The sequence below is a fragment of the Mytilus galloprovincialis genome, chromosome 6, assembly GCF_965363235.1.
Source record: "Mytilus galloprovincialis chromosome 6, xbMytGall1.hap1.1, whole genome shotgun sequence".
Taxonomy (NCBI): Eukaryota; Metazoa; Mollusca; class Bivalvia; order Mytilida; family Mytilidae; genus Mytilus; species Mytilus galloprovincialis.
The window spans coordinates 99,746,496-99,870,702 of record NC_134843.1 but is presented as its reverse complement, the minus strand read 5'-3'; the positions used below and the strand labels follow the sequence as shown (position 1 = coordinate 99,870,702).

General features: G+C 32.2%; 2 protein-coding genes across 2 annotated transcripts; both read right to left on the bottom strand.

Moving 5' to 3' along the window:
* Positions 1-16,436: 16,436 nt before the first annotated feature.
* Positions 16,437-22,994, bottom strand: LOC143080937 (ciliary microtubule inner protein 1-like). The gene is made up of 3 exons (XM_076257128.1): positions 22,733-22,994; positions 21,059-21,140; positions 16,437-17,279 (listed from the first exon to the last, which is right to left on the bottom strand). Exons 1-3 carry the CDS (start codon positions 22,813-22,815, stop codon positions 17,028-17,030), a joined length of 417 nt encoding a protein of 138 aa, XP_076113243.1. The 5' UTR covers positions 22,816-22,994; the 3' UTR covers positions 16,437-17,027.
* A 12,408-nt stretch (positions 22,995-35,402) lies between these two features.
* Positions 35,403-69,872, bottom strand: LOC143080934 (magnesium-dependent phosphatase 1-like). The gene is made up of 6 exons (XM_076257127.1): positions 69,686-69,872; positions 41,047-41,113; positions 39,840-39,950; positions 37,547-37,654; positions 36,708-36,799; positions 35,403-35,877 (listed from the first exon to the last, which is right to left on the bottom strand). The coding sequence occupies exons 1-6, from the start codon at positions 69,726-69,728 to the stop codon at positions 35,552-35,554; spliced, it is 747 nt and encodes a 248-aa protein (XP_076113242.1). The 5' UTR covers positions 69,729-69,872; the 3' UTR covers positions 35,403-35,551.
* Between the last annotated feature and the right edge of the window lie 54,335 nt (positions 69,873-124,207).

The window sequence follows — 124,207 nt, the reverse complement described above, 5'->3', positions numbered from 1 at the left end:
GGCCACAAGTTTTTTTTTTTCTGTTTAGTATTAAATTTATATTAAAATCCATTTTGTTACATCTTGTGATCAATTTTATTTGGCAATCGCCAATGGCAGTCAGCAGGGTTAAAGAACATCAGTTGTTCGACCTGTTAGTCAAATGCGTTATGTTTAAATATACTTTTTCACTTTTTTGGTCTTTTGGAAAATGTTTGTGCTGTTTTTAGACCCTTCTACAACGAAATTTGTTTTACATGCACACGTATAAAAATTGCGGTTTTTATCCAACGCAATCATAGGTTTGAACGTAGTTTTCAATTTAGACTCGTTTATATTTTTCGTTTGGGCTTGTATCATATTTTCCCTCCGGTTTATATGATCCGTTCATCCTATATTGACTCTTAAAATTCAAGAGTCTATCTAAAAAGGAGGGTACTTTTTCTAAAAATGAGGGTACTTTTTATATGGCCTACCAAATACCGTTTCGATCCCTAACATCACTGAAGAGACATTTATCGTGGAAATCCGGATCTGGTGTACTAAAAAATATTGACACCTTATGTTTGTGGCATAACATCGTGGCCACAAGTAAAAAAATTTCTGTTTAGTATTAAATTTATATTAAGATCCATTTTGTTACATCTTGTGATCAATTTTATCTGGCAATGTTTAAATATACTTCTTCACTTTTTTGGTCTTTTGGAAAATGTTGTTTGTGCTGTTTTTAGACCCTTCTACAACGAAATTTGTTTTACATGCACACGTATAAAAATTGCGGTTTGAACGTAGTTTTCAATTTAGACTCGTTATATATATATATATATATATATATATATATATATATATATATATATATATATATCATATCTGTTTGGCAGTTAATCATCTGACCTTTACCTCGTTTCATGCTGATTCATTAGCCAATGCTGAGTTTTTGTGTTCTGTTCTGTTTTTCAAATACCACTATAAAGAAATACGTCAACTATGTTTGGTGTATGGAATGATTTGCATGTGTTCGTGTCTAGATCTGTCCTTGACCTCATTTTCATGGTTCATTGGCCAAAGAGAGATACATCTTATTTCTGTACGTTATCTTTTTAATCAATTCTTATGCATAATTAAGATTATAATATTGTTTGTGTGTTTTTCCTCTAATAACACAGAACTTCAACATCATGTCCTCTAAAACTAATGCACGGTGGCCTACATACTCAATACATGAAATGTTTATTTTATTGTTATAGATGAGATCTAAAACAAACTTCAAAACATCAGAATAGTTGAATGGAAGTATCAATATTAATCCATTTTATGATTGATAGCTGTAATGGAACAGACTGAAATAAAACAAATCTGTGTTTCAAACTTTCCTAAACGGCAACGAACCTCTGTCAAATATATAAAAAAGGAACCAAATGGTTATATATCTTATATGATACAGACGTCCTATTTCACCAGTTTGGTTCTACTTGAATTGACAATTATGATTTTCTGAAAAATCAAAACATTTTGTCAGTATTTCGTATAAGAAGTCAATCAACGTTCAATATACTTGAAGGTTCGTGCTCAATCGGTCAGTTGAATCAGTCAATGTCTAGGTTATGCGGCTCTCTAAAGCTTGTTACTGTAGAACAATGAACAGCTTTTGAAAACATTTGATCAAGACGAGATGCCGATGAGACCAGACGTGAAAATTTTTGCAGATTGAATCAACCAAAGTCATTGAAATTGTCAAATAGGTTGCATAGATATTTATTTTAATCCTTACATTACATCTTTAATTCCTTTTTTATGCCCCATTTATGTTTTTATGTTTTTTTCGGTCTGTCCGTTTGACCTTCTGTCCCGTTTCTTGTTATAGATGTTAGTAATGGTATTTTTTAATGAAGTTCAAGTCCAATCAACTTGAAATTTAGTACACATGTTTCCTATGATGTGTTCTTTGAACCCAAGTTTCACGGTCCACTGAACATAGAAAATGATAGTGCGAGTGGGGCATCCGTGTACTGTGGACACATTCATTTCTTGTTTTGATTTTATTTTAAAGCCCGTACATGCTGGGTTTTTTTTAAACATCGTTGGGGAATACGAATGTATAGTAAATACATTGAATCTTAAATTAATGTTTAGAAATGAAATGACACTGTTTGAATTTGTTATGTTCGAAGGACTTTTCTAGACTCCTTTAACTAGAGGCTTCGAATCTTAACATTTCATTCTGCCTTTTTCAACTGGTGTATTCAATTGGATATTAGTCTTTGTCTCATGCATTTCAAATGAAGCTGAATACAATACAAACATCATTTTGCCATTTTTAAGTCAAATACAAGACCATGTAGAAAAATTACCGAACTCCAAGAAAAACGAAACGGAAAGTCTTTCATAATATGGCAAAATAAAAGCCTTAAACTCATCAAAAGAATGGAAAACAACTGTCATATTCCAAACTTGGTAGAGGTATATTCTTATTTTAAAATGTTGAATTAAACCTGGTAGTATAGTTAACTAAACCTCTCACTTGTTTGGACAGTCTCATTTAATTCCATTTTATTGACAACAAGGCATGAGAAAAACAGACTAACAAATAAATAGGTAAAATTGTCAAAAATTGAGGTACAACAGTAAACGATGTATTATTTATTATTAATCACCATTAAGATAAATAACTATTTCAACAAAAAAACACTAAGAAAAACAAAATGGCATATAGACAGTCTGTAGACAAAATACATAAGCAAAAATGAAAGACCATGGTACAACCAATAATCATTGCACAATACCACAATAATCTAATGTAAGTACCGACTCACGCCAAACAAATATTATCAAAATTGAACTAAACAGTAAAGATTTAAAATATACAAATGCAAATAAAAAGAACACCTTAAAAAATAGAAACAGAACAGAATTTTATTTGTACACAATTACTTGACTGCTGTGTTAAAAGAGCACATTTGCAATCCCTGTTGAAAAAGGTGTATTGCATTTACAGCGTCTATATAATCCATGAATATTCATCCGTTTGGACAAGGATAGACTCACCAGTGGCGCATAAAGAATACAGGACAAATAAAGTTCATATTGAATTGAGGACTCCAAATTCCTTAATTTTTTTAATTGTTAAATACAGCAAACGCGTACGATACCTTTTTTTTCGAATTGATTGGAAGAAAATCTCCTTGCAATTGTTGCACATGAGTGTTTTACATATTTGCACATCTTTTCGTAAGTGGTGGTTTTCAGTGCTCTTCAACTTATCTTTTCTAATTGAATTGATTCAAACTTTATATTTCTGGTGTAACAAATTACATACCTGGTATTTTTTATGGGTTCTATCCTTCAAAATGATGTAATTTCATAAAAAAAATTATAGTATCATTAAAAATGTTCTGATATCTAGTAAATATTAACAACAAAACATATTTAGGACCTACAATAAGTAAATTATTTCATTCGAGATATTCAGTACAGCATATCATCAAACTATGTTACACTAAATAAAAGTCCTGGAATCTGTCCGATAGTTGTATCTGTATTATCCTTCGAATATCGCGATTTTTCAAAATTAAAAACAATTCCGTTTTAAGTTATTGTAGACTGTCCATTCTCACCATATTGGTACGACGGTCCTTCCATATTGAGCACTGCATGATACCTTTTATTGTTCAAAAGTATTACTGGTTCAGAAAAAAATATTCTAAGCAACCCGCTTTCAGCCTCTCTACTATCTAAGTTTTTTTATGTTACATTTATTTCTTTCGTATCATCTTTCAAAGTCGCGATAACTTTACAATTCGATCGTCCGTCTTTACATCCGTATGAGAGAAATCCGTGTAGTTTTATGTCTGTAGAAACCCAGAAGCATATTGCACCAACTCCTTTAGAACTCCAGCAAATATTTAACCCTGATATCATTCCAAATCGATTTACAGCTAAAATACTGGTATAACAGGATTCCACAATTTTTGATTTTGATAGTTCGAAGATTACTACAAATGCCGTCTCTAAACTTCTGCTGAAGTCTGTTTTCTTCAAAGAAATGTTGTATTCCTTAATTTTTGCAGACTGATTTGATACAAAAGATTTATGTCCATTTACATTTCTGTTTACCTTTTGTACTTCTAACATTATTTGGGTCTCTGACGCCTCTGCAACACATGTCTCAAGAATCTGCTGTTCGTTTTTAATTTTTCTATGTATATTTTCGAAGCTTAATTTCAAAACGTCAATATCGTCTTTTGCTTCATTGTAATGTTTTCGCTTATCTTTCAGGTTACAAATCTTGGTAACTAGATCATTTAAACTATTCTCAAGTTCCTTTTGTTTCTCATTAAACTGTGACTTCAGTTTTCCAGCTTGCCTATCGAGATTAGAAATAATATCTTTCTATGGCTATTAATTGATGACGCCATTGCCGTCCTCTATACCAGGAAGTGATAAACAGCGTATATATATATATATGTATATATATATATATATATACAACTCGTCTAAACATCAACCCAACAATGTTAGATCTGTAAATTTGCTTTCGCAAATTTTGTTCTTCCCTCGCCGGGATTCGAACCCATGCTACTGTGATATCGTGACACCAAACCGCCTGCACTGCAGCCGTCCCGCTAGACCACACGACCACCTGGGCTCTACAAAAATAAAGCTTTCAGTGGCCGTGTGTTACCTTTCCTCGTCAGTTTTAATCTAGGGCGTATTAAAGTACATGATATATAAGGCATGGAGAGATGTTATTGTTACAGATCAGCTCAATTATCTGTAGTAAAGGATCCTACAAATTAATGCAAGATACAGTCACAGAAAATAATTATATTCATAAGTACGCCTGAGTCAGTGACAACTCTACAACAGATGTATCCATCGGATCGCCATCAATGATGGTGATACATGGCTGTGTACATTATGTATATACAACTCGTCTAAACATCAACCTAACAATGTTAGATCTGTAAATTTGCTTTCGCAAATTTTGTTCTTCCCTCGCCGGGATTCGAACCCATGCTACTGTGATATCGTGACACAGTAGCATGGGTTCGAATCCCGGCGAGGGAAGAACAAAATTTGCGAAAGCAAATTTACAGATCTAACATTGTTGGGTTGATGTTTAGACGAGTTGTATATACATAATGTACACAGCCATGTATCACCATCATTGATGGCGATCCGATGGATACATCTGTTGTAGAGTTGTCACTGACTCAGGCGTACTTATGAATATAATTATTTTCTGTGACTGTATCTTGCATTAATTTGTAGGATCCTTTACTACAGATAATTGAGCTGATCTGTAACAATAACATCTCCATGCCTTATATATCATGTACTGTAGTACGCCGCTAGATTAAAACTGACGAGGAAAGGTAACACACGGCCACTGAAAGCTTTATTTTTGTAGAGCCCAGGTGGTCGTGTGGTCTAGCGGGACGGCTGCAGTGCAGGCGGTTTGGTGTCACGATATCACAGTAGCATGGGTTCGAATCCCGGCGAGGGAAGAACAAAATTTGCGAAAGCAAATTTACAGATCTAACATTGTTGGGTTGATGTTTAGACGAGTTGTATATACATAATGTACACAGCCATGTATCACCATCATTGATGGCGATCCGATGGATACATCTGTTATATATATATATATGCATATCAAGGTTCAATTTTATCGATGAGCATATAACTTAAAGTATTTATGACTTAAAATTTGATATGAAGGGGCACGCGGGTATAAATTCATTTTTTTTTTAAATATAGGATCCCGCTATTTATTTTGTTCAAATATAACTTTATCATATACTTAACAAAAAAAATAAAATAAAAAGGGAATCACCGTTCATTTTAGCTCACAATGTGCCTTCAAAAGAAGCATGCGTTTTTGTTAAGGTCCTTTTTTGTTAGTGAACTAATAGGAGAAATAAAGGTATTATCGAAATTAAGAATAAAAAAAAAATAATTACAGAAATCGCCTTAACTTTACAATTGTTTAGTTTTTATGGACTTATCATTTTTTATCTGGGAGGGGTGCTGGTCAAATACAAGGGTGATCAAGTTTTTTTATTCTGTATGTGGACAAAGGGGGTTATAAATTCAAAGTGGGGGATCAATATTTTTTGCACATGGAAATAAGTAGTTAACATACGCCAAGAGACAAAATGTCAAGAAGAATATTTCAACAGTCAAATCGAAATATATATTCTAACACCATTAATATATAGTTAAGTAAGATATGACAAGACTTGGTGATGTAGGAAGCTGCCATTTTGTGTCATTTTGTCCAATATCAAATGCATAGGTGCTTCATAATCCCAATAATTCATTCGTTATGTTCACGCATTTCGATCACTAAATTAACAAGCATTCTGTGAGTATTGCATAGCAATACATAGTCCCCTACCATTTAAAAATTCATTGTAAATTGCAATGGAATGATATTCAAATTTGATCTATAACTTGTCATAGTGTAAACAACATAGAATAACAAACAAACCTACCACTAAATTCTTCAAACGACTTTTTAAAGAAAAAGAAAAAAATCCAAAATGTCCTTTATTACCTTAGGTGTATTTGGCAACACTTTTAGGAATTTTGGATCTCAATGCTCTTCAACTTCGTACTTTATTTGGCTTTTTTTTTTTAACTTTTTTCTTTTAACTTTTTTGGATTCGAGTGTCACTGATGAGTCTTTTGTAGACGAAACGCGCGTCTGCCGTATATATAAAATTTAGTCCTGGTATCTATGATGAGTTTATTTATCTTAATACAATGTCTTTTACAATTCTTTTTAAAAATTAGTTATTTCCCTTGGAACATATATCTAGTAATTAATAAGTATTTCGTTAAAAACTCAATTCTATGGAAAGTTAAAAGATGAGTTATATCCCTTTGAACAGAAATCTAGTAATTAATAAGTATCTCAGCAAAAATTTAATTCTAGGGAAAGGGCTGAAATTGAACAAGGAGAAAAGCTAAAATCGCGAAGGTCGAATTTGACCTGTAACTTGTCATGATAAAACAATACACCAAATATCAAATCAATATCTTCAAGCATGAAGAAAAAAGTCTGGAAACCTGATTTGCCGGACTAACGGATGGACAGACGGACGGACAGAAGGACGGACACAGTGCAAACCTAAAGTCCCATTCGATTTCATTAGTAAGGGACTAATAAGTATTACTGCCAAGTTTTGTCATAATCAGCTTAAAAGTTTGAGAGATTACAGATCTACAGAGATTTGTGCAAAATTTTGTCCAAAAATACAAATCACGCTGCATCATGAAAGAAGATGGTGTAGAACAATAAATTCTCCAATAAATGATTAAATATTCATATTATCTGCATACAAACAGTTGAATATTGATACAAACGATGATTCTGAGATGATGAGAATGACTCAATGGAGGTTTCAATAAGGCCTTGAATAAAACTTAAGTTTAAGCAGCGTTCAAGAGAGGTACATAAAGGATCCCTCTAAGTAAATAATGTGTTGTTAATGTTTCAAAAAGTTTACTTTTCAATGTGCATTTTTTACAGAGTTATTTAGGATCAAGTTTTCTTTGATCGCTCAATATAGGAAAATAGAAAAAAAAATCGAAAAACGCTACTCGAAGCACTGGTTTGAGCCATATTTCAAGGCAATATACCCTCAAATATGTTTTTGACTCAATCCACTGGGAATATTTCATTTTCAATATTTTCGTAAAATAACATGATAAATACTTTGCATGTTAAATAGAGAGGGGGTAACATTTTTTTAATGTTTATACAGGGTGGGGTCAAATAAAAATAGTGAAATATTATGGGGGATAAAAGAAATTTTGTTTGTTTGATTTTAAAGTGAGCAGCCCCTCCCAGGTAAAAATTGAGAAGTCCATAAGTACAGCTTGTTTGACAAAAATAATGAAAAACATAGGTCACTGATGAGTTTAAAAAAATATTTCAATTTTGGTCCATTAAAGGTAGATAATTTTGCGCTTTTCGATGATATAAACATTTTAAAAATCATCTGGGTCCAAAACGATTTTTTTTTGTCGATAATTGTACCATAGCATAAAGTAGCATCTAATAGTTTAATAAATAAAATTTTTAATGAAATTGTTTTTTTTTTTTTTTTTTTTGCTGAAAGTATGTAACCTCGAGCCTCTTTAATTGCTTGTTTATTTCATATTTTATTTTCACAACTACAAGTTTTATCGGTCTATTATTTTTAAAAGTGAACAATATTTCAACTACAGAAAATCAATTTTGCATAAATAAGCCATATATTCAAATCAAACTTATAAATTATAAATAATAGTACTCTTGTTTGTATTTGCTATTTCAGAGTACTTGAATTCTTATTTGTCAATGCTTTATTCATGTAGTTTATCTCAAAATAACGAAGCAAAATAACTGAATATTGTTTTCACGATCTATTTATGAAGTACATCTTCATGAATTTATAATTTGGCTACATAGTTTGAGAAGAAAAACAACCATACTAATACCTTTACATACCCGAATGAATGTATAATAATGTGAATATACTCATCCTAATGAAGCACGTAGGACTGTTACAATAGACATGATTTTAAATAAGTAAAAAACAAGAAATTGGTTTTTACCACGAGCTGTCGATCCATCATATCTGGTAAGTCAGATCAGTATGCTGTGTTTCTTTTTTCCCCTTGTTAACAACAATTGTGTTGCCTCCCTAATTTCTGTATTTAGCAAAAGATAGTGTGGCATTCATTTCGCTTAACTAGAATACGTTAATATCAAGGGGTCAGCTGAAGCCCGCCTCCGAGTGCGGGATTTTTCTCGCTGTGTTGTAGACTCAATGATTGTTTTAGCTCTGAGGCCTGGTTGTTGTCTCTTTGACGCATTCCACGTTTCCATTCCCTTCCAATCCTTTGTATGTCATTACAACAAAGATTAAGGTCGTTGTTGGTAGGTGTTTTAATATTGGCTTGATCTCCCCTTTTAAATCTGATAGATGCTTTTTGTGCTTTTTTGTTAAATTTTTTTTTTTTTTTAGATTGTGACACAGTGATGAGTGATGTACCCACACTTTGACTATTTTACCTATTATGCCTGTTTTGTTCACGCATCGTTGTAAATATAATGGAATTTGATGCGACTGTCATAGAAATGCGAAGTTTACTGCTATAAAACCAGGTCCAATCCAACATTTTCTACATTTGAAAATGCCTGTACCAAGTCAAGAATATGACAGTTGTTGTCCATTCGCTTGATGTGTTTTATCATTTGATTTTGCCATTTGATAAGGGACTTTCCGTTTTGATTTTTTTTATTTCAAAACTACATGTCAAGTCCATTTATATCGTTATCCAATGTTGATTTTTATGATAATGTCCATGAGTTTTTAAACCGGTAATTTAGCTTTCAAAAGTTACAGAAATGGAACCACTAAGGACTACATGAAATTTGTTCTCTTCCAGGATTCAAAATTTATATAAGTTTTATTTGTTTTAATATTAATCGGTTTTTATTTTTTTTATTGCTTTTTTTATATTTTCCCTATTCATCGATTAGATACGAGGGTATCACCAGCCCAGTAGTCAGCACTTCGGTGTTGACACGAATATCAATTATGTCATCATTTTTATGAATTTTCTGTTACAAAACTTTGAATTTTTTGAAAAACTAAGGATTTTCTTATCCCAGGAATAGATTACCTTAGCCGTATTTGGCACAACTTTTTGGAATTTTGGGTCCTCAATGCTCTTCAACTTTGCACTTGTTTGGCTTTACAACTATTTTGATCTGAGCGTCACTGATGAGTCTTATGTAGACGAAACGCGCGTCTGGCGTACTTAATTATAATCCTGGTACCTAATAACTAATATCTTACGGTCATAGAGTTGAGATGATGGTTTACTGTGTCAGAACAAGGCAATTGTGGATCCTTCTACTTTCAAAGCATCGACAATTGGTAACACTGATCCTTCTTCATTTCAATCTTTTCTTACAAACGAAGGTCTTGCAATTAATACTGACCCGTATGGCAAGGCATCGGTAACTATACTCGAGGAATAAGTCTAACAAGATTTTTTCAATCCACTTTAAGACTAAAAACATCCTTTTTTAAACTTAAAATGGTAGTTCCTACCTGTTATAAATCTATTTCATATATGTTTAGATCAATGTCTGTTGACGTTCTTGTGCCCTCTTAGTCAGTTAGGATGAGGCATGCCCGACTCCTTCGTAATACTTCATATGTTTTAGTTACAGAATGGAACTTTTTTTTATCATGGTTCTAAGCAAGGAACATGTTAATTTCAAAATGACATTAAAAAGAGGGACGAAAGATACCAGGGGGGTAGTCAAACTTGATTGAAAAAAAAAACTGACAATGCCATGGCTAAAAATAATCAGACACACACATACAAATAATAGTACAGAAGAAATAACATAGAAAACTAAAGACCAAGCAATACGAACCTCTGACTTACACAAATCGTTGGTTGCCTTGTGTGCCGTTCATATGCAAATTGATAAGCGGTCAATTACCTCTTTTTGGGGAACTGAACATTTTTTATGGGGCTTTTTTTTTAGAATAAAAAGTAGTTCTGGTGGGTCAGATTACAAACAAATAATTTTATTGTTAGTTTCGTCAAGATTGGTAGTAAGAAAATAACACGACAGAGAACTCTGGTTCCGTCTTTGAAATCAACGTCCAGACAGGGAAGCTGAAATTATGGTTATTCGTGCATTTCAAGAAGATTCTAACTCTAAGCTGCTGATTCCTGTTCAAATGTTATCTTTTAAACTTGGGAAAACCTATAGCCAACGTTCAAATTCTACACTTTTCGTCCCTTCAAGGGTCTTGTTCTATATATGTCTTTGTTCATCTGTGTTATTGAACTGTTATCTCACTAATCGTTTCCCAATAACTATTTGTGAATGCATTAGATTCCCTTGAAATAAAATATTAAACTCCCAAGGTAATTGCATTGGTTCAATTATGAATTCCTACATTTACAGTTAAATACGTAACTATTATAAACAAATGTGATAGTTATATTAAAGGGCAAGCATAATAGAACCAAATATTGACCTGAAACCCATTACCCTAAAGTCATCCAAGGATAATATTTTCATACTTGTTGGTCGGTAACAATTAGTGAAGCCATAAATCACTTTACTGTACCCATTTAAAGTTTTGTTATATTGATCTATTTATTGATATCTCACTTAAAAAGAAATCCGAATTTCGTTAAAAGCAATCGGTCTACCTTGTGTGACTCCGCTTTACTTCATCTGGAGGTGCATAATCGACCGAGTTGTGACAAAATTAAATAAACTATTTTTGGTTTACATTGATTTTTGATAGTGAACAATTGACACAGGTTCTAACTTGTTCATGCTAATAATTATCAAAGGTACCAGAATTATAGTTTAGTACGCCAGACGCGCGTTTCGTCTACATAAGACTCATCAGTGACGCTCATATCAAAATATTTATAAAGCCAAACAAGTACAAAGTTGCAGAGCATTGAGGCTAAGTTATCCTTACATGTATTTGGCATTATGTGAAAGTGCATTTTGGTCACATGTTTCGATATTTTTACATCGTATAAATGTTTGGCTTTAGGTGTATAAAGTGTTATTTCATTTCTTTGAAATAAAACAATATCATACTGACATGTCATGCAGCTTCATTTGAATTTATTTCATTTTAGATTCTACATTTGTATAAAGTTAAGACTTTAAAATATGATGACCTCGAACATCTCTAAAAGAGGAACGAAAGATACCAGAGGATTAGTCAAACTCATAAATCGGAAATAAACTGACAACGCCATGGCTAAAAATGAACAAGACAAACAGATAAACAATAGTACACATGACATAACATAGAAAACTAAAGAATAAGCAACACGAACCACAAAAAAACTAGGGGTGATCTCAGGTCCTCCGGAAGGGTATGCAGATCTTGCTCCACATGTGGCACCCGTCGTGTTGCTTATGTGATAACAAATCCGGTAAATAGTCTAATTTGGTAGGTCACATTCATGAAAGGGAAGGGGATTGTAGTTACGACGTAAGGAATATATCCGTTATCATTTGTGAAACAGGTATTCCATAACGGTCAACCAACTCGTGATGGCGTCCGTAAAATTTATGAAGGGATGATTTCAACTTCACCATTTGGAACTCTTGGTTTAATAGCTTCCTTGTGAGCAACAACCCTCTATCAAGAAAATCATGATAGGAATAAAAATTAATGCAAGCACGGGAATATCGTATCAATTGGGAGATAAATACCCCGTATGCAGGTGCTGCTGGAATGTTGCTACCTAGAAATTGAAAGTTCACAATTGGAAAGCTGCAATCATCTCTTTTGTCGTAAAGTTTTGTTTTCAACCGACCCTCATTGTCAATTCCTAGATGTAAGTCAAGATATGAGGCACGTATTGTGGACATCCACATCTGGCGCCCTTAATGTTGTTACCACTTAGACTCGGTCTAGGAATGTTCGTATAGTGTGAATACTGATCGATATATTATTAAATTAATATTCAACTGGTTATTAACGGTTTATCTATTTATTACACCAGATAAATAATGTCAGACTGACTATTCAGTACTGCAGTATAAATATTCAAAAGAATCTATTTGGTGTTTGTTCAATTAGGATATATAGTTTGATTGAGTCCTGTGATCGTATTATCTGTTGAACAGAAGGATATATCAAGCAATATACGCGTGGTCTTTAGCGGTTTACAAGATAATGTTCTATCACAAAGAATGTTGAATTGAAGAAAAAACATGAGATAAAGACAACTAATGATTGAAAAGAAATTGTTGTTAATAAAATTACTACCGATTGCGTACATTTGATTTGTACCTGCTTAAACGGTGTAACAATTAAAATAACAAAAATACTTCACTCCGAGGAAAATTTAAAATGGAAAGTCCCTAATCTAATGCTTAAATTAAACGATCTAACAAATAGATAACGACTGTCATAGTATAACCGTGAATAAAACTTGCATACACCTATATGTGTGAAAAATACTTTAAAAACTAAAAACCAAAAAAATTTTCTCATAAATCTGTCAATTTTTATTGTTATGCAAGTTATCTATGATTTCTTTTGTCTGTTTTGTGATTTTAAGTTACCCTAATATTTTAAGTCGATCATTTTCTTACCTCAGGAAGGCTATCTAATTTCGCACTTCATTTTACCTTTTATTAATTTTTTTTAGCATCACTGGTGAGTCTTTTGTAGACGAAACGCGCGTCTGACGTACAAAAATATCAGCTTGATATGAAAAAAAAAAGAATATAACAAAAATACCAAATTCCATGGTAAATTCAAAAAGGGAAAATCTATAACAACTGAAACAAATTGCAAATCTAATCGCCAACGAAACATATGAAAAACAACTCATATTACTGACTTGGTACACGCAGGCATTTTCATAAGAGGTGTTGGGTATAACATAGTATTATAGATAGCTGAATCTCCCATCCCTCCACAGTAACTTTTATGATTTTTTTGCAAAGGCAACCTAGTCATCCTGTATTTTCAATATTTTAAAAATAGTAAAAGACATAACGTTCATTTGAATGAAATCTAACAATCACGTGCCAAAACTAAATGGAAGAATTATTCTATATTTCTATATTTAAATACACAACTGTTAAAATTATTAAAGGGTAGTAGTAATGGACTTTATATTTAACGCATTAGCCAAAGTCGTTAAAGGGTAGGTATTTGATATTTGTTAATCGATAACAATTTAACCAGCGATAATCCAGAGTACAAATTTAAAGTCGTGGCACTTGATATAATTACAGATATATTCTGTTTACAGTATTTATAGTATTTCATAACTGTTCAACTTTGTTTGCTTGTGATTTCATAAACAACTTTTTTAACGTTTAGACAAATGTGCAAAGTAAGGTGTAAGTAAGTCCGTATAAAGAGTATTGTGGAGGGGTGCAAATTTTGTAGGGCGAAAAGTGTTTGGACCACCCAGGCAAATATTTTGACAGATTTAAGATCGCCTAAGCATTATACTGTTAAGATGTACCAATTGCAAATTTATCTACAAGAATATTTATTATTCCAATCAAGGGCCCTTGATGGGCAGCATAACATGTACACATAAAACAATACATCATGATTTGTAACAGAAAAACATTTTTATAAACTAAAATGAAACATTAAATACATAATAACAGAATATCATAGAGGTAATCCTGAGCTCCACTTCAATTTCGCATACATTTCGAATATCGGTATATGACATAGTGAGAGGTTAACCTAGCTATAGAACTAGGTTCAATCTACCATTTTCCCTTGCCGTTCTAGATATTTGCTGTTTTACTTTCTTCTAAAGTTAACATGGGACCTATATATATATATATATATATATATATGTATTTGTCTCAGACTTGACTTACAAAAACTAATTTGTCAATTTTGCTGACCGAATAAATTAGAAATAATTTTTAAATTTAGCTCAAAGATTGTCACAAGAATATTCAATATAAGATAAAAGATTACCTACTTAACAACTCGTAAATACATAATGTTATCAGTTATGATTATTGAGATTTATTATTTAACGGACACTATTTTTGGTGTAGCTTTAATTGTGCGAATCTTTTACAAATAGTTCTAGTATATATACTATAATGTTATCTTTTAAATATAAGGGTACATTGAACAATAGTCACGTGGTCTCTGCTTGATTACAAGATAATTGTTTGACAAGCTATCGGTTGACTTATTTGATCATGTCTACTGATAGCACTGACATTTATTTTTAGGTGAGTTCGGTCATTGACTATAGCAAAACTTGCTTTTATTTTTCATTAAATGTTGTCGTGTTGTCCATTTATGATGAGGCCGTGTCATCTCCTGGCTTTTTACTCTTACTAACTTTGCGAAACATCCACTTTCTACAAAAGTAAATGCGTGTACAAAGTACGGAATATGAAAAGTTGTTTTCCATTAGTTTGATGTGCTTTAGCTTTTGATTTTGCCATAAAATAATGTAATTTCTATTCAGAATTTTCCTTGAAGTTCGGTATTTTTGTATTTTAATTTTTATAGGCCCCTTAAATCGTCTTTGAAAGCGAAATGGTTTGAACCGTTTCCCTGAAATTGCGATCATAACAGAACAATAACAATTTATGATGTGAATCGCACTATCCTGCTTTATACTAAATAGAATGTGACGGCGATGAACTGGTTTCCGCAATAAAACATGCTTTCCGACGCAGACGAAATATACGTTAAGAAAACAATATTGTTATAAGCCTAACGTAATGGTTACCGAATTTATGATTGCGATGGTAAATCTTATATAGGTGATCATTTATGTTGTTCTGTTTGATAATCTTGATGTAAGTTTTTGAGTTATAGTATACGTCTGTCAGTGATATCGACATCGATGAAATGACAACAAGACTTTTCAAGCCATATCACAGAGATCTGTATAATAAGAGTTATTGCAAGTGTTCAATTTTGGATGTCCTGTCAAATCATATATTCGCTATGGTATACTCGTGTAGTAAAGAGTAAATAATATAGACACTTGACGATATAAAAAAGGTATCATGAAGAGAAGACATGTGTACAAATGTTCAGTGGTTGTCAAAACAAAACACAAACATATTTCCTTCTGGACGTTGTAAATTAAAATCTACCATCTCAGAGTCTACCATGAATGTGATGTATATATGATGACAATATCAGTACTTTTTTAGCATAACAAACAACTGCCACTTGAGATTAGTCAATATTTTATTATATTTATTTAGCCACCACACAGTTTAAGTTGAATTAAACAGGTAGTTTACGGACACGATGTCGTCTCAAAACGATTGTATATCGTTAATAATGTCAGTGCGTTGAAGAATATTTAAACACTTATATGACCAATCACTTTTCTGGATTTTTACATTCATCCAAAATCCCTGTTTGAAAATCAAGGAAGTGTAAAACTTGAATACATGGTATGCCTTATGTCTATAAACGGACCTAAAATGACATCTTTTAATTTTAATTTTTTTCGACACAACTAATCCTACTCCAGTTGTTTTAAAGCGAATTTGTTTTAAATCCTATTTTTGTCTTTAAAATCTAGTTTTTAATATATATTCGACGGCAATATGATGTAAATTATTCCAAACCATTAAACGGCTTCAAAAGCCCATTATTAATAATTATCGTAAACGAGACCAAATATCGGAATAATTCCACTAAAGTATGAACAAATACACAACTTATTTCTAAGATAGCTGCCATTTCTACTAAAAACAGGAACAGACTGACAACCATATTATTATGTATTTTTATTCTTTCTAATTAATTACTAGAATACGCTTCCTCAATGCGAATTCTATTTCCATTAATTTTGCAATTTCGATTAAAACTTTTGTTCGGGTAATTTGTTGTAGAAGAATCCGTGTCTGATAAAGAACAGCCATGTTGATCATGATACTTTATTACTTAATAATCAATAATGTGCATAACTGAAACATTACATCTAAAATGCCTTACAAAGTTAAATACTGACTATAGATCCAATACTGTTAGTTGAAATATACAAATATTGAGCAGAAATTATGTAATATTACTCCTTACATAAGTATAATAGAAAGTATTAGTATAATTATAAAAATAATTCTAAAAATGCATTTCTTACATGTTTACAAAATTATTGCACATTGTATAACAATATTCACAGCAACATGTCAGACTGTTAATTAGCAATCGCATGATGTAACAGTAGAAATTTAGATTAATGCACCCTTTTCTAACGAGCCAATAAAACACCTTCGTCTGCTTACGTGTTTTTTTTCATATTTCGAAGAAAAATATTCAACGTGGTAAAACTTAAAACGATAAATCACAAACTTCAATAAAAAAAAATACAGCCACGTGACGTCTATTTTTTCAGAATTCAGACTAGTTCTTCCAAAACAGACTTGTAATACTGATATTAAATATAATTACTCTTTTAAAAGTCTCGTGAATAAAAATTAACATAAAATAATAAACAACTAGCACCGTTTATAATTAATCAATTGCCTCTGCTGGCCAGTTGAGTTGTCTAATAAGTCCACCTTTTGGTTTTGCATATTTGCCGTATTTTTCTAGCGCATGTACTTTAGATGTAGATCTCCATCCAACTGTTTGTGATGTTGTCTTGGGAAACGGATGTGGTGATGGTTCCACTTTGATGTATTCCTCTATTGGGGTAACAGGTCGGATTTGTAAAACGTCTACTGGTTCTCTTTTCTCTTTCTTTTGAATATCATCTTTAACCAGCTGTAATAGTAAAAACAAACCAGTGAAAATACATGTATGAAATAATACCTTTATTGTTAACAAACTAAAAACAACAACAATAACGAAAAAAACCATCACCGAGTAAGGCCATAGAAAAGAGACACATCAGTACGTATCGTGAATGCATTGTTAAAAAAAAAATGGGATGTATAGCGCCAAGCCGGTTATATGTTAGTCCGAGATAGCTCTGACGTCCAATGGCTGTCTTGTCAGACAAGCTTCGGTCCCAGCTTGTCTGAAAAAAAAACAACAATTGGACGTCAGCGCTATCTCGGACTAGTAAAATGTCTCCATTTAACAACAGCGGACACTGACATCATCTGCTGAAATGTTTGAGGAGCGTCTTTAAAATTATAAAAAAATCATTCAGTTCAACCTTAAAACGTTGAAAGTATTCATATCTGGAAATTCATACATATAGTTATAGTTTATGTACTGTTACGTATTGGCAAGGCAAACAAGTACATGTTATTCGAGGAGTGCATGTGTCTAAAATATGAATGAAAATAGCAATATAATACAAAGTATGAACCATTAAACTTATTGACTGACAATCGATATACTTTCGTTTATAGTTACACTCTGCCAAACTGAGTTCCGGGTCATAGATAGTACATTATGAACGGTTGGAAAAGTAAAATAGGTGCATGTGTATACTAATAAATGTCTCCAACTTGGCGCAGTATTTTGATTAACTTTAGTTTAAACATATTTATTTATAGTGGATTGGGAAACAAGTTTTGCAACTTATATTAATCCCTTTCCACTTTGTGGGTGCGAGTCCTGCCTTGTAGCGGCATTAGCCTACTCTTTTTCGAAATCTACAAGGGTGTCTTTAACGTGCAAGAGATATGGCTCTCTCTTAACACGGGCCAGCCATTTATCGTCCCCTTCCGACGGACTATCATCGTTTCCTCAAGACCATACTCGAAGATGGTGTCAAGGGAGAGCCGAAAATTGAGTTCCTGAAATTTTCATCCCAAACGGGAATCGAACCAGCAACCTTTGTGTTAGTAGTCCGATGTACTAACCACTAGACCACGGCTTTGATTAACTATCTGATTTGAATGATTAACTATCTGATTTGAATGACACTAAATTCTGAATACTATTTTCAAAAGTAAACTTTAATCTGATTAAGATAATTTGATGTCAATTGGTCCCATTACAACATACATATATAAATAAGAAGATGCGGTACGTTTACAATTTCAGTAAGGGGGTCCCTGACTCGTGACATACAAGGTAATATATTGAAATGGGGAGGAATTAGTGCTAGTTTTGTGGACACATGATCGTCACCAATTTTCCTATTCAGTGGAATAACAAATAATACAGAAATTCAAAATCCAACAATAAAAAGCTTGAACATGGTTTAATGACAACAAAAACATTGCTACACGAAAACCATCCCAGCATCATATATATAATAAGGGTTACAATTATGATAATTTATGTATAATGGTTGGATACTCCTAAATCTGACAAAACAGTAAACAGAATTTCAGTTTTTGATGAATAAGACTTAAAGTTTGCACTCATTGCAGTGAGAAAACATCCAATGCATCACGGAGTGTAAAAATAATTTTAAGAGACATTTATTGTCGAAATACACATCTGTTGAATCTGCAGTACTGTAAAACTGATACCATTCTCTGTTTACTAATAAACAATACATTGAGTATCACGATATCAAGTGTATACGTTCTTATTCCTTTTATTGTTGACAAAATAATCTTAAGTGAATATGAATGTTGCCAAAGACCGCCTGAAGTTTGCCGTCTATAGTATCATAGTGTTAAAATCGAAGACGTAACATTCTATTTTTCCAGAATGGTTTGTAACGTTTTTTAATTCGATTTCACTGGTACTTTTATTGTTTTCTTTTTATTGTGTCATGAACATGTACACCTACTCTTATTATATTTCGAAACATACCACGCCAAACCTACGAACCTTAACATCTCAGAGATCACAAAAACATACCAACTCTAAACATTTTGACCAAATATACCAACCATAGCGACCATAGCATCGTTATAGAAGTAAATACAGTGTTATTTGTTGATGACGTATTTCGGTTAAGTGAGGTTTCAGTAAAAGGTTAAATCGTAGCAGTTACTCTCTTCTCCCTCAGAAGGTTTTTGTGGACTGAATTTTCAGAGTTCTTACATTATGGTGTATAAAAAAGAAGATGTGGTATAATTGCCAATGAGACAACTCCCCGTGCACGAGAGACCAAATGACACAGAAAGAACAGCACTAGGTCACCGTATGACCTCCAAAAGATCATACCGCATAGTCAGTTATAAAAAGGCTATTATGGAGGTACATTATAGAGAAAATACAGGGTAAGAATGTATTAACAAAAATACAGGGTAAGAATGTATTAACAAAAATACACAACTCTAAGGTAAAATGGGAAGAGTCTATAGATAAAACATGAACCAAACGCTCGACTGTATCAACCAGTGAAACAGCTGACTTGGTACAGGCGTTAAACGACGTTGAGAAGGCAACATAAATGACAAGAAAACAAACAAACACATATTGTATCAATAGATATAGGAAGATGTGGTGTAAGTGCCATTGAGACAACTCTCCATCCAAATAATAATTTATTAAAGTAAACCATTATAGGTCAATGTACGGCCTTCAACACGGAGCCTTGGCTCACACTGAACAACAAGCTATAAAGGGCTTCAAAATTACTAGTGTTAACCCACTTGTATCAAAAAAGATATTGAAGTTACGAAACTCAAATTAATAAAGCAATATTTATATGCATATCCTAACCGCCCACTTTAAATTTGTTTAGTACATTTTATTGACGGTCATAAATAACATACGATCGAAATTGTAGTTTAACTTCAAAATAATTTTCAATCTTTTGTTTGAATAAAAGGTGGGAGAAGTTTTAATTTGTGTACATACATTGTTAGATTGGTACTCGAAATTTTCATATTTAAATACCCATAAAATCAACACTCGTTAACCTACATAATCATACATACATAGATTTAAATATACTAACAAAGAAAATGGCCAAAAAAACTAGCTCAATTACATATCTCAATATGAAATTTTAAATTAAATTGGATGTCATTTCTCACGTTGAGAAACCAAATTATCCCACATTTCCCCCATTTTTGTAACTATATTAAATCTGAGTTTCATAATCAATAGAAAGGAATTTTCGTTTTCACTTTCATCGTGATGCACAGTTTCATTTCGATTATCGTAATTTATATTTTAAGCCGATTACGAGAATATTCAATTTCGTACAACATTTTGATTTTAACTGTTCGGTGAATCTGGTTAAACTCTTGTCATGCTGTGTCCTAACAATGTCAAAGCGAAATTATTTTCTTTCTCACGTAAAAAATCCCTATAAGTCTTATTAATTAATATAACATAACTATATAAATGCCGTCACTATGTCTCAAACTGGTATATTCTATCAAAAATTACTGAATACCGGTTAAAATGTTCAGAACAAACTAAATAAAATCATCATATTGTCACTAAGATCCACAGTCAAAATTCACCTCTTTATGATGCATCTACCATCGTAAATTTCATTTCGTCTTTCAAAAAAAGGGGTATATCTTGCAGGGTAAGTCAGAACTACAAGAGGTCACAATGCGTGTCAGTTTGACAGTATGTAACTAATAGGTATACTTAAACGTCAATCAATGCTTAATTTAATTACGCCAATTGTTAATTTAACAACAATTAACTCTATTGTTTGCACTTACTTCTCCGTAAGGTGTTGTTAAGAAACCCCAGCTGTTTGGCCAGGTTTTAGAGGCGGTCATTTCATGGTGAACGTGGTCTTTCCTAAAATAAAATTAAAACATTATGTTAAACACAGAAATGATTTGTCATAGAGTTCTTAAATTCTGGACAACAGAACTAAAATTACAACAAAAACACATAAACAGGATTGACCCCCAAAAAATATTGGATAATACAACAGTCCAAACCAACAACCAACAACCAACTCCAACATAAAATAGAACTACAGACTAAATTCTAAAACAACCAACAATATTTGTTAAAAACAGCATTGACTCGACGCAATGCACCCTTATATATTATGTGTATAGCAATGCTTTATAGAAGCCTTTGTTTACTTTTAGATTGAAAGCAGTGTACAATCTGAAAACAAATTTAACAAAAGGATTCCGACATTTTTTCAAAATGATTTCAATATGTTCATACAATTCTATCTCGTTCATGTGTTTGTTGGGGTTCGTGTTGCTTGGTCTTTATTTTCTATGTTGTGTTTTGTGTACTTTTTTGTCTATTTGAGCCATGGTGTTGTCAGTTTATATTCGACTAATGAGTTTGAATGTCCTTCTGGTATCTTTCGCCTCTCTTTTATACAATAGAACAGAATGTTACTACAGCCTAGTTACAGAGAAAATATATCATTTATTAATTCCAATGTAACGTTGGGTAGATACCACACGGAAATTATATTGATTAGGTACAACACAATCCTTTAATGCAACAATAGAGTACAATAATCTCACTATATACAAGTTGTAAGTACTTTTTCCACAAAAGATCTTTATCAAATGATATTATAGATTGAATTGATAACCTGCATATGTTTGTTAAAAAATCAAAGAAAAAGGCATCATTAGCGTTACAGATCGCGTTTGGCAATACCCCATAGTACATGTAAATATGAATATTTAATGGTTATGTCTATATTATGATAATCAAATCATATAAGTTAATTTGTAGATAAAATTGACAATTGATTTTACATGTATACAGATCCAGATTCATCATTTGGTGAGACTTTTATAAAATATCAAATCTAAATCTTAAAGATATAGGAAAATGTGGTATGAGTGTCAATGAGACAACTCTCCATCCAAGTCACAACTTATTAAAGTAAACCATTATAGATCAACGTACGGTCTTCAACACAGAGCCTTGGCTCACACCGAACAGCAAGCTATATAAAGGGCCCCAAAAATTACTAGTGTAACATTCAAACGGGAAAACCAATGGTCTAACATATATAAAAAATAATATATGATTAAAACTTTACGTACAGCTGAAATCGTAGGATTGTCTGTCAGTTAAAAAAAAGTCAGATCGCAGTGATGCAAAAAGTTTTTTTTAACAACTCTAGTACTTCTTAAGATACGTTTAAATAACACAATTAGTTAGTTAACTGATACACGTATCTTATCAGATTGTTAAAGTTCTTAAATTCATCATTTATACAAATTATCACACGTTCTGCTTACTCAGGAAATATTATCCGTTACAAATTAAGATATTTAAAAGATACAATAACTTTATCTTAAGTCAATCAATGGAGGCAGGAAAAGACTCGTGTACGGTGTATTGCTGTAATTAAACATCAAACGTTTTAATTAAAGAAATTAATCAATTAACTAATTACTCACCAAATCTGATCCTGTGCGACAAAATTACAGTTAGCGACCGCACGTCCCGTGGGTGGCTGGTTTGTTTTGGCCGCTGCGGCCATTATTCCCTTTAACCACTACTACAATAAACCTTTAAATATTAAAATAAAATGTTATTTGACAATACGTTTTAACGGAAGTAATGTCTCATTCCGGTTGAGCGAGAAGCGCCATGACGACTTGAATGCACATTATATGGTAATTGTGTATCGCACCTTGGAGACGTGTCACTCAGGTGTGTGATAAATAAGTAAACCCGGTTGGGTATAAAAAGTCTTTATCAGTTTAAATACTCTCGCTTTTTACACCAATAATCTATAATCTACTTTACATAAAACAACAGTACTTGGGTACATTCAATAATGTTTGATTAGGACTTTGTGTCGGCTTTTCAAATTTATTGATCGACGTCAATTGTCTCTGTTAAACAAACAGTTATACAATGTCTAACAGTGTGTAATGAAGATCGGCGATTAACTATCCTAACGGATTTAATTTCGGAATATTTTACACTGTGAAAAAAAAAAACACCAGAACAATCATAATTAATTGGCGTAAAATTGATTTTTAAGAACTTGAATATGAAATAAAAATAACAGATTTTTTTCCCATGTTCAAACTTGTGGTAAACATGGTAAAATAATTCAAGATATCAAAATGTCCATTCAATTCTATGTTAAACACTGTTATAAGAAGAAGAAAAAAACGCAATTAATTACTGATCTGCACCAAAATAACATTCCGCACGTAAAATACTTGACATTTTCTGCACCACATATCGTGTTTGTCTTGTTAGATATAAATAAGTCATGATTTAATTATAACTGCAGACAAACAGTTCACTTTAAATATCTAGTCGAAAATAATTTCATTTTGTGCAAATCATGTCACAAAAATATCATATCTATGCAATGCAGGTGAAGCTGTTATAATATTCACTAATTTTACAGTTAGGCCACACCAATTTGATTCCTTGTTCGACGGACCCGCCCGCACCTATTTTTTTCAAAACAGAATTTTTTTATTTTTTTTATATTCCCGCTTCCCGCATCCGGAAATGTAATCATGTCCATTTCCCGCACCGTTTTTTTTTGTAAATATTATAAAAAGATATCAACATTTGTTTTTAAAATCACAGTCTAACCTGTATATAATGATTTTAAACATAAAAGCACCCCACCACACTTTGTAAATATCTGTGAGAATATTTGTTTCAGCATGAAACCTATTTATCTAAAGCGGGTGTGCTCCGCTATAAATTTATATCAGCGGGAATACCTTAAAGAACAAAAAATTGGTTACTTTCCCCCTTACTTATATTCCCTATCAAAAAATGTTCGTTGTTAGAATAAAGTACAAAGAACTTCTGAAGGATTTGCCTTCAACTGCAATTATATTGTATGCTGGCGAAACAAAACTATCCATAGCCGCTGCATGTTTATGCACCTGTCCTGATTGATTGAGGGGCCTGTCGTTCACTTATCGTTTGTTGATGTTGTTCATTGGTATTTTCCCGTTTGGATATACATGATATATAAATTAGATCGTTGGTTTTCCTGTTCGAATTGTGTACGCTAATAATGTTGGGGTCCTTTATAGCCTGCTGTTTGGTCTGTATCAAATCCCTGTGTAAAAGGCCGTACTTTGACCTGTGTTTGTTATTATCAGGTTGAGAACAACCCTCCCTCAGACAAGGGGTCATTTTACTGATGTAGAAAAGAAAATAGAAATACCAAGGATTTGTATAGTTCTTCTATACAAAACCTTTGAAAACTTAGATTTTTGTACTCAAAAAGAGGAGAGTTACATCATATTTTAAACAACTTTTTCTAAAAGAGGGGTCCACTTATTTTGAATAATATTAAACTGTTAAAGTAAATGTGTTAACATGGTTCAAGTCCAGGAATATTACAAAATTCTTGGACATGTTTTGACCATTAATACCAGATAGATATATAGTTCTTTGAGAAAATATGAGCCCTTTTGTACAAACAAATATATTATAACTGATATTGATCCCTCATAAAACATGTAAAAGGGATATTTATAACATTAAGGGGGTTGTCCCCAAACTGATTATGACTTGGATGGAGAATTGTCTCATTGTCAGTCACACATACATAGACCAGATTTAATTATTTCTCGGTGAACAGGGAAAAAATACTTCAGAAATTAAAGAAATGTCAAAGTACAAGTGAGAAATCAAGCTTTAATATTGTCAAAACCTACTATTTTATGTTTACAAAAAAAATTATAATCGCTCGCCTTTACTTTTCAAGCTTCGCCTAAAAAATTTGCAAATTAAATATTTTTTTATTAAAATTTTCAAATCGCTCGCTCGCCCCAAATTTTGGAGTCCAAAAATCCGTAGAACAAGAAATTAAATTGGTGTGGCCTTACAAAACTTGAGTTTTAGTAACGATAAGAAAAAAGAGAAACAAATAAAGAAAAACAGAGGTTGATTTAAATGAACAAAAATATTAAAAGAAGAGAGACTATGACCGAGAATTTACATGTAGAGATAGATAAAAACGTATGAAAATAAGAATATGTGGTATACTAGCCAATGAGACAACATTCTACCGGACACGTTAACTACAATAGGCCACCTTTCAACGCCTTCAACACTGAAAAAAATCGACCCACAGAGTGAGATATTAAAGACCCAAACTTACAAATGATAAATGATTAAATCGAGAATTCTAACGGCCTGTTGTATATACAAAACAATAATAAAACTAAAAAAACAAATATGGTATACAGCGACAACCACTGAACTACAGGACAGGCGCATACCGAACATGGTGGGATTAAACATGCTTTCTTGCGCTAAACCCTTGAAGTTCTCTTAATTTGAGACAGTGTGTAACAGAAACATATAAGAACTATAAAATTCATTTGAAAAGGCTTTCTAAACAGATTGATACAAAGGTGAGAAAAAATATTGAAAACAGTCTGGACGTATCATAGAATTTATACATCCCCACAACAACTAAAACACAAAGTTCAAATCTGAGGAAGAAATCTGAGAGTACTTTCAGTTACTGACAGCTAGTTCAATGACAACTAATAAAATATAATGTATCTTTAATAGAATGAAATATCATTATAAATGTTCATTATAAATGTTCATTATAAATGTTCATAAAACATATTTTATAATGTGTTTTTCTATGTTGTGATGTTATACTATTATTTCAGAAAAGGGAGAAGGTTTGGTACCATTAAAACGTTTAATCCCGCTGCAAATGTTTGCACCTGTCCTAAGTCAGGAATCTGATGTACAGTAGTTGCTGTTTGTTTATGTAGTTCATACATGTTTCTCGTTTCTCGTTTTTATATAGATTATACCGTTGGTTTTCCCGTTTGAATGGTTTTACATTACCAATTTTTGGGGTTCTTTATAGCTTGCTGTTCGGTGTGAGTCAAGGCTCCGTGTTGAAAGCGTTACTTTGACCTATAATGGTTTACTTTTATAAATTGTTTTTTGGAGGGAGAGTTGTCTCATTGGCACTCATACCACATCTTTCTATATCTATTTAAATTGATTCCATTGATAAGTCGCTTCCGGGACTCGTTTGGTAAGACGGTTTATATATATAAACCACGGCTTCTTATTTATCACATGATGTTTACCGCCATCCATGACAAACAAGGGTGTTACCAGTGAAGCAAGAGCTGCACACCTTTTCTCACCTGCGATCAGCTCCAGGTCTCAATGTTTGTTCATGTTACTCAAATTTTAGTTTCTGCCAAGTGTTATTTGGAAAGTTGTTCGTCTGTCCGTTTCTTTTATGTTTTTTTGTTCATGTCATATTAAAACTCTCAATTTAAGTATAGTCCCAAAATTTCAAGTTGTACTTATCTGTATATACCTGTCTCGTAGCCTTTCGTCATGTTAGTTCTATATGTTGTCCTTTGAATTAACATACCGTTAAAGAATTATTAATTGCATTACGAACGGGTCCCAAGGGAGCGGATCTTTTTGCAACCCATTCTTTAGCCAACGATTTTTTTTCTTGCAATTTTCTTATTTTTAATTGGTGGCTCTCATTTATTTTCGGGTGGACCACTTCACCTGTTTTTCTAAAAGTCCTGGATTCATGAACCAATGGACACAGTTTTATTCTGTCATCTTCCATATTTACGTTTCAGTTATAGCGTATAATATACGAATTTATTTTGCTATTGTAATCATGACGTTATTTAATTTATAAACAGAGGTAATCTTTTCAACCCAAGTTTTTTTTCAAAATACTGCAAAAGAATGTAAAAATCTATATATTGTTCTGTATTTGCTGATTTATGGATATTGAACTTTTGTTCTATGAAGTACATATTTACAAATTACACCCAAAATTCTTAAATTAGCATTCAGTACTGGCAAAATGAGTTTGAAGTGATATTTTAAGCTACAAAATGTTCTAACTATTTACGCTTAATTAAAAAACATCTTACGAAAGAGTAAAATTAAGATTCCATAGTTTACCCACAATATAAATAACGTACTTGGTTAGATGTAAACTGTCTTCGTTTGAATTGTGAGTGCTGTAATTAACCAAGCATTCTTTAATTGTCTGTTCATTCACAATGGTTAAACAATAATTGGGAAACTACCTCAGCACTCATAACCAGTGTCATTTAATGTAGGATTCAAGGCTATGTGTTTGCAATTTATTGTGTAGCTGCTGAATTATACAAAGGTTTAAAAATGTTCTGCTTTTACCTTTCACAATTGTCAAAAGCTAGGTTTTGACTTTAAGCGGTAAAAGTTAAATCGATTCACTCTTTTTAGCTGCCACTTAACCAATTTAGGGATCCTGAATCAGTCCTTAAAAGTTCATTGGAGAATGTTTATGCCTGCTAATTATCCAGATGAGATAAACTCTAAGTTGAACATTCAATTCGATACCTACCTAGTAATAAAGAAATTTTTCAGCTGTAGTTATCGCTCGTTGTATATCTGTAATCCAATTATTCTTCTTTTTGTGGAGAGGGGACATGCAGACATATTATCAAACTTAATCAACAACAAAAATACATCCATTAAATAGAGGTACTAATTATTTTAGAACTCCCCAAGTTTATTTTTTTCCCGAATTTGTGATGAAAACAATTTTCGAACTATTTTTGTGATTTCCCTGTCTAAAATTAATTTTCTGGTTTTAAGAAATTGTAAAATCGAAGAATAAATACTAACAACCATGGCTACAGGTGTCACACCACCAATTACTCCCTCCAAAGTAGCCCTACTCTGACACAAAATAGTGCTTTTGATGTCCTTGTTTACTTAAACTAACCAACAAATTTGCAGAAATGAAACTTTTGGTGAAATAGAAATATATCTAGACCATTTTGAGCCAAGATTTACTTGTCTATGAGTTTGCATTAAAAATTGAGGATTAATGCGCTCCATAGTATACTAATTTAAGATTTCCAGAAAACCAGGAGTTATTTTTGGAGTACCTCTGTTCGGAGGTCAGTTTTTTTTGTTAGAAGGCTTTAAAGGTATAGTGAAAATTGACATGTAGAAAGCTGATACATGTACAATTCAGGATATACCTAGTTTGAACTTTCTATGAAGTTAAACTCAAGGTAAGATATTTAGAAAGCTGTGAAAATTGCAAAATTTGGTTGAACAGATAGGGACTTTTAATTGGTGGTATGACACCTACATTTTTAACACCAATGAATAGCCAATGCTAATCCAGATATAATTACAACGACGGAACCTATGTTAGTATTACATAACACACAACACACTGTCTTACTATTAACACAAACTCTAAAGAGTACATTCCCAAAAAACATTCACTCTTTACTGATAACTAGCTGGCCAACCTTACGAAGAATATGTAAAAGCGTAACGTAAACAGTTAACAAACGCCAACCGCGTGGAAGATGTCCAAACCGCAATGAGAACAGTTGACGAACACCAACCGCGTGGAAAATATCCAATGCGGAAGTTAATTACAATCCAGATCCGGCAATTCAAACTCAAATGTTGGACGGGATCAATTTTCAGAGAGCACGAAATCTTCCGACGGAATGACGGTACATTTTTAATCCCGATTGATACTTACAAGTTATCCATAATGAGGCTTGACTATGTATGTCTGTACAACGAAACGAACATACTGAAAGTCAATCTTCACCTAGAGTGCACGACATACTTTAACGTATACTTTATTGCTACTAACCAATCAGATATTGCGACGCATTTATATATACGTCTAAATACGACAAAAGCCTCCACTTTAAGAACAACTACAAGGGAAAAATAATCATACGATGCTGGAATAGGTGAAATGGAGTGTGCAATACATGTTAACATTTCTGTACTCAAAAGTCGATAGATTTCTAATCTTTTGTTACTTTGTTTGATGCGGAATCTGATCTCAATTAAATTTCTCTGTTAAAAAAATAGTAAATTAGTAGGTTTTAAACTAACTTAAAGGTTCTACTTCCCTAATAAAACTCGACCTTCTCGGGCTTTGACTTTTCTTTTAATGTCAATTTACAGCAATATCGCATCTATTATTCATATATCCCTCGCTTGCGAATGCATAAATTTAAAGCGTACTAAATGATGGTTAATCAATAAAGTGAGTAGAATGCAGCCACATTTTTATTAACGACTATTTTCTCTAAAGTTTTGCGCTCAATCGAGTTGTCCATTGGTTGTCTTCAACTTTCTGGAGCAATACAATGGTATAGGATGTTGTCTCATATATATAAATTTGAACCCTGTTTTTATCCTTTTCTAGAAGCCATAAGATGGCATGTAAATGTACTGAAATTGGCCGTCTTGTGACCGACCGACCGACCAGACCAGACAGACAGACAGACAGTAAATTAGTGTACTTTTAAAAGAAGCAATATTGAATATTTAATTCTATTTCTACATCCAATATTTATGATTAGACATACAGTTATTCCGATTAAGTGCACGAGTTACACATATTTAACATTGATGATACCACTTTTCTTTTATCTTTGGCATTTTTTCATATAATATCTTTCAACATGTAAAAGACATTGTGATTAAGATATGCACTTTATGTAATTATAATGGTGTATGTAAATAAATTTAGATCTTAATTGAATGCATTAGTATAAATAAACGTTGACTTCAATCGTCTTACTCTGAAAGAACGGACATGTTAAACCGATTTAGATTTGCTATGTATCAAAGATATTTTTATAACCCAAAGATAAGTATGAACAAAAGGAGATTTGGGGTATACGCCAATGAGAAGCCAATCCATAATCAAAGTACTGAAGTACTGAACATCGGATGACCGCAAGTTCTTGTAAATGGTCCGAAAAGCACTGTCTCAGAAAAAAATCGCATCTCTTTACATGAAAGTGAGGTTAATGTTCAGATATATTTGTTTTCTGTGACAAGTTCATGCGTGTAGGACAAATTAATGACAGGGAATTCATCCTCACCATAATGACTATTATATTGTAGTGATACAAATCAATATACTCTGGTTTATTGTTATATATTATATTAATACTTGTATATTACAGTTCCGTGTATCTATAATTTTCATGCATTTGTAAATCATTCTATTCTAGTATATTAATAATAGTGCAGTGCAGTGCATGGTGGACACGTCACTCTTTTGTAATAATACGATTTTTGTCATCGGATAGAATGCATTAGTATTTTCCCGAAAAATAGGTTTAATTATCCATGAAGATTTATCGTTCCTTTAGATTGCAAACGTTCTTGAGATATTCTTCCGCATGCGTGTGCATAGATATTAATGAGTTTTCACTTATAGGTATTTACATATAACAAAACATTTTAATATTATTAATTTATTTTCTTTAAAAAGTATTTGATGAGTATTCATTGAAGAAATAAATTTATAACAAGCGAGAAGGAATGTTAGTTTGCACTTTATGATGTCTACGTATTCATTATGTTTAGAGATCGGTTAAAAACCCAAAACGAATATTACGTCATGTAAATCTAGGCGATAGCAATACACCGGGATGCCATCACGGTCATCCGCTGTAAAAATACAATTTAAAATAAAATTGAAAATGGAAATGGGGATTGTGTCAAAGACACAACAACGTGATCATAGAGCAAATAACAGTCCACCAATGGGTCAATTTAAAAGACTTTTAGTGGTTAAACATACTGTTTAAAAAATAATCCTTGAAAATATTAAGCAGAAATAGGATCTACATGATGGAATCAGAGTAAATCTTTAAATATTATCTATATAATACATGGCACTAAGCTACATAATACGGACGAAGACTACTCTGGAGACAAAAGTATTGAAAGTGAGACTGATAACCTAAACAAAATTTAAAATGCATTTCTTGAGAGTAATTTAAGTATTGTTGTAATCTCTGCTCTCGAAACCACTTATCAGGGAATTTGAAAGCACTTTTAGAAGTAGAAGCGTTTATGAACTCTCAGATTGTTAATTATTGTTGCAAGCATTGTCAATATAGATACGACTTGCACAATATTCTATTGCATTTAAATTAAAGGGGTTAGTTAATTGTGCAAAAAAACGACAATTGTTTTGGAAAATCAATTTATCGACGAAATCATAGTGTTACTGAACGTAACAACACCAAACACAGACAATTACCACTTACAAGCGGACTCAATAAACTAGAAATATGGGGAAAAATGCTTTATGACTTTTCCTCCGATAAATGCAATGTACTAACAATACAGGAGATTGTAAAAAAAGTACAGACTACATGACCATATCCTTCAGTCTGTAAAGTCTTCACAGATAGGTTGTACCATAAGTTCAGTTCAGATCATGACCAAAACAGATACAACAAGGCTTACAACGATATCAGATTTCTGAAACTGAACCTCAATAAAACAACACCACCATAAAGGAAACGTTCTTACGTTAGACCAACCTTTGAGTATAAATAAATAGTCAAGCAGAACAATACAAACACCGTTCTATCACATGCCGCCATGAGTGTAGGTACAAACACCGTTCTATCACATGCCGCCATGAGTGCAGGTACAAACACCGTTCTATCACATTCCGCCATGAGTGCAGGTACAAACACCGTTCTATCACATGCCGCCATGAGTTCGGGTACAAACACCGTTCTATCACATGCCGCCATGAGTGCAGGTACAAACACCGTTCTATCACATGCCGCCACGAGTGTAGGTACAAACACCGTTCTATCACATGCCGCCATGAGTGCAGGTACAAACACCGTTCTATCACATGCCGCCATGAGTGCAGGTACAAACACCGTTCTATCACATGCCGCCATGAGTGCAGGTACAAACACCGTTCTATCACATGCCGCCACGAGTGCAGGTAGTCTTGACTGTTACAAGGCTCACCACCACGAAACAATCTACACCACCGTCTACACCACTGTATATAGAATGTAAGATATAATGCTTTCTTTTTTTCTTAACCTGATTTTGGGGTTTATAAGACTGTAACAAAATTATTGGTGAAGAAAAAATCATATGGTGGTGCACTTCTGTTTTTGCTACGGTCCTTTGAAAATGCCTAATTTTGATGATTTTCCCATCTTTCGTTGATTTTTACCTATTTTTGGGCTATTATCCTGAAAAAAATCACAGTTCCACAATTAAACTTTTTTTCATACTTTCTACAAAGATGAAGTGGACCAATCTGAATAAATTTTACTTAAAAAAAACTATAGGTAGGTGTTAATATAAGAAAGTGTTATCATATTTTAACGCTTTTTTGAGTAAAATTTACCATGCTGTCAATTTTGTATTTTTGTGATTTTTCTCAGTTTTAAGAACAAAATGCAAATGATTTCAACTTTTTTGTTATAAATGATTGAAAAAATACATATCTAACAAATTTGAAAAGACCAAAATGATATGGGATGTACATGATTCCTGTAAAATCATTTTTTGTATCCCTCACCCATTTTCTCAAAATTTTGGCTAAAAATACAGACTTCATTGGTCGTAAAATTTGAAAACTGGATTACTCAAAAACCATTCATTGTAAATACACAATTTTTTCACAGAGTTATATTTGCAATGATTACAATATTTTTAAAATTCATTGATATTTTCCACTTGTATCACATGTTTTGGAAAAAATTCAAGAACGAGATTTCAACGAGACTGAACGAGACTGAAAAGTCAGAAGAATACATCCTTAAGTGTGCACAACTTTTTTTATGTTATTTCTTTCTAGACAGAAAAAAATATTACAGTCATTCCTTATATAAAATAGCTCTTCATTGAAAGAGCTACGTTAACTTTCATTAAAATAGTCCTTGTGATAGTATTATTATGATCAAACAAAAAAAGAAATTCGTGTGACAGAACAACGTTAAATTGCATTAAAAAAGTAATTCATGTGGAAATTAATCTTCATATAATAGTGATACATAAAACTATATCAATATACTCTTTCACTATATCCAACCGCATAATAATCGTTGCATGTTGATCATAAATATCTACGGTTATCTTTTACGTTGGGTTGATGTAACCCCAACATCTTTTGTCTCTAACATTTTGTAACATCAGTATTGAGACGGTGTATTGAGACTAGATAGTAACTGTGTGACATCTCCGACTTATTTAGGGGTTTCCTCTTGTGTTGAAAAGAGATAGAATACAATAAAAGAACACATTAAAATGTAGCTTAAATTTATAAGTCAAAGATAAATTGAACTGAAAAAGACGAAAAAGTTATAAAAATAAAAAGATGTGGTATCATTGCCGATGAGACAATTCTCCAACAGAGACTACACGACATAAAAGCGTATAACCATAGCACATCGAAAGTCCTTCAATAAGTATTAAATCTTATACGGCATAGTTTAACATGTTCTCTGGCGCCAAACTATGGGGCTCACTATCACATGAGACAGTTATCTAATAGTAAAATATCAGAACAGACTATAACAAGAATGTGTCCATAGTACACGGATGACTCACTCGCACTACCATTTTATATGTTCCGTGGACCGTGAAAACTCTAATTTGGCATTAAACATAAAAAAGATTATATACTAGAGAACATGTGTACTAGGTATCAAATTGATGGGACTTGAACTTCATCAAAAACTACCTTGACTAAAATATTTACCCTGAAGCCTGACAGATCGAGGGATGAACGAACGGACGCACACCGAACAAAACATAATACCCTAGATGGGTCATAACAATTGGTTTAAAAGGACTGTCTATAACTGCAAGATCTCACAGATATGTACTTAGTGTCTTTTTGTTGTCGGGATGTACAAGTACCTGGCCACGTCCACTCTGTATTTTTGTTAGATGTATTTCTAATTGTATTCATATGATGAGTTCAGCCTTTCTTAAATGGATTTTACAGCGGATGACCGTAAGGGCATTCCGGTTTATTGCAATTGCCTAGAATTCCATTACGTAATATTCGTTTTTGGTTTTTAACCGATCTATAAAAAGAACTACGCGGATATTAACGAATGCAAAATGGCATTCCTTATCGTTTGTTATAAATACATCTCTTCAATGAGTATTGATAAAAATATTTTTGTTTAGAACAAAAATTAATAATATAAAAAATGTTTTGTCGTTAGATATATATGTACAAAATGGTTTGTTGAACCTGGTTTGGTGGCATTCCAAACCTCCCGCTTTTAAAAATGGCAGTGTTAATTATATTGACATTAGAATGACACAAAGTGAGTTGCTAATGTTTGTGTATCTTACATATAATGTTGTGTGTACAAGTTAACTGGTGTTTTGACATGATTAACTAGAACTATAAACAATTAATATATTATTTATTCTATATGAATACCTATTAACAAGAAAAAATGTTCAGCTGGTCGTAATATTCATGCTAATATATACACTGATAACGTCTTCATCAATTTGTATATCTATAGGTGGAACTTTTTGGCGCAAATTGTGTTTGGTTTTCATATACATGTATATTCTTTTTTTTCTATTTATGGTTTACTTAAATCTCCAATTCTCGACTACTTTTCTTTACGAAAAACATCTTACAATAAAGATATTTGTTCCCTGTGATTCAGACAGCTTCTTCCAGTATGGATGCGAAAAATTAAAAAAAACTATAAAAAATACGTAAAATGGCGAACATGTGTGTAGTTTGAAAAAATAAATAAAGTAACTATTAAAGTATGAATAAAAACTTTCTGATAGCAGTTTATGCTTCTTAATTGCATGTATACACAAAAAATGTATCTCGTTTGAAACATGTTTCTAGACGGTTAAAAATTAAATTATTCATTTTATAAAATAAGTAAACATATATCCTTTGCGTTTTGTACAGGCTTTCGTAGTAAACTTAAAGCAGAAAAAGAATATGTTGGCAATATGACCAGATACCTAACATATCATGAACGAAGGATGGGATAGAAGATGAATGATTGAATAGTTGGATGTCCTTTTCTTATTTGGACAATCTCCCAAGCGATTATCTAATGGCGTCTTGATAGTAAACAGATGGTCATTTCAATTAGGTGTTGTATGCATGTTCTCTAGTTTTCCTTGATCATTAAGTGTAGTGATGAGTGAATGATATACTATCCATCAAGTTTAACATCAATATCGACAAACAAGTCAAACAATTAATGCACCAATATTTATCAACACATTCCTGAATTCTTCAAGAAGTCAAGGTTATCTCAGATTTCTATGAATATGTAGTCGTCAAATATTACGTCAAACCCTTGAAAGAGTCAGATTTTCAAAAGTGTCGACTACGTCATCAGCGTTTGGTTTCTTTTCTACTCTATTTTCATACGTTTTGTTTTTGTTTAATAACTTTAGTTTTCAATAATTTCGGGACAGGCAAACATCTTTTTGTTGTCTTTCAAGTTTATACTTAAAGCAGGCGCTGACATTCTTCGTCCTCGTAGTCGTATTGCCCGATCGATAACAGGAGGGACGTCATATTGTATGGACGCACGTGACCCCCTACGTCTGTGACAATAAATCACAGTTGTTTCACTTTGTGATTCGTCAGAATCTACACTGTTTATAGATAGAGTACTGGTATTAATGTTGTCTGAATGGTTGTTTACAAAAGCTTGAAAAGCCTCATCAAGAATTTCTTCTGACACTCCACGATTGGCCCAGATACAGGTCACTCCTGAAAAACATTTAAACTTTATAAAGAGTTCTTCCAAAAAAAAAACCTTCATTTTTTTTACAAACCAGAAATCGGGAAGTTTTGCACCATTAATCAGATTTGTTTAAAAAAAATAGCCGGGTGACTCAAAACTTCAATTTCGTTTCCTTTAAGTGTTTACATGTCCTTTCTTTCTTGGTAACAATTTGGACCATGATTTGTTCGTTGTTATTTGTCTGTTTTTGCATCTGTTGTTTGTTTTCCAAAGAGGCAGTTGTTTTCTGTTGTTCTGTCCAGTAAGTTGTTTTACTGTTGGCGTTTGTTTTGTTTTATTGGTTTTACACAAATGATGCAATATATTGAAGCAGAACTACGGTAAAATGTATCCGTTGGTTTTACTGAGGTTTGCTTTATTACATGAAGGTAATTTTTTCTGTTTTTTTTTTAAAAACCTGTTTCAGATGACATTTGTGGACAGATTTCGTTCAACTTACGATGTAGCCTGTGTTAACAACACTAATAACAAATTCTATAAAACGAATGAGGGAAAGATGAATTTTAATGTTTTTATTTTGTGTCTGAGTCTGGGAACTGAAATGATTTTGATTTAGTATAAATGGATAGAAATGCGTTACCTAAACACTTATGTGCTACTTCAGAGAGGTGATCTTTCTCATCGTCAAAGAACATCATATCTGGAAACTTACCTAAACACGTATGTGCTACTTCAGAGAGGTGATCTCTCTCATCGTCAAAGAACATCATATCTGGAAACTTACCTAAACACGTATGTGCTACTTCAGAGAGGTGATCTCTCTCATCGTCAAAGAACATCATATCTGGAAACTTACCTAAACACGTATGTGCTACTTCAGAGAGGTGATCTCTCTCATCGTCAAAGAACATCATATCTGGAAACTCAATACCACTCTCTTTTTTAATTCTGCAAAATACATTAAATATATTCGTTAAAAGAGAATAAGTAATAATTATCAAATCAGTAAGATCTTCTGATATCAGTTATTATCTTAATGTACAAGTTGTTTGGATTTAAGATCAGTATTTGTATCTTCTGTATCAAATAAGCGTACCTTTATTAACTTTAAATTCTTTTGAGTTTGTTATTTTTTTCAATTCAAAAAATAAGCAAACGATCTTCTCTAAATGTCTGTGTTCAGTTAGAAATTGACAAAACGACATGTTCTTTTCTTTAATTGTCAAATTAGACACCTTTTACAAATTGTGACTTTGATGGAGAGCTGCCTCATTGGCACTCATACCACATCTTCTTATATATCTATTGGCTGTATTCAGAACAGTTCTACGATTAAGCATCATAATAAACCTCTCCAATTTAATCATGTCAGGTAAAGTTTAAGGAATGAAAAAGTCTGCACTAATCCAATATACTCTCATATTCCATTGCCTTTTACGCTCTTCATGTATGCAGTCGACCCACTTTACATAACACACCTTTTATATAATTAGTTAATTTGTTCTCGTCCTGAACATACATGAAATATTTGCTACTGGACGTTAAGCAACTAACAATCAATCAATGCTCTCGCCATGAGTATGTATTGAATATGTGTCATTCAGCGCTAATCAATCAATCAATTCAAAACGAATTAAAGCTTTGTTAAAATTAACAGAATCACTGTTAAAACAATCATTCAATTTGTTGACTTACTGTAAGAAATGAGTAATTTTTGATCCTGGGTAGATTTCTATGTAGTCAAAATATTCATCCCATCCAAAGTAAGATACAAGTCTTCTAGTTTCGTCTTTATAGAACGCCCTATAAAAGTAAAATATACGGAAACATGTAATGATAATGATATTAAAGATTTACATTTGCGTGATTCAGAGAAATTACTTTTAAATCATATCGAATAGAGAAAAAAAAATGACTTCCAAAATTCTTCTCATACACTGGAATTATACAAACAACTGCAGTTTTGTTCCCATTATATATTACTACGAAATCAACAAATCGTCTTGAAAAATGTTATTTGTCTCGCAGTTAAGAGACATGTAATGTTGGAGTTTGATTTTGTGTCAGCTCAGTGTTTCTGTTGTGCCATAGTTTCCTCGGTTTTTGGTTTCCCCGGTTTTAGTTTGTAACCCGGATTTGTTTTCGATGAATTGATTAATGACTATTGCACAAAGGTATAGTCATGTTGGCTTTATTTAGATTTCAAAACAAAACCGAAACAGTTGAAGAAGCGCTTTCTTATTGTTTATTTAGTATCATCACAGATCTACGCGTCGAATTCTACACCTAAGCATTCTTCAGAGAAGCCATTAAGCATGATCTAAAGTATTTTTATATAAAAGAAACTGTCAAAACGGTAGAGTTATATGAAAGAAGTTAAGAGAGCATCTTTTCCTATCATAATAAAATCTAAATCATCCGCAATCAAGATTTATCTGCTGTAAAAAATAGATAGCAAGTGATCATTTTCAAAGATATCATTGTCTTTAATCAAAATAAACTTCATCTTTAAACACTAATGTGTTGTTTTAGTATTTTATCAAAGGAATGTTATGAAAAACATGAATAAGCTTTCCAAAATAATGAAAGTCGGTTTTATGAAAATAGGTGGTCTTGTCTAAATCCATCTGTATGTTAAATATAATGCTAGTAATCCTCCAAGGCATCAAAGATATATTCTAAGGCGCCAACTTTATATAAGTGTTAGGTAGTGGCATGTGATTTAGATAAAAAATGAAATTTGTCAGAAACTTGTGTTTTTTTTCTTTTATTCTTTTATAACTACCATCTAGTACATTACAAAACTTGTTTTGGTTTAAAATTAGACACGGTCCATTTCCCTTTTCGGGCAATTAAATGGTTAGTTACTACAATTACATGAACTATTAAACGTATTCTTTAAAGTCAGTATCGCAGTTAAATTTCAGATTTGTTTCCATATAAATGCACATTTTAAAAGTTATTACAACGGCAAACAATATTCCTTCCATTTCGCCATTTTAACCCTTTCCGTTTCCGCCAAAAATACCAAACAGACAAAAACCATATAAATCCATACACGCTCAAGACAACAAACAGATGTCCATTGACGAGATTCCTATCTTTGAAAAAAGGCACATACACAAAAGTTGTGTTTTTATTCATTGATTTATGCTTGTACAGAATGTTTTTCATTCAGTGTATGTAAACAGTATATAGTGTTTCTGACGAATTTTAACAGAGCACCTAAGATCACCAAGTTTTTGGTGGGGTTCGTGTTTTTTCAGACTTTAGTTTTCTATCTTGTGTTATGTGTGCTGTTGTTTGTTTTTTTTTTTAACCCACGGCATTGCCAGTTTATTTTTAACCCACGGCGTTGCCAGTTTATTTTTAACCCACGGCGTTGCCAGTTTATTTTCGACTTGTGAGTTTGAATATCCCTCGGGTTTATTTCGCCTCGTTTTGGTTTTTTTAACGTTTGTAGAAAAAATGTTTTTTTTTTGGTTCCGTGTAGGTTAACGATATATTGTAAGTATCTTTGATGTAATTAATGTAAGGTGCATGCAGTTATTCTTATGCCTTTGTAAGTAAGTATATACTCCAATGTATTAATCTGGGATTCTATATCTAATCATTTTTTCACCTCAAATCTGTTTTTAAATTAAAAATCCATTTCAGCGTAATGTTTGTGGTATGTTAGACATACGGGTTACATAATACAATAATGCATATGACTATAAAACAATGTTGATGTTCCGTGCCCTGCCAAATTGCTGCGCAATAAAACAGTATAAGTTATGTGATTGTACTGGTATTTAGCTCTAAAATGACTTAAAACAATATTCTATAGCATTGAAATATAAGAAACAAGAAATTAATCTAGGTTCGACATCATTTTAAAATTACCTTTGTCAAGTCATTATTGAAATAACATTAGTTATGTAATATTTTGCAACTTTTGATTATTTTATAATCTATTTTCTGCTTTCGATTTTTTTGATAAACTTACTCTGATGCGATTGCTAATTTGTATCCTTCATCGTGTAGTCTATATAAGATATGATCAATATCTGGAAATGATTTGATCTCCCTACTGTTGGCGTCAAACACTTTACCGTCTCTGAAATATACAGAAAACACACTTTCATAGAGTAAACAATGTAAAACTTTCATAGAGTAAACAATGTAAAAAATAAACAGTTTACCGTCACTGAAATATAGATAACATTATATCTTGGTGAAAAACCCTTACCGTAACTGAAATATAGAGATCACACACTTTCATAGAGTAAATACTGAAATGAAATAAATACGTCATTGAAATAGAGAAAACATTTAAGCGGAGAGAAAAAAATCTTCGTAGAGAAAACATTTCACGGGTACAGAAAACACTTCATCGAAGCGAAAACACTTTATCGTAGGAAAAAATATCGTAGAGAAACACTTTCTCACAGTCATCAATGCTCTTCAAACTTGTACTTGTTTGGCTTTCTTTACTGTTTTAATCTGAGCGTCGCTGGTGGGTCTTATGTAGACTAAACGCACGTATGCTGTATTGAATTATGGGCCTGGTGCCTTTAATGACTATAAGCATGTCGATATGTCTTATTGTAATGTTAATTTGTGTATTTCTCTGACCTGAATGTTCTTGCATTCAGACAGTGAGACAATGAAATACTTCATTTTTATCACCTTAAATAAATCAAAGACTCTAATGGACAGCCATCAGCAGTTCATCATTGTCAAAACCTCTATCAAACAGAAACAAAACAGAATACAGAACAGTTGTGCATAGGTATACATCAATTTAATGCATCTCAAAAGTAATGTTGTCATTAAGGAGATAAACAACAAAATTATTTCTTCATTGTGAATTATTGTAAATGTCTTTATGAACTTTTGTACGTTATTTGTGTTATATATTGAAATATGCATACTATCTCTTTTTATTTAAAATTTGTAATTTGGTTTGTGAAAATAAAGGCATATACATAAACTTTTGATTCTTTGTTATTTTAGAGGTCATAATTTGATAGTTTGAGATTTTAGATGTCAGTATTTGATATTTTCTTATTTTAGAGTTTAGTATTTTTAACTTTCTTATTTTAGAAACAGTATTTGATAATAGCTGTGATTTTACTGCTCTTTATTTGATTATAGCTGTGATTTTACTGGTCAGAGTTTTATAACAGCTGGAAAGGATTGTAAATACTTACGGCGTTCGGTTAAATGGAGGCTCTACATTATTTTTTCGGTCTACCCTAAATGGCCACAATGTGTAATCTGAAATGGAAAGGAAATTGTCAAGTAAATATTGTACATCAGTTTACAAATATGTAGTAGTGTCAGGAATTGTTAATATTATCTACCTAGCTCTAGACACACTTTTTTTCTGAGATAATCTTTGTTATAGGTGACACTTTTTTTTAAATCCTGTTTACAAAAGTATGAATTTACCTTAGTCGTATATACTATAAACAAACTAAATTTAAACAAATTATCAACTCAGATTTTAATTCAATTTCATAAAAAAATTCAGGTTCATTATAATGGGTGGAAATAAAATATGCGTAAATGATAAGAATGGTGATCATTATTATGTTCGTACTTACTATTTTTTATGTTTCTTTTATCATTTTTTTACTCATTATTTAAAATGATAAGAAACATGGTCACTTATTACAGTCACAAGAGCATTGCAGTTATGACTATCTTAAGGCAGCTTTGATTTACAGTCTATGACATATATGATAGGTATAAGATAGTCTTAGGTTTGTCCTAAGATATATCTTATGACATACCTTACGATGCCTTCGGAGACCAGGCCCCTGGTACCTATATGATAACCATTGCGATGTGTTGTTGTATTGGTTTAATTGACATTGACTTATGTATATACAACAACTTTTGTTTACCTAAATAAACACAACATCGCCTTATATTGGTACTTTTTTTGTTGTATGTTTTTAATCATAATGTTTATGTGAGATAGAGATGGTACAAAAAAAAAATATTACTTGTATTGAATATTAACAAAAAAATGAATCAGCATATTATAATGCGTTTGTGGGAATGTATTTACCATATCTGTAAGGGATAAAGCCGATAACAGTCCATTCTGTAAAATATTGGACAGGTCTAAGACCGGTTCAATATTTTATAGAATTGACTGTTAGAGGCTTATATCTTACTTAATACATTGTTTAACACGTCGAAAAAGGTAAAACAAAAGAAAAAGCAAGCAAAGTTGCCCACTTTAAGCAGTAGCTCAACTTAAAAAAAAAATAGACAAAAAGACAGTACAGCTCAAGGTAAACAGCATATATTGTTATTGCTACATGAAGAATAAGACACAGGGTATGCGAATCATGATTTTTGCGTGCGCTAGGACAAATCATAGTTTCCGCTCATAGTTTCCGTGAATACCTTTATACAAGCGTTTTGTGTTGGAGAAATTGAAGAAATTATATTCTTAATGCAAAAACGAAGAAAGAGATGTCGTTATCAGTTATTGTGTTGTTTCAAACTTTGGATTACAATCAAATGTGTATTCGGAATCTATTCAGATATGTATGCATTATTTCAGTATGGATAAAAAAAGGGTATAGTCAAAGCAGCTAATATTGGCAAGTTTTATATATATTATATTTCAAAATGTAGTCCTCTCCTATTAGTTTCTTGTTTCATCTCGGGTTTTATTTTTTACAGGGTAAATGAGAAAAAAAGAAAAGAATATGAATAAATGTTCTTGTTGAACCATATCGAGTGCACCGCAGTCGATTTTATTTCAAATACATAATTAATATGAACAAACCAAGAGATAACAACATCATATGTTTAAACTAAAACTAACAACATGCAATCAGTTATATTCATTTGTTGGAACTTTCAAGAGACTGTTATTGTTTACCCAAACCATAACATCTGAATATCCTCCCCCTTTTTCTGTTTTTCTTTTCTTTCTGCAAGGTTGTATCGCTCTTTTTTCGTTAAAATCTGTATTGAGTCCCTTGTGTTTTTTAAATGTTACCAAAACGTCATTTTGTCACGATTTTCTTTTGAAAATAAACTTTAATAAAACGATCACTGCGAACAAAGTGCGAATTGGAAACACGATTAAGTCTTTCTCAAATAGAAGTTCAAAATTTTTCTGAGTTTTATAGTTCGTTCTTATGTTGTACTGTTATACCACTGTCCCAGGTTAGGGGGAGGGTTGGGATCCCGCTAACATGTTTAACCCCGCCACAGTATTTATGTATGTGCCTGTCGCAAGTCAGGAGCCTGTAATTCAGTGGTTGTCGTTTGTTTATGTGTTACATATTTGTGTTTCGTTCATTTTTATTTTTTTTATAAATAACGCCGTTAGTTTTCTCGTTTGAATTGTTATACATTGTCATATCGGGGCCTTTTATAGCTGACAATGCTGAACATTGTTGAAGGCCGTATGGTGACCTATAGTTGTTAATGTCTGTGTTATTTTTGTCTCTTGTGGACAGTTGTCTCATTGGCAATCATACCACATCTTCTTTTTTATATTGTTTACCAGATAAAATGTGGTAATGTCTTCCTTTATGGTGCTTCACATATTCATCGTCGTTCATAACCGAAGTGTTGCATTATATTTATATTTTAAAAGCAATAACTTAAAAAAACAAAAACTTGTAAATCAAGAAACCTGAAAATTCTAAAAAAGTATTAGTCTATTAGTTCATGAAGGAAGTTCTAGATTCGCACTTTGTACACAAGATACGGTTTAGTGTGTTCGTGGCCCTTGTATTGCGGGATGATCTATCAAATTTAAGAATCATTACGTTATTGCTTTTTTTTCATTTTAATTGTAGTTGAAAAGGATGTTAAGAAGAAAGAATAAGAACAACACCAGAGGTCAATTTTTATGACCTAAAGACGGACGAGGATAAATCTTTTAAAAAAAGAAATTCATAAAGGCAACAACAAGACTGGCAACAGCAACAAGACTGGCAACAACAGCAAGACTGGCAACAAAACAAAACTTACAACGAGCATAATCAACTTATTGAATTAGTGCAAAAAGAGACAACCCAAAAACATGAGAAAAATGGCTGTGATATAAGTATAGGTAGTGTTAAAAATCAATTTGAAAGTGACTTTTTTCCTCAAGAAACCGTTTTGATGAGTGACACAATTATTGTATTGGAAGTTGACTTTAATAAGATGTTTTTTTTAATTGTTATTTGTTCTTTGGTGGTATTTTTCCTAACATGATGAAAACAATTAGGGTAATTAATAGGTTTTTTTTTTTATTTCAGTGATTTAAGTATCATTTACGTGTAAGAATCAGTTATGCTACCTTTAACTGTCCAATATTTTTAAGAAAGAAGAGGCCTGGCTATTCTTAGAAATATTGGACAGCTAAAGGTAACATAATTATAGTTTCTGACAGGTAAATGATAGTTCAATCACTGAAATAAAGAACAGGCAAAACAATAGAATGACGTCACAATGTTTTAAATTAGTGGTAATTTTGCTATGTGTGTCGCCCTTTATGCTTTTGTCTTTGTATTGCTAAGAAGTTTGGATGATTAAATTGAAACAAGGTTTATTAAAACACAAACTAATATTACGAACAACTTTCGCAAATTACGATTAAAATTAATTTACATATGTGACCTACAGAAATGTATGAGTTTTTTTTTTGGCATTTTAAAAAGAGATATAAATTGTAGATCGATTATTTTGTGGTGAAAAGGAATCTGTTGTAGATCTGCAGTACAAATAATCTGTTAATAAAATCAGCTAATTACCGCTATAACTTAATATAATGAGGCACAGGATATCCAGCCCTCTTTAAAAATCAAACCATCAAAAGCTTTAAACTTCCTCAACACATTTGCTTTACATAAACAATACGTAAACCAGAGTTCATCCCAAGTTATGCAAGTGTAATCATCGTTTATAGACCAAATGGTTTTCTCCTTCATGCTTACATTTTTTTATTTACAGAAGCGATAATTTGAATTACATGGCAAAAGAAATTTCTTTTCATTCATAAAATCACTCTACAGACAAACAAATACATCATGCCTTTCGTTAATCATTAAGATAATTGAAGCTGATGTCACATGACCAAACAGCTGTGAAGCATGTTTGACGCTGATTGAAATTTCATCTGTTCTTTTAATTATTATTTTTGTGTGGAACTTTAATTAGTTTCTGTTATGTAATCGGCATGATTTACCTGTGCATATAGATCAACAGAGGAATGTAAGTGGCAAGTCATGGTATCTTGAAATATGAACAACAATTAGTTCTGATCTCTTGTCTCTCCTTCTTAGTTAATGAAGTACCCAAAATATCTGTTAATTAACGAAGTATCCTCGACCTTTCTTGTAAGTGTCTTACGTGTTACAGTTATTGGAAAAGCTAAGGGCATTTCCACTTTTAACGAACATTCAATGTTTTCCTCAATTTATTTCCAGAACAATTTAAACATACGAACACCAGACCCTGATACCAGCTATAGTCACGGAAGATACAATAGAACCAGTTTCCCAAATTGCAATTAAAAATTGGTTTTGGCTATCGTGTACAGTAAAATTTTGTCCGCTGCTTTCGTGTACAGTGGAAATGTGTCCGCTTGGCTGTTTGTTGTAAGTACATGTACCGTACAGCAGAATTTGTTACGTATTACCTATTGCATCTGCGGTAACGATAGTCAGAAGTTAGGATGTTATCATATATTCGCCTACTTGTATCACAAATGTATCACACATCGTGAAAAATCAATTTAAAGTTTCTTAATTTGATTAATTTCAGCATGTTATCATATAAAAGGAATTGCAAAAAAATATACTAAAAATAAATAATTTGACACTAATTTGCGTAAATTGATTTTCAAAATGTTTTGACGTAGTCTTGATCATCTCACATGTACACAGTAATAGACAATAATGGGTAATTTATTTGAAACACAAACCAGAAGGGATTCCTCTGGCTTACTATGTTGCATTCCATTTGACTTCAGTAAGAATAATTTCAAAATTTACTAACGGGTTATTTAAATATGAATATAGATATAACATAGTATGATTGAGATAAGTCTGTTTAAACACCGTATGGAATATCGTTTTACATGACACAAAATTTAGTCTGATGGGAGATATTATGGTAATGGGAGATTTAAATGCTCACATTAACAAAGGGGAAGAAGATTTTATAGTAAATGACTCAGATCATGTTCTTGACAATTTTTTACCACTTAATTATGTGGCAGATAATATACAAAAATTTCGTAATACTGAAATACATCAAAACACAAATGAATATGGAAAGAATATTGTTGATTTATGCATTGATGCACAACTTAGAATTTTAAATGGTAGAACCATTGGTGATTCAATAGGGAAAACAACATATCATAATTATATTGGAGCCTCAATTGATGATTATTGCATTTGTAACTCAAATTTTTTACAAAACATTGTGAGTTTTAAGGTAGATGAGTTCAATCCTATACTATATGATCACTGTCCTATACATGTAAAAATTTTATCTCAAGTTACTGATAGAAATTTACAAGACTGTTTAAAGAAAAGTATGAGAAACATTAGATGGAATGATAGGAAGGAAATTACTTTCAAGTCAACCTTATTAAATTTTGATTTTGAAAAATTATGTAAAGACCTAGAAAATATTAATAATTCACTTGATAAGCAAGGTTCTGGTATAAAATTAAATGAAAAAGTTTCTGAATTTTCTTCTTTTTTGATAAGTGCTACAACAAAAAGTAAAAATGATATAAAAAATATGTCAAATAAATCAGATTTTCAGAAAAGGAGAAAAAAGAAAAAATTGTGGTATGATGATGAATGTGAAGTTAAGTACAGACATGTGAAACAATTGGCAAGGAATTTAAGTAATAATCCTTGGGACAAAAATTTGAGACAAAAAGTTGCTTTAAATAAAAAGGAATTTAACAAATTAACCAGAAAAAAACATAGACTTTTTAAAAATAAATTATTAAAAAATATTTTAGAATCTGAAGACAAGAATCCATCACAATTTTGGAAGTCAGTAAATCAATTAAAAGAAAAAGCGAGTAATGACCCCAGTTGTAATATATCCCCAAAGGAATGGTTGAATTATTTTAATAAATTAATGAATATAGATCATATAAATAGTTATGAAAATGAAGATACTCACACATCTTCTTACAAAAATCAAAACATTGAAATTTTAAATTCTGAGGTTACAACTGAGGAGGTACAGAAGGCAGCAAAGAAGCTGAAGTTTGGAAAGGCAAGTGGGCCTGATGGTATATTGAATGAAATGTTAAAAATTACATGTAATATTAATCCTAAGGTGTTTGTCTGTTTTTTCAATGCTATATTAAAATGTGAAACCCACCCTGATTTATGGAGAGAAAATTTTATAAAACCAATCTTCAAAGGAGGTTGTTTCAATGACCCCTCTAATTATAGAGGAGTTGCATTATCTAGTTGTTTTGGAAAATTTTTTACTAAAATATTGTCAAACAGGTTGGATGATTTTCTTGAGGAAAATAATATTGTTTGTAGTGAACAAATTGGATTTAAAAAACACTGTAGAACTAGTGATCATATTTTAACCTTAAAATGTCTTATTGATAAGGCCTTCAAGCTATCTAAATCATTGTATGTCTGTTTTATTGATTTTAAGAAGGCTTTTGATACAGTTAATAGAGAAGCATTATTGTATAACTTGTCCTGTTGTTATTTATCAGGCTGTTTTTTCAATATTTTGAAAAATATGTATGTTGAAGTTAAATACTCAATTAAGTTTACAGAAGGCGAAACAACGTCATTTTCATCAAAAGTGGGAGTAAAACAAGGCTGTATTTTAAGTCCAACTCTTTTTTCCTTATATGTAAATGACATGGTTAATATATTTGACAACACATGTGACCCTACTGTAATAAATAATGTAAATTTATCTTGTCTTATGTATGCAGATGATATTGTTTTGATATCAGAATCTGCAAATGGTTTGCAAAATTGTTTAAGTAAGTTATCAAATTATTGTGATACATGGAATTTATCAGTAAATATAGACAAATCAAAGGTTATTATTTTCAATAAATCTGGGAGAGTAATTAAAAAACACAATTTTAAGTACAAAGATTATGTATTAGAAATTACACCAGAATACAAATATCTTGGAGTATTATTTAAACCTTCAGGTAGCTTTACCAAGGCAAATGAATACTTATGTAAAAAAGCAAGGAAAGCATCATTTTGCATTTATAAAACTTTGCATTCAGACAAATTAAATATATTACCAAATCTTAAAATATTTGATTCATGTGTTAAACCTATACTTCTTTATTGTAGTGAAGTTTTATGTTTAGATACTTTGTTGAAAAATAATGTTTCCATAGAGTCTAGATATTTTTTATATCAACCTGTTAAAGTACAAATTAAATTTGCTAAATATGTCTTAGGAGTTAACAAAACTGCTTCAAATTTAGCAGTTTTGGGAGAATTGGGTATGATCCCATGCTCTGTTGATGCTGCTAAACTTTGTGTAGGTTACTGGCATCATATAGTCAATTCAAATCCGGATAGCTTAATAAATAAAATTTATTCATCAAACCTTAATAATAAGTCAGACTGGTATAGAATTAAAATGAAATTGTTATTTGAAAAAGTTGGATTTGACCATGTCTGGGAAAATCAAAATTCATTTAGTAAAAATCGTTTGACTGTTTCTATATATAAAAAATTGAAAAATGATTTCATAAAATTTTGGGACCATTCTATTTCAAAAAATATTATTGATAAAAGAGGAAATAAATTAAGAACTTACAAAGATTTGAAAAAGAAATTTGAGATGGAAGACTTTTTAAAATTAGATATAGACAGAGCTGATATTTCAAACTTTGTGAGAATTAGAATAAGTAATAGTATCCTTATGATTGAAAAGGGCAGACACAGAAAGATTGATTTAGAAAACAGAATATGCCCTCTATGTAAATTTGAAGTTGAGGATGAATTACACTTCACCATAAAATGTACCAAACTCAATGAGTTGAGAATTAAATTTTTTCAGAATATTTCAGATATTTTACCATCTTTCAATAATCTTTCAGACATAGAAAAATTTCACCTCATATTTCGAAGTAACGATTATGATGTCAGTAAATGTTGCATAAAAGGTATTAGTGAGATGTACAAGTTCAGACGTTCACTAACTTAAGCTATTTTACGTTAATTAGTATATAAATTATGATGTAAAACTGTACCTCCTCAGTCAAATAGATAGATAAGAAAGAAAATATATATTACCATTTTATGTACATATAATTGATTGTAATGATTACTGTTTGTTTGTTCTTTGTGTATGTGTTGATGACAATCCAGATTTTGGATTTTTATATCAATAAAATCTTATCTTATCTTATCTTATCTTATCTTATCTTATCTGACACAATCTAACTAAAAAAATAGATAAATTATATTTAAGGAAGCTTGTATGTTATTTTTGGAATTTTGACTGATAATTGTTAACATTCAATCGCCCTTCGTGAACTAGTAACACTCTTTTCGATAAAAATATGAATTTTAATGATATGATAAATCTAAATACCAGCTTTCCATTTTACAACGTAAAGTACAAAGTAATTTATCATTTTTAAGTATGTTAAGTTCAGAATCGTCCAAAGTCCAGAAATACATTGAATAGCGGCCAAAAGATCAAACAGAGGATACACTGTATCATTAGTCGTTCAATGTTAAATGTTACGTTGTCCGTTTTTTCTTCATAGCTCACCAGAACCATAAGCATTATGTCGGTCGTCATCGTCGTCTTCAATATCATCGTTTCATCTCATCTTCAGATATGTCATCTTCTCATTTAAAGCATTAAAGCTAAACGTTTTGAACTTAATAGTAACAGATGGTGCAATTTTGAGAAAACCACTTTTTTTTTCTTTCAAAAAACAAATTCACCAAAAATTGCACACGATTGTAATCTTGATTTTAATTGTTTAAGTTGCTCAATTGCATGACTGTCCTACCACAGAGTTGGTAACCTGATTTTTTTTTTTACTCTGGGGTCAAATGTCAGTCGATTATATGAATAAAGTCTATTGGGTCACCAATGAACTTTTAGTAATATAAGCTAGACCATGCAGAAGAGTAAGTATTAACACTTTTTAATAACATCTCATAGCGAGGGTACCTATCTCAAGTCGTTTGTTATGATAATGCCACTCAACTATACTAGTTTTAAATACCATTTTTGTCGGCTCACTTCGGCCATCGTAGTACACAAATCAAACTATAACACTCATTATGCACCTTAAGTGACAGTCATTGTTCTCATTAAACAAATCAACGTAGTCAACACAAATTACAGGTTTTAAACAAGTTTGCAGTTAGGTTTGATACTCATTTTACACTACTACCAAATAAACATAATTTTCACATTTTATTCAAATCGACTCTCGACTCCAATGTTAATTGACTATAGGGGTGTCAGTTTCCTACCGCAGATCGATGGTTCTCTTGGGCACTCAGACTTCCTTCACCTCTAAAAATGAAAGTGCACAGTAGTGCTGAAAATGGTTTTAATCAATCAATCAAATCTACTCATTGAGGTCCACATTGCTTAGGGTTTTAAGGGAATCTACTCTTTTATCGTAAAACATTACCATCATTAAAAAAGGAATTTAGCTCACAGCGATGTTGTATGCTGATGAAAGCCGTTAATAACTTAAGACCCTTAATACTTCATCTTACAAAAGTACAAAGTTTGCTTAAACGCATTGATCAATATTACTGACATCATGTAATTCAAATTTCAGATAGAACATTATTCATATCTTTACATAATGAGTAATCGGAAAGTTTTGTGTAATGTAAGCGAACATTAAATAACTGTTGCGTAACACCTATTTGTTTTCCTTCTGCTTCCACATTTCTTTACTGTTGATATTAATGGTGGTACTTGTCAGGATAAGAAACAGATGTATGCACATTATGCTTTTATATTGTCATTCAAAAAATGTATTACTTTACATTCATTACCATTTATTTGGTTTGGTTTTGTGCTTATGACACACGTGCGCTCTATTATTGCATTAAAATTACATTTTTTCCGTTCTTATTTTGTAGCATAAGACAAGCATTTAATATATCCTTTATTCTGTGGGGACCGAATACTGAAATATTTGGTCTAGTGGAAAATGATATTCCAGAATATTTATATTAACTGGAACGTGTATTAAAATGATTACAAATAAATACTATTTTATGGGGTTGTCGGTCTTACTCAGACTGAAAGATTTGTTTTGTCACCCCCTTCCCTGACAAAGGGACAAGACTTATTTATCCTTCATGAACAAGTTTGTTTCTACCTCTGGTGTATTGATGTATTTTTTGTTACTCCATCTTGAGTTTTCTGTATTGCGTTTACCAAATCTCTACCAACAAGGTTTAAAGTTTGAATCTTTTATACATAATCATGTAAATACATAATACAAAAGCACTATTGAACTTGAAAGTTAGATTTTAAAGGAAAGGCACTGTTATTGCTGTTCGTCGTCTTGAGTTAACAGGAGGTACATGTACATGTATGTAGTAAATTTTCCTTATAATATTGTTGTATCCACTTCATTTGTTTTATTCTTTAGTGTTTATTGGCACTACCACTGGGTCGATGCCTCTGCTGGTGGACTGTTAGTCCCCGAGGGTATCACCAGCCCAGTAGCCAGTGCTTCTGTACTGGCATGAAATACGGTTTTTTTGTGTTATTAAAATTTGCTGTTACAAAATGTAAGAAATTATTATAAATTAAGGAATGTATCTCCCTCATGCAAAGCTCTTAGTCCTTTCACGGATTTGGCTATACTTTTTGGACCTTTTGGATTATAGCTCTTCATCTTTTATATAAGCTTTGTATTTTGTTTTAATCCTTAACCAGAACATAAATTTCAGAGACGTCAGTCCTATTATATAAGCTTCCTTTTTCAACAACCGATTACGCATCTTTGAAAATTTGAATTGATCATGTCTTGAAAAATTTCATTTGCAATTTACCCTTTAATTAAGAGAATAACTATCAAGGTTTATACAATAAATTTTACATTAATATCCAACTTTTTATTTTACTTAAAATTACAAATATTAAATCATTCAGATGCTATACTATTGAAGTGTTTTATTAGCATCTATTCATTTAACGGTAGCATCAATCAAGATAAGGCATTTCAATGTAATACAATGGTGCCTTAGATTCTGTTGATCTCTGAGATAAAGAATCTACTGTATGGCAATCATTTATTCTAACCGTGTTCTCAACGGGAAAATCATGTCATTAATATTATTCAATACCTCATGCCTCATCCACTTATTCTTTTCATAGACAAGAAAGCATAAGTTTGATTCGCGTTTCTGTGTTCTGTTTGTACACGGTTATTGACATCACATCAATGCCGGCTATATGTTTTTTTCTTTCTGGTAATAGTCGATAATTGTCCATTGCTACACAATTTTTGTGTATGAGTCTTTGTTCAATTTACTATAAATTACAACATCTTTTTTATTTTGTAATTTTGTTTGAATTTTTAATTTGCGTGTGTTGTGTGATTGATTTGTGTCTAATTATTGTTCTATCTTGTGGCGGTCAGTTTTTACGGGAGGAAGCTGGAGAACCCAGTGAGAACAACGACCTTCGGGAGGAAAACTAAATAAAAAAGCAGAGTGCACTGCTACATGCAGGATTAAAACTTACAACCCCAGATTTGACAACATGGCAAGTGATACAGTATTAACCATGTCGTTCGGTATTTTTTATATACTTTTTTCCTCGAACGGGGTTAAGTTTCAACTTTGAATGTACACAGCTATTGTATGATATGTGTTTTGAATTGGGTTTTATTTCGAACCTGTTTTTGTATTGCTATGAGTTACAATTTATGACAAAAATCAGCAAAGACCCATCGAAACAACATCTGATACACAAATTTAATAATACTTTTAGATATTTGGACGATATTTTGGCTCTCGATAATGACGACTTCAGTATGTATACTAAAGAAACTTACTTTAAATAAAGCTAATACTAACAATGACCACTGCCCTTTCCTCGATCTTAATATATATCATTAACGGAAAGCTTAATACTAAAATTTATGATAAAAGAGATGATTTCTCATTTCCTATCGTTAATTATCCATTTTTAGATGGTAACGTTCCCTTGTCACCATCTTACGGTGTTTACATATCTCAACTTGTACGATTCGCTCGTGTATGTAACAGTGTTTTAGATTTTAATGAGAGAAATTTATGTATGATTGAAAAATTATTACACCAGGGATTTCGATATCACAAACTAGTCAAAACATTTAATAAATTTCATCATCGGTATAAGAAAATCATTCGTAAATATAGCTCAACATGCAGACTTCTTATACGTTCAGGTATTTCACATCCAATATTTTTTGGAATTATTTTTTATAAAGCACAAAAATGTCGGTATTCACCTCAGAAGCTAACAAAACCTTTAAATAGACTTATTAAGAAGGGATATAGTTACGATACTGTTGTCAGGTCATCAAAGATTGCATATTTTGCAATAATAAGGATGTTCTTATCACAAACAGAAAACCCTAGCTGTATTTGGCACAACCTTTTTCAACTTTTGATCCTCAGAGCTGTACAACTTTGTACCCCTTTTTTTTGACTTTCGAACTTTTATATCTGGTCGTCACTGATAAGTCTTGTGTGGACGAGGCGCGGTTTTGACGTATTGAATTTTAAACCTGATGCCTTTTGTTATCTATTATTCATGTGTTTCTTTGCCTAATACGTTCTCCTATTTAAAGTCCTGTACTATTATGTTGTCATTTTAATGTTATATTTAACAATGTCATTAAAGTGCGAGGTTTGGCATGCCACACAACCAGGTTCAACCCACCATTTTATTCTTTAAAAATGTCCTGTACCAAGTCAGGAAAATGGCCATTGTTATATCATAGTTCGTTTCTGTGTGTGTAACATTTTTACGTTGTGTTTCCGTTGTGTCGTTTGTTTTCTCCTATATTTGAGTGTGACTTCACATTACTATAAGACGTGTCACTGTACTTTTCTATCCCAAATTCATGTATTTGGTTTTAATGTTATATTGGTTATTCTCATCGGATTTTGTCTAATGCTTAGTCCGTTGCTGTGTGTGTTACATTTTAATGTTGTGTGGTTAATCTCCTCTTATATTTAATGTAGTTTCCCTCAGTTTTAGTTTGTTACCCCGATTTTGTTTTTTTTTTTGTCCATAGATTTACGAGTTTTGAACAGCGGTATACTACTGTTGCCTTTACTTGGCGTTAATATTGATTCACTTTTATAGGGTCTTTGCATCGCAACTAAACACATTTATATAAAAAAAAAAACAGTTGTTGGCATGACACGGGTTATGTTTTTCTCATATATGTTATGATGGTATGATACTAAACCCCTCACGGGAAGGATTGTGCCTGATATTCATATGATGAAGACATAATCTTTCAATCAGTTTAATTGAAGTTGGAGCTGGCATGTCAGTTAACTGATAGTAGTCTGATGTTATTTATGTATTATTGTCATTTTGTTTAGTTTCTTTTGTTAAATCTTCTGACATCAGACTCGGACTTCTCTTGAACTGAATTTTGATGTGCGTATTGTTATGCGTTTATTTTTCTGCATTGGCTATAGGTATAGGGGGAGGGTTAGATCTCATAAACATGTTTAACCCCGCCGCAATTTTTCGCCTGTCCCAAGTCAGGAGCCTCTGGCCTTTGTTAGTCTTGTATTATTTTTAATTTTAGTTTCTTGTGTACAATTTGGAGTTTAGTTTGGCGTTTATTATCACTGAAGTAGTATATATATGTTGAGGGGCCACCTGAATGACGCCTCCGGGTGTGGGAATTTCTCGCTGCATTGAATACCTGTTGGTGACTTTCTGCTGTTGTCTGCTCTATGGTCGGTTTGTTGTCTCTTTGACACATTCCCCATTTCCATTCTCAATTTTATTGATTGGGTTGATTTAATATGTATTAAAAAATTACAACGTTAAATGTTATTATTTATACTAGGTACATGTAAGTACTAATGTGGCATCCTACCAACGATAACAGCTGTGTTCAAGTGTACATGTTAAAACACTGTATCTTGACAACTCAAATGAATACCACAAAGACATACTTATCGTTTTGAAGTACAGTGAGAGTACTACGACAACAATTATTTGGTACTTCTAGAGTTGGTTGCTCGATAGTGAACAGAAAATACATTGTACTTTATCCATTACATTGAGTACATACACGTATGAAATAATTAATTCTCACATATATATATATATATGTAGGACTGAAATCTATGGCGGGTTCCAAATCTATGGCAGGTTCCTAATCTATGGTAAATGTGACGTTTCAAACGCCAAACAACTCACTTGAAATCTATGACAGAATTTTGTTTTCTTCAAATCTACGGCAGATCTGGGGGAGAGAGTAACATATAACGTCACTTTTGAATAACCCCATATTACATTTTCGCCGCCGCTAACGATGGCGGAAACCATAGATTTGAACACCATTCAAGATGAAGTTAAATATTTTTCTGACAAAAATTTGCCGTTGGTTTAAAAGAAGATGTGACCTACTATTCCGAAGAGGGACAACATATGCTGTACCGGTCAATGCCCGCGATGAATAAGGGCACCGGCGGCTATTTTCAGTATCGCATATTTTAGAAAAGGGAGTTTTGGTAGTAGTCTACGGTCTGCGGCTGGCAAAGTTTATAAAGTGAAAGATAAAATTACCGGATACAAATTTAATTTAAATCCACATCAAATAAAAAAGATGAATTAACGATATCGCTGAAATAAATATTATTTGAAAATTCAAACTGTTTATTTTTATTTGTTACTTTTTATTATTTTCTTTATACAAAAGGCGGTCTTCTTGTTTGTAAAAGGACTTATTAGTTGGCCAGTTTAATCAATGTGTTAAACAGATACCATGCATTGATTAAAAATGTTTATTTTTTACAGAGCACATCATTTCATCTTGAAGTCTGTATTAAGGTTTATGAATTTATAATTCATGACTCTTTTTGGTTGACCATTATGGAATGTTTATTTCACAAATGTTTATAGAAACGTTCCCGTTGTCAGATATTTCCTCTTTCTTAAGACAAGTCACTTGTCGAAAATGTACTGCATTGTTTTTCATTTGCAAAAAAAAAAATGCCATAGATTTGGAAACAATAAAAATCTGCCATGGATTAGGAAACTACAAAACTTGCCATAGATTAGGATTATAAAAAATCTGCCATAGATTTGGAATAGCATGACGTCACTTTCACCATAGATTCGGAATCTGCCATAGATTTGGAATCCACCATAGATTTGAGTCCTACATATATAGTAGATACAGCAGTTTTCGCAACAACTTATTATTATTTTAGTAAGAGTCATTTTTTTTGTAATAGAAGGAATTGGTTATTTCAAAACGCAAAATTTGAGCAGAAAAGTTTTCTAGATTTGGCTTTATGCCTTTGCAAATATTGGACGGCTTGTTTGTCTGCTCTCAAGTTTGCAGTTTTGAAGTTCTGTCATTTTGTCAATTCAATTTGTGAATTCATATTTCAAAACTGTCGATATAATAAAAGGTAGGTACGGTATAATGCCTGTTTACGCCGGATGGTTCCAATTCGCAGATTGGAAAGCAGAATGTACCTAACAGCTACAATTGTATTAAAATATTGATGATGTTTTGGTTTGGGTAGCACTTTATGCCAAAACATGTGTTTTTTGTGAAGTTTTTACAAACATTGTGTTTTATACCAAACCTAAATCTACTCCAATATTATGAATTGACACGTAGAAACAAATGAAAAGGAACAGAACGACTGAGAATAACATTTAGACAGTATAAACCAGACAAACAAGCGAAATTAAAGTTTTCGTGGTGCAAAGCCGAAAAGTATGCATTTTAAACGTATGAAAATTGATACGAATGAAACAATTTGCTCTTTTAAGGTTTTTTCTTTGTTTTTATCACCTCCTACTTGGATGTGGACAAGTTTTACAACTCTTGTAAGTACTGCATGAAATTTTCATGACCTTACAGCGTAAAGGTCAACCCAATTATCCTGACTGGTATTTCGTCTGATGTCGATAAAACTGTTAAAGTAATTGTTGGAACATTGTTTACACGTGTTTTATCTTCAATCATGTCTGTAATAATAAGTAATTAGCGCGGTTTCTTCGAAAGGCAGACATCTTTGTTTCGATATGAGAGCCGCTTATGTCAAAGACAATCAGCTCGATGCTGAGAAGCCACAAGGCTTTTATACAGTTAGAAAAAATGCAGTAGACATGAGAGTGCTAGAAAAATGTCTATGTTGAAATTCTCTGAGGTTTTCACATAACTGTAGTCCTAGCAAATTGGACAGACAAGTTGATCAACAAAACGTTTTAATGTCAAATATTATTGATGTAGTCAGCTCACCAAAAGTCGACATCCACACTGTAATTTTTGTTATCAAAGAATTCGGTAAACATTTACAGAATGCTTGTATTGAGTTTTTTTTTCTCTATCAAATTCCAAACAGTAAGATCAGGTAAACGTTAGGGAATTATGTACGATAGAAAAAAACCTTGTTGTCGTCATTCTTTGTATCTTCCATGATTGAGTAAAACAGCAGTTTATTGGTTATTGTTATTTTTAATGGTAGGTTTGTTTGACATTTCCCTAGAAATTCCATGTATAAAACAAACAAAAAATGACTTTAATACTTGCTAGAGTTTCAATCATCAACCTGCTCTCTATGATAATGATAGTACTCTATAATACGAGATTTCTGTTCACAAGACCAAAGCTGGATTATTTATCATTGGTGTTTACCACCATTTTCAACACTTTTTTCTATATCATTCATGTACTTATATTTTCAAATTTGAAAAAGTATCACCTCCTCCAAAACATCTAAATATATATGTAGCTTTATGTTTTATATAGAATATGAATGCTGTTTAAATTTCAATATTGTATGTTTGTTATGATTGTCATGTTTCACTTTGTCTTGGTAACAATCCAATATTTGCATTTTACACCAACACAATGATTTGATTTGATTTGATTATATCATGGCGACCAGTGTATAACTGTGAAGGAATGTAGAGTGCCCCGAGTAAACCTTTGACCCTCGGCAGGACAACTGGCAAACATATACTCAAATGATATCCAATTGACTTGACCACACCTTGCCGCGAGGGAACTGGGACTATATCTTTTAAATAAATTTTGATAATCGGTGATTTAAAAGTTGACGAACCGTCCCATCATACTCCGCAGAGCAAGAATAGTTTTTCAGTATTGAAAGCAGACTTGCCTCCAAATGCCTTTTTGTAATCAAATAGAAATTATCTACAACATTACCAAAGCTACAGTTCTAAAATAATTAAAATTTCAGAGATAAAACACATACAAGATCGAGAAGACGGAAAACAGACTAAACAACAGCAATTTATTTCACGCTTACAACAGTGTTCTGCTTAAATATTTGATGAATTTGAGATCTGCCTTTCATTGACAACTGTAAAAACACACGCTAATCGACGCCTTTCTTAATCGGTAAAAAGGTTTTGTTAAATATCGACAGGATGTTTACAGTTTTCAAGATGTCTGAACGATTAACCAATGTATATCAATAAACTAGGAGTTAAAAAAATCTGTAAGTTCAGAAATGATGGAGCTATTGATTTTTTTGGAAATAATGTAAATATTATATTCGATTATTTGCATTAGTTATCTTTTAATGGTACTAGTAATCAATCGTTGTAGTATTTCATGTGTATATCAAGACATTTCAGAATGCACATGCACATTATAATGATCAATTAGCCTTCTTATATAAAAAAAGAAAAAGATGGGGTATGATTGCCAATGAGATAATTCTTCACAAAGGACCAAATGACACAGAAATTAACAACTATAGGTCACCGTATGGCCATAAACAATGAACAAAGCCCATACCGCATAGTCAGCTACAAAAAGCCCCAAAATCACAAATGTAAATTGCATAGTTTGCTCCGATGACTGTAAGAAAGGATCAGTTGATGGAAAGAAAGAGTATTATTTTCAATGTATCAGCAGGGTTTAACATACCAAAAGCACGAATAGCGCCACTTGTTCATCTTTAAATGGTTCATATATATATGAGGAAGTGTGATATGATTATTACCAATGAGACAAATATCCACCAGTTTACCCTTTGGAAGCACCTTACTGTACACTGTGTTGGTCAGTCTTTATCTTTTAAATAGAAATAATAATAAGATAACCGTATGGCCATTAACAATGAACAAAGCCCATACCGCATAGTCAGCTATAAAAGGCCCTGAAATAACAATGTAAAACAATTCCAACGAGAAAACTAACGGCATTATTTATATAAAAAATGAACGAAAAACAAATATGTAACACGTAAACAAACGACAACCGCTGAATTACAGGCTCCTGACTTGGGACAGGCACATACATAATACATAGAAACTTCGTTTATCATTTCGTTGATTTTCAATTTCGAAATTAAATAATTTCCCCCTTGCTAATTTTTTTTAAACTAGTATGACGTTATGGAAACCGACGATAACAAGAAGATATGGTAAGATTGCCAATGACAAAACTCTCCATCAGAGACCAAAATGACACAGAAGTTATCAACTATAGGTCAAAGTACGATCGTCAACCATGAATAATTTGTATGCCTTTGCATTAGGAAGTAATTAATTTTAAGTGTCTGCCCATTTCTTGTTCCTCCTTTAGCGAGAAGGCACCATAGTGTTTTTGCTCGGTAAAGTTTTATATTAAAATAACGTTACAGATAAACAAACAGTTTCTAAGTTTTACAATTCTTTTCTTTAACATGATATATATATCATTCAAACTTTGATAAATAGTTATCAGAGGACTTAAAAAAAAACACGTTAAAATCAAATTATTGCCTTGGTTTAACTCCAACAGAATAGTATATTTTATTAGTGTTGGCCATTCATCAAATATTATCCATTTTATATCATTCAACTTGCAGGCTGATTGAAATATTTAATTTTTTGACTGGGAACCAATAATGATTTTAGCATGTTCACATGGCAGGGTTCCACCTTAATCATGTTAAGTCAAAAGTTCAAGAACATCTTCAGCGGACAAGCATTATACAGACCACAACAACTCCAGGTGAGAATACAGAGTTAATTTCATATTACATCAGTACGTTTCTGTCATTGTAGAATATAATGGTGCTTTTAATCTATATAAAAGCAGAAACGCAGACACATTAGTTCTATGGAACACAATTAAGGTTGCCAATCGCATTGTCAAAGTGTATACTCGTGTTATATGCATAGTTTTGTTCTTTGTCTTTATAGTTTTGGTATATATACGGTATTCATTCGCAACAGTCTTTGGTAAATCGTCCTATAAAACATATATTTTCTTCGTTGAAAATATATTTACAATGATATGTTGCCATTGTACCTCATTACATAACGTAAATTTAAAATTTGCGGGGATTATATGTTATTCGGAATTTTCACCGTCCGGCAATATAGGCTCATATTCCGTGGCAGTGCTTTATATTTCCCGAGCCACCTTTATATATGAGCCACATGGAGAAGAGGAAACAGGCCACTGAGTTGGAAAATGACCCAACATTCCTTTACAAATATTGTCATGTTACTTGTTAAACGTTGTTCCCATTTCAAGACAGACAATCATCGAATGTACTTAGAGTGAAAATACGTCATCGACAGATGTGCAAATAAATCAAATGTATGATCCAACAAATATCATCAAATATTTAATCGAAATATCAAGAACCTGAATTTAACCTTGACTTATTTTTCTATAAATAGATCAAAGTCTTCCTGATTTAGACGTTCTAATCACGCAACAAAGAAGTCAAACACAAGTCTATTAATTCCGGATATTTTTTAATATAATGAATATTTAATGGTGGCAGTAATTAACTTTTTTCTGACAAATTTGAAAGATAGCGATTATGGGTGATTATTTTCTCACCTGTTTTCAATGAAGATGTCGAGATTCTGTTGTCTGATTCTATCCGAATTGTTTAAGGAGGAGCTGCTGACGGAATTCTCGGCTTTAACGAGGTTTTTGTTCTCAACACTTGTTTGTGGTGATCAAATAATCACGGTAACCCGATTATCATCACATATTATCTTAAGGTGTGTTTTTTTTAAGGATAAGACATAACTATTGACTAACTAGTCTTTCCACTTAGCGCAACTCTATTATGTTTTGACATAACTATTGACATAGCAGTTTATTTCACTTATCGTACTGACCTTGTATTTGACATTACTTTTGACTTATCAGTCTTTTTCATTTATCGTACTGACCTTGTCCTTGACTCAGCAGTCTTTTTCATTTATCTTTCTGACCTTGTCCTTGACTAAGCAGTCTTTTTCATTTATCGTACTGACCTTGTCCTTTGATATAACTGTTGAATAAGCAGTCTTTATCATTTATCGTACTGACCTTGTCCTTTGATATAACTATTGACTAAGCAGTCTTTTTCATTTATTGTACTGACCTTGTCCTTTAACATTACTTTTGACTTATCAGTCTTTTTCATTTATCGTACTGACCTTGTCCTTTGATATAACTATTGACTAAGCAGTCTTTTTTCATTCATCGTACTGACCTTGTCCTTTAACATTACTTTTGACTTATCAGTCTTTTTCATTACCGCACTGACCTTGCCCTTTGACAAAACTATTGACTAGCCATCGTACTGACCTTGTCCTTCGGTATGTCATTATTGACTTACCAGTCTCCTTACTAAACGCACTGACCTTGTACTTTGACATTACTATAGATTTACCAGTGATTTCTACTTAGTGTAGCCTCCTTGTATTTGATATAGTATTGACTCATCATGTTTTTCACTAATCGTACTGACCTTGTCCTTTGACATGACAATTGGTTAATTATAGGTTTCATACCGAGTGAGAATTAGATATCGATTGATATCAACTCGAATTATTTAATTTCAATAATAATAAACGAGCCTATGGCGAGTTTATTATTATTCAAATTAAATAACGAGAGTTGATATCAAGCGATATCTAATTCTCGCAAGTTGTTAAACCTATTTCTCTTATGGCAAAAAATTGTATGTGCGTGGCCTATTTGTTGCGAGTTGTGTTGCTACGGCCGTTTTTCTTTGCAACGCGTACTGATCTGTATACTTTTTGAACTAATATGGTTTTATTTTATTCGCTCTGAAAGGCTGATTTTATATATTTAAAAATGAGATGACTCAGTTTAATTCAAACGATATTGAATTATCACAAGCTGTAAAACGTATGGTAAAAAACAAATGTTTTTATGATTATTTTCGTGGCGAGAGTTGTTGCTACGGGCGTCATCTGTTTTACCGGAAGTAAACAATCAGTTGTCAAGAAAAATAGTAGTCCCGGCATGACCTTTTCCAGTGAATAATGACCTGATCAACGGCCAATGAAAATATTGGAAATTTACGAGATAAGCCAATCAAATTAACGTAATTTTGATATCACTTTTTCATATCACACTCCGTACGGTGTGATACGAAAAATATCTATTCACGTGGGAGTTAGATAACAGGCCCCAACCATAAGAGAAACAGTCTTCTCACTTATCGTACTGACCTTGTCCTCTGACATGACTATTGATTAAACCGACTTTTCACTTATCGTACTGACCTTGTCCTGACATTACTATTGACTAGCTAGTCTTATTCCCTTATCGTACAGACCTTGTCTTTTGGCATTACTATTGCATTATCAGTCTTTAATTACTCAGCGTACCTCATATCTTTTGACTAACTAGTCTTTCAAATACGAATACTCTAAAATTTAGTCGGGTCAAACGAGAACGACTTGACGTATGAATAATTTTCACTTGATTCAATCGTAGAGCATAGTCATATCGAGTGTTTATTTGATCCAATCGAATAGCTTAGTTTATTAACCATAGTCTGTTAAGAACATGCATGCAATCATACATGATTAATATTAATGTAAGATGATGACAAACTCTCGTGGCATGCAATCTTGCAATGCAATGAATGAAATTTCTGTTGAAGGATTTACGATTCAGAACTTTTTCATAATCTGACAAATCGCGTTTGAATAATGATTGTTCAACCTATATCAACTTACAAGGATATGTTTATCGGTGATGTTCCGTTAAATATACAAATCGAAATACAACATTGCGAAATTAGCAAGTTGTGTAATTCGCTGTCTTCTCGGTGCTTTTAACTCTTTATCGATTATTTACATAACGCATCTTTCAAAGGATGCCACGCGTCTGTGAATTTCACATAGAACTTTCTGTAATGTGAAATTACCGTGTAATTTTTACATAATCAAAGTTACGAAACACAAAAATGACAATGATGCAATTATAAAATTAGTATCTAGGCGCTACGTATTTTTTGCAAAACCAACTATAAATCATAAACAGCATTTGTTTTATGAGCTATAATTCGAGCGAAAACTTTTGATGTACAAATGTCATACAAACATTTAAATAAAACAAGGTAAACGAAGCTATTTAAAAGATGAAATGAGATATTTATGGTTTCAAAACGAATCTCTTGATACAATTAATATACAGTTACACATTAATATTCATAAACTCTTTAATTGAAGTTCCATCCATAAATTAGGTGACCAAAGGATCTTTTCAAAATAAAATAAATTAACAAAATATCCTTCATGATTAAATCAATCATAAGAGAAAATTTAAGAACATGTAAATTGGAATCGAGGTGGTTTAAACAGTCCATTTCGACTCCATAACAGCCCTAACTTTTAACGTGTCTGGCCACCTCACGTTTAAGGGCATACGATACAGTTTTGAACCTGTATTTACAAGTTGATGAAAATTTGCATATAGGCTATTTTTTACCTAATTAAATCAAATATGTAATCAAAAATATACCTTCATGTGCTACTTTTTGAGTAAAATGAGGTCGAAATTTTGTATATTTGCTCAAAATTCAGATTTGTGTCCGTATTTTCTTTTTCGAAAGAAAGACATAACTTTTTTGTTTTAAAAGATAAACACAAATTGTTTTTTGTTAAATAATCCGTAATTTCTGTATCATTAAGTATCATTAAAAATTTATGCAATTTTTATTCTGAAATAACTCTATATTTATCAAATGTTCATGAATAGAAAAAAAACGTCATTTTTTGCTGCATGTTTATTAAAATTAAAAAAATTGCGCTATTTACAGTTTGATAAAATTTGGGTCACATAATCTCCTTGCAAAATGAAACAAATTGCTGTTTTAAAAAATAGGGGTCCATGCACTCGTTTTCAAATTAAATCAGTTTGAATGATAAAAATCAGTGGAAAAATGCATCTTTTCCCGATATGTCATAGTTTGACGTCGCGAAAATAACATTTTACGTTAGCAACGTCATTACCTTCCCTGTAACTGTATCGTATGCCCTTAACTAGACGGCGCAACTTAATTCGAACGAGTTTACAATTATACTATTATTCAGTTATAATTGTGTTGTTAGTTCTTTTCTTTCAGATTTTTTTTTATTGGTTTAGCCTTTTCTATTTTTTTTTTTATATTATCAAACTATTATAGTAAAACCTTTATGGTTTCTTACTTTTTCCGGTGAACTATTATACAACAGGTTGTCTGATTCATCTGAAAATTTCAGGGCAGACAGATCTTGACCTGATTATCTTAACATAATGCATGTAATAGGTACAAAGCAGCCCTCTTTATTGTCAACTGCTTTCAATTATATGATATTATTGTTTTTAAAAGAAAAGATATTTTAATGAAACTAATATTCATTTGTGTTACCCGATACCACTCCTGTCCTGGTATCGCGGTCAAAAATATTCAAGCACGACTATTGTACTCGGACTCAGAAATCAACCAATCAAAATACTGGATTTGGTGAGTCGAGCACAAATTTCGTACCACTCCGAACACTAGGTAAAGTTGAATGACCGCAAACCCTCGGTTTAGCAGAGGTTCAGGTGGCTCAGTCTTTATTATTATTTTTATGTAATGTTTCGTGACTGGAATTTTAATCGTTTTTGTTTTTATCAAGATATTGCAAGTCTATCCTCGACTAATAAGTTTCGATTTTTACCTTCCGCCTCTTTTTAACCAGATCGTGACAGCATGTCTATATACCTAAAACAACGGAAACCACAAAAAAAGCATAATCTTGGCATGCACAAAAAATTACCACAAAATTTGTTAGATAGTTAGCAATGTCGCTCCTTTCTACGTGCCATCAATAACTAGTTGATTATTTTCCAATACACAAACAAAAACTGAGTTTTTTAAAGTTACGTAAGTGACGCATGCGTTATTCCGTAATCGTGAAGAGTGTATGCTTTGAATTCTAAAGAACATTGTCATTAAGATTTGCCCCATTTTTTATATCACCGCAACTGTCATATCAAACGAAGCCAAATACATTTACTCGTAGATAATTAGGCAATATGAGAATATAAAAATGTGTTTTTTTTTGTTTTGATTATAGCACGTAATGCTTTGTAATACTAGTACATTAAAAGATATGTTTTACGGACAGATCTGGTATTTTCTCTGAAAGATTGAACAGCATTATTAATATAAACTCTGAGTTATATAATAAAGTAAAAAAATAAATATATTACAAACACGAACCAACACCCAACACTGAATTGCAGGTCCTGACTTTGGACAGACACAGATATTGGCGGAATCAAAAATGCTTATGAGCACTCAAACCTCCCCATACCTGGGCATTCCCTTGTGCAATGCCAAAATATAAGTAAACAATGTCGACAGGATGTACGATCTTGAGTATTCATAAATACTTACATATATAGCAATATATAATATCTAATTATTATTTCTAATTTTGAAATCATAACCAATTTCAATATCGATAAAAACAATATCTCAAGAGTCTGCTATACTGTGTAACAAAAGCATTATGAAAATTACCGAGCTGAAAGGAAATTTCAACAAGAACTATCTTTAAAAAAGATATCCGACGTATTTAAATTTGAGTATATGTTTAAAACTATCATTTCGATAACCTTCAGAAGCACAAAGATACCATTTAAATAACGTTTTCTCTGTTTGTGTTCAGTATTCTCGGTCCTCGTATCTTTCTGTTTACATTCACCAAAACCCCGCGGAAGGAAGGCCCCTTATCAAATGACAAAATTAAAGGCGCAAATACATCAAACAAATGGAAAACAACTGTCATATTTCTAACTTGGTACAGTCATTTTCTGATGTGGAAATTGAGCACTTTAAGAATAGTTCACTCGCAGGATCAATTGCAATGAGTTAACAAGGGTCGTATCTAAATTTACGATCTTTATAAACAAAATTACCGTAAAAATTTGGACAGGATGTCTAGTTTTTAATCAGAATTCTGGTACAACTAAAATCCCCAACCAAATATTTCTATCAATGAAAGAATTTAGAAAAGCTTTAGTCAATCAACGGTAAGGGGTAAAAATCTTAAATAATAAAAAAAAAAAAAAAAAAAAAAAAACCGTAGAGAACTTCCAATTCCAACTCACAAAATGTTTTTAGAAGGACGTAGTTACACAGTGTATCGCAAAAAAAAAAAAACTGGTCAGTGACGCATTCGTTTAGATCTATAAACGTACAACTGGTTTATCACTACTAATATTGTGATACAAAGCTTGACAATGTGCTGGGTTTTTTCAATTTCAATCTATAGGAACTAGTTGGTGGTGCCTTTTGTGTCCGATATTTTTGGAAATATCTATTGACCTTCCACGCATTTTTTTTTTATAAAACCGATGTACTCAGCTAACAATATACAGTAACTATTCATTTTTTCACATAGAAATCAGATAAAAAATGATGGTAACGATACACACAGAAAGTTAACTTATTACAGAACTATAAAATATTAACAGCTGTCATATATAACTGTAATGTTCTAATAGGTAGGTCTTGCAATAATTAAGGTAAGCGATTCTATGACTGAGAGACAATATTAACAAACTGAGTCTTGCAACAATTAAGGTAAGCGATTCTATGACTGAGAGACAATATTAACAAACTGTGTTTTGCAATAATTAAGGTAAGCGATTCTATGACTGAGAGACAATATTAACAAACTGAGTCTTGCAATAATTAAGGTAAGCGATTCTATGACTGAGAGACAATATTAACAAACTGAGTCTTGCAACAATTAAGGTAAGCCATTCTATGACTGAGAGACAATATTAACAAACTGAGTCTTGCAATAATTAAGGGAAGCCATTCTATGACTGAGAGACAATATTAACAAACTGTGTCTTGCAATAATTAAGGTAAGCGATTCTATGACTGAGAGACAATATTAACAAACTGTGTCTTGCAATAATCAAGGTAAGCGATTCTATGACTGAGAGACAATATTAACAAACTGAGTCTTGCAATAATTAAGGGAAGCCATTCTATGACTGAGAGACGATATTAACAAACTGTGTCTTGCAATAATTAAGGTAAGCGATTCTATGACTGAGAGACAATATTAACAAACTGAGTCTTGCAATAATTAAGGGAAGCCATTCTATGACTGAGAGACAATATTAACAGACTTAGTAATGCACGTGTTATGTCAACTGATTTACCAGCGTAAACATAAAATAAAATCGTTTTTCAACGAACTTTGCATTATCGAAAACATGAGTTTTAGCGGTAATGGTTTCTATTAAACGGCGACTTAGACTTTAAAACATTACTACTTTGAACTTTTTGAGACGTGAATGGATAAATATCGGTATTTCTTGATGGTATCTCACACTTATCATGTACATTCCAGATCACGTTAATTGAAATATGTTTACCATATATTTATTTTTTTGATTTGCGATAAATTGATATTTGATAGCACGTGCTGTTTATAAGTTGAGTTTTTCAGTTGAATCCTAGGTGAAAAAACTTAATGGACACAAATTTACAGTAATCACCGAGTTTTATCTTTAAAAAAAAAGGATTCCAAGATAAAAGAGCCGTCTGATGTATTAATACGAGGGTGTGATAACAAATAAAAATACATGAATTATCATTGGGATTTCCAACCATGATAAAAAGGTCTTTTTTAAGGTTTTTTTCTCAGAGCGTCATCGACGAGTCTCGTGTAGACGAAACGCGCGTCTGGCGTACAAAATTCTAATCCTGGTATCTATGATGAGTTAATGATAGACTAAAGGTTATCATTTTAATCAGATTTACAATAAAACGTTAGTGAGACAGTAGTAAATGAGTCATTGAAAAAGGAAAAGAAGTATGTGTTAATATCTTGCCTGTATATGACAGTTGTTATCCATTCGTTGGATGTGTTTGAGCTTTTGATTTTGCCATTTGATCAGGGAATTTCCGTTTTGAATTTTCCTGGGAGTTCATTATTTTTAATATTTTACTTTTTTCGTTACTATGAGAGGCATCGATTTAGAACTATATATATAGTAGAGAATGCAGATTTCACTTCTAGAAAAGATTATTTATTTTTTGATAGTAGAAAAAAAAAAGAATAATAAATTATGTATACCCTAAATATTGTAAGATTGTTAGGGAAAATAATTGCACTTGCAAATAGTAACAATATTAGCTATCATTTATAAACGTCTAGTATTGCGCGCATCGTATCAACGGCTACGTACCATGATTCTTATCTTTTTTTCAAATTAAATTCGACAGGAGCTTTCCTTGTGAATTTGCTCTTTATCAGTTTTTTCTACTACGCTTGCATGTCGCACACCAAAGTAACGTAAATAGAGTAAAAAGGTCGTTGGAACCAGGCTGTTATGGAATTTACCTGCAAATTTATATTATCTTTTATTTGGTTGTATTTAAATTCTTATTAGCTTTATGGGCGACTGTAAAAAGTATGTTTTAACATTCTGTTTAACTAGAGGGTTATCTCTACTGTAAAATAAGAGTGCCACCGTTTTGTTAAATACATGTGCCTGTTTCTTGTAAAATAAGAGTGCCACCATTTCTGTTAGATAAGAGTTACACCTACTTTTGTTAAAACAAAAATCTCAGCTACAAAGACATTTAAGAAGGTAGCTGAAAGCGATATTATTTTCCCTTTTCTATTGGACTAGAGAATGAAATCGGGGAATGAGTCAAATAGACAACAACCCGACCAAAGACCAGAAAACAATACAAGGCAACAAATGACCTTATGAAATATTGCATGTACTACTAATACATGTATGTAACTATTACCCGGTATCACTTTGGAATAATCAGACTCCTTTTAACATATGATTATTACCCGGAATCCCTTGAGAAAAATCATACTCCTTTAAACACATGATTCATGTTAGTCCATCAAGAAGATAGGTAATGTGTTTCTGTCATCAGTCATGTGTCGTGGTAGATTCTTTGGCAGATTTATGTTTGATGAGGTAACAGTCAATAGTCTATCATCGCAGGGCGTAGCATCTTATAATACTAATGAGAACGATGACTTTCATTTAGAAAAACCAACTCTGGCAGAGTTATATTATTATCTATTTTTTAAAATCTGTGTCTCTCTTCCTTTTTTTCGGTGCAAGAAAACACTCCTAGTTTCGTACCTTTATTTTCAGTTTCTTTTACCTTTTGTTCCTTAAATTAAGTTATTATAATATTATCTTTCGTTATAACAGAAACAAAATGAAATATACAATTTAAACGAAGTGTCCAAGAATTAAATCGCATGCCCCCCTTAATAATGAAATAAAACATGTGTAACTAATATTGGATTGCTATATATTTAAATTTGATAACTTACCTAAGTCGAAAACTATAAGTTTTGGTTTCGGTTTACTGTCCATTTTAAATTGAAAAAGTTGTGTCCCAATTTAAGAATAAATGAATAATTCTTTGTATTTTTTTTTGTCACACGCTCATCCTTGGATATTGATGGATTGACAGCCCGCCAATTCAATTTGTAAGATTGGCAATACTATACACAATCAAGTATACACAGAGGGCAGATGCTTGTTAAACGCTCTATCTTCCACATTTAAGTCTTATTAACCAAAGTGTTTAACTGTCGAAAATGAATATTGAGTGGTAGTCGATCTGGTATATGTAGAAAATTTGGCGCGGAAACGTTTGTTACGTTGCAGCCGATATTATTATCACGTGGTGAAAAATAACGCTGGTTCGTTGATTCAATGTGCATATATTTTGATCACCATGAAGACATCGAATTGATAATTTGTTTTTCGCCGTTGAAAACCTGCGGTTCATATTACTAAATAAATCTTAAACATCGCTAAGAATAAATTCTTCTTATCAACACTAATTGAACTGCGGAGATACGATTAACGGATTTAACTGAATGGTGTTTACATAGAAACTGACAGATAAGCAAATAACCACAGAAAAGGTATCAGGACATGAAAACATTCATAAATTTGACAAGAAACAAATAGAGAGATATTTTACAAAGCGTATATTCTCGCCAAAAACAATGCTGATGGTACAGACGATAAAAGCTGTTTCTGGTAATGAAAGATCAATAATGATACGTTGTTGAAATTCAACAGAAAAAAAATGTTTTTTTTTCTCTCAACATGTTCACTGTCAAACTCAGTTTAATTTATGAGTCAAATGTCGCGTTTTTTGTTAATTGTGATTTGTAAATTGCATTTAATCGCAATGCATATCACGTGTTCACTATAGGATTACTCCTTATAAAGATGGCTTTTGATGTTAAAACTATTTTAATTTACAAATCACAAATTTAATACATATTTGTTGTTGTTGGTGGAGGGGGGGGGACCCATCCCATCACTGATAAGAAGTTCTATAGTAAACACGCGATATGCATTGCGATTATATAACCGAGGGAAACGCATCCACTACATTGTAGAAGAGGAAAACACCGGAAAAACAGAAACACTGAACTGCAACAAAAAAATAAACGTCAACATACCTAGAAACTGACTTTTTGATAACAACTGCCATATTTCTGACTTGGTATAGGGAATTTAAAAAAAGGTGGGTTAAACCTGGTTTTATGGCTGGTCGAACCTGCTTCCTTTATGACAATGTTACAAAATACATCTAACATGACAACAATTTGTAACAGGAATACAGTACAAATAAATGCACGAACACTCAGCACAGAGAAATACACAAATAAATAATATAATAATACATTACACCATGAAAACCTCAGAATAACAACGGACATCTCCCGGCATGATTTAACACAGCACATGTACAGGACACCATAAACTGTGCGTCACATGAATGGATCAGCACCCCAAAAAGTGACGTATATGGTATTACAGGTAATCTTGATATTCATAGAATGATAAGGAACGAGATCCAACATTTACAACTATTGAAGAGACTATATGTCTATTATCATTGGTAGAAATACCTATTAAGTAATATGGCTTTAAGGGAAAAGGCTGTATGTCTATTGACGTTGTTAGCCGTACTGAAATTGTCATTGGACTTCAAAGAAAATCGAATCAATCGAACATCATTCACTTCATTAAAATACTTTGGTATAAAGAGCTGTCTTATAACAATCTATTGAAGATAACTATTATTACAATGACGTGTAATATAAGTACAATATTTCATGAAGTGTCACTTAAAAATGAAATGGTCAATATCTTTCATTTCTCATTAACATGCAATTTACAAACTAATAAAGTTAAATGAATGTTAAGTTGCATTAACATTTTGTAACGTAACAAATATCAGTGATACTTAAAAACTGTTTGTAATTAAAATCATCAAAGACACAACGCTGATCAGATTTCTAGTTACGAAACATAAACAGTTGCTATGCTGAGAATTAAGAGGTATGTGATGATTTGGAAAAGAACATGCGTAAACCAATTATTTGACGCTTTTTAATAACGGATCAAAGATATTAAGCTTTGTAGTTGGTATACAGCAAATCCATTTGTCTACATGGCCTTTTCTGAGGTACTTGAACCAAAACGGTTGAAAGACTAAATCAATTACAATATTAAAGGGTTCGCACTTCTGTAAATAAAGACAATGCAATTTCCAATAGGAACTCCTTTTACGGATAATACTATTTACATTTACTATAGAGTTTCATAACTACAGGCAACAGTAGTATACCGCTGTTGAAAGAGATTATATCCTTGAATGAAAAACACCTTTGTCCTGTGCACTACTATTTTTTGAAAGATCAATATATAGGGGTGTCCGATATATTTTTAACATTTATATATACTCCGAATTTCTGAGAATTAAACCTTAAAATACATAGAGAATATCATATGGCTTTTTCAATATCGCATCAGTATGAACCCGAGACACCAATATAATCCCAAGAGTTCTGCTCGAGGGATTATATTGGTTGAGGGTTGATACGGTGTGTGATATTGAAAAAGCCATATCATATACACTTTATTATATACATTTACCTCAAGTAGATGTTTTTTATGTGACATGACGTCATACAGATATATAAGGAGTTTTGAAATGACGTCATACAGATTATAGGTTTGACATGACGTCATACAGATTAGGGATTTGATAAAGCTTTGCAACAGTGACTGCAATCTATGACGTGACGTCATACAGATTAAAGGTGTGATAAAGCTTTTGCAACCGTGCTGATATCGATATCATCACGGGTGGCTGATACAGCACGCTTGCCATTGATTGTATTACACATACAATTTATCTGTACTTACTACTAAGTATATAATAAATTTCTGTATTACATACCCCCTTTTCACCTTAGTCTTGTGTACTGGTACTGGTATAACATTCCCAAGTTATGTCTCTGAGAAACATAAAGATAATATCATGAAACTAGTAGATAAACAAAACAAAATATCTATGAATATTATATATCCCCCCAAAAGATGTGATGTTTGTGAAACAGCTGTAATTAGAAAGTGCAACCTAAATCTGGTAAGAGTTATGCATGTGAATAGATAAAAACAGTATACTTTTATCAACTAAGTGGACTACAGAAATATCAATAAAACCAGGCTTATAATTGTTTAGGCCATTCATACGTTTTGTCTCTTCAGCTGCACTCGTTACAGACATTATGTATCTTGGGGTAGAAAAAACATGGTGTTTTGAAAGATTTCAACGTTTTCAACATTTATAGAAAACAAACGTATTAATCATATTTCATATAAGCACCAAAATACTCATTACTGCGCTGGTAATACCCATGAGTAAAAGCATTTACAAGCTGGACAGTATATTAGACTCAACAGTGGCGTATAATGACTTACCAGTGACGCTTGAATAAAAAAAGTTAAAAAGGCCCAATTAAGAACGAAGTTAAAGAGTATTAAAGATCCTAAATTCCGAAAGGTTTTGCTAATTACAACTAAAGTGATCTATTCCTAAGGAAGATAAAAGAGGGACGAAAGATACCAGAGGGACAGTCAAACTCATAAATCGAAAATAAACTGACGCCATGGCTAAAAATGAAAAGGAAAAACAGACAAACAATAATACACATGACACAACATAGAAAACTAAAGAATAAACAACACGAACCCAACAAAAACTATGGGTAATCCTTAAATACCGTAAATTAAAACACAAATGACTCCTTCAGGGATTAATGATTCACTAGCAGAACCAGTGAGCAAACACATGCTATAAATATCAGTGAGAAAGGTACATGTTTTGTCATATCAGGTTCGATTAAGAAAATAATATGGAAAAATAGAAAATATATATCTTAAAGGAAGTTTAAGAATTAACAATTTTCGATCAAACATTATCCAGCAATTAGCGTAAAAATACTTTATATTTATTTGATGGTTATGTTGCGTCATCAGCAACCCTATTTCTAGTTTCTAGTATATCCATTTAAAAATTATCGTGTGCAAGTACTTAAGAAATAACTGTTACTTTTACAGGCCTATGATTTTCGTTCCCTTCGCAATTTTAGTGGGTTTTTCCCTGATTGAAGTCTAAAACGGACGCGACAATTATGTTGTGAATACTAAACATAATGGAAAGTCATGTAAATTTTATACGAATACCATTTTCAATTAAAAATCATAACACGCACAAGATGTAAATGTTTTTTTTTTCATTCTATCCTAAAAACAAATGGATTCTATAATTTGACATCTTGTTATGAGAGGCAATACAATTAAATTGAAATCTCCTCGAAAAATATTCTATATATATGACTTCTGTTCACTAAACAAAAGTACATTTGTATTTTCATTCTTATCTCAGATAGATTGGAAGTACAAGTCTGCATTTGTTAAATATTTGTTTGTTTTAAGATTGTGACGCAGTAATGACTGTTGTACACATATTTTGACTATTTTACCTATCATGTCTGTTTTGTTCACACATTGTTGTAAATATAATGGCATTTGATGCGACTGTCATACAAGTGAGAGGTTTAGCGTTAAAAACCCAGGTTCAATCCACCATTTTCTACATTTGAAAATGCCTGTATCAAGTCAGGAATATGACAGTTATTGTCCATTCGTTTGAGGTGCTTTATCATTTGATTTTGCCATTTGATTAGGTACGTTCTGTTTTGAATTTTCCTCGGAGTTCAGTATTTTTGTGATTCACATTTTGTTTCATATTGAATTAAATTGTCATTGTAAATACAAATATCCGTCTATTCTTAGAAAATGTCACATCACTCTCTGGTTCAAACAAAAAAGCTAACCGATATTGATATCATCAAGATGTTTGATACTTTGTTTGACAACTTTTATTGTTTGGAGGGCAAATTTCTAAATATATAATTGAAATTTCTATGTGAAAAGATTTAAAAAAAAAAAAGAAAACCGAACTCAAATGTTAATTATGAAAAGTCCATAAAAACTGACAAAATCAAGTATTAACAAGTGTAAAACATGCAATCGTTATATTCGTGTCATTAACATTAAATAAAGGCAACAGTAGTATACCTCTGTTCGAACATTTATTCACGTTTCGCTATATATATGATGTGCTTTCACTGAATAGTTCAGATATTGGTGACTGTATCAATCCCCGTTAACTTGAAATGAGTTACCCGTTAAATGTGACTTACTACAAATTTTCCTTGTAGGTAGGTACTTTCAATGAGTAACACGACGAGTGTAGGAACTGGATACCTTTTCAGGTAAATTTTGTTCGAATTCATCCTCGGTTGTTAGGATTCCTGATGTATGATCTATAATTTCTGTTAAGTATTTGTTGTAGTTTGTTTTTATTTCGCCATTATGTTGTCGGTTTAAATGAACTTAAGATTTCTGGTTGTCTCCTTGCTATCTTTTATTGTGCTTGCTGTACCTTGAAACATCGAAATTGTTCTATCTTAAAAACATTTGAAATGCAAATCAAAACTGTGAAGAAAGGTTCTGGTTTATCATATTCACAAAATCCCAACAAACAGGAATAATTTAAAAGCATAGGATAAGAACTTTGAAATGATGTTATTGATCTCACAGTCATATAGTCAAAACATTTCAGCATGACACAAAATCAATCTTCTTTTTTTAAGTTCACGATGGTCCCTATCTTTTATGAAAAGACGTAAATAAATAATCCATGAAATATTTTTTAAATGCATAATTTTTGTATATGTATTGTTGTTACAACAATTTTTGTTACCCTGCCTGGAAAGTTAGAAACAATCCTGGTAAATAAAGGCAACAGTAGTATACCGCTGTTCGAAATTCATAAATCGATTGAGAACAAAACAAATCCGGGTTCCAAACTAAAACTGAGGGAAACGCATCAAATATAAGAGGAGGGTTGAACCTGGTTTTGTGGCTAGCCAAACCTCCCGCTTTTATGGCAGTGTTAAATATAACATTAAAATGACAACATTACATGACAGGACTATAATGCAAATAAATGGGAAAACATATAGGACAGAGAAACACACAAATAGTAGCTATCAAAAGGTACCAGGTTTATAATCTAATACACCAGACGCGCGTTTCGCCTACACTAAACTTATCAATCCTTTAAATAAACTTTTCTAAAAAGGTTTCCAATTACACTGTAGTTATATCTTTGGATATTGGTATCAAAAAATAAAGTAAGAAAAATACCGAACTCCAAGGAAAATTCAAAACGGAAAGTCAAACGGCAAAATCGCTCAAACACATCAAATTAATTGACAACCACTGTCATTTTCCTGACTTGGTGCAGGATTTTCTGATATAGAATATAGAATTATATGGTGTAAACCTCTCACTTGTACGACTGTGCATACCAATCCATTAAATTGACAACGATGTGTGAACAAAACAAACAGACGTAATAGGTAACAAGGTAAACAATAGGGGTTTTACAGTCAACACTATGTTATAAACTTAATGATATGTGTCCTTTCAGAATGATGGCATCATCAACTTTTTATTCATCCTAGTAAACGAAGTACATACTACAATTCGTTTGTTGTTTATTGTGTAATAACCAACTTTATGGTTCTTATCGAAATCGTGAGCCATTATTAAAATATAGTAGAATGAAGTTATCACACATTTAAAAACATTTATTTTATTATTAGATTGACACGATAAAACTAAAAAAAGACATTTTAGGTTAGATATAATTAAGTTATCTACTTGCGCTAATGTATTTTCAAAGACAAACTAAACCTATAATTTGTAATGGGTGTTCATCTGCCGATATTCTATAACCTTGAATTCATGTTATGTATTAAAATTTAGCGAGCTCTTTTTATATCACAGTTTGTAATCAAGCTTATATAAAGAAACATTTTAAATATCGATATATTAATGTAAGCTCCTATGAAAAGAGCCTTGGTATTATTGTCAACGTAACACTGTATTGGTCTGATGTCATCAAAAAGTGTGTTTATCTTTAGAATTTAAGAAATTAAACAAATACAATGTCTATCATAGTGAAGAATTTTTTAATTATCATTTGCTACAATTTGAAAATGGGCACCTAGAACTATACGAACGGTTTTATTTTTTGTTTACTATTACACAGCAATAACTATTTGCTAAATGTTAGGTAAATAAGCATGAAATACTCTATACATTTATACTCCATTATTTAATTCGAAATATATAACATTGGATGCAAGAGAAATTTGATTATCTCTTTGTGTGGGCAGTTGGACCTGCAATATGCACTCATGCGAGAAACAAATGTAAATGTTTTTTAATTGATATCTATATAATTCATATCAAAGTAACAAACCACCTGTTTCTACTTCCTATTTATCACAGAATTAATATATGTTTGTTGTTGTTATGATAGAGTGCAACAGAAACGCAAAACAACATTTTATAAGTATACATTAATCAATTGTTTTCCAAAAGAAATTTTAACCCTTTGATTAACAAAAAAGGCATTGATAGCAAACAAACAAATAAAAGGACCATTTTTCGCATATACAATTGTAATTCCACCAAAAATCGTCAATCAATGTTTTTTTGGGTGTTAAACGTCATTTTTAGTTACCTAATCTATATCTTGGCGGCCGGTATGTATTGGCAGAGGAATAAAGAAAAACGAAAAACTGGAAATCCGTGTCCGTTAGGATCGAGTTGTTAGGCTATTGATTAATGAAGATCTTCTTTTCAACTCGGTATGCATACAAAATCTCTTGTGATAATTTATCTTTCTTGTGACATTTTAAATACTAGTAAGGCATATGTAATCGATTTGTAACCGGTAAACAACTGGTGCCTTTATATATTCTACAAATGTTTTCATTCTAAAATTATTACCTGCTCTTCACTTTAAACAAGTTATTGGAAAACACTTATGATAAGTCTGTATGGCAAGCTTAGTTTCTGTTGTAACCCTGTAAACCATTTCTTGCTTTCATTTTCAGTCTTTTAAAGAAAATGCAAAACAAGCTCGGTAATCATATTTCCTCTTTTTACCTGAAATATCTGAAGCAGAAAATTGTTGAAAACCTGGACAAATGAGAAGAATCAGCCTTATAGTTTAGGTAAGATGTAATTGAAACACACTTGGCACAATTGTAATCGGAATAGATGTTTGAAGTTTGCTAAACAATATACACCGGTAATATGTTGCTTCTGTTGTTCCTTTGAATTCCTCTTATAGTTGTTCCGTTTCCCTCAGTTTTAGTTAGTAATCCGGAATTGTGTTCTCTCAATCGATTTATGACTTTTGAACAGCGTTATACTACTGTTGCCTTTATTTATAATAAGTTAAAGCTAATTTAAAGAATACAATCAGTTGATGCATCACAAAGCTAGATGAATATGCCTTTATATCTAGTATAAAGTCTTTTGTCGTGATCTATTGTGATTTATTTTAGTTGTTTCACAATTTTGTATCTCTTTCGATGATGAGGTAAACAAAAATATATATATGGTCGATAACAATAGAAGATTAAATAATAAAAAGCTAAATAACCGATATTTGTGACAGCCGCATAAAAAGTTTGGTTGTGGTGGTAAACATACATGTTTTTGTGGGGGTCTGATTTCCCCTTATTTGGAGAGTTCTGCATACGGAGTATATATCTCCTAATTGATACGATATTCCCGGACTTGTATTTCCTACCATGATTTCCTTGATAGAGGGTTGCTTATCACAAGGAAGCTATTAAACTAAGAGTTCCAAATGGTAAAGTTGAAATAAATACGGACTCAATCACGAGTTGGTTGACCGTTATGGAATAACCGTTTCACAGATGATATCGGATATGTTCCTTACGTCGTAACTACAATCCCTTTTCCTTTTCATGAATGTAATCTACCGAATTAGACTATTTACCGAGTTTGTAATAACATGAGCAACACGACAGGTGCCACATGTAGAGCAGGATCTGCTTACCCTTTCCAGAGCACCTGAGATTACCCCCAGCTTTTGGTGGGGTTCGTGTTGCTAAGTCTTTAGTTTTCCATGTTGTGTCATGTGTACTATTATTTGTCTGTTTGTCTTTTTCATTTTAGTAGTGTTGTCAAATCGTACACTTTTGCCTAACCGGTTACTCGGATAATCGTTCGACCGATTAACCGGTAAACCGGTAATTTAAGTTGGTGTTTGAAAGCCTTATCAATAGAACCGTACACATAGATATAAGATGTGGTTTGAGTGTCAATTTGACAACAAGTCATAAATACGCTTTTAGAATTGAAGTTTTTCCTTTAGCATTATAAGGCTTGTCTGTGAGGATTCCTGGCGAAGTTTGACTTTTAATAATCAAATACACCGTATCAACTATAGCGTTTGTACCAACTTCAGATTAAAAAATAAAAAAAAAAAAATCTTAATCTCGTAGAATTGAATATGTCATATGTCTGAAACCGATTATTTTTTCCTTTTCTCTTGTTGTCTCCGAAAATAATGGGGTGTGTTTCAATTTGAAATGATTAATTATAAAAAAGAAGATGTGGTATGATTAGACAATTCTTCACAAGAGATCAAAATGACACAGTAATTAACAACTATAGGTCATTGTACATGCTGTACGACCTGTTTCTTCACTGTGTTTGCTTTTTTCTTTAAGCATGTTACTCGTACTTTCACGTATACATTGTGTACATTCACATTGGTTTGCAATTCACAATTTTTGAATTTAAAGTAAGACTAACCCTTGTACTACGGAGGTTGCACATTTAAATGTAGGTTTACACAATATTAGATCGAAAACGAAATAATGAAGTAATTAGTAAAATTAAATCTCATTACTGATTTAAAGTAACTGTTAAAAAAACATGTTTACTAATTATGTTTCTTAAAGATCCTGCCCGAACTCTAATTAATTTTATGTTTTTAGGATTAACAGTAGCATTTTTTGGAAAATCAACGAATGTGTTGCAATATTTACTGAATAAATTACTACTATATTGTAATAAATGGAACATAGAAGTAAACACGGAGAAGACAAAAGTTGTTGTTTTCCGAAATGGATGGAGGCCTGTGTTAAACCGTTTTTATTACAACGACAGAGAATTAGAAATTGTGAACTCCTATATATACCTCGGTGTATTGCTCCACTATAATGGAAAATTTTTACAAACTCAAAAGCGTTTATCTCAACAAGGATCAAGAGCTTTATCTTCACTAATAAATTCATTGAAACAAATATATGTGACTACTGAACAACAAATTTTCCTATTCGATAGTATGGTTGGATCCGTTTTAAGTTATGGGTCTGAAATATGGGGTTTTCATCGTGCTGGTGATATAGAGCTTATATATAATAGATTTTGTAGATTTATTTTGAAACTTGGTAAAAAAGTCCCTACAATTTTTTTATATGGTGAACTTGGGCACCTGCCATTGCATATTTTGAGAAAATATAAAATCCTGAAATATTGGATTCATATTGTAACTAATAAACCTCATATTGTATATGAAGTTTAAAAACTTTTGTACAAAGATGCAAATAATGGTAAAATTAATTGGGCGTCTAACGTAAAAAAATTGTTATGTAACCTTGGATTTTATGATGTATGGATTTCACAAGATACTAGTAAATTATCATTTGATTGTATAAAAACACGTATTAAAGATCAATTTTTACAAAGCTGGAATACAGCTTTAGAAGAATGTAATAAACTTTGTATTTATAAACGATATAAACTAGAATTTGGTTTTGAAAAATACTTAGATTTTCATTGTAATGTATCTATATTAACAAAACTACGTAGCGGCACACTTAAATTAAATGTTGAAGTTGGTCGTTATCTAAATACTCAAAGAGAAAACAGAATTTGTATGTGTTGTAATATGAATGTTTTAGAGGACGAGTATCATTTTGTTTTACCATGTCCAGCGTATAGATCTGTGCGTATAGAATTTTTACCTTTATTCTACTGTTCTTGGCCAAATCGGCACAAGTTAGATAATTTATTACAAGCTCATTCTAAATCTCTGACAGTAAAACTATGTAACTATTTAAATGCAGCTTGGAAAATTAGATCGCATATATTGTCATAATATTATTGTATACTCTGTAACTACTGTTCTCTGCTGTCTTTTGTTTGTCATATATTGTATATATTTTCGTTTGCCATAGCATGTATATGCTTCTTGCAAATAAAGTATTCATTCATTCATTCAATAGCAATCAATATACAGGACAATTGATCTGTCAAACTAGTTACCACGACGACAATTTTTAAATAAAACAACTATTTAATGATTTAATTTTTAACACAAATTTATATCAAATCTATCGAAATTGAAAAAAGTCCGGTTAATCGGTTAGCGTTTTTGGTATTCGGTATTTCGACCGATTAACCGGTTAACCGGTTAACCGTTGACAATACTAATTTTTAGCCATGGCGTTGTCAGATTTTTTTTCGATCTATGAGTTTGACTGTCCCTTTGGTAACTCTCGCCCTTCTTTTATAACAGCTTTGGCTTAGTTTTATTTTGTTTTAATATTTACATTGGAACGTGCCAATGATTAAATATTTGATATCGGCTAAACATTTTTACTCCTCTGATATTTAATGCGTTTCCCTCAGTTTTAGTTTGTTACCCCGATTTTGTTTTTTGTCCATTGATTTACGAGTTTTGAACAGCGGTATACTACTGTTGCCTTTATTTACAAGGGTGTTTTTTTATATTGAAGATTATATTCCATTCAGGCGTTGTTTAAGAAAGTAAAACAAAAGCTAAAGAAATAAATTTACATGAATGAAGTCCAGGTGGCCTGTGATAAAAAAAAATGCACTATTTAAATGCCAACCTAAATAAATGTTGTTTAAGCATACTTCATTACACAGGCGTATTAAATTAACAAATACAAAACTTGTACAAATAAACAAAAAACACAAACAGTAGGTTATTTAAGAAATTACATGGTTTTATATAATACAATACACAAAATACGTCATTTTAAATGTTACTAGTGTTAATCAAATCTTTTGCACATTTTTTTGTAGTTCAACATTTGTGCAAAATTTATCTAATATATATTTATAGAATTAAGGAATATGATCTGCGTATAACTTTATACAAAATAAGATGTAAAAGTATAACACCAGAATAAATGTCAAATAATTAAACTTCTCATAGATACCAGGATTAAAATTTTATGTTTGCGCCAGACGACCGTTTTGTCTACAAAAGCCACAATAATCGGTTACGCTCGAATAGTCCAAATAAAGTACAAAGTTGAAGAGCATACTATACCACCATAATGCATGTCAACCTACCAAGACCAAGTTTTTTTTCAGTCAAGCCTACTAGGATTTTTCCAAATACTTCACCTTAACTAGATATGCAGAAAATACATAATGTTTTGTCCTTGATTTGAATCTGACGGGAACAGACCAAACAGTTCTCCTAGATTTAGGCGATCTAGTTGCCACGATATCTTCGATCTTTTGTTGCTTACGTCATTTTGGTATCCTTTTCGGAGTCGGCGTCTAGTGATGGGAAATTATGGTGTTTTTTTTTCTTCAAATGCACACTATTTAAGACTAGAAAAAAAAATTAAAAAGTTAAGAACTCCTTGGCAAACGACGGGAACAATAACTTTCAGTTACAAAAAACCTCCCATTTACCAAGAGAAAACGAAAAAAACAAAATGTGTCAATTTATTGTCGGTCATTGCCCTTTTTCATGATAATTGCTTTTTTGTGTCAACTATTTTATCCTTCATCAGACATATATATGTATCCAGGTTAATCAAAAAGAATTTGGCGCCAATTAACGAAGAGAGAAAAGTTTAAATCTACATGAACTTACATTTTTACAACCTTTAATCACAACTTCACTTATTGAATTAGTTATTTTGAGTAACTATGTTATATCTTGGAATGCCAGTTTCATATACAGTTTCAATAGCATTCATATGAATATTACACTTTTTCCAGAATACCTTTAACAACAGTGAGGATACAAAAAAAAATTAAGAACGATATAAAAGTCTTTAAATTTTTTTGAAATAAATAATCAAATAAGTTGTTGAACTCACCTGTGCTATGGGCATCCTTATTTTGAAAGGGGGTGTGAGCGTTTGCTCTTGAATTTATGAAAGTGACTTTGTTATCTAAGCAAATAATTAGATTGGGTCTCGTGCAGGTAGTAGTTGAGTGTCTTGATTTAATTAACCTCGTCATTCTATAACATCGTACATCATTATTCGACACATTCAAATACTTTTGCGAAAATGGATCAAAATTCAAAAAGCGGGAACTCAATAAAAAGCTCCTCTGTATCGACCTATAGAACAAATGGGGAAAAGTTTAATATTCCCGTATTGGTACATGCAGTTTTCGAGGTAACTGGTTAGTATAAGCCTGGTTTTGAGGCTAGCTAAACTTTCTACCTTTAGGACAGTTATGATAAAAGTTCAATATGAAAAGTAAAATTACAAAAATACTAAACTCAGAGGAAAATCAAATCGGAAAGTTGCTAATCACATGGCAAAATCAAATGACAAAACACATGAAAAACGAATGGACAACAACTGTCATATTCCTGACTTGGTAAAGGCATTTTCAAATGTAGAAAATGGTGGATGAAACCTGGTTTTATAGTGCTAAACATCTCACTTTGTACGACAGTAAAATACAGTTCATGGGTCCAGTTTTCCTTACGAACAAAACTTATGCATGTATAGTATCAACACCTACTGAAGTTAAATTACTGTAGAATCATCACTCGAGAATCAGGCTGAAAAACAGCTTTAAAAAATGGAAATGAATACTTTATAATCCTTATAACACATTATTTGTTTTATAGTTCATTCAGTGTAATTTGCAGTGGCATTGTTTAAGTGTCAAGTACAAGACAGTGCTTAAACATAAAGGGTAATGTTTTGACATGATAATTATTATGTAAGTCAAGGATTTTTAAGCACACTATGCCTTCATGGAGGTTTTTCGGGGATCGTCTTATAGTAAAATTATGCTTTTACTGATCTCTTTCCTCTACAAATAAATACAAGTATGCCATGTTATACATATCGTTATTTCAGTTAGCTTTCTAATCAATAGAAATTGTTTTTACTACTTTAAGTCGAAACTTCTGTGTGTTTTGCTTCTTCGGCTTGAATTGTGATTGAGCATATGATAACTGTTATGAGTGAGACTCGTATAGAAAAAAGTACCCACCAAGGATCCTTTGACATTATGCATGTGTCTTGATGTAGATTACACTATTCTCTGTCAACGCTCTATGATGCTCCTTTTGGATTTCAGACTCAGGTTTTGTTTTGTTACCATGACAATTAATGACATTTGAACATCTAGAAATTACAGTTTCCTATATTAGTAAAAAGTTTTTGATTCATAATCGTACTTTTATAGTGCTGTCATGAAATAGAAGCTACTTCATAATATAAGTTCCGAGTAGAAGAAATATTCTGCAATATTAAGCTCATTGGAACAAATAGGCTGTATTTGGCAAAACGTTTGGGAATTTTCGGTCCTCAATGCTTTTTAACTTCGTACTTTGTTTGGCCTTTGTAACTGTTTTGGATTTGAGCGTCACTGGTAAGTCTGTTGTAGACAAAACGCGCGTCTGGCGTAAATACACAATCTAATCCTGGTATCTATGATGAGTTTATCTGTTTAAGTTCCCACATATAATTTGATTTCTCGTCTGGAGAACTAGAATAAACTCAGCTTTTTATGGTGGTTTGTTTCAATGCTATTATTTCTTGTAATTTCTAAGATTTTAAAATTGTTTTTCTGCTTTTTGCAGTGTGTAATTCCTTGAATTCTTTTCTTTTAAAATTATTATGTCGGAAGCTCTGTTGTCACTATCTGCGATTCCCGTGACCAAACAAACTTGAGTTTGCATGAACTTAGGGAGTGACATCGGTTAAAGAAAATTTTGAAATAAAACTGTAACGTTGACAAATCCTTGTTGCGTCTTTTCTACTCAGTTTTCTTTCATTTAGTATTATTAATTTGACCACTGGAGCTACGCTATGTACATTCGTACAATTAATTAAAACGGGTATTCATTAGTGCAAGATGAAAGATGAACTTTGTGTTTGATGCACAGACTGTTTTGTTTTATATGTAATTGGCATTTCAAAACAAATTAATAATTTTATAATAAAATAAACAAAAATACGGAAGTGGTATTATATCGGCTTTAGAACTTCAAGTGCAGATGCAAAATAGGGAAAAGGTTACTTAGTACTTTGTATCTGTCAGAGACTAGCGTAATCAAGAAAACAAATATTCTTTCTGTTTTACATAGTTATTATATAAATGTGAATAAGAACATAATTAAAACACTGTCTATGTAACATGTGCATATTGGATACTTTCAGTATCGGATGTTTTTCTACAAAATATTTCCAGATACGCAGAATACAAAATGTTTTCCATGTCAGAAATGTTAAAAACCAGTCCAATATTCTATAACTTTAAACAAAAGTAATCTGGGTAGAATATGCATCTGTAGATTCAAAGTTTGACAGGAAATGAACAAGCATATGTTTTGAGACCATTTGAGTAAAAACTATATTTCGTCATTTTTAGGGTCCAATGATGATGGAAGTGTTTAACGACCTTGACTGGCTAAACAGATCTGCAATAACACCTAATTAAGAAAAAATAAGAATATGACAAGGGCGATCGTGGACATACATATTTTTGACAGACACAGATAACATTGATTTTGGATTTTGGAGTACTGAATTGTGAAACAAGTAGATGTGTATGTACGTCACAATAAAAAAAAGCGCCTTCCTTTGTATCAAAGTATAACCATGTTACTCTCTCCAAATTGTGCAATATTTCATGATCAATTCAAATATTTATTTGATGTAGAAATGTATCATGTCAAAATAAATTAAGACTGAACGCACCTGTTAGTAACACTCAAAATCAAGACAAAAAAAATAAATAATTCTGTAAAATACAAAAGCCAAAATCAACATAAACTATATAGTTTGAATCAATACCACTTAACATGATGTCGTCTTCATTGAATAAGAGTGAAACCATAAGTAACTGATGGACATGGTATCTCAAATCTTAATTCTTGATTTAAGTGATAACAAAATGTTTTCCTTAGAAGTCAAAACAATAATATGTTTCACTTAACCGACAAAGTCCTATAAAAAAGAAAATGTGGTATGATTGCCAATGAGACAACTGTCCACAAGAGTCCAAAATGACACAGACATTAACAACTATAGGTCACCGTACTGCTTCAACAATGAGCAAAACCCATACCGCATAGTCAGCTATAAAAGTCCCCGATAAGACAATGTAAAACAATTCTAACGAGAAAACTAACAGCCTTATTTATATATAAAAAAAAATGAACGAAAAACAAATATGCAACACATAAACAAACGACAACCACTGAATTACAGGCTCCTGACATTGGACAAAAAAATTTCGAAAAGAAAAATTAAAATTGTGTATCATATCGTCTAAGCTCATTAGAGAAACAGATTCCACGACCAAATCTCGTGCAATACGATATTTCTCGACAGTTAAATTTTATATTTTAAACTCTCGGCCAGCCTCGCGATTTAAAATTTGAAAACGGTCTCGAGATGATAAATATCGTATCACACTCGATGCAATGGAAGGAGCTATATATAAAGCCATATGACATGTCATAAACGTCATAATAAATCAATCGACAGTGATATCTAGAACACTTGCATAACACGCAAATACAGCTCAACAAAAAGTTTCATACTGTGACTCGCAGTCAATATTAACACGCAGACATCAAGAAAATCGATTCATTGGGTGGTACTTGCGAATTTGTCTATATTCTACGGAAGCCGATAAGGGCCATTCAAAAAAAATATTTTATGTCGTAATTACGACATAGCATGTCGTAATTTCGACATAACATGTCGTTATTACGACATCGCTTTGTCGTAATTTCGACATAACATGTCGTTATAACGACATCGCTATGTCGTAATTTCGACATATCATGTCGTAATAACGACATCGCTATATATAAAAGAATATGTATTATGATTGCCAAGAGACTAAATGACACAGAAATTAACAACTATAGGTCATCATAATGCCCCCAATAATTAGAAAAGCCTTCGATTAGTCAACTATAAAAGAGGGAGGAAAGATACCAAAGGAGAGTCCCCAAAATGCTGTGTGGCAGACAGTGTTATTAATTAATTATTAGCTCCCTTGGTAAAACTCCAAATTTCATATTTAATGTATTTCATTGTTAACTAATTTACATGAATCTTAATAAGTATATATTTGTTAATTGCATAGCTTTTGCTATTTTAATTCATTGGTTAAAGATTTTTTATTTGTATTGTAAAGTTTAATATTTGCATCGTTTCAAAATCTTTGGTTACCTTCTTTGGATACCTTCAGTGAGAAACTTATATATTTTTAAATCCCGTCTAAGTTTTATAAGTTACCTGCCGTGGAAGGGCTGTACAGCCAGACAAGTTTGAAATAAACAAGTAAGACGTGGAAATTATGAGGACTGATATTGCATGCCATGCATTCCATCTCCCTTTAAATAAGCGTAAACTACATGGCTTCTTGTAATAAGGGTGAATTGAAGTTTTGAAAGCTCTATTTCTACTTTCAAACGTTGGGCACGATATTCCTACAACACGACGTTACACTTTAACATACGGCGTCGAAGAAGGTTTTTGACCTGGTTTAATTTTGCAAGTTTTATTCTGTTTTTTGTATTGTTGGTTGATTCTGGTTCTGTTCGTTTTGTGATGTCATTTTATCAAAAATTACCTCGAGTTGTAGAAATCGATTTAATAATGTTTACCCTTTAAGTTATTTCAACTAAAAATGCAGTACTGTCGCAAGTAATGTAGAAAGGAAAGATGGGACGGAAGTACATGTATACGGTTTTCCATATTTTTGTTTTTTTTTAGGATGTATAACTTTCAAGGTGCATATCATCTGTCATTGTAAAATTTCTATATCTTAATTCAACCAATACAAATATATCTGACACTCTGCGATAAAATCGAACATTTTTACCCTTGGTTAAATTTGAATAGAATTGTATTTTCCCTGGCACATAAGTTGTCGAAATACACCCCTTCAATTACTTGAACTTTGACTTTATTTCCCAAGTCATCTATAGCGTTTAACTTCTGATATACATTCTAAAATATAGTAATCTACTCCTGGATCGTCCGCGAAAACGGCAAATATAATCCCGTGTTTTTATTAATTCGATGAAACGGTTTTCGTCGCTGTTTGGGATTCGTCTTTCAATTACCTCCATTTCATGCACAAGTTTATATTGATGAAAAGTTCCGGCTTCGCTAGTACAGGAATTATTTTCATCACGACCGTTATAACATGAATAGCAGGACAAATCGCGAAGTAAAACATTCCGTGAACTGGTATTAAGTCTTTTAATAATGATGATTGCACCTTACTGAAGTGACGACTTTAAATGATCTATTTCGGAGTACTTCCGTAACATAAATTTCAATTCGTATTTTACATTTAGAGGACTGTCTTGGTGTCTCCAGTTTGTCTTTGCAAAAGTTGGACGAAGTTCATGAAATGGGATGTTTTCCCCATTTCCCAATTCTTTTCAATAAATCGTTAAAAGCTATAAACGATTAATAAAAATTGCAAAATTTAACCTGTGTCGAACCTATGTCTCCGGGCGGAGTCTATAGCAACATGCACTATTCTTTTTTTTCGGCAGCAATCATCAACCTCTTTTTCCAAATTTCATAACACGATTTGTTTTAATTATCATGAACATTTAATTGAAACTTTAGCACATGTAACGTCGGAAATTAGCGTCTTTAGGATTTTAGACGTTTTCAGACGTTTGGACAAATTGGCTACCGTTTTGTAATGTGTGGAAGCATTTTATTCCTTTTAGAACCAAATGTGTAGGTAATAAGAAAAGAATCTTGGCATTTTTTACTCTTCGTGTATCTAACTTTTGTTTTTATCAATTATCAAAAATACGCGTTAACTGCTTTGAAAAATGAAAAATCAACTTGGACAAAATGGCTACAGTTTGAAAAACGACTGTGTAGAGAAGATTTTATTGAATCAGCAATATTTGAACTCACATGAGGCAAATATTTGTACTTTTGTTAGAAATTATTATTGTCTTACTCTTTTTATTCATTTTCTGCTATATCTACTTATAAAATTCACTTTCAGTCGTTGAGTTAATGAAAAACGTCGTTGGACATTTTTCTTATTCCAGCTTAATTTGCAGCCATCGAGTCAAATGAAATTTGGCAAAATAACGGCTTTAACGGCACAGAGAACCAACACATGTCGTTGTTCCTGCCAAGAATCAAGAAGATCAGAGAATAAGAAATAGGATCACTATACATTTGAGTTAAAACAGTTTTTCATAAATGTAACGTTGGACATCCGTTTTTTTCACATAGCTTTCTTATTTTAATCCTCAAATATACTAGATATTACTTAGTATATGATCATGAGCTGTAAAAACATAATTTAAAACATATACTGAATTTGTTACAATATTGTTTCGTGTTTTCGTTTATTTTTATTTTGTTTTGCGGATGAAATTTCGAAGATTCTGTTTTAAATTCTAGGCGTTGTAGGAACATCGTGCCCACCGTTTGAATGTAGAAATAGAGCAATCAATATTTCAATTCAGCCTTATTACAATAGGCCTTGAAGTTTGCATTTATTTAAAGGGAGATGGATAGCTAGACTTGCCTTGGTATGAATGACTGTTCCGCCTATCATACTCGGTCGGTTTAATCATATGGGATCTATAAAATATATAAGTTTCTCACTGAATCTATTCAAAGAAGGTAACCAAAGATTTTGCAACGATGCAAATATTAAACTTTACAATATAAATAGATATCTTTAACCAATGAATTCAAATAGCAAAAGCTATGCAATTAACAAATATATACTTATTAAGATTCATGTAAATTATTTAACAATGAAATACATTAAATATGAAATTTGGAGTTTTACCAAGGGAGCTAATAATTAATTAATAACACTGTCTTCCAAACAGCATTTCGGGGGCTCTCCCTCTGGTATCTCCCTCTTTTATAGCTGACTATGTGGGGCTTTTCTAATTATTGGGGGCATTATGATGACCTATAGTTGTTAATTTCTGTGTCATTTAGTCTCTTGGCAATCATAATACATATTCTTTTACATATAGCGAAGTCGTTATTACGACATAGCTTTGTCGTTATAACGACATAGTGATGTCGTTATTACGACATGATATGTCGAAATTACGACATAGCGATGTCGTTATAACGACATGTTATGTCGAAATTACGACAAATCGATGTCGTAATAACGACATGTTATGTCGAAATTACGACATGCTACGTCGTAATTACGACATAATTTTTTTTTTTTAATGGCCCTTATCGGCTTCCGTAATATTCAACCAAACTAGAGTTTTCTTTTTCCCCAACAAACCGGAATAAAAACGTCATAAGTTCGGGGAAACTTATCGACGTAGGTTCATTTGTTATGGCGTCTGTGATCTGTTCGGGTCAGAGTTATTTTAAAAGGTTGTGTCAACGTATTTGATGTCACAAAGCCGTGCCATGCAATTTATAAAAGAGCAGGGCAAAGTGATACAAACAGTTTGACGACTGATAATAAGTGATTGAATGATTATAATAAAGCTGTGTGTATATATAGTCCTAAACTAACAGTACTTTTGAAAAATGTCACTTGTCTAAAATATTCATTCCATGAAATAAGTATTCATGATATGACATGTCAATCGCTAATGCCCGCGTCACACTGTCCCGATTTTTACGCCGATGGCATCACGATAATGGTCAAAATCGGGACTGATCGTATCAAGATCGGGCTATTCGTAGTGCCATCTCTAACCATCGTAGAATCATCGGCCAATTTTTCTAGCCTTCGGGGACAACTTCGGGAAGGGTTCTAAATTTTTTAACATGTTAAAAAATCCCCGAAGTTGCGTCCGATGTTGCGGGTTCGTATTGAGTTCGTATCACCATCCTCACCATCGTAATGTCACCGGGAATGCATCTTTGCACATCGTATTGCATTCGTTTTTCCATCGTTTCCATCGGGCAGTTTTGACATTAAGATGTCTACACGAATGAATCACGAAGATACCCGAAGGTCTTACGATGGCAACACGACTTCGTGAAGACCTCGTAATCCCGTTGTGTTGCCATCGAATAAAAGTACGAAGGCGACAAGATGGAACTACGACGGCAATAAATCCAGCTTAATGTAAGTTAATTTTCGCGCTAAAATACATTTAAAGTGCCATGCGCGATATGCACTGGTCAGTCTAATACGACAGTTAAGAAAGACGTTCACAAAACATGCAGCTCATATCATATGATTCTATGAGAACAAGAAAGGCGACAGCGTTGTTTCTATTAATTCAAATGGAACAAGAAGAGCAGCTATTACAGGCTCAGGATTTACTTTTACAACTTAAAATATTATTTTTTGTCAATTTTTCATATCAAGTAACATAATGAAAATCATAAACGCGCCTCGAACACCAACACTGCAGGTACACGTACATAGGGAAACCAACTTTTTCTTCATTATTCTGATTTTTTATGAATCGTCTGAGTTGTTGTCACACGTATATTTACTCCATAACCATTTTGTTTTCTATATGTCATATTTTGCCGCATTTGTTGCTTTCCCCACATCCTTCCTTTTGTCTATATTATTATGATATTCTCCTGGAAAGAGCTCTATTTTAATAAAAGGGATCAACGAACCCATTACCTTACCTTTAAGATAGATCAGTAAACATGGGCATAATTATGGGTGATTATTCAGACTAGTGCACACATTTTATAGTTAAAACAAGGCAATGCCGAGCGTGGCATCCCCTCGTATGTAACATATTGGGGACAAATATGGACACTATATTTGTATATGACACATGCAGAAAATGGTAAATTGAATATGCATATTTGATACATAAACTATTTTTTTTAGAAATCAACCAAAACATTCAGTAACTGGAAATACCTTTAATATTGTCTTTAAAACCAGCAGGTAAAAAAATGAGCAACCAATTTCCTGTTTATTATGCTATTTCAAGGAGAAAAAACAAGTCCATCTGCATGACCTTGACCTTTGGCCTTGAACGTAAAAAATGTCAGATCATTTCAAGGAGGAACAATATACCAAACGTGGTTAAAATCTTTTGAAGCATATTGGTTTTAGAGTGTCCACAAGGGTGATATTGCCTTGTATTACAACTGCCACTGTGACCTTAACCTTTGAACTTTAAAGTCAATAGTGCTTAAGATATTCTTAACGAGTAACACCATACCAAGTTTTGAGCATTTTGGTTCTAGAGTGTCCATAACCATTTTATCTACACGCAACTTACATGTAGTAGGCGAGGGAATAATAAACTAAGTTTTATAAGAATTAGACAAAAAGATCGAATTCCCGCCATGCATGGCAGACTTATACAGAAACGATATGTTGTCGAAATTCTGTTCGTATCTTTTAGATATCGTATGGCCATCGCGCCATCATCGTAATCCATCGTGTAGCCTTCGTAATCCATCGTGTAGCCTTCGTGATCCATCGTGTAGGCTTCGGCTGAGATATGAAGCTTAAATACCCGTCTTCGGTTAACCTTCGTGTGTCCATCATTTGCTATCGTATATAATTTCGGCACCATCGTATAGACTTCGTTATTTATCGTACTTGCTCCGGCCACTTTTTGGTATTTTAACGAGATCGGGACCAACTTCGTACGAACTTAAAATTTTCGCATTCGGGTGTCCATCGTATATAAAAATCGGGACAGTGTGACGCGGGCATAATGAAGTGTGCGGAGTGCTCACAGATCCTCGCAGCAAAACAAAAAAAACAAACTAAACAAACAATCAAAACGGACTAGTTAGAGAAATTTACACTTGTAGTTTGACTTTGAGAGAAGAAAACAGACGTAATTCGACTGAAACCTCGTTTTACATAGGAAAATGGATGGAAAGTTGTGTTTAATTTTTAAATCAGTCTGCCAAATTACCTAAATGAAGAACAAATCCGTTTTCCCTTGGCATGAACATCCGCAAGTCAATCACATAACGGTAACAGCTGTAAAATTGATTTCAGAATTCCTTAGACAATGACTGCCAATCGAAGGAAAAAAGTCGTTCAATTTTACAGTAAATTTCAAATCAAAAATAGTTCAGACAGATAAAATTAGAAGTAAAATGATTGGAATTGTTCCAATTGTTATGAGGATTAAGAAATTTTATATTTATTACGTTCATTTTTACAGAGTAACGCGCATTATATAACATAAAAATACCGTACAGTTTTTTTTTATTCTAATGTTGATGTGTTATTTATATCCTCTACACGTTTGATGTATATTGATAAACTAATCTTATGTAGATTTAAGAGGGCCATTATATATAGAGGTCATTATATATAGAGGTCATTATATTTATATTGATGTTTGTAAGTATTTTGGCAATCTACTTTTATAAAAAAATGATGAACTTTGATTTGTTGATTTATAAATTCCATTATGCATTTTAGATTTTATGTTAGCGAAGAGCATTGATACCTCGTTATTAAGTTCATGTTTCATATTTAAAAGTCAGCCTCGACGACTGTCAGACGTTAGGTCACTTATTTTTTCAAACATAATATTTCTGCATGTATCGTTTTGGTATTACTAAATTTTACCTTTTTCATATTAAGCTTGCTTCATATTCATTTCCTGAATCTGCTTTCCGTAAAATTGATCTTTTTTTAATTTTAGTGATTTAATTTTTTTATGAAATGCATGTATTTTTGCTTAATTCGGAATCTTAACTCAAATACTTGAATATCAAGTTCTGAAAATTGACTCCATGGTCTTTACAAGATTTCACCGACCCATTCCTGATATTGTATCATGCTCTGCAGCTGACGTCATGATAAATATGCAAATTAACAAAATGCTATTGATTTCAAATTCTAGTTATGATCTTAGACTACGTTATGATCCCTCAAAACACACACACTTCCAGTTTGGTTCATAATCTTTATTTAATATCAAAACATTTATTTGTTGAGAAAAAAAATCGTAAATCTGTATTTCTTTGTTTAAAATATTTGCGATTTATTTAGCCCTGACCCGTTTTACTTGAAGCAAAACGATCCCATTTGTCATTTTTATATCGTGACTTATACCTTTTTGTTTATCATTCTGATTAAGCGATATTATTGATTTACAAACGAGATATGTATTGTTATCACTTTTATCGTATGTTTTCTTCATCAATTGTGATGTATTGAAAGACAAGTTGTGATTTATTTACTGACTTCCTAACATTTTATTTACAAGGGTTCATCTCATCACAACATCAACTATGTTTTAGTTTTCTCTATTATACACAAATAACAGAGATATTGAGTTTGATGAGACAGCCATCCAACTATATACGACAACGTACGAGACATCTCGAGTTGAGTTTGAAGGTCGTTATATTTACATCCAGGGGTGATCTGAGCCGGATCACCCCAGTTTAAGTTTATTTGTTATGCATGCTTTCCTTTGTTCTGTAACATTTTGGCGGGAATGTCAAACCCAGTATAAAACTTATAATTAATTATACGGAGAAGACTATCTATCAAAATTCACGTAGAAAAAATCCAGTGTATATGCTGGGATTCGAACTCAAGACCTTTAGCATATCAAGCCACGGCACATACCACTTCACCAGGACGACTGGATACGAACTATCAGAAATTTAACATACCTAAAGGAAGCAAGATACTTTTATAACTGGGGCGAGTTGGCAGACCTTTACTCAGTGGGGTTTAAACCCTTTTCGTTAAATAAATGAGTTGTCAGACTGATTGTTCAGTTTGATTTTACACTTTTTTAAAGTTGGGCGATTCTTTTGATAGTTTTGATTTTTCTACTCTTTATACTACACTTCCACACTATCTTATTAAACAAAAGTTTTCCTATTTAATTAAATGGTTGCTTGGTAAAGCTGAATGCAGATATATTTGCTGCAACTCATTTAAAGCCTTCTTCTCTAATGAGAAAGGTAAATATGCTAGATATACTTACTGGAGGTGTGATGAGATGATTGAAGCTATTTATTTTCTCCTTGATAATATTTATGTACGTTTCGGCAACAAAGTTTATCGACAGGTTGTAGGTATCCCCATGGGCACTAATTGTGCCCCTTTAATAGCAGACTTGTTTTTGTACTGTTAGGAATCACAGTTCATGACTAACCTCAGTAAAGACCCGTTGAAATTGCATTTAATTGATAAATTCAACAACACTTACCGATATCTTGATGATATTTTTTCGTTAAATAATCAAAAATTTTCTCAATATACTGCTCAAATTTACCCCAAGGAACTTACTTTAAATAAATCAAATTTATTCGGTAATAACTGTCCTTTCCTAAATTTAGATATTTTGGTTTTAAACGGGAAACTCCACACTAAAATTTACGACATAAGAGACGATTTTTCGTTCCCTATTGTTATTTTTCCATTTTTAGATGATGATGTTCCTTTGGCACCATCTTACGGTGTTTATATTTCACAACTTGTTCGCTATGCCCGTGTCTGTTGTGACGTTTTTGATTTTAACGAACGCAACCTATGTATTACTGGTAAATTATTATAACAGGGATATCGTTACCATAAATTACTTAAAACCTTTACTAAATTTTTCCATAAATATAAAGATTTGGTATTGAAGTTTGGTTGTATCTGTAGAAAACTTATTTCAAACTGAATAGCACATCCTCATTTTTACGGAAATGTTGTTTACCGTGCCCGGAAATTTAGAAATGATTGTAAACTTGTCGCTCCTTTGAATAAACTTATTCTAAAAGGTTACCTATTCAACACTGTAATACGATCATTGAATATTGTTTTTATTGGTATAAATATTGATTTTGTTATCAGTAAATTAAAAGCTAATTAAATATTACTAGTATGTTATATACATATACATATTCATGGATCTACAATCTGTCGATACCTGTAACTTGGCATTGCACAAGGTCATGTTTTTCTCTGGCTGTTTATGACGTCTTTACACTAAATACATTGGATGTTAGATGTGTACGGATTGATAGTTTAGTCTTAGATGCATGATTTTTTTATTGGTTGTTAGTGGCTTTGAACTAGCTGTAAGATAACTGCGAGTACTCTCAGATCTGTTCATTGTGTCTTTTTGTGTCGGGATGTATAAGTACCCGGCCACGTTGTTATGATATTGTAATTATTGTATTTATTTATGTTCGCCTAATTTGTGTTGTATGGCCTGATAGTTGTTTACAAAATAATCTTATAACTGTACAGTTTAGAAATCACTGGAACAATCACAGATACTTATGGAATGATTGGAACTTTCTATTTGACTTACCTAATGATTCCAGAATGATCCTAATAAAAGATGCGTTATATAAACTTCTACATTTTACTAGAAACTTCCGTTGTAACTTTCTAGGACGTTCCATTCGAGAGTGTTCTAGAATTTTCCGTGACAACTATATATATATATAGACACTAAAGTTAAACTCTCAGACTTAGACTAACTTTAAAGACTTAGACATCGATAGACATTAGTATTCATTAGTTTTTCGTTCATTTTTTTACATAAATAAGGCCGTTAGTTTTCTCGTTTGAATTGTTTTACATTGCCTTATCGGGGCCTTTTATAGCTGACTCTGCGGTATGGGCTTTGCTCATTGTTGAAGGCCATGCGGTGACCTATAGTTGTTAATGTCTGTGTTATGTTGGTCTTTTGTGGATAGTTATCTCATTGGCAATCATACCACATCTTCTTTTTTTATATGATGCTGCTTACAAGTCTTGTGTCAGAACAAACTATTAGTTTAACTCCAGTGATTAGTGCTTTCTTTTAGGATTTAATGCTAATGCATGTAGCATACGACTTTGGTGAGCTTGCTTGCTTTGTTTGTGTATTGTACAATTGTAATTGGGATAACATTAAATCAAATTTAAATATAATATATACATGTTTAACTGTGCCTGTCTATATTGTTTGCAGATGTAAATCTTAATTACAATGCTTGACAAACAAACAAAGCCAGCAAGCCAACCAACCAAAGTCTTACTCTACAAACAAAATTACTATTTTTTCAAATTATTTGTATTCATTATTGACGCAAATGAAACTTAAATGTTTTATTATGGCGCAAATGAAATATGGGTTGTGGCGCAAATGAAATGCCAATTTTCGGAAAGGCAAAGCACTTAAAAAAATATGATTGGCGTATAGAAGTTAATTATAAATTCTTTACCATGTCAAATGCATATCCAGGATTAGAGATGCTAAACCGAACAATATAATATAGTAAGGAATTATCATTGGTCCTTGAGATCAATAAATGAGGTCATGCTACATAGCATATACATCATCATTAATTAGGTTAATATAATTAAGCGTACATTGTGAGTTAAGGTTTTTGCACTCTGTGGAATGATTTAATGAATAGAAGTAGATCATACTGCAATCAAAGAGCAACCTAAAAACAGGAAAAATGTAATGTTTCTATTTGTGTTTCGGTTCCCGAATGGTACTGCCTTTGGTTGGCTATTGACCCCCTCCCCCCCCCAAAAAAAAAATAATGTCAATACCAAAATGGTACTATAATAAGTATCAAATTTTATACTGCATACCTTAAAATTAAATTAACTTTTTTGTTTCTTTTTTACAACCCTTGCAAAGTTACATAAAATTGAAATTGATAAAAAAAGACATTCAATCTTGATTATACATTGTAAACGCATCTTAAATATAAAACAATGGGTATAGGTAACAAAATGCAATTTGAAAAAATACTAGAATGGATGAACTATAATCAATTGATCAGAATAATGGACAAAGAGATGAAATACCAAAAAAATAAAATCACAATGTATCAAAGAACAGATGCACTATTGTCACTTTTTTTTACATTTTTTAGAAAGAATTTTATAATAATACAGTGCATATTTATTTCATTCATGAAATAATTTTCATTAATATAAATTATCTATTTCTTTGATTAACATATCTTAAAATAAACAATAACGTATGGCTATTAATTCTGCTAACGTGAAACTATGTTACAATTCTTGATATAAGTTTTATTTTAAAAGTACAACTGAAGCTTGATTAACCAATTCAGCAAAAAAGTAAAAAATGAGAACAATATTGCTAAAAGTGCAGTGCTGTTTGTTAAAATCACGTCCGTTGACAATTATTTCATGCATGTTCAAGCCATGCTGATACTATACATTGTTATGATTTGAACCTTTAGCTGATTTATCTGGTAAAAAATAAAACAACAAGAACACTGAACCCCGAAGAAAACCTAAAACGGAAAGTCCCCAACTAAATGGCAAAACCAAAAGACAAAACACACCAAACGAATGGACAACTGTCATATTCCTGACTTGGTACAGGCATTCTTAATGTAGGAAATGGTGGATTGAACCTGACAATCGCATCAAATTCCATTGTCTTAATGACGATGCGTGAATTTGCACTTACCCCTATATATGTTACGCTATAGTGGCATCTTGTTGTTGGCTGCATTGTAGGTGTTTTGATTGTGTTTTTTTTAACGCTACGTAGTCTTTATAAACAAAGAAGGTTTGTGTACACGTTAAACCTGTTTTACACAACATGCATATTTTTTGGCTGTATATAGTCAGTATGTTGGCTATGTAGACCATGAGTTTCCATTTTTATTGACAATGCAAATGCATTTTTTAAATACTTATTTTAATTTTTTGGCTTTCGTTTTTAACCATGTATCTGAAGTTTCAGATCAAACAAATTACCGAAATGTTTAGTTGTATAAATACACATACATGTACTTCCGATGTTCTATTTCGGTGGCTTTGGTGTTCCTGTAAAATTTATGAGCTTCAAAACATGTAGTTTGGACTGAAATGCCCGATAACTTTTGCATGATTAGGACAAATATGGCAACCTGTTTGATCACAATAATAAAATTGAAAATGGAAATGGGGAATGTGTCAAAGAGACAATAACCCGACCATAGAACAGACAACAGTAGAAGGTCACCATAAGATGAATTCGTCACTACAGGGGCGGGTCCAGCATTTTTAAAAAGGGAGATACAACCGAGGATAAAGGGGTAGGGGGTTCCAACCATTTGTCCCCATTAAAAAGAATTTATCGTAAAAAAGGGGGGTTCCGTCCCCGAAACCATCACCCTCCTTGATCCACCACTGGACAGATAGTGTGATAGTCGACAACACGGCAATCATACTCTAGATGTAACAGCAGCGATCAGCGTAGTACAAACGGTTCGACTTCATTCAGCATTCCTTAGTATTTGGGTAATGTAAACAAAATTAATTAACTGGTCAGATTCTTTATCAATGGAAACACATCAGCAAATCAATATCTTGTTTTAAAAACATTCCATTTTGTTTCCAGTAGCCTATCAAAACAATCTATCAAGTTTGATATCTTTCAGCTCTACTCTAAGTAAATATCAATTGACCTGGATTATATCTAAATAACTTAAAATGACCTACAGTATAATGACAGGGAAAATAGATGATACCACGTGATTATCATTTGAAATATATTAAAAACATATACCTTTCATTATTATTAGTATGGTTTTTTGCATGAACCCCCTAAGGGGTTCATGCTTATATATTGGCAAGTTTTGGATGTGTCTATGGGCCACTCGATATCTCTCGGCCGGAAGTCAAAATAAAATTCTCGGAACGTCTTTAACGTTTTCGGTCATTTATACAGGTCTTAATGGGTTGTTATACGTCTTTGATATGGTCCCTCGATGGCCCTTGACGACGCAATTATATTTGTTTTAAAACGACCACTGTGCACTGTGTGTATCTGGGTCAATTATAACATGGTATATATATTGTCTGTTCACTTGTCTCGATAACATGTAAACTAATTATGTTTGAAGATTTAACCACGGGATACTGCGTATTTCATCATACTTACGGGAGATAACATTCTGGTTAAAATATTAATATTAGATCGGAAAACAGAAAGATAATATTCTGATCAAAAGTATTTAATTCAATCGGAATCAAACAAATATATACAAAATAAATACTGTTTTTATGTTTCTGGAGAAACTTACAATGATTGAAATCAAAATATTTTCAGAGTTTCAATTAGAGTATTTTATATGACAAGATACTCTGCTTTGGTATTTTTAAATATTCATTTTAAACATAAAAATTAAATCTAGATAAATTATTACATCCTACAAAAAAAAATGTGTATAAACAATAATCATTATATTTCTAAATTAATTATTTCATACCAGTTTAGTTTTTTTTTTATGTTTTATGGATAATTATTATTTATTTTTTTGTATTGTAATTAATATATCCATAAAACGGAAAGTAAGATCAATTTATTAAATATTTAAATTTTAAACGGTCGTGAATAAAAATATATTCACATAGTGGAATGTTAGAATTTAAAAATTGATTCATTCGATATAAAAAGTCCATCCGTAAATACTTGACGTTCGTGTTTATTGATAATTATATATATTCAAAAGAATTTGAAAAAAATTACTAAGCCCCAGTCCCACTAGACCACGATCGCACCACGCTCACCGCGATCTAAAATAAATTTAGATCGTGGTGAGGTCGCGGTATGAGCGGCATGAGCGTAGTGTGAACGTAGTCAGGTCGTAAGAAGAGCGTGATGAGGACGGCAAGGGCGTGCTAGAATCGTACTCTGGTCTTTAAAAGCGTGGTATAGTTGTAGTGGAAGCGTAGTTGGGTCGCAGTGAGAACGTGATGGTCGTAGTGAGGTCGTGATCACGTCGCTGTGCGATCGTAGCGCAGTCTCTCCGAATAGAATCACGCTTTCGCTACGCTCTCGCTACGATTGTACAGCGACCTTTGCGATCATACTACGATCTTAGTGCGCTCTCACTACGCTTCTACTACGACCTGATTTCGCCACGACCGCACCACGATTGTTTTGAACATGTTCAAAGTTGGCCACGCTCTTCACGATCTTGAAGACCTCACCACGACCGCGATACGACCTTACTGCGATCTACACGATCGCACTTCGATCATCAAAATTTGCATTTTTTTCACAGATCGTAGTGCGATCGTGGCCTAGTGGGACTAGGGTATTATATAACAGGAACGTTAGTTTATTATAGAATTTTGATTCAATTTTTGTTTGTTTGTTTTAATAGTTTAACCTTATAGCATCTAAATATTTGTACTATGGTACGGTTTTGAAAATTGTATTAATTGTGTTGACCAACTATCCTACACGTCTTGATTCATTCACATTATAGATCACATTTCAACAGCACACTAGATATATCGATTTGCGTTCTCAAAAATTCCGGATAAAATGTCAATTAATCCGGAGTCAAAACATTTAATGTAGGCCGTTTGACATTCGATTTCAACTATTAGATGACGCAAATGCGTATTCTTTTCCTGAGTATCAATGAGATGCTTTCTATTTACTATTTCGTGCGCTAAAATACAACTTGCATGCAATACTATTAAATTCAAGCTTATTTTCGTTTTTGTTATATCTAAATTCAGGACACGGCAGAAAGAGCTTTACGTGTGACTTTCAAGCACGGTCATCATTACTAACGGTATTCTGACCTCGAGTTGTTTCTCTTTTGTTTCTTTTTTGAGTCACTGTCCTATTATAAACTTTGACTTTTTCAAAAAGCTGAGGATTGTCTACCCAAGGAATAGATTCCTTAACTTTGTAATGCATTTAGCCTTTTATATTTTTTCATTCGAGCGTCACTGATGCTTTTTTTGTAGACTTAACTCGTGTCTGGCGTTTTTTTTTTATATCTACATACCTTTTTATATAAATTGGTTATTTTGAAAGTGTGTACAGGTATTCATAAACTTCTGAATTAAGAAATTCGTTGGCAAAACTAAGTTTCTCTGTATAATGTTTGAATTGATTTAAGTAAAACCAGGAAATCCTTAAAATTTGAGATGTTTTATGAGACCAAAATAAGTGTCTTCATAAGAGGTCCCAATCAATTGCATACCACAGGTTTAACCGCATACACCATCTACCATGAGTAAAGACACTTCAAATACGAGTTGAGAATAAAAAGGCATTCATTTAGGAAACAAAATATAAAGATATGATAGATAAAATAAATGCATCTAGAATTCCAGATTATAAAACAAATTGAGTGCATAAATTTATATTGCGATAGGTTTGTGCAATTTGCATAAGTCATCCGGTTAGTAGAAATTAGTATTTGCCAATGGGTTATAATCGGAAAAAATATGTACATTCCCAAGTAATATATAAAATAGTCGAGCTTTAAAATAACTATTCAAATAGAAGCTGTAAATATATACGTTCAACTTGCTTCTTCTGTTCACAGTCAATTATTTCAATTCAAAAGCAAACACAAATTCAGCAACAATATTTTGGTGACCCGGCAATCAGCGGTCTTAGGTTCATGTATTGCTTTTCTTTTTTTTAAGAAAGCAACTTGTTCTATTTTCTATTTTCCATTTATATCTATATTTATTACATTTCATGCTGAACGTGTACTACTTTAAATCAAGTGATTAGATTTGTTTTCGAGGTTTTTTTAGTTCAACTGAAAGTACTTACTCATCATCACCTTCCGATCTTTTTTTTCGCGTAATGTTTTGTTGGCTTGCATTTGAATTGTTTTCCGTATCTTCTAGATAATGGTATTGTCTGCTTAGATTTAACATATACACTTACTTAAAACATATTTTATTTCAAAAATCATGGACATGAAAAATTATTAGTTACATGGTGTATTAGTGACCTAATACGAGATATATGGGGTGAGTACATTCCGTATGGGGATTCGAGCAAAAACTCACCCCATACATATCGTATTAGGTCACTAGCACACCGTGTAACGAATTTATCTTACCGACTATCTTCACATGTGGTATTTTGACTATTGGTCTATCATTTGCATTTGCTCCAATTTTTACAAAATCCAATCTTTCATTTGCGCCACAAGGTTTCATTTCGTTTGCGCCATTTTACAGGTTACTGTTACATATAAGACAGCAGTCTTTTTGCGCCAATTACTGTTTTTCAGGGGTATCATTTGCGCCAAATTTTGTTTTCCAAATGTATCAATTGCGCCAATTTTTTTAACTCATTTGCGCCAATTTACCTGTAAACTTATATATCATTAATATTAATGCTTTATACATATTCATTCATACTTTGGCCTTAAAAGGAAAGTATCATACATGTATGTTCGGAGATATTTCAGAAGATGAGCATCTCGAGAGAAATGACTTAACATGCATTAGACAGTCCATGTACAGGGAGAGAAGAAAACTTATTGCTTTGCTGAATATTTAATACAAGATATGCCAAATGAGAAGAAAATAGAAACTTTTGCTGATTATTTTTTAGCCACATATGTTGATGACACAGTGCTTTGTTCCCACCATCCGCATTGTCTGAAATTCTATCTATCGCAAGACGTACTAGTAATGGAGCAGAAGCATTCCACAGGAATTATTATTAACTGTTTTATGTATTTCATCCTTTAATGTTTGTCTTTTTGGGCAATAAAGTGAATTTACAAGCTACTACACTCATTAAATTGGGAAGTACCAATGCAGCGGCAGTAAGAAGAAGGAGACATTTGCCGTGTAAACTGTCGTTTTCAAGTCCGAATAAAGGATGACTGAAGTCATTTTTCTTCTTATTGGCTTAAACGTATGTTTTATTTTTGGCGCAAATGATACCATGTAATTTTAAAACAGGTGGCGCAAACGTAGCATTGGAGAAAAAAAGTTGTGGCGCAAAAGAACGCATTTTAGCGCAAACGGATCTCTCCCATATAATAACGGACCAGGTAAATATATGTATTGCTACATCGTTAATATTTAGAGTATTCACCATGGTAAGTTCATACTCATTTCTAATATTAAACTGAGAGTCAGTTAAGTTTTAAATTATATAGTGTTCACATGTTTGAGGATGTCAAAATTGATATTGTCAATTCAGAGACAAACAGAGCGTTGGTCCAATTAGATTCATTCATATTTATCATGTCGGGGTGGTTTACAGCAGACTATACGGAATGGTGTTTTCTCATCTTTGAAGGCCGTACGGTTGGCTATAATTGCTTTCATATATACTTCATTTGAACTTTGCTGGATAGTTGTTCCATTGGCCACCATACCACATATCCTCATTTTTATATATAGGGGAAACAAATCTATTTTTTTATGAAAACAAATATAGGTTATCCAGTGTACATGGGTATATTGGAGCCATTACTTACAAGTGTTGTGTCGGAACAAAATTTTGGTTTTACTCTAGTGTGAAGTCCTTTATAGGTTTTATGATCTCGTTAATTTATAACAGAACTGTGTTTGAACACTGACACTATAATACAAAATTCTTCTGAAGAACGTATCGGTGTATAGTGCTTTCATTCATTTCAGAGGAAAATATTTTATTATGCAGTCAAAAACTGTGTTTAAAAGTTATTATTTTAAGTCTTTTGAATGAAAGTTAAAACTATATTTTTCTAATATTTAGAATTGAGAATGGAAATTTACATGTATTTACCTTTATTATTGGCGCAAATGAAATGTTTTATTTTGGCGCAAATGAGATATGGATTGTGGCGCAAATGAAAGATTATTTTGGCGCAAAAACAATGCCAATTGGCGACAAAGCAAAGCACCGCTATAAAAAATTCATTAAGTCATCAATACTTAGTATATATATATCCTACTTCCATTTGTCTATAGAGAAAACAAGGCCCATAATAAATACTTTTTAGCTTTAAACTTGGTATATGAATTTATTTCAATCGTTCATTCCATGTATCAATTTCTTCATTTTTTGAGACCTTTCAGATTTTTTAAAAAGGGAAGTAACTCCTTAATGCGAACGTTAACAACTTGTAAGTTTAAATTATGTTTTATGCATTTATTTCAATCTGTCAATATCGTTTTCTTCGTCTGTTGAAACCTTTCAGATTTTCCCATAACTCTGCGTTGCTTTTATAAAGGGTTATGCCATTTTGTTTTGTTTTGGAAGGGGAACAACTCATTACTAACCCCATATAGTTTCCATGGGCGGATCCGGGGGTGGGGGGGACTAGGTGCCCGCCCCCCCCCTTTTTGTGGGAAAAAATGATTGATTATATAACCAATCATATCCCTATAAATCTATAGGAATTCCGAAACAATGTTTTCTTGTCAAATAATGAACTTGGGGTCATGCATACCTGGGATGGATTGAATGGTCCCCCTTAAGTAACAGCAAATACAAATGTGTTTGGTTTAACACTGCAAAAAGAGAAGAAAACACCAAACCAAAAGAGAAATCACGTTCTCTAGTCAAAGGGCGACAAATCAAATTGTGTTATGATGTTCAAGTTATACTAATACTTATCTTTTAAAACTTTCTCAATAATTTTAGGTTCATTTAAAGTTAATGCAAATGACAATATGTAGGTAAATATGCTATAGATATATTACGGCTACAGAATAGTTTAATGAGAATATAATAATGAGTTTTTGACACACTTGAGAAAAAACCCAGGCGTCATGGAGATACAATGTGGACCTGTTTGGAGCCTCTAGATAAATATCCGGGTATCTGCATTGTCAACGTAACACTAACAAACATATATAAAACCGAAAGTAAAAACTATAACTTTCAAAAGAAGTTTTTTAGTATCGGATGTTGAAAAACTGGTTATTCAATGAGAAAAATCGATTTCAACAAATGTGTAAGTATATATAAGATATTGAAAAAGGGGGAGTCTATATTTTTAAAAGTGAAACTCTTATGCTTTATTGCTCCTATATTATTTGTAATGACTGAGGTGTGTCTATAATATTTCACAAACATGTGAGGGTGACAATAAATCTAAAAACAACTAATATATGTATTTTACATACAAATTTTGTTCTTTTGTTTATCTGAAAAATAAATCAGTTATAATAATAAAGAGGACAGCAGGGGCTTAAACTTGTAGTGCATGGTTATACTACTATCAATCATGGTTCTGGGGAACAAAACATATTTCCTAGTTTATTTTTAATATGGAATTTTACTTTACAATATTTGTATCACTGCCTTACATGTAGATAGGAAAATAATACAACACCTTCATAATTTTTAAACTGTTCACTATGTGCGCTGTTTAAATTGTGTATTTTATTATAGTCCTGTATTATTGAAAATCAAATTGAAATCCAGTTGGGATTTAAATTTTCTGTAAATATCTAGGTCGAGTCATGATTAAACAACTTTTCAAGTAGCAAATGTTTGTCTGTTCTAAGAATGATCAAGAATAAATATTGTGTTTGCAAAAAGTTAATGATGAACCAAATTTTAAGATCTTTATCCAATTTCACAAGTCCTACAAGAATATACAATTGAGATTTTAACGAATTGCAATAGGCTGTTATAACAATTATTAGCTTGGTACAAAACCTTAAGAAAAAGTATGGTATAAGTGATTTTAAAGTATTTCAAGATTCTTATAGCAGTTATTTTCTATTTAACGAATAAAATGATATGCGCAGTTGTTATCAGTAATGAAAAATTTCATTTAAATCCCTTTATTCAATAATTTAATTATATACCATTCAATGTGTGTATTCTTTTCATTTGTCTTTTCTATGTATTCACTATAAATTCAAAGGAATTAAATGGCTACAGACGAACTATAAAATAGGCTTTAAATCTACGGGGAATGACTTTGTATTGTTCGTCGGCTTTTAAAAAATTCCAAACTATAATTAAATGTTCTTTAGCCATATATATTATGATTTTAAATAGTAAGGTTAAGGTACATAACCAATCAATCATGGGTATACTTTTTAATGAATTAAAGGAGTCATGAAAGCCAAAATATATTGATAAATATAGATTCTACTGTAATATATTAGTTGACAAATATTCTTTACTCATATTTGTACTTTATAAAAACTATAAGCAATACACAACTATTCTAAAACCTGTTTTTTGCATGATACGGGTTATGTTCTTCTCATATTTTTTTTGATTGTACGATACGAAACCCCTAACGGGAGGGATATTACTTGATTTCCATATGATGAAAAGTTTATCGTTCAATCAGTTTAATTGAGGTCTGGAGCTGGCATGACAGTAACTGCTAGTTGTCCTTTGTTAATTTTATATATCATTATCATTTTGCTTAGTTTCCTTTGTTATCTATTCTGACATCGGACTCGGACATCTTTTAAACAGAGTTTTACTGTGTGATGCTGGGGTTTTCTTGCTTCTACATTTGCTAGAGGTATATGGGAGAATTGAGATCTCACAAAACATGTTTAACCCCGCCGCATTTTTGCGCCTTTCGCCTATGGATTTTGTTAATCTAGTGCATTTTTTTTTAATCTTAGTTCATTCATATATTTTGGAATTAAGAATTACGTCTCTTTCCACTGAACTAGTACACAATTTTGTTTAGGGGCCAGCTGAGGCCCACCTCTGGGTGCGGGATATTCTGGCTGCGTTGAAGACCCATTGGTGGCCTTCGGCTGTTATCTGCTCTTTGATCGGATTGTTGTCACTGTGACATATTCTCCTATTCCATTCATAACGGGATTTTTTAGTCTAGCAATTCACTATATTATATCAAATATATACTGTTTATGACAATTATCAAAAATTACGAATAGTAATATATGCAGCTTAGGGAACCATTTAACTTTCGGGGGGGGGAGGGGGGGGGCAAAAAGAATAGTTTAATCCCCAATTTGATGAAGGAAAAAAAATCTGGTCAAGCAGATGACAAAGAAAATGCTCTAATTGGAAAAAAATTCTCCAATTTCTTAAAGTGGTAAAAATTGAAAAAAAATAGAATTAGATCGATAGCGTCGAAAAAATAAATTAATTTGTTCGTGCTTTGCGCGATAAAAAAAACTGACAAAGGAAAAAACCCATATACCCCCTCCCCCTTTTTTATAGTTAAATAGTAGCTCAATTTCAATCTATCGTGTGATTTCAAAATTGTAGAATCACAAAACAAAGAAACAATGATCACTGAACGACTACTTTCGATTACCCAGACGCATATGCAATACTTAAAATTAAGCGTCACTTAAGAACGACATGTTTTACTATAGGGAAACATAGTAGTATTTATTCTGCCATAGGTGACAACACTAATGTCAATAACATTTATGTCCCAGACTAGTTTTCATAGGAAATCTTATCCATGTCCTTTATTTTGAAACGAACATTTTATATGTATAAACTGTTGTAAACTTCGAAATTGACATGCACAATCATCTCGTCCTTTTTTTTAAAATGTTCTCGGCTATTAATTCTACTAACGTGAAACTATGTTACAATTCTTGATATAAGTTTTATTCTAAAATAACAACTGAAGCTTGATTAACCAATTCAGAAAAAAAGGAAAATTATGAGAACAATATTGCTAAAAGTGCAGTGCTGTTTGTTCAACCAAACATATACAAATAGATTTGAAATTAAACTAATTAAACATGTCTCATACAAAATTAAAATGGTCAATAGAAACTGCATACTAAAACAAACTCATGTTATAAGTTGTTTTTGTGCTTTGTGTAAATCAGATAAGTTAAGCTATGTCCAATAGGTTTTTACCAAACTATTAAAATCACGTACTTCATTCACCTTTTTAAGTGAATTTTGGTTGGGTATCATTGCTTTTTAAAATGTTCATGTTGTGTACAAAGTTATCAAAGGTACCAGGATTATAATATAATACGACAGACACGCGTTTCGTCTACATAAGACTCAGCAGTGACGCTCAGATAAAAAAAATTATAAAGCCAAACAAGTGCAAAGTTGAAGAGCATTGAGGACCCAAAATTCCAAAAAGTTGTGCCAAATACGACTAAGGTAATTATAATGTATTCCTGGGATAAGAAAATCCTTCGTTTTTCGAAAGATTCAAAGTTTTGTAGACAGGAAATTTATAAAAATGACCATATAATTGATAGTCATGTCAACACCGAAGTGCTGACTACTTGGCTGATGATACCCTCGGGGACGAAACGTCCACCATCAGTGGCATCGACACAAATGTGACACTAATATCTGTTATACTATGGTAGATCATTGTGTCTATCACGACCACGTAACCATTATGTCAGGAATACAGCGTTATTTCTAGTTGACTGTTATAAAAAAGGGGGGTTCCATCCTCGAAACCATCACCCTCCTTGTTCCGCCTCTACAAAGATAGTTTGATAGTCGCCAACACAGCAATCATATTCTAAATGTAACAGCAATCATATTCTAAATGTAACAGCAATCATATTCTAAATGTAACAGCAATCATATTCTAAATGTAACAACAATCATATTCTAAATGTAACAGCAATCATATTCTAAATGTAACAGCAATCATATTCCAAATGTAACAGCAATCATATTCTAAATGTAACAGCAATCATATTCTAAATGTAACAGCAATCATATTCTAAATGTAACAACAATCATATTCTAAATGTAACAGCAATCATATTCTAAATGTAACAGCAATCATATTCTAAATGTAACAGCAATCATATTCTAAATGTAACAGCAATCCGCGTAGTACAAAATGTTCGACTTCATTCAGATATATAGCACTCCTTAGTATTTGGGTAATGTAAACAAAACTAATTAACTGTTCAGATTCTTTATCAATGAAACACATCAGTAAATCAATATCTTGTTTTAAAAACATTCCATTTTGTTTCCAGTAGCCTATCAAAACAATCTATCAAGTTTAATATCTTTCAGCTCTACTCTAAGTAAATATCATTTGACATGGATTAATACAATATAACTTAAAATGACCTGGATTATATCTCAATAACTTAAAATGACCTGGATTATATCTAAATAACTTAAAATGACCTGGATTATATCTAAATAACTTAAAATGACCTACATTGTAATGACGGGAAACATAGATGCCAATTTAATAAGATTTGATTTAAATCAAAAGCACATTTTTATATGGTTATTAGTATGATTATTTCATTTTTGTTTGAAATTTGTTTTTCCATAATTTTTATCCTCTTATATTTCATGTTAAATATTTACACCAAAGTTCAACATGGAAGAGATTCACGTTAAGTTTTGTTGGCTGTTATCATTAGTTATTATTCATGAACCTGATGATGATCGTGCCCGACCGTCTTTACTATATTTTGTATTGTTCCTTTTAATACATTTTTTAAGTTACACCTTAACATACTGTATACAGTTAGTTTCATTTATTAGTTTTCTTACTTGTTAAAGGTCTATAACAGTTATCATCCGTAAGACAAATAACGTTCTCCTCTTATTTATTTTTGAGAGAAAAAAAATGTGATAAAAAACTACACATGTATTAATTTGTTGCTGGAACTATGAAAGTGAAGTAAGCTTCAATACACACTAGTAAGTTCATAACATATGTATGTGTAAACATATTCAATATTAGACTCGGACTTTTCCTATAATGAATCTAAATGTGCGTATTGTTATGCGTTTACTTTTCTACATTGGCTAGAGGTATAGGAGGAGGGTTGAGATCTCATAAACATGTTTACCCCCAGCTGCAATTTTGCGCCTGTCCAAAGTCAGAAGCCTCTGGCCTTTGTTAGTCTTGTATGATTTTTAATAAGTTTCTTGTGTATATTTCGGAGTTTAGTATGACGTCCATTATCACTGTACTTGTATACATATTTTTAAGGGGCCAGCTGAAGGACACCTATGGGTGCGGGAGTTTCTCGCTACATTGAAGACCCATTGGTGGCCTTCGGCTGTTGTCTGCTCTATGGTCGGGTTGTTGTCGCTTTGAGACACTCCTTATTTCTTTTCTCAATTTTAATGTCAGTTAAAAGTGTTTAAAACCTGCCCCTTTCACCGGTTTTTTAATGAATTTTCCTTATAACGTAAAAGATAACAATAACGACAGGAAAAAGGGGGATGAAACATGAAAAACACAACCAAAAGAAAAAAAAAACACACTGACAAACAACAGTCATCAACACCAAAGATTTTGAAATAACATGTGGAGATCACGCATACATTTGTGAACTAGTCAATGGACGATAAATCGAATTTGTAAAATAACTAAGGTACATTGGTTTGCCATTACAATTCTTTTATAAGTCCCAGCTTAATTGGAAAAAAACTAAATACTCTTTGTTTTTGAGAGTTGGAGTATGACGACTAATTCGTCAAAGTTCTCTAAAAAATGATATCGAACAGAAGTCATTATAAAGTCAACGCAATATATATGTTACTAATGTATTTGGTTTTGATGTTAAATTTGTTATTCTCATCGGATTTTGTCTAATGCTAAGTCCGTTTCTGTGTGTGTAACATTTCAATGTTGTGTCGTTGTTCTCCTCTTATATTTGATGCGTTTCCCTTACTTTTATTTTGTTACCCCGATTTTGTTTTTTGTCCATCGATTTAAGAGTTTTGAATAGCGGTATACTACTGTTGCCTTTATTTATTTACCTTTATGTTTTATTAAAACAGATGTCTTTAAGAAAAAAATATCATCCAAAATTATATCACATCTTCATTTAAATAACGTTTCACTCATGACAATGTTTTTCCTTAACCATGAAATTGACCCAACAGCCATTCCGTTTAAAGAGAAAGTGTTGGTACAAAATAAGACCATTTAAAAGTTGAAATTAAAAACCGGTACGTGCTGTCATAGCCATATTTGAACGGTTAAAAGTTTAAATTGTTATTAAAGTGACGGGGAACAGAATCAAAATGAAAGGGGGAATGGAAGAAAGAAAAGTGTTTTTGTTGTCAAATCTTTTTCATCCTTTCCCCGGAACCTTCAAACTGACGAAGCTGACGGACTGGTGTCGTCTGCGTTCACCAACAGATTAAAGACAAAAACGCGGTCTAATGGTAAAATAAATGTTCTGTTACAATATGCAATACATATGGCATATTATTTATTCCGGGTTTTTTTTTATCATAGTTCTTTTTTTTTATTACAATGTGTTTATCATTTCTTTAACGTTATTTAGTTGTCTTTTTTTCTTTTTTACAACAGATTATTCGTGTATATTTTAAAGTTATTAGTGCACATTTTAAAGTTTACAATATAGCTTTATTATACAATACCAAATAGTACAATAATGAAGATGATCTGAATGGTAGACTAATTACAAACAATTTAAAACAATGCTTATTGTTAGATTAACAAAAATATTCTTTGGCAAATCAGTTAAAATAAGAACAATGATTAAATCTTTAAGGAAACTGGCTTGTCATGTCTTAGATTTTTTGTCAGATTTTCGGAATCCTCTGGTTTTATCCATTTGAAAAATTTGCCCGGTGACCCCCATTTTTCTTTTTGTAAATCCTTTACTTACATAACATGTATAATGATAAGCCATCTGCAAAAGTCTTATAAAATTTTGACAGTTTTTGAGAACTTCAACTTGTCAATGATAAAGCTATGAAAAGTCAAGAGAGAATATTTTCCAGCCAAAATGTCAAGGGCTAATATCTCGAAAACAAGCACGGTAACCTGTATATTTTGTTTGATCTTTGGATTCCTTTATTTATCCCCTATCAATATAAACTAGTGTTTTGTGAAAAGTTAATTACTTTGAAACAGAGAAGCGAACTCCCTTAAACTTAAAATTGAGAATGGAAATGGGGAATGTGTCAAAGAGACAACAACCCGACCACATAAAAAACAACAGCAGAGGGTCACCAACAGGTCTTCAATGTAGCGAGAAATTCCCGCACCCGGAGGCGTCCTTCAGCTGGCCCCTAAACAAATATATACTAGTCCAGTGATAATGAACGCCATACTAATTTCCAAATTGTACACAAGAAACTAAAATTAAAATAATACAAGACTAACAAAGGCCAGAGGCTCCTGACTTGGGACAGGCGTAAAAATGCGGCGGGGTTAAACATGTTTGTGAGATCTCAACCCTCCCCCTATACCTCTAACCAATGTAGAAAAGTAAACGCATAACAATACATACATTAAAATTCAGTTCAAGAGAAGTCCGAGTCTGATGTCAGAAGATGTAACCAAAGAAAATAAACAAAATGACAATAATACATGAATAACAACAGACTACTAGCAGTTAACTGACATGCCAGCTCCAGACTTCAATTAAACTGACTGAAAGATTATGATTTCATCATATGAACATCAGGCACAATCCTTTCCGTTAGGGGTTTAGTATCATACCATCATAACATATATGAGAAGAACATAACCCGTGTCATGCCAACAACTGATTTAAAAATAAATGTGTTTAGTTCCGATGCAAAGACCTTATCAGTGACTCAATATTAACGCCAAAATATGCAATCTTTAATGACTTGACAACAGTATCGTAATTATATTCCTTCTTAATAAGTCTATTCAAAGGTTTTGTAAGTTTCTGAGGTGAATACTGACACCTTTGTGCTTTATAAAGAATATTTCCATAAAAAATTGGATGTGAAATACCTGAACGTATTAGAAGTCTGCATGTTGAGCTATTTTTACGAATGATGTCTTTATACCGATGATAACATTTAGTAAATGTTTTGACTAGTTTGTGATATCGAAAACCCTGGTGTAATAATTTTTCAGTAATACATAAATTTCTCTCGTTAAAATCTAAAACATTGTTACATACACGAGCGAATCGTACAAGTTGAGATATATAAACACCGTAAGATGGTGACAAGGGAACGTCACCATCTAAAAACGGATAATTAACGATAGGAAATGAAAAATCATCCCTTTTATCATAAAGTTTAGTATTCAGCTTTCCATTAGTGATATAGATATCAAGATCGAGAAAAGGGCAGTGGTCATTGTTAGTATTAGCTTTATTTAAAGTAAGTTCAACAGGATAAATTTCATTAATATACATACTGAAGTCGTCATCATTGTATATTTTGAAACAATGTTACAAGGTTTTTGTCGTTGGCAACTATTAAAGCTGAGGGTATTGATGGGGTTTATAGAGAAGAGTATAATTGACAAGAAAGAAAAGAGAAAATTACGGGAAAAATTCATTGAAATGTTGTAATAGTAAAAATTTGTTTAAAAGAACAACTTGAAACTTAAGTGACGGGTGACAGAAATAAATCTAAGATGGGAACGGAAGAAAAAGAAAAAGGAGAACGTGAATGACAAGTGTTGTTAAAAGAGGTATAATCGAAGGAAATATAGGTCAGTTTAGAGACGATTTTCTTTAACCCGATAAGACCGTTGCTTTTAGATCTATGTTAATTATGGATTTCATTTGATTGGTTGATGGATGATTCTTTGTCACGTCAGCAACAAATGGCTATATCACGACGATAGGCCTTCGAATCCCTTGGAATGTCGGCAAAAATTATTATTGAAGTACGTAAATAGTTTGAAAAGTGAAGCAACATATCGGTAAAGAGTCTCATACACCCAAAACGCTACATGGTCTATTATAAAGAAATATTGAACTCTATGGAGCCTCACGTTTAAAATCCGGGTACTTTATCGTCATCGTTACTCATTAAGAGAAACAAGACTAAAGCAATCACATTTATAAACCAGTTTCGTGAAGTTTAGAGAAGCAGATGAATATTTTAAAATGGTATTAGTAGTTAAGGAGGCAACATTCTTGGGGAAGTAGAATCCAGGAGAAGATAAATGAAAAAGGGTTAGTCTAAATTTCAATTGAAATTATATTGTAAGGGTTTGTTTCATCTTTTGTACTTCATTTTTTTAAAACAGTAACCATACTTTCACACCTAAATGTGCTTCAGATATTGATAATCAGTTTACATAAACTGCGATTGAATTTTGTACGCTGGAAATCGGCCAGTATTACGTCATGGTTAATACATATTTTCGGAATACAAAAGGAATTGTGTAACTGGGACCTAGATTTCTACAAAAGACACATCCACTTTGTATTTAAGAATTATATTTAGACTTCATAGTAATTAAGATTCACAAATCTTTCTTTGCTAAACTTTTCAGGTGTTCCCAAAACTGCAATGTTTTATTCTGCATAAGAATGTGTTAATTAAGGTGGTATGGGAGTCTAAAATAAAAAATGATAGAATTTGTTCATACTTTGCCAAAACGTTGTATCTATTGATACATGTTGAAAAATATAATAAAAATGATAGGTCACCGCGCATTTTCTCAAGCTACAGGACGGGACAAAATGACACATTTTGTATGGATTATACAGGAAAAAACACCATTTTGAGATTAGAAACTAAACAAAATGATAGAATTGTTAAATACTTCAGGAAAAGACAGCTTTCAGACACTGCTTTGAGAATATCAAAAGAAAAGATAGGGTCACCGTACGTTTTTTCCGGCTAATATACAAAATAGGAAAATTCCATACAGAATCCTTCAGAAAATGCACTTTTTTAGAGTTACCTCCCCTTAAAATGCCAATTTAAAAAAAAACAAAAACAACCAAAGATAATTAACATTTCCAAAAATATCAATATTTAGAAGTTATATTCTTATAAATTGGTACTTTTAAATAAAAATGTACATTCAACATCTGCATTCCTGCATCAAATTTTGCTAACTTGATGTAAAATCTGGACCTTTGATTCTCTGTTTTTTACAATCCAAGATGGAGGAAGACACCCATACCACCTTAAACCCCACTCTGTCAATACCAATACAAGTTAGATGTAACAAACGTTAATTTTAACAAAGTGAACTGCTGAAGCAGGAAAACTAAAATAACAACTCTGCATATTAAAAACATATTTAAATGAATTATTTGTTATTGTCAAATGTCTGTTTTTTGTTTTTTCATTGACTATCTACATTTGAACCCCTCCACTTTTGATTTTACCTACGTTACTTACGGTCGTTATGAACGTAGAAGCTGCTGCTCCTCTATGTTCATCTCTATTGTGTATTCTACCGTATTGTCTTTTTCCGGTTACTCTAATTGTGTGTTGTCCATACTTAATTGAATAGACTAATTTCATAGTATGATTTTTCCAGTGTAAAGTCTGTTTTCGAATGATTTCACTTTAGTTGTTGTTACAATATGTTCTGGCAAGCTGTTTCATGTGTCTACAATTCTGTTTGTGAAAAAGTGTTTACGCACATCTAATTTACCTCTTTGTTTTAATTTTAAATGTATTTCCTCTAGTTGAAATGTTGTTTAGAGTAAACAAGTCGGTAGTTGCTTCACATTCGTATATTTCAGCCAGTATTTTGAATATTATATCATGTCCCCACGCATTTGTCTAAACTTTAGTGTAGTCAATTTCAATATTTGTAGTCGTTCTATATAACTTTTGTCATTTAAGTATGGTAGCTTGTCTCTGGACACATTCTAATGATTCAATGTCTTTTACTTTATATGTATTTAAAACACTATTTGCATATTCTAAAAGATGGACGAAAAATACCAGAGGGACAGTCAAGACAGAATGATTTATGATTTAGTTATTTAAACGTTCTTCGGATAATACCGACTATTTGGTTTGCCTTATTTACTTGAATTTGTATATGTTTATCAAACGCCAGATAACTAACTATGTTTATACCAATATCTTTTCCTTTATCTATCTCATCTAATGTTGTCGTACCACCACCATACTTTTTTTATTTGATAACTATATGTGTCAACTTGTTTCCGCTTGTTGTAAATTTTCAGCACCTTACATGTATCAGGATGGAAGCGTAGCATCCATTCGACACTCCAATCGAACAAATTATCCAAATCATGCTGTAGAAGGCTAACATAATTCCCTGATTTAATTTCTCTGAATAGCTTAATGTCATCAGCAAAAAGGAACATCTGTGATATCACACTTTCTGGTAAGTCATAAAATGACAAATAGTGTCGGACCCAGGACCGATCTTTGAGGGATTCCACTAGTTACGTTATGCCGGCTGGAATAATTTCCACAAATGTTTACACGTTGTTTTCTGTCACTTAGGAAGCTTTGGATCCAATTACAAGTTCGGTCGCTTATACCATACTGTTTAAGTTTTAGTAAAAGGCGCGTGTGAAGGACCTCAGTAAAGACCTTTATGAATTCCATATAGATTGAGTGTATTATTCCTCCATTGTCTAGAATTTCAGTCCATTCATCAAGAACTTTTCTAAGTTGTAAGAAGGTGGAACTCTCACTTATAAAACCAAATTACTGAATAAATTAGAACTATTCATGTGTTGGACTATTCTCTGTCTAACAAGTTTTTCCATTATTTTGCAAATATTACTGGTAAAACTAACCCGTCTATAGTTGGATGGGGATATCTTATCACCTTTCTTAAATAATTTAGATATTTGGCCTATTTTCCATCTTTGGGGTACTATCCCTCTCTTAAAACTTTCATTAAATATACTTCTCAGTGGCGAATCAACAGTGTTTGCTAGTTCAATTAAAACATTTGGGTGCACATCATTTGGGCTTGGTGATTAAGATGTATTAAGATCTTGTTTACCTCTTTACTATTAAAAAGCTCATCACTTGAGAAATATTCACAGTATCTCTTACCACTATCTACTGGGTTGTCTGTTTCTAGTGTAAATACACTACTGAAGAATTCAGCTAGCACTTCAGCTTTCTCACTGTCTGTTGATGCTATAAATTATGTCCCATTGGTAATTCTGATATACCATGTATACCAGATATCGATTTTCGTTGAGAGTTAACATATTTTCAAAAAGTTTTGCAGTTAGTTTTAGCACTTTCTGTTATCTGTTTCTCGTGACGCGTTTTCTTTCTTTCCTAGTTACTGTTTTAACCTTATTTTTAGCTCTACAATGATCTCTGTACCGTGTACTATCTCTAGTCTCTAAGTATCGAGTCCATAGCCTCTGTTTCTTCTTAATACATCTTACTTCTTCACTCGAGAGTGGTGTCTTCTCCTTTTTCTTACTATTTGGTTTGCTTGTAGGGATACATTCATTCATTGTATCAGTTAATTTGTCCATAAAAATATCAATCATGTCCTCTGTACATTTTCCATCTAATAACTCATTCCATTTTAAATTTAACTTATCTCTCATTTTATCATAGTCACCTATAAAGTAGTTGAATTTCTTCCCACAGAGCCCAATCTATCGTTTGGAAGTTAAAGCCCCTGCCAAAAGTATACGGATAAATTTTTCCTCGAGTCGACTAACTTTCATCAAAAGTTTATTCAAATTTGCATGGTTAGTTTTATCAGACGACGGTCTTTTATTTATACATCCTATCAGTAACTTGTCTTTAAACTCAGATTCAATATTCACTTCGACTGCATTAAGTTCTCTTTTAACATATAAATAAAGGCAACAGTAGTATACCGCTGTTCAAAACTCATAAATCCGTGGACAAAAAACAAAATCGGGGTAACAAACTAAAACCGAGGGAAACGCATTAAATATAAGAGGAGAACAACGACATAACACTAAAATGTAACACACATAGACAAAATCCCACGAGAATAACAAATATAACATATATATATAACATCAAAACCAAATACATGAATTTGGGATAGACAAGTACCGTGAGACACGTCTTATCGCAATGTGAATTTACACTCAAAAATAAGAGAAAACAAACGACACAACGTTATAATGTAATACACACAGAAACGAACTATAATATAACAATGGCCATATTCCTGACTTGGTACAGGGCATTTTTAAAGGAAAAAATGGTGGGTTGAACCTGGTTTTGTGGCATGCCAAACCTCGCACTTTTATGGCCATGTGAAATATAACATCAAAATGACAACACAGGACTACAATATAAATAAATTGGAGAACACAATTGACAAAGAATCACACGAACAACAGTCAACAAAAGGCAACAAGTTCAAACTTTTAATACGCCAGAAGTGTATTTTGTCCACACAAGACCTACGTGTGACGCCCAGATAAAAAAGTTTGAAAGCCGAAACGAGTACAAAGTTGAACAGCATCGAGGACCAAAAGATCAAAAAGGTTGTGCCAAAAACGGCAAGGGTTTTCTGTTAGTTACCAGAAAATCCCTATAATTTAGAATAATTTATACTTTTGCAAACAGTAAATTTTATAAAATTAATATTCAAAAGATGTACATGATAAAACTGAAGTATTAACTAATTACAGGAAACAACTGAAATACATTTACATAACCAGACATTTGAAACACAAATCCGAACAAGTTTAAACCTCTACGCCAAGTGACGTCCTATTTGAAACTGAAAAATGACGAAAAAATGACGTCATTTGAATTTGTAAAACAGATCATCAAAAACTGAAAAATGACGTCACATAAGAATGAATAAGATAGAATTAGGATTGATTTAAGATTATATATTTGAACTAAATACTGATATTGCATTTAATAATAAAGCACATTTTAATACTTATTTAAATCAAACTAAGGTAGCAATTGACTATATTATAAAACTATGTCCGGTTTGTTTTGAATCTAACTTCAAACGTAAAATACTGATTACGTTGAACGAAATCAAATCTGATAAATGAAGGCGGTGATTAATTTTCTTTACCATAACACATAAATATAATAGAAAAGACGTCAACACATTTGACAAAATCCGATGAGAATTACAAATATAACATTAAACATTTAAACTAAATACATGAATTTGGGATAGACAAGTACCGTACCACGTCTTATAGTAATGCGAGTTCACACTCGGCAAAACAGTCACAATCGGGAATAAGTCACGTTTGGTAATTAAAAGATTAGACGACATTATGACAAAACACAATCTACCATGTGGTAAAAATGTCCTTAGCTAGTTTGGTCAACGACACATCGTATGGATCCACCAAATCGTGATGGTGTCCATAAAATTTACGAAGTGTCAATTTTAATCTGTCCTCCTCATAACTTTGTTGGAGCAGTTTCTGCGTAAGGAGCACACTCCTGTATATGAAGTCCGTATAGTGTGAACAAGCACGAGAATAACGTATCAATTGTGATATGTAAGCAGTCCTTCTAGTATCAGTGGTATCCTTAATTTCAAGTATACTTGGCTGAAATATGGGTTATTCAATGATAAAACATCATCAATATATCGGAAAGTAAAATTAAAGAATTTAGCAAGGTGCTTTTTCTTTTTGTCTTTCAGAAGGTTCTGAATGAATTCTGCTTCATACGAGTACAAAAACAAATAAGCCAGCAGGGGTGCACAATTAGTACCCATTGAAATACCGACTATCTGTTGAAATATAAATCCTCCAAACTCAACAAATATATTGTCGATCAAAAAGTCCAGCATTTTGATAATATCATCTTCAGTATATTTTCTGGGAGATTCAGTGTGATTTTTCACAAAATATGAATTATTGTAACCCAAAACAAGAAATTTGTATCTACGATTTCCATTTTTATAAAAAAAAAAAAGCTCTGTTTTATGAGATGGTGTAGTCGATCTTTCAACTGAGCATGGGGAATAGTAGTATATAGCGTAGAAAAATCAAAAGTTTTTATGTTGCTGCAAAATTGCAAAGATTGTGATCGAAGGTTAAGCAGTAGATCTTTCGAATTTTTGAGAATCCACATCTGGTTAACACCACTGGTAGAATATATCTCCTCACAATATTTTTGAAGCCCATCTTTAACTGTCGAAAGAATAGTAGTCAGTACTTTAGAAAGATGTTTGGTCGAACATTTTGAAGACCCAGCTATGTATCGTTCTTTATATGGAGTTTGGTGTAATTTAGGTATCCAGTATAATGAAGGCAAGTTTTCTTCGGTTTCTTTGATGTTGATACCAAAAGAAAGAAGGACAGATTTATGATTTTGTAAAATTTCGTCCTTGGTAAATGCTGTTAAAGAATATGTAGGATTAACAGTAGTTTTATCAATTCCAAGCTCTGTAGTGAGACATTGCAAATAATGTTTTTTTACATATGAAGACAATATTATTGCATGCTTTATCTGCTGGAACAACGACATATTTGTCATGCAAAGAGGATAAAGCATCCACAACCTCCGGATTCTTGAAAGGGTTAGAAAGTTTAGTACTCATATTACATCGTAGTTTTTGTATGCGCCTCTGAATAAGTATTCAACGTATAACATATATAAGTATTCAACGTCCGCTTTCTTACGAGAAATGATTTTACACCACTGGGTCGATGCCACTGCTGGTGGACGTTTCGTCCCCGAGGGTATCACCAGCCCAGTAGTCAACACTTCGGTGTTGACATGAATCTCAATAATGTGGTCATTTTTATAAATTTCCTGTTTACAAAAGTTTGAATTTTTCGAAAAACTAAGGATTTTCTTATCCCAGGCATAGATTACCTTAGCCGTATTTGGCACAACTTTTTGGAATTTTGGATCCTCAATGCTCTTCAACTTTGTACTTGTTTGGCTTTATAAATATTTTGATATGAGCGTCACTGATGAGTCTTATGTAGACGAAACGCGCGTCTGGCGTACTAAATTATAATCCTGGTACCTTTGATAACTATTTACACCACTGGGTCGATGCCACTGCTGGTGGACGTTTCGTCCCTGAGGGTATCACCAGCCCAGTAGTCAACACTTCGGTGTTGACATGAATATCAATAATGTGGTCATTTTTATAAATTTCCTGTTTACAAAAGTTTGAATTTTTCGAAAAACTAAGGATTTTCTTATCCCAGGCATAGATTACCTTAGCCGTATTTGGCACAACTTTTTGGAATTTTGGATCCTCAATGCTCTTCAACTTTGTACTTGTTTGGCTTTATAAATATTTTGATATGAGCGTAACTGATGAGTCTTATGTAGACGAAACGCGCGTCTGGCGTACTAAATTATAATCCTGGTACCTTTGATAACTATTTGAGACATATCATTATCAATAAATGAAATTCAGCCTTGTTAAGGTTATATCTAGAGTTCTTTGGTAATACTTCTGTAACTATTATAATTTCAGGTGCCTGTTTAATGTCACTTAAATAACTTAATTTAAATTCATCGTATTTGTTCATAAAATGTCTGCATTTGTATATATACAGTTTAGTTCATTCAATGTGCATACTTCAGGTTCAAAAGTCTTTTTCAATTGCTTGTCACCATTAAAATTCTTATCACCATTAACAAACAAACAATAAATCAGGAGTATTTAAATTTTTCTGTACAAAGTTAGTATTCTGTTTATTTATGATTCCTTTGGTACCCTCACTGTGCGTCTTGCCCACGGTGTGCCTCTAACCAGATACTTGTATTTTCCGACTTATCGCTGTCAGTTTGAGCCTTAGCTTTTAGATTTTTTTTTCTGTTTTCATCTCTTTCCTCTTTTTTATATCATGTATAACGGGGCTTTATTGTGTGTGTGTGTGTGTGTGTGTGTGTGTGTGTGTGTGTGTGTTTTGGAACTACATGTCATTATTTCGGGAATATGTATCCGGGATCGATAACTCCATCTTGCCCGTTAATGTAGGGAAATAGCACTCGCATATTTGTTACCATGAAGTCACTGTTAGCATTGCATGTTTAACTAAGTCTTCTTAATGTTCACATGTTTAATCGTATAAAAGTACATCTATATATATAATATATTTGAAGGTTCACAATTATAACTTCCAATACAAAACGTTACTAAATTCCAGCTCTTTAAAACACCATGTTACTTCAAGGCTACTACTCCAATTTAACTGACCAATACATAAAGTTTCTCACAAGATCGAGTTATAAACAGCTGTTCTTAATTTAGATTATACATTGCTTAATGGTCTTAGATTATTTGGATAAACTTGTAAATGTTATTGCATCTCTACTGTGCAACTCATGTACCGTATAAACTGTCACATTAATCAAGATGAAAGATCATTAAACTGATTAAGAACTGACCATCAAATCTTTGATGTAAATGACCACGCCACATCACTACCCGCTAAACAAAATTCGTTTTCACTCGAATTAAAAAAATATTACCAAAAAAAATTACATAAGTAAAAAAATAAGGGGAGGCAATGTGAACATTAAAAAATAAACATTTTTTTTTTTTTTTACTTAAACTACTTTAAAAATCTAAACTAATGATAAGAAAAATAATGATAATTGCTATACCATGTAATTTATCAATTTACGTCGTGAATAGTTGTGTAGAAAACTTGCAAAAAGATTACTCTTAAAATCTTAATAAACAATTATCCTTTCAACTTCAAACTCTTGATATTTATAACTACAAAAGAGGCACTAAACAAAAATCATAAAAATATATTACACATAAGTTTGACAATTATTAATCTTTTCAAATACATTATGGTAAGGTCTAATCGCGAATTTTGACCGTTAATCGAAGCGTAAACAAAATGATAAAATAATTGAAAGCATCAATTAAATTCAACTAATCATTATCAGTGGGCACCAAATTAAGAAAATCAGCACTAATTACCTGCATTTTTCACATCTATGTGACCGTATCACCATAGACCAACACTGTCACTCAACTTCATGGGCACTCCCATGTACATCTTACTAGTATAAGCAACCCTTCTCGGTTACTTTCGACTTCACTCAACACGCCCACTCTCGTAATAACAAGAGATTAAAAACTAGCTTAATCAAACATGTGTAATACAAAATAAAATGCAAAAAAAAATATACAATAAAATACTAAACCTAGGCATACTACATTCTAAATGGATAAAAACATTTATGAAAACTTAAAGTTATTTACAAACATAAAAATATTGTCCACATGACTTCTTCGGTTTGAACGTTCGGAGCCACTTCTTCGAATCTTTCATCAGGAACTTGTCATTTATAACGGTTCTTTACCGGTTTCGAATCGACGGATACGCCAGTCCACTCTGTTATTAACATTGTACATATATACATTGTTACCAACACAAAAGTTTCGATATACACGTTACTTCTAGTCTGTTGTAACATCTCCGAGTCATCTCAGGTTTCTAGTCATCGAAATTGTTCTCGAGCGTCTTCTCCAATGTTCTTCAATATAATACTCTCGCGTATAAACGTTAACTTCAATGTTTGGTAAAAGCGTATAAAAAAAACCAAAAGAAACAAATAGGCTGACACAAAAGTTCACAAATATTTACAAGTCCTTCATTACATTATGGCATATACAAAGTCATTCGAATTCAACCTCTCGCTAACAGCGGCTCCTCTTAAGTATCAATTGTATTGATGCACAAATTGTTTCTGTTTTCCTAACACACCATGCATTTGCTAATTTGTCCAGACTTCGCACACATCATAGTTCCGGGTACCGGTGAGTTAGTGACCACGGGTACCTCCACCAAATGTAACGCGGCTTTCTTGTGTGTGTATGTGTTTTTTGGAACTACATGTCATTATTTCGGGAATATGTATCTGGGAACGATAACTCCATCTTACCCGTTAATATAGGGAACTAGCTATTGTATATATGCCACCATAAAGTCACTGTTAGAATTGAACTAAGTCTCCTTAATGTTCACATGTTTAATCGTATAAAAGTACATGTATA

Coding starts and splice junctions, on each gene's coding strand:
- LOC143080937 (XM_076257128.1), bottom strand. CDS start 22,815: ATGGCCGCAGCGGCCAAAACAAACCAGCCACCCACGGGACGTGCGGTC. Junction 21,141..22,732: donor GTCGCACAGGATCAGATTTG/GTGAGTAATTAG, acceptor ATTTTATTTTAG/GAAAGACCACGTTCACCATG. Junction 17,280..21,058: donor TAACAACACCTTACGGAGAA/GTAAGTGCAAAC, acceptor TTACTATTACAG/CTGGTTAAAGATGATATTCA.
- LOC143080934 (XM_076257127.1), bottom strand. CDS start 69,728: ATGGACAGTAAACCGAAACCAAAACTTATAGTTTTCGACTTAG. Junction 36,800..37,546: donor AAAATTACTCATTTCTTACA/GTAAGTCAACAA, acceptor TGTATTTTGCAG/AATTAAAAAAGAGAGTGGTA. Junction 35,878..36,707: donor AGTAGCACATACGTGTTTAG/GTAAGTTTCCAG, acceptor AATGTTTTTCAG/GAGTGACCTGTATCTGGGCC.